The sequence below is a fragment of the Neolamprologus multifasciatus genome, chromosome 10 (assembly GCF_963576455.1).
Source record: "Neolamprologus multifasciatus chromosome 10, fNeoMul1.2, whole genome shotgun sequence".
NCBI lineage: Eukaryota > Metazoa > Chordata > Actinopteri > Cichliformes > Cichlidae > Neolamprologus > Neolamprologus multifasciatus.
The window spans coordinates 23,168,205-23,312,383 of NC_140448.1; positions in this window are offsets into that span (position 1 = coordinate 23,168,205).

Genomic DNA, 144,179 nt, shown 5'->3' on the forward strand with positions numbered 1-144,179 from the left:
ATTTACTTGAGCCCTGTGACCTTCCATCAGGAAGTGCTCCAACTACCAAACCATTAACATTTAGGTGTGGGAGTTTGTAGTGTAGCAGCTGCAGCCCACTGATTGTGTTGGGGGCCGCAGCCGTATTGTGCTGGCAAACAGGATGAAAGGTCACTTCCGAGTGCCAAACATCCAGTGGTTGGGGGAGTTTCTAGTAGAGGAGGGAGTGCTGAAGGACACCAGCTGAGCTTAGGTGAGCAACCATCCCATCTCATTGTTGTAGAGGAAATGATGCGATACCTTCCATCCCAAGGTCATCCCATGCTACAGTGATTCCCACAAGCAGTTTCCAGCATCTGAAATGCTCTGTCGCATGGAGAGTCGGGGTGCGGCGTGATTTCAGAGCCGAGCAGCGGCCATCTCAGGATATAATTCCATCATTTTGTGGCTGAAGGAATCATCTGTGGTAATATGTTTGGATGCTGGAAAATCATCACAATCGTAGAAATACTTCTACCTGACCTCAGCATTGCTTTTCAGTGTCTATATACACAAAGTATGGTTTGCTATTTTTTCCACAATAGAGGCTTAATTTTTTTCACTCCCTCCCCAGTCTTGCATTCCGTCTTTGATTTTGTCTCCTTAATTTAAGTTTTAAAAAATAAACTCTCATACTGCAGGCTGAAGTTTCTATTAAATCTCATCAATATGGCCAAACACAATAAATCAATTTCCTCTGTATTGCATGTGTATCGATCCTTTTTTAGAACTCTTCCCGTTAAAGGGAGAATATTTTGGGTTTACAGGAAGTGTGAGCATAATTTAACATTTTTAGCCATGCTAGCAGCAGATCCACTGCTTTGATTTAAACCAACAGACATCATAGCCAAGTTTACTTACCATGAGCCACAGCTTGGGCTTATTAGTCAAAGCTAGAATGCTATTATTATGATGAAAAATAATATTAAAAATGTAAAACAAACTTTTTTAAAAAAACCCACGATTAATGCTCTCAATGCAACACCTCCCCCGCAATTTTAAAACCACTACTGTTAGCTGGGGTTTACCAATAAACTATTTTAATTTTAGCATTTGTTAATTGGCAATTCCTGTCCTGCAAAACTTCTTGCCACTTTGAGGCTTGAGGACTGATTGCATGTGTTATTCCTCTACAGCATAGGTGTCAAACTCTGGCCCGCGGGCCAAATTTGGCCCGCAGCCTAATTACATTTGGCCCACGAAGCCATACCAAATTACTATTAGAGCTGGCCTACTGGTATTATACAGCTAATATATATATTGTTTAGTATTAAGCTTTGCTTGTTCCATATTCAGTTTTTCAGCAAAACGTGTTTGAGTCCATAAGAAAAGATTCATTCTCATATCTGGAGGAATAAATATATTTCAATAAATATTAACATTAGCCCGCGACTTTGTTCCAGTTTTGAATTTTGGCCCACTGTGTATTTGAGTTTGACACCCCTGCTCTACAGTGTCATTTGCATTAGCAAAGATGATGTACATCATACAAAAGTACAAAAAAATTCATTACAACCAGAACAGAGATCCAATCTCCAGAGCTGGTCAGTGACACAGTTGGAAAATTGAACAACAAAGAGAGAGGCAATGTGTGTCCTTTCAACACGCAGGAGCAACGTAAACAGAGTTCTCTTTGTGGATTAAACAGGGATCTCACACCTCAAACAGGCAGCAGGCAGCTTGGATTATCAAGGTGCTGGCAGATGGGGGAGCGAGACGAGCTGTTTACTATCAATTTTAAAGGATGTAAATATTATGTGGATGTAACGTGCATGACGGTCGAGTGAATGAAAAGTCAGATTTCTGTATATTTTTTAATGCAGGCTTTAAAGTGTCAGTTTCACCGAGCCTGTCATATCTGTACATTATAACTCTGTTGCCTCTTACTGGATCAAATCTGCCAGAAAAGCAATAAAGCACTTCAGATTTCTTTATCTCCTTTGCACAGCTATACTTCAAAATGTATCCTGTAATATTTATTTTATCTCCATTTCCTCAGGCTTTCTCTCTTTCTGACATGAAACTGACAATAAGGGGAAACTTTTTTATGCAAAGAATATGAATATCAACAAGAGGAAGCCTCGGATTAATCCATCATATTTCATCAAGTTGTACCCACGCTGGATGAAATCTGCTTACCAAAAGTGGAAAATTATGGAGCCTTTTCATGCCATGATTAGGTTTCTCAAAAGAAAAAAAAAATCTCATTGCTACTAGTAGATGAAGTAGGTGGATCAGATGTTTGGTATAATGTGTTTTCCTCAATTGCTAATATGTTTATAATTAGTGAGCATTTTGGAGTATGGTGAATATTAATCTGAATCATTCTACCTTATTAAACATTGCATTTGTTTAGTGCAGTCTCATTTTTCTTTGGGGAGGGTGTATTTTTAGGGTCATTTTCAAAGACTATATAACTGTGCCAACTTTACATAATAACAAAAGTCTTTTTGAATGCTGCTGCTGGAAAAAGACATCAAAGACGCTTTGATCAGAAGCTTGAAACTTTCAGCTGACATGCTGACGGGCTGATTCGAAGTGAACTAATCCAAACATGTCTTCTAAATTTGATCACGATAATTTGCTCTTGACCTTTGGGACCTCTGTGCACTAACTTCACATGTACAAATTGAGCTAAATCTTTTCATGTGACAAACTGAGATAAAGTTTTACACTGACACGTTTGTAAAGATGTTTCCTGTCGTCATGAAAACCGTGCATGTAATTTCTGTAACATGATATAAAATGATATCAGCATCAGAACGCTGTCTGTAAAAAAGGCAGCGCGAGTGGGAATGAGAATGAATGAAGGCTAAAAGCATTCAAAATCAGCTATCAGAGAATGCCAGGCTAAAGCCCGTCATACCATTGACTGAGAACAGCTCAAAGGTCATCCACCAGGAGTGAGCGGACCTCTGGAGAAATATCAAGAAGGCCATTTAGATTCAAGTCCAGAAACCTTTTCTGTAGACCGGGGGTTACAATTCATCTCCAAATGTGACCACTTGATGTTTTGTGATGTAAGCACGACAGCTGGACCTGCTCCTTTCACCGAGTAAAAACCTTGAGATGCAGTTAAAGCTTCATATCTCTGAAGCAATCACATCCAAATGTGTGAGCAATAATATAGCTTATTTATCTTGCTTATAACGAGATGAGTGGTTTGGACTGTCTTATGTCAGTAGATTATAAGTAATAATGTACATCATTTTTTCTCTGGTACTGAATTTAAGCTGTCAGTATACTCGAATCAGAAAATAATGCAAAATATGTGAATATAACAATGAAATGAGGATAAAAGATAACAGCATATACCCTGAGTTTATGCTGTTATCTTTTGTAAATAGTTATATGCCTACGACCAGACCATGTATGCCAAAGTGTCTTATCGTGTGTGTTGAGAAGATGTAGGCTTACTTTGCTGCTTGTTTCACTTTAAATAGGCTATATCTATTCAGTCAAACAGTGCAACACACTGCACTTATGTACATCCTGCTCCTTTCACAGAATGGGCTTAAATCTTTTTAAGCTGTTAAGTTTAAGAGCACACTTCCATCAATTATAGTCCCAGGGGTTAGATAAGATTAAACAACCCATTGACTGACTTTCTAATGCAGAACTTCGAACAAAATAGCTACACTTGTAGCGCCCTGCAAAATCGATACCTGAATCAGATGAAGAATCGCTTTATTCGGCGCAGGGAAGCAGGTTGTATTTGTCTCTGTAACATCAGAGCGGGAACACATTGACAACTTACAAGGTAAGATAAATACTTACATACAAACCGAGTATGAGGGTATATTCTGATATTAAGTGCAAAGATCCAAAGCATACATCACAGGCAAAACAATATCTACATATTTTTTCTCAACATATCTACATAGTGGATTTATATGACTCCAGAAAGAAAAGTTGTGCAGTGGTGTTGAAAAACACGAGTAAAACATGAAATTCCCAGCACCTAACAACAGTGCTGCAGAACCTGAAATGTGTCAAGAAGCATGAGGCCAGAGGTCGCACAGACTTGCACAGACGTTGAGAGTCTAACTCTTCCCTGCAGCAAGCTCTCCTGTTACTCCAGTCTGGTCTCAGGGCCACTTAGCTCTAATTACTGCACCCTAATGGCAAGGCCAATCACTAGCAGGTTAATTGTTTGATCTCTGCCATATGTACAGCCTGCCATCATGTTAATCCACCTCTCCACACATACATGAGCGCAGCACGCGGCATCTCACATGGGCCAGCTGCTCCTGTCAGAGGAGCAGCCTGTGTTGATGCAGAGCATGGAAGTGTGTCAAGGAGAATTTAGATAGGAGGTCAAACCTTCCTGAAGATCCAAAGTATAAGATGGAAAAATGTGACTTTTATCTTCATGATGACTGACTGGCACCTCTTTTTATATCTTTCTTTGTGTCATTTGTGTGGGAAGACGTGTCAGATGTATTTTTCTGTAGGCTATTATATGCATGAGCCCCTTTTATTAGCAGAAACATACAAGGATATAATATACTATAGCATGCCTAGGCTGCGCTAAGTCTGTAAGTGATTTTATTTTATTTAACTGTAACCAAATTACCATTGAAATGTTTTAGCTATGGGAGTATCTGATTAAAAGAGTTCCTTTTCCAGATCCAGCATTAGTCAAAAGTTACAGACCTGCAGAGGTTAACTTAAAATTAAAGGCAATTTAATTAGTAAATGCTTGTATATTTTCAGGTTTTTCATTATCATGTCATAGATCAGATAATCTAGGTATAGATCATATGTTAAGAGTAGGTATAAACGGGGTCTAAATGTTTAAAGCTGCAATATTGTAAGGATTTTGCTCTGTTCTGAGCTTTAAAAGATATCATCCTTGTGTCCCAAATTGTGCAGTTCTTTCAAAGGGTCATTCATATAGTTTGAAAAATAGATCACACACACACTTATACTCCACACAGTATTCCAAATAGCCTTGCCTTGATGGAAAACAGCACATCCGGGTGGGTGGGGGGGAGGTTGGAGGACAGATATTACACGGATCATTAGTCGCAAATATAAAAAGGGAGCATCACAGCAGCCTAACGACGCTTTGATAAGCTCTGTTCTGGAAGTAAACATAATCTGTTGACTTTCAATTCTTTTGTCACACCACCAATGATAGTTGAGGCAGAATGAAGCATTCTGCTGTAAATGGGCCGCTGTCGTGCAGAGCAAGGAAATGTGAGACCCTCTAGAAGGCAAAAAAGAGAAGGTGGACGCGAACATGTAAATACCTTTACTCGTGTAACATTTCTGAGATGAAGGACTCACCCAAGTGTCTACAGCTGCTTCTCATTTGGTGTGACATAAATGCCTGCTGTCTCACAGTCTTTCCATTAACACTGATCACTGAGCTACTGTGACTCACAATGCCGTCAGCCAGGCCGAGCGATATTTTTTTTACTAGAATTTACAGACACCTGTGAATTAATGATGCATTACTGTAATGCCATCGGAAATTTCATGTTTGGAAAAGGTACCAAACAACAAGAAAGCCCATTATACTGTTCATGAAGAAGGTCCCAAAATGCAGTTATTGGAGGACACGTCAGTTTATATCAGAAACTGGTATATCCTTTTGTGTTATCACAACACGTTCTCGTCCCTGGCTGCCAAATACCTTTGTTTTGTCAGAAGTTGCTGGGATTAAAGAGATATACAAGAAGCGTCCTTTGGCCCTGGGGCCTTGATGTAAGAGCATTTTTTTGAATGCTCGGAGCTAAAAGTCCTGTTTGAAAGAGCAACAGACTTCTGCCATCCTTCCTACTTAAGGAAGTCTGATTTGGGTTTATTTCAACCAAATCCAGCATTGCCAATTAGCCTAACAAGCATGTCGTTGGACTGGGAAGAAGGTGGAGTACTCAGAGAGAATGCAGAGAGCATGCATGGGGAAACTCTTCTATTAGGCAACGGTGTGAACCACCATGCCACCACCCATAAACAAGTCCACCAACACTAATATCAGGGTATTTAGACAAATATGTAACGAAAGATCTAATGGAGAAAATTTTATTGTAGCATTATAACATGTTAATACCGGTCAAAAATAATTTAAAACAGGTGCTTTCTGTGTTGAATTAGATTCAGCTGCAAGCTCACAGAGTTCCACTAGTCATGTGGTTTTGTCAGGTATTTTCCAGGCTATGTGACCATCATGAAGATCAAGGAAAACCCCAAGAAACAGACTGAACAGACAGGGTCGGGAGGATAAAACAGGGTTTACCTTGTCAGTAAGTCCCAGAAAACAAATACATTCACCCCAAGGCTTTCAGGCATGCAACAGCATGTGTATGAGGCTTAATGCATGATCCATCCATCCATCCATCCTCTTCTGCTCGTCCACTTAATACATGATATGACAGAAAAATAAGGTTGCACTGCAAGGGAAGTTCTTTGGCACCACTGTATTTAGGAGCAATGTATACAGGCAATTGAAGAGTGAGGTGACTGATACACAGAACAAATGTTGTGACGACAGCTTGATGCAGAGAGAAATGGCAGGTGTACACTGACAAGTTTAAAAAATATATCATTCATTCTTTGCTCCCACATGTGCCTCTCAACACAAACCCACACACTAATTGCTGTGCCTCTTGATCAAGTCATGCTACACCTTTAATCCATCTAACCTCCATGTAGCCATCCATTTTTTTAACTGCTTACCCAGTTAAGAGTCACAGTCAGGCTGGAGCTTATCCCAGCTGTCATGGAGTGAGTGAAAGGGTACATCCTGGACAGTTTGCTGGTCCATTACAGGGAAAACACAAAAAGACAGAATACCATTCACACTCACATTCACACCTACAGGCAATTTAGAATCACCAGTTAACCTAACAAGCACGACTTTGGATTGCCTGGAGGGAGAACAGGTGGGAATGGGAGAAGCATGCAAGCTCCACGTAGGACTACCCTGGCCGTTGGGTGGATTCGACCCTAGAGCCTTCTTCCTAGCCACTACACCACTCTGTCACTCCCACCACTTTACTTCATCACTCAAAAATGAAAATTATCCACTGAATGGCTAAAATGCAGCAGAAAAACTGCCTTGTGGTAAAGGGATGCTTGCATTATGAGAGGGTCAACTAAGGCATCTCTGCTTCCTCTATATTCATTTCCTTTATAATCACTCAAATCCTCAACAGCATTTAGAGGCAATCCTCGCCGAGAGCGGTGTTTACTTTGCACACAATCTGGAAAGTCTGGTGAGCGGAGAGGCAGCACAAGAATACTGACGGCCCTGATTCTTATTCAGTTCTCTTTGCTTTTGGAGAGGTCTTATGAATCCTAATATACTACTAAAAGCTTGATGCACATGCAAAGTGCATAACATTATTCTGTTGGAGTATAATCAGTAATGTGGTGGTGATTCGTGCATGGGCTAATAAAGTATACATGGTGTTAACAGCTCTGTAAAACATTTGTTGATGGTTTACAGTCTGAAGTGTATAATTAAGGCGATTAAATTTTGCTGCAATGACGCACAAAAACGTGTTAAATGGTGAGGCAGAGTCATCATACTTATAATTCAATCATTAGCAATACAGTAGAAATATCTGGTTGTGCGTTTTTGACTGTTTTTGGACCTTCATCACTTTGTTTGCTTACCTGTGTATGAACCCAACTTTTATCATTAAATCTGTGATTACAGACCGAGTAATGTCAAATCCGTGCCTTTGATTCTACTCTTGGTTACACAATCCCAGAATGTTTACCTGTAAGCAAATCACTGAAGGTGCAGATGTTTATGAATTCATTTTCCCTCTAAAGACAAGTATCAAGAAAGCAAACAAGAAAGAGAGAAAGAGGGAAAGTTCGCAGGATAAAGTGTTTATGAAGCCTCACGGTGAGTTTCAGTAGAATGATTTTGACACAGCTTTTCTGTGTTATTGACAAAATTTAAAACATATTAACCATCTGTGAGGGTATTATAGAACTCACAAATGTATTCAAAATATGCAAATGACAGTACTTTTATTTTTATTTTTTAAAGTTCATTTCACAACATTTAACAAACGTTAAATGAACTCTGAAATAACAGATCCATTATTTCTGTAAGGATATGTTTTTAGAATAAGCGAAGCCCAATGATTTATTAATGCTTTTCCTCTACATTAAAAAATGTAATCTGTTTAAAAAGTAGACTATCAGAGATAGCTGCATTGAAACTTTAAAAACAATATATACATTATAAAAAATGTACCGCTGTCATAAATACTGTTGTTGGTCATTCCACTACTGTCCAATTACCACTAACAAGCTGCTCTTTTTATTCATTTATTTATTTTATTTATATCTTGCACTAATACAAGGTGTGACGTTTACATATTTCCCCAGTGTCTCTTATTTTTCTTCATTACTTTTTACAGTAAGACGAGTGAAAACCAGTATTACGATTCTCCTATATGCATTATACATGTAAAGAACTGACAATGAAACATCTTTGAATCTCGCAATCTTTGAAATGAAATCTCTGCACAAATGCCACCAGAGCAAATTTCGCATTTGTCCCTTTTGCAATCTGAGCTGGTTACTTCAGTCACAGTGGTCCTCAATTGCAAGTTTTTGAATCACAATTTGTGAAATATTTCTGCATTGTGTAATAAAAGAGGACAGCCTTCATTCCCCATATTTCTATCCAAAGTCAAAGCTGCAGCACTGCACCGCCTCACTGCTCTGTGTATGCCTCAGTTAACCTGGGCTGTGTTGTACACGCCCTGAGGCATGCTGTCAAAAAACCTTGCCTGATGACAACCTGACAACTCCATCCATCTTATTTACCCGCTGGACAGCACAGATCTGCTGTGGCAATCAATAACACTCACAATTAGTTTCCCTCCTGGGGGTGCAGGCAGAGGGGGGTACACAGGGGGGGATGCAGGGTTGGCCAGAAGTCCCCAACACAGCTGGACAGAGTGTACGCGTGGCCCAGGTCCATGCCAGCCACATGTCCTGACATTAGCAAACATCTCGTGGGAGGCGCTGACATTTCCATATGTCCACTAGAAAAGAGGTAGAGCTGTGTATGACACAATTCGTCCACAGGCATGCATGTCTGCGGTAGTGTGTTTTCTCTGTTACATTTGAGCACTCATGTGCATTGTTTTGTTTTTCACCTTGGCTTGGCGACCTGGAAAATCTCCTCCAAAGGTGAGAGTGATGCTGAGGAGGACTCTCCAGAGGAAGCTGATGGATCTATATCAAGCCGTTAAAAATAGATAACTGTCATTCATCATCGGGGTGTCTGGAAGTTAACCCTGACCAACAGGGCTTAACCACACAGAGCATACAAGTCCCAGCATGCTTCAGTGTCATTTGGATGCCCTTAACTACCTGGCATGACTGCAGACAGGTGATTAATATCAAGCTTCTTCTTTATGATTATATTTTTTATGTGACAAAATAGATTAGATCAGGGGCAGCATAACAAGAAAAAAAAATCATACAGGAAAGACATATTGCCTGAATTTAAGTGACTGATTAAACCGAGCAGGTGATGTATGCAAAATATGACCTGTCATTCATAAGAAATTACATAAAACTAGTTTATCTGTCCTTTATTTGTCCTTGTGGACGAGCACAAGTTATTTCAACACTGTTACCCAGAAAGAAACAGGACTGATTTGAAAAAAGCATTAATCAGTAATACGACCTGACACAACTGTGTACGTCAAAGAGACTGTGAAGATTCTGCCATCAGTTTCCCTTCCCCCAGACCATTTGGAAAGAAGAAAGCCCACCCATGAAAGATTTAACAGAAGACAAACAGCCCACTTCAACACCAGAGCAGTATTGCTGCATTATTATAAGGTAATTATATGTGCGATCATCTGCTTGGTATAAGCGGTCACACTTTTTTTTATCTGATAATGGTAATTTGGTAATTTAAGCATGGGCTGAAACATAAGTAAGGGTGTGCTTATTCCAACTGCATGGGGACGTTTTTAAGGTGCTTCTGGAAAAAACTGGAAACAGCAACAATGAGGAAACGAGGTTGAGCCTATGGAGATGGAAAGCTGATCGATTCTTGTCCACGGGCTGCTGCTCAGAGAGAGCAGACCGACAGGTTGCTGCCAGGTGCTACAGGGATGTGGAAAAGCTGCTAACTACATCTCTCCTCTACAGATTAGAGCTGAGGGGTGGTTAGTGGGTATCTCACTTTATAAGATACTGTACCTGCAAATGCAGAGGACAACAGATTTTTGAAAGTTTCAGGCTCATCTTTCATTCAACCGTGCCTCAAAAATTTGAACAAAGACCAAAATAAAATAAAATGTAGCAGGTGGAGGACAAGAGTCACCTGATCTGTCAACCCAAGAAAATGAGCTCACTGCACTTTTAAAAGAATAAGAAATCATAATCATAATTTTGACAAGAAACAGTGATAACAACCAGCAAGTGTGGCCCTAAAAAAAAGATCTATCATTGCTTCTGTGTCTGCAACATTTTATGTTCTCTGTTCTGTTTGGCCTTTGAATTCGAGTTAGGGGTTTATCAAAAGTAAGCAAAGCACAAAAATCTTTTCAATCAATATTCTGTATCCAATAAGAACAATAATAATCATTAGCAGCAGTTAATTAGTTCCATTTAAAGACTTGTTTAAAACATTCATAAGACATCCGTCCCTTGATCCACATCCACTTCATATACATGTATTGTATTGTCATAAATTTGTTCATAGACTACACACGAAAGGCTTTGAGAAACAAAAAATTAGCAACTGGGTGAATCTCCTTTGCCTTTGTAAACTGAGTAGAATCTGTTGAGTAGTTAGATAAGCCAGTCACAGGACTGAGATATAAAGACTGTACCGGACCCCCAGGCTTATCTTCCAGGATAACAAATTTCCACCTTTTGTGTTCCACATTTATTTATACATAACCCAAGGACCCTAACCACTTAGGTGACATTTATCAATAGTCATGTTGAAGTTTATAAGTTGTCATAGAAGAAAAAATATAATATTGCCTGATATAATATTGAAAGATGCATTTTTGAGTTTTTAGGAACAGGTGATATTTTGAAATTGCTTTCCAAAATGTATCACACCTCATCATCAACAGATGAGTTTTATTTCAGTAGTAATCAAAAGTATGCAGAGTTGATGTCTCTTGTGTTTCTTACTTGGCTGGGTTACCCATCATGATGTCATCACCAGTGTTGGTCAAGTTACTTGAAAAAAGTAATCAGTAACTAATTACCGATTACTTCCCCAAAAAAGTAATCACGTTACTTTACTGATTACTTATTTTCAAAAGTAATTAATTACTTAGTTACTTAGTTACTTTTTAAAAACACGATTTACAACCTGAATAGGTGATAAAGTGATAGATCTTTCAGCCCAATTCTACTTTTTCTGCATAATCCATCATACAAAATGTAATCAAATGAAAAAGTCTCTTTTTAAAACTTGTTTTATCAGTTTTAACCTTTTAACTTTATGCATCAAGCAAAAATTTAATTATATGCAACATTCTTTGACTGGAAGAAATTTGTTTAACATTTAAACCTATTTTCTGCACATTCCAGCAGATAAAATAAAATATTTTTTTGTGTTTACACTCAGTCTTTCAAATAGATGCAAGTAAAACACAGCAGAAAATAAATAACATCAAAGACTAGCGGTCCTGTTGCTCTATTTTCTACTGTACAGCAGGAGTGGCATAGGCGGAGGTTTACCCTGGTGCAGGTGTGCCGCAGCGGTCAGTGGAAGAATCCGCGAGTTTCTCTGTGAGTTTCCCATTACATGGTAGCGCACTCCCGGTGCTTGCTCGGAAGTTTAGGGTTTTTTTTTTTTTGCTTTAAAAAGAAATTTTCTTCCCACGCACAACAGACACTAATGTTTTTGTCACTTTTTATGGAATTAAACTCAAAGTAGGGTCAGTACTTCCACGCTTTAAACGCTGCACGCTCTTACTCTCTCCCGCACTCGATATATTATCCATTGTTGATCTGCACACAGCTGTTGTCACGAATGTCGCACTCGCTTACGTCACTGTCATGAGACATTCTCGCAAAAAAAATCACGGTTTTAGTAACGTAGTAACGCAGCGTTCCTACGGGAAAGTAACGGTAATCTAATTACTGTTTTTGCAATAGTAATCCCTTACTTTACTCGTTACCTGAAAAAAAGTAATCAGATTACAGTAACGCGTTACAAGTTACAAGTTACAAGTAACGCGTTACTGCCCATCTCTGGTCATCACTACAAATACATTACCTTTCTTCAACCTCTTCCAGCAAACCCACTTCTAAACTCACCCAAATGCTTATCTGGCAGAAGTACTTATGATAAATCAAAAACAACCACAGTTCTTCTTTTATGTTTTAAGAAATTATTAATGTTACAACACCCTTTCAAAATCCTAAGAGAATGCAAATACATATTAGATTTCCCTAGAGGGCAGTGAAGAAAGTCTGCACACGCAAGTTGTTCTGCAAGAATACTGCACAGTTGTAAAAAATGTTATAACTCAGCATTACAAAAAAAACCCTAAACAAATAAGAGATGTACGCTTATTTTGAGGCCCTCTGCAATGAGAAACCTGAAGAGAATTATTTCTCCTGTAATGTAGAGACAATGCTTCAGCTGGAGGAACTATGTTGTAACTCTGCTTACTACAACAGATGCGTTTTCGCTGTTGTTAAATACAATTACTAATTTACTTTCAGTGCCACACTTGAGGAAACCAAAAAAGTGTTGTATATAAAGTTAAATAATCCATGGCAGCAGCTGGTAGATATGAGTATACTGGTGCAACTTGCATGTTTTATCAACCTGGATGCCCTTGAAGGTTAAAGACAGGGGTCTCAGCAGCCTGTAGCGCCATTAAATCACTGTGTGTCAGCGTTAAACTTTGATCATGACAAATAATGGTGTTTTCATGTGAGCCCACGCATTGGACATCAATAAAGCCTAATGGTGTGTCAGACCTATTAATGGATTACTGCACAGAGCTCATAAAAACACAATATCCCATCAAGTCTAAAGGCCCTAATGATCCCACAGTGTCTAGTAAAGTCACTGTGGGTCCCATTCCCTGATGGATATCAGCTCTTAGTCCATTTTATCTTACTGCTATTTAAGAGAACAGAGAATATGAACGGAGGTCAAGCCAGTATGATTATCTGCTGCGGCATGCAAGATGGGAGACTCCCAGTGTAGTCTTAAGTGCAGTAAAAAAGCAGCAGTGAAAAACAAAATTATTGACTACATTTTGGGTTGTCAGAAAAGTTGCAGATTCTCCAAAAGAGTTACACTGAGATTAAAATCGCCTCCATAATGTCTCTGAAAATAATCAGAATTTGGAATTTGCATGAATGCTAAATATGAGGCTACAGCCACTAGGTTATTAGATTGGCTGGTTTAACCAAAGATTTTATAAATTTAATATGTAATATCTTGTTTGTTTCATCGTTAGACACACACACACACACATACACACACACACACACACACACACACACAGGAAGCAACCATAAGTACCAATCCAGGTGAATAGCACTATCCTACCACAAGTTATCATATGGCTTCTTCAGTTAAGTTGATGGAAACTAAGGAAAGAATTATGACTGTCTTCAGTGGATCTCTGGTTTATAGAGTGTTTTTTAACATATATCATCTCATGTTTCTCCTATGTGTCTATTTTGTTCACATCAGATCATGTCATCAGAATAAGCAGGATGTAAATACTTGACACATTGTGGGACATTCGTTACTCACAAATTCAACTTAAAAAGACCTGCACTGCCAGCATCTCAGTATATGTGTGCTTGATTATCTGTCAAGTGTGTGCACTTCTGTGAGTATCAGTCACTGGTGGGAACTTGCTTCTTTAGCCCTCTTGGCATTTCAGGCTGTGTATTTTGATGCTATTAATGCAGAAAAAGAAAATCCCCCTCACTTATTCATTTGACAGAGATGACTTTATTTCGGAAAAGTGCTATTTACGCTCAGTTTAAATCTCTCTCACTTGTAAATCTTCGCGGTATCCTGTTTGTCACCCTCTAAAATAAGGACGTTTAAAATATCACAGGCTGATCATTATTTCATCTGGCGGAGCACATTCAAATTCCTCTGTAGATAACAGCAAGGCTGAAATGACAGGAATTGGTTCCAGCTGTGATAAACACATACCTTGCTACAGATTTTTATATTATAGACTGAGGCTTATTTACACACATTGTGCCTTCTTTTGAAGTGAGAGGCAAAATTTTCTGTTCAGTCTTGATTTTTTTTCTGTTCCATATTCAAAAAATCTGCTTATTCTTTTAAAGAAATCTGCTTTGGGAGTTTGTATTCAATTATTCAATTTAATCCCACCTTAATTATCTCACCATACACATGTCATCCACTCAGGAGATCTCTCATTCACAGTTTTAATACTACTATTAACACAGTAGAAGCAATGTACTGTGTCAACTATGCATAGCTGATAATTTGCAGGTGGTCACGCCTCCACCATCAAAACATACGGCAGCCTCACTGCTACTTTTCCCGTTCTTTGATATTCATCCGACTGCCATCATAGCCACATGCCAACTCTTTTCATCCTCTGCTGATGTGCTGCATAATGGCCCAAGTAGCCCACACACCCAACAGAACTCAGCTTATTATTGAGCATTAGAGGAAAAAGAAAGAGTAGCCCCACCTGCTATACTGTCTATAATACACAACTATACTGTTGCCTGTCCAGACCACAAACAGTTAAACCTTTTCACACTTGCAGCTGTGAATATGTCCACAAAGGTAACATAACCATATAAAAATAAAATAACTTATTTTATGTTGTGTAACCGGAGCTCAACAGTCTCACTGTAAATCATTAAGAACCTCCTACATCACCAGACTCTCTCAGTTTCTCAGTTATCAGAGGATACACACTATCCTCTCTGACATGTTGGGTTAATGATTAGAATGACTTGTTTTTCTGTGGTGTTTTCCTTTTATATGCACAGAAAACTCTTACATGTCTTGCAGTGCTTTGCACAAAGGGATTCTGTGCCTACCTTGACAAAGGAGCAGAAACATTTAGCTGACAGTATTTTGAATTTATAGATTTCAAGTGGAAAGGGGAAAAAAAAAACTAGGAACATCTTTTTGATGCATGGCTCCATAAAATCAGTCGTACACGTGCCAATAAAATAAATCTCTCAAAACAGGTTCTTCTTTCAGAAAGCTCTTTTTTTTTCCATGTGTGTTTTTTATGCCACTTAATTTTTTGTTGTTGTTGCTTTTCTGGGTGTGCCGGGAAGAAAGATTTAGAGTTTTATAAAATAAATATGCACACATGCTTCAGAAATCTTCACTCTTTTCGCCCGCCTGCATTGATCTCTCCACGTGGGGTAATTGGCATGCACAGCTTCACTTGCTTGAGGTCAAATCCTTTTATCACTTCCTGTGATTACAACCAAATCTGATCATTATTAATTTAGCTGGAAACCCCTGGCTGGCTCTTCTCTTCCGGCTCCCTCAGGTCTCTCTGCTACCGCCGCTGCCATCTTCCTGCTGTTGCGTTGGTAAAGATGCCGACCAGGGATTTGAACTCATGTTGGTAAATGTTAGCCTAAATGACAATTAGTGTTGTCCTGATGGTGTCTGTGTAGTCTTCTTATGCAGGGCCTCTAGCCACAGTGGTAAACATGTGTTATGATAACTTCCCCTTGTGCTTGTCTCTCGGTGAGAGGAACAGAGGAGACTGTTTCATTCAACCACCAGTGTCAGCTAATTATTTCTGGCCCCCTGTTGTTCAACATGCTCCGTCTCTCCATGGCTGTCCCCCACCCCCACTGCGTCGCAAACTGAATCTTCCCTGACTCACTCTCATTAGATGCCGGCTCCACTACCCCTCTTGTATATTTCTTAAATTCTATCTCTCTCTCTCCCGGCCTCTTTTTATCTCTCTCTGTTAGTTTCTTTCTCATCTTTCTTAGAGTGTCTCTCCAAACACAGTGTTAAACAAAGATTCCACTCCAAGCAGAACAAACCCAAAATTTAGTCAGAGGTGTGCACACAAGTCTGACTGATGCTTACACGGCCACCCAGTAAACACACACACACACACACACACACGCACAGAGCAAAATTTGGTATGCAGGATAAACGATTCTCATACTTTACAATCATATTCCCCACTGTGGGCTTATCAAAGACAGTTTACTATATTTAATACATCACTGCCTTTGGCAGAGTTCCTGGGGTTCTGTCTATATTGAGGCATCATCTTTTTTACTCTTAGACTAATTTGTGGTCTACACTTTCTAATACTTAAAAGGAATAAAGTTGAAACTTGACAAACTATTTATCATTTCAGGACTGAGAAGGAGGTAAACACAACTCTTGGTAAACATCAGAAGATTGTTCACAGAAGCTTTAAAGCATTGCTGTGGGCTTGGTTCCTGTACAGAAACCAAATCAGTATGCACTATAGCTTGGGGTTCTGAATAAAGTACAGAATGAACTGATTAGGAAAAAAAGACAGTTAATGTCAGTGTCAAAGTTCATGTTCTTTACATTACTGTGCATATGAATTTAAAAAGTAAGTTAACTCAGTAACACCAGTCTAAATGAGCCCCTGGTAACCTCTGGTCATTGGTTGGCTAGTAGTTGCTAGCAGCTGTTAGATAAATTTTGTCACAAAGTTGTATGCAGTGAAAGTGAAACCCTCTTTAAAACTGCTGTCATCACTAGCAGTTTGCCACAGTCACCTGTAGTTAACAAACACTCACCACCAGCCACCAACCTCCAGCAACCACTTGGTGTATTCCCACACCAACCAGAGCGGAAATACAGATTCCCACAGTGTGGATATATATCATATTTAGGAACTTCTTTCCAGTGTTAATGGTAAGGTAGTATAAACACTGCAACACTGCACCTCTGTGCATATTAATGAGTTGATAAAGACGATTACTATCTTTGAAAAGTACACAGTTTTGTAAGTGCTCAATTTTTTTTTTAATGGAATTTTATTTCCATATTGCAAGTGGGAAAAAAAAAATCACTTTTCAGTAGCCCTTAGCTTAAAATACAAACACAGTGAAAGGCACAGAGTTTATTCAGAGCAACAGCAGCTGTAGCTGCAGAGTGTTTGGACTTTTTGAAACTTCAAATTGAAAAATGAAAGCTGCAAAAATGAGAAAACATTCAGAAATTGTCATCAAAGATAGAGCTGTTGATGGAAAGGCTACGTGTTAGCCTCTGTCTGTTTCCAAGGTGATTGTAAAGGAGAGATGGTAATGAGGGATAAGAGGGAAAATGTCACCTGTCAGCTACAATGTTTACCACAATGCTTACATTTTAATATGACTAAGGCACACATTATACACTTAGCGTAATAAATAATTGCTGTGTAATACCTCCATCAGTTCTCACTGTTTGCACTGAATGGGCTGGAAAATTTAGCGTTATACATCTTTTGACGGCACCTACAATATCCTCTGTTTCAAGTAAATTAAAGCTTTACAAGTATGTTTTTATCAAATTGTGTTACACTAAAATTAATCCTAAGATGATCATATTTCAAAGCTTTTGAGCCATATACTATTACACAATGCCCCTCGTCTATTATAGTTTGAATCATTTTATTTTTTAACATTACTTTTACCATTTTTTTCAGGAAGAGATGCAGGTTCTTCAAAAATTCCTAGATCTGTCCCTCGCTCCACACTTTTTGAGTCATCCTTGATTATAAAGAGACTTCAGTATCTTTGTTAAGTTCTCTACCCAAGTTAAAATATCAATAAATACAGGCTGTGATCCATACTGCATAACATGGGGCTTGTGATACATGTAATGAGGAGAAAGAAGGACCAAGAACACAACTGACATGCTCATATAACCTCCGTGAGTGTCCTCCTGAAGGTGAGGCTTCAAGCAGAGTCAGGTTTGTTCTGATTAGCTGTGTTTTGTTCAGATACAGACAGCTTCAGGTATATACCTGTAATTCACAGAGACTTTGCCGCCATGTTATGCGAGCCATGAGAACCTTTGCCATAATTCACGTGAATAAATGGTATATTTAAAGTGGTTATATTCGATTTAGTGAAGACGGAGGTTTCTGCAGTGCATATAACCGCATCTTCAGGCATTCTCTAACTTCCCTCATTTATCACTACATGGCTTTTTACAATAGAACATATTTCCAGGGACAAAAAAGATGTGGATTTTGTGATTAGGGTGCATTTGGTGATGTTATCTGGGAAAAAAGATGAAAAGAAAGAGTTTCAGATATTCATCAGAAGGAAATGAAATGTCTGCATGTGCCAAATATTTTTATAGCCAGCATTCCTCGAAAAGGAGACTACATTATTATAAAAAAGGAGGTGGATTTCTTTCTTTTTTTCTTTAACACAAAGAACAAAGGGTAATAATAGTGCAGAAAGTCTCTCTTTGTAACAACCACGGAGCGCAAACGCAATGTTTATTTTACACAAATGTAAATACCAAAATTGTTCACATTTAAAATTTGCAAGGTCTGTGAAAAATGAAGTTCTGAAATGCCTCTTTGTTTGCTTTATCACACTCTAGACACTAGAAAACCACCACATCCAGAGAGGAGTGCATTAAATGGCTTTCACCTTTTGTGAGAGGGTTTGTATTTTTTCTCGAAGGTTTTTCAGACTTCCTTCTTTCCCAGGAGATATTTACATTATGGCATCTAGCCACTGTAAAGAGATCATGCAACATAAGCTTTCAAATTCATGTAGGCAGCATTATAACATATACACTGAAAGCTTCCATAAGCCATTTCCTGCCATCTCAAGAGAATGCAAATGTGGTGCCTTCTGTGCACCATGAATCACAGGTTGAAGTGGTGTGTATCTTTTCCCTTGTTTCCTCTACGAAACAGCTGGTGCTAAAAAAACAATATACATATATGCAAACACATTGAGGCGACCTGTTACATTTTACACATACCAAGCTCACACTATGAAAATGCTTTGTTATGCTATGGGTGCCTGGTAGGGCGTGTGTCCTAATCTAGATACTGGTATTTGTCATTGACAAATGGAAATATAAACATTTTCCAACATCACACTAATAAGTTCTCATTAACATGCACACTGCACTCACAGTAGAAACATCAGCTGGTTCTTACTCGCAGAGCTTCAAACACTGCAATTCTGACAAAGCTGCTAGCATCTCACAGATATGCACAAGGTGTCCTTTAGTGTCAGTGCTATAATGCAGTGGGTAAACCAGTAGTGACAGGATCTCCCACTCCGAGCTCTTCGCTTGTAAAACACCACTTAGTGTCAGAATTAAACACATTGGGTAAGTGTCATTATGCAACAGTTTAATGTTGTAAATAGATCATAATTTTAACCACACAACAATTTTTTTACATCACTCTAATCAAGTAATTTGGGGTTTCTAGGCGTAACCACCAAGTGAAAGTGAGAGCAAATGAAATTAATTTGCAAGTGAAAACACTGCAGTCTCCTGGGTGGCAAACCTGTAATATACTTAAAGTTATGATGCATGTTTTCCTGTGCATGAAAAAAGTTTCAGTCTTTGATCATTTTCTATCACTCTGCAGATAGATTTTGTTTTTAGGTTGGGCTCTATTAAAAGTATTTCAAAATGTACGGTATGAAGTATATCTACAGTGGGGTTTAAAATTATCACAGTGGCAGGTAACTCACCAGAAACCAGTTTTCAGCTGTGTGCTGCCATGTTTATTGACATCTACATCTTTAATAGATTCGAGAGGAAATCCAATCGAATTTGTCACGGTTGCTGAAAATCACTTGTATAGCAAATCACAATGCAAATCAGAAGATGCCTTCAATGCAAAGTGGGGTGCAATATTTCAGGGAGTAGCCAGACAAATCCCAGAAGCCATGTTTCACAGACTGATGATATAATATTGAACCACAGGGTGGAACTTTAACACATCTGCGCTCATATTTTAGAAACGCTGCCCTAAAATGTCACAATCTAAAAGTATACCACTGATGCATATTACATGAAACTATACACACACACACACACACACACACACACACACACACACACACACACACACACACACACCAGCTGCATTTTTATATTTGCAGGTAGAACTCAAAGATCAAAACTGGAAGATGATGATAGTTTAGGGCGAGACAGACAAGTTTAAGAAGCAAAACAAAAATGCATCTAAAAGTTTCTGGAGGAGGGAGAGGAATGTCTCATATACAGTAAGTGCATTATAGTCGAGAATGACATGCATCTGTCTTTAACTCCTGCACACACACACACACACACTATAATCACAGTGACAGATAGGCAGGATAAACCATATCTCACACACACATTACAGGACACAAGTGTATATATGTTCAGAAAAGGAAAGACAGTCAGAGATTTGATCCGACTACACAAACACACATATACACAGGCACCCTCTAGGTGATAACTGATTCAGACAGTCTATGTAACAGGCTGCCTGCTCTCAGCCAGAGCTCATTTCGCCCGAGCTGTTCGTTCACCTCTAAATGAGGGCTGTCAAGCGGAGCCATATAGTGACGCCTGCCACCTCTAATTGGCAGTGCATTAACAATCAAATCAGGCTAATTAGCCAGAGCATGCCAATGAGGAATAACATTCCTACTGTGTGCAGTTGTGGCACATAGTTACTCTGCTGCCACCACGCTCCTTTGCATGTTCTAATTTCTTAATGATAATAGAAGAAAATTAGAAGACTGCAAAGGTATGAGAAGAAGATATTCAGGAAAAATTTAAGGAAGAGAGAGAACGTGAGCTCAGTTCATTTTGAATATTTCAAACAAGGGCAGAAGTTTGTTCATTTTCAGTTTATTCATTTATACACGTAAGAACATGTCTACATTTATGAGGAAAAGAGCAGAGAAGAAGACATAAGAAGAAAGTACAAACAGTACAAACACAAAGCTTTTTTCCCATTTATGATCCAAAAAACCCCACACCGTAATGGCCAATATTATCCGTATTACTCAGTGTAAGTGCTCTCCAAAATTACTAATATTCTGTGAATGTATTAAAGAGATTCAAGCTTTTTTTTCAGTTTTCACTGAAAAAAAACCCAGAAATAATCTGTTGTGGCTGATAAATAGTAACAAAAAAATCCAAAAGTCCAAAGAGTAACAAAGCAAGAAACTAAAGAGCACTGGGAATACACAGGGGAAGTTAACACACACCCACATAGCAAAATTGGTATGGCCCCAGTCTGGCCCACACATGGCCCACATACCGCAAGAAATGACGGCCCTTTGGTGGCCAAATTAGGTTTGCCAGAGGTGGCCCACACATGGGCAAATGGCAGACACACTGGTGGTCCTGTGTTGGCCCATGTATGGGCCACCTCTTGCAAACCTGATCTGGGCCACTAAAGGGCTGTTATTCTTTGCGGTATGTGGGCCACGTGTAAGGTGTGTGCAGCCATGGGGCAGCTGCAGACACACTGCTGGCCCTGTGCTGGCCCAGATGTCAGCCTAATGTGTACCTTAATCAAGCCATGTAATAACATCATGTGCCTGAACAAATAGTGCAAAAGTAACATGATGAAACTCTGGACTGATTCTTATATAGCACTTTTCTACTCTCTTGGATTACGCAAAGTACTCTATACAACATTCCACATTCACACACTTTCTCTAGACTGAGTGCTTCCTAACTACATTCATACACATTCACACTCTTGCAGACTGGAAGAGCCAGAAATTGAACCACTAACCTTCCAATCAGTAGGTGACCGGCTCTACCACCTGAGCTACAGCCACCTAGTGGCAAAGATGAGTAAATCGTCGCTAGGTTTTGGATAAAGTGTACACACACAAACCTGTCAAATCTGTATTTGAAATGTTGGCTACTATAGCAGTATAGTATTGCAACATGGCATTTGGGTCTTCTACCTAAAATAAGAAAATAGGAACATAAATAGTGCCATCATTGCCAGACCTGGCCCACATCTGGTTGACATACACCCTGCCATGACACCAGTCGGTCAGAAGCTTGATGCCAGATCCGGGCCAGACCTGTTTTCTATGAGCTTGGGCCACATAACCCAAACCACAATCAGGCAAGATGTGGCATGCCATCACATAGACAGCGCCATCTATGCCAGGCCTGGCCCATATCTGGATGATGTACGTCTTATCATGCCAGAAGTCAACCAGCAGTGCCGGCTTGATACCAGATCTGGGCCAGACCTGTTTGCTATGTGGGCACTAAGGCAAAGAGTGAAGGGAAAGACTGGACTTTATACACATGAGGTGATAAGGAAATGGAAAAGGAGGGGAACAAGGCGCTGTAAATAAAATCAAGACAACGAGACAGGGGAGGAAGTTCAACTAAAGTTCTAGAAGACAGCTTATGAATAAAGACCAAAACTAAAAAGCAGAATACAAGAGAAAATAAAACATGACAGGAACTTGAGAGTGTGAACACATGAAAATCATTCCTAAAATATAAACAACACTAAAAACCAAGAAACCATAAAATAATAGAAATCATTTTTAAAAATGATCACATCTTATTTGTTCTCATGCAACACAGGTGTAGACTTTTAGTGTGAATTTAGTCAACATTATATTCTTTCAGAAAAATGAAAAATAAACAGTTTTGTGAGATTTGATTTTTTTTCTTTCCTTTCCTGTCATGTGCACCAGTCTCTTAGTCCTCACTTTTCTAATAACAGGCAGCTGCTTCCTGTTTATTCCTTTGCCCAATTTTTGTATTTACATAGGTTTTTGAATGAAACCTTTTTCACCAGTTTCTATCCCTGTATCTTTTTCCTCTATCCGTATATGTGGATAGAGGAATAAGAAATGTCAAATGTTAAAATGGTTCAAAAAAATAATAAAAAAAATGTGCAAAGTTTTTAAAAATGAAATCCTCTGAAGTTGCAATGAAAGAAATAATGAATCAATTTACAAATTAGGACAACTGTTATTACAGTATGCGTTTATGTAAAAATATGTGTCAGTGCTCATTATCTTTATGACAAATCATGCACGAGTCATCCAGTAAAAAGACTGAGGCCTCTTCTTCACAGTTCTGCTTTAATTCCACCCACATCCGAAACATCAGCCAGTTTGGAGTGCCTTACATAACCTATTTCAAATCACTTGAAAGTAGCATTGATTGGGCACACTAGATAAAAAGTCCATCCTTAAACAGGCTCAGGGGAGCCGTGACATCGAGTTTGGAAAGAGGTAGCAGCCTGAAGACAGTTGAGCAGACAGCATAATGAATAATGAACAGAGAAAAGCTATTAGAATGAGTAACAGGATAGACTACAGTCAGTGTGTGTGTGTGTGTGTGATTCACATGTGAGTCCTTTGTAGTGAATGCCATCTGTACGGTGTGTGTGTCTGTGTGTGCGCGTGTGTACTTTATGCATTATCCTGTGAGTGCTTATGCTCTTCCATTTTCATGACGACCATAAGATCTTATCAAGAGTCATTTTTTTAGCCACTCATCATTTTGGTTTTTGTAACAGCCATTTCAAGGATTAAAGTACAATTCAACAAAGTTCAGCGAATGACTTTCTAATTCTTAGCTCAAGCGTTACAAAAAGTTGTCCACTAATCACAGTCTGATACTCAGCTAGCGCATGTGGTGAAGCGTCCTTGGGCAAGACCATGAACCTCCCAGTGGTTGCACACCAGTATGTACGCATGAATGGGTAAATAAGAAACATGTGTTTGGGTGTCTTTGAGAAGTGTTTAATATATCCTCACAGCTCCTCACAGCTCTCTTTACACCGAGACACCAGAGTCAAGCAGAGATGAGGAACACGATAGAAAGATTGGATAATCTCACTTCTTTTCAACTCCATATTTATTAATTTATTAACTTATTTCAGGCTTTTCAGACTCACTCATGATAAATTTCCCCAACTGACATTTTGTGTACAGTGTTCCCTGGAGAACCACTGCATCAAAGTTTTTCCATGTGCGGTAATGTTTTTCCCCTTTACTATAGTAATTAGGCTTGGATCAGGGATCTCAAAAAATAGAAATTCAACTGTGTATGTGTGTGTGGTAGAAAGAGAGAGCTGAAGTAATGTGTGCATTTTTACAGCCACATTTACAAGTGATGTAAATGTGGCTTTACATCCCTCACACCCCAATCTCACCACCAACGTCACCTCCACATAGATTTACCCTGTGCCAGCATGCATTAGTTATACTTATATATATATATATATATATATATATATATATATATATATATATATATATATATATATATACTTATATATATATATATATATATATATATATATGTATGTATTATTTTCACACACAAGCATTGTCATGCGTCTGTGTAAATTCTTACTATAACATTTACAATTTACACATAAGTATACATGCTCTCTCTCTCTCTCTCACACACACACACACACAAAGGCTTTATAGGGCTAAAAATAGCTATGATGTTGACCTTTTTGGCTGAATAATTTTTGACTTGCATTTTATTTGTATGTGGCCTGTAAATTCTGAGAAGCTGTGTTTTTAAAATGAGTAATTAGACAGCTGTAATGTAGCATTTTGTTTTATTTGTTTTGCTCTAAAGTCTACTCGAGAAAGCAGCTGGGGGGGAAAGAAGGATGTGGTCTGCATTTACTTACTGCTTAAATAAGTAGTAAGTGAACAATTTTACTTTTAATCTGGATATTTGACATATTTAATACCTGCAGTCATTCTTTTCTTTCTTAGTTGGTTTTGTGTCTCAGCTGGTACAGATGTTTGTGGCTCACTTTTTGGGGTTTCTGATCTGTAGCTTCACAGTTTTGGTTTGGTCTTAGCTCCTGCTTCATCCACAGCAGGCAGAAAAGTAGGTGAATTATAATGCATCCTTTTACAGCTAAAGAGCAAGTTATATCCCTTGTGAGTTGATAGAGACCAAGAACAGAACCAGAAGGAGGGGGAATAATGTACTTACATTCATCTGCTGGACAGAAAAACAAATATAAATGAATGCTAAGTTTGCTCCATAACTGTGAGCTAATAGGTTTGTCATAACACGATAAAAAGCCATAAATCACAAGAACAAGTGTGGCTTAACTTGGGATTAAGGTTTACATTTGACAAACAGACAGGCTATTTTAGTTATATGTTCTTTAAATATGACATATATATTCTTCATTTTCTTTTAATATATATATATATATATATATATATATATATATATATTTATTAGGGGTGCAACGATACACAAAATTCACGGTTCGGTTCGATACTTTGGTGTCACAGTTCGGGTTTTTTTTCGATACAAAAAAATATGTTCATGCCTTTTTATTTTGTCATTTATTAAAATTATAAATATATATTTTAACTCAAAAGTACAGTTTTTAAATTTAATGTTGCTGAAACAACAAAGTAATAAAAAAAAAATCTATCTGATCGAGAAATTACTCATCTTTGGAAAAGAGAGTTTATTACAGAGAAATGGCTCTTTCCAAAATAAAAGCTATACTATACGCTTCTTCTGGGGTATACTCTCAGCAACATATTAAACATATCAGGTCCCCATAAGGAGAATCATGTGCTAATGGCTGTCTAAATGACTCTGTTAAAGTTTGTAGCATGCGTGCTTGTTGTTTTTGTCTGCTTCCACTTGTCTTTGCACTAGGATGATGTCGCTGTAAATGTGCAGTCATATTCATTTTGTTCCCACTAGTGCTGTCAGCGTTAATCTCGTTGAAATGACGTTAACGCCACAACACGGCAAATCTCCGTTAACGAGCTACCGCGGATCACCCCGTGCGTGGGGCTGGACGGCGTCAACACGTTAACGAGCTAACTGCGCTAATGCACTCGTTCCCACCAATGTAATTGAGCATTGCGTGGCACATCCGACATACTGTTTTACATTAGTCCATGACGTGCTTACCTTCAGGGTCATACGTCACATGAAAACCAAAATAGTGCCAAACACCAGCTCTGAATGAGGGTGGGGGAGGTTCAATTTCAATATATATATTAAAAGAAAATGAATATAAATGAATATATATAAGGAAACTGATTATTCATTGTTCCTTTGAGTGATTTGCTGAAGAAAACTTTGTCAGAGACTTGAGAAGCTTGACTTATGTCTCACACTCACACACACACACACACCTCTTGACACTGACACTAAATTCAATGACCTTTTATTTTTACGCCACGTGTCTCATTTTAGTATTCAGAGTTGACAAATGCTGAATATGTGACGAGGCTATTATTAGCTGACTGTCAGCATAAACTGAACCTCATAACACACACTGTTCTATGAACCGAGGCTGCTTGACATAGCTCAAAGCATAGAAGATCATAATTGTTTATGTCATATTATGCAAACAGTGTGCCATTCTCAGAACAGACTGACTAAATTAAGCTGTCAAAACATTTTCTAGACTGCCCAGCCATGCTTGCTATGATACGCATTACAATCACAAGATCCATTTTTTTGTGACAGTGCAGATATGAATGTTAGTGGAAGCAAACTTGACCTCGTAGTCAAACTGTCAGGGACGCGTGTTTCTTGATACAATATGTAAACCCTGTAGAACACAGTAGACAACAGGGTTTGGTAAAGATCATCAGTTCAACATTCATTCATGCATTTAATGATTCACGTAAACTTCACAGTCTGAACTGTGTGGTAGTGTTAGGGAAAAACTACACTTATGTAGGCATAGGAATGGTGAATTCCACACTTGAGCTTTGTTCGACATAATTCCTCACAGCTCTCTTTACACCTAATCCTCTACCTAGTTAAATTCATGAGGATACAGACCACTAAGAAAACAAGAAACTAGTAATCACTAACAGGCTGTAAATTCACCCAGTCATCCAACCCTTGATACTGTAAGAGAAAGACACATTTTCGCTGTTACCTGACAAAAGACAGTAAGGATTGGTGGTTGCATTAACATGTATTAATGCACGGAAATTGTATATTTTAACCAAAGTTCTGCTTTACCTGTACTTCTTGTGTTCAACTGTGATTAAAAAAAGGGTTCTTATCAATTGGCAGCTGATGACTAGTTGAGAGTGAGAGTGTCTTACAGGAAAAAGGTTAAATACTGGAACAAAAAGCTCCACATTTTCATTTGCAAGTGGTAAAGAAACAATTCAAAAACATTGCATGTTGCAACACAATCAGAATACTTTAATAATCCCTAAGGAAACTGTACCACTTATTTTTGAAGCAGGAAAAAATAGCTCAAGATATGCTCCACTTTTAGACTCTGACTCATCAGTTGAGGGCTAATCCATGTCACTCTTTGGTCCTCATTTACTAGCAGTGTGTAAATCGTATATGACTATTTCACGCACAAAACAGTGAGAAAAGAAATGAATTAATTAATAAATCAATAAATCTTCAAGGTGGATACTACTGCTGTGAATTAAATTTGTTGTTGTTGTTGCTTCTTCCTTTTGGTCATTATTTACACAGATCATGGGCTTTTTGTCCTGTTTGAGGCTGTTAATTGTTTGCAGTTTGCAGATGATATGATGCAGATAATTTGCACAACAATTCAGAATGATTCTGAAGTGGCCAACATACTAACATATGCACAAGTATGGTGTGGTACAAGTGGTATAAAAGAAAACAAGCCAGAGCGCATTTTTCATAAATCTGATTAAATTTTGTGTAGTCACTTGTTTTTTTGTTTTTTTTTACTGGATAAAAATGTTTCCATGCACATACAGCCAAATGAGGGCTACTGGCCACAATTATACAAATCAAAATGCAATAATAACTGTTATCTTTATATAACTGCATGGGGGGGTGCCATTATATTGGAGAAGACAAATAAAGAATGGCCGTTTTGAGGGCTTTTCTACATGTACAAGCTTGTGCACACACAAAAAATGCACAGCTTAACCCCTTTAATTTTCACATACTTGCCTGACATACAAATTGACAAATGTGTTTACCATCATTACCAAAGCTCGCCAGTGCTCGTCAGCACAATTAATGGCATGTGAGTAATCACAGCTCTTTGCCTCACCCAGCACCGCTGTGGGCGGAAAGAACACTGAACACAATTAACAACACCTAAATCCAATTAGCAAACAATGAACGATAACGCAACCTGATGGTGCTAGTTAACCACAGATGAGCTTACTGCTGAAGGCGCGCTGTAAAGAGGCCTGATGACGACATTTTCTACGTTTCATGTAGCAATACTTACACGCAAGTATACATGTAAGTTGGACGCTTTAACATTTGATCTGTATTTGAATAACTTTATTTTGACTCAACACTTTTTTATCGTTTTACAAATGCAATAGGTATCTCACAGAAATTTGCAGCACTGACACTATTTCACATAATTACAAGATTTCAGGTAAATCTGCTTTAAATCTCACCAGCATTTGGAGTTGCTAATATGCAGACACTGTTTTCACCTGTTGAAAGGTAAACTAGGTCTGATCTAGTGGCGCTCTCAAAGTGAGAAGTCATATTTAATCCTTTTGTCGTAGATTGTAGGCATTTGTAGTCTTTTCCCTTCGGACTGCAAATAATTAGGGATGCAACGATACCAATTTTTTCAAACCGATATGATACCGATACTTGGATCTGAGTACTTGCCGATACAGAGTACAAAAAATGATACTTCTACCACACACACACACAATTAATTGGAAGACAGGTTTTATTATATTCCCTGTCGATAAAAAATAAAATCTTAATAAAAATGACCACAAAAAAATTTCAAGTGAAAAATAAGCACTTCTGTTAAATTATTGCAGAGTCTCCACATTGTAATTTTACAAAATATCACTGAACTATTGGCACTGTCTCAAGCTTTCAGAATAATAAATAAACACTTCTGTTTAGAATAAAATAAATACAAATTAGGTTTGCGAATAAAATAAACTTTTAAATTATTGCAGAGTGTCCATATTGTAAACAAACAAACAAATTAATTATTATTAAATAAATAAAATAATAATTGGCTCCCTAGTGGCCAATCTAAAAAACTACAACAGAAATGACAAGCCACGCTCTGATTAATGAAATAAGTTGGTATCGGTTCATGGTATCGGTTAACTTTTATGAGTATGAGAACACACACATTTTACTGTCGGTATATCCCTACAAATAATAATCATAATAGTTGCACAAGACACAAAACTGGTATATAAAAGACCAGGAGACTAATGCCAGGTAGAAAAAAAACAAATTACAGGATAAAAACATACAAGGATCTTGGATGACTAAATATGGCTATGGAGAAAGTAGTTTGAGATGTGACACGATGATGCCAGTGGTGAATTTGTAGCTAGGTGGAGCTGTGGTAGATTGCAGGAGTGTGGACCCTCCCCCACCCTGGGGAGGGTCCAGAAGATGGGAAAGAAAGTGACAAAGATCTGAAATGAGGAAAGAGATACTGTGAGGGAGGCTGACGAAGGACTAGGATAAGAATGGGAAGCAATTTAGCTGGAAAGGGAGGGGGGAGGAAGCAAGACAGGAGAAAAAGGAAAAGAGCAGAGCAGACCAATAAATGGTGGACAGGTAATTAGAAAGGAAGAGCAAAATTCAGTGATTCATCTGAAGAGGAGGAGTGGTGCAAAAGGGATTGAAAAGAGTTTGTGTTAATGAGGTGCAGTCTGGAGCCAGACCTTTTATAACCAACCATCCAGTGGACAGAGGTAGTTCTTTTGAATAGGTAAACTTCACATTTGAAAGTTATAGTTGGTGAATTCTGTGCAGACTGTAGAAGAAAAAATATTTTTCTGCAGTGCTCAAGCTTCCTCAAGCTCCCTCTAACACACACAGGCACACCACGCAGTGCATTAAGAGCTGATGTTTGTAATTAGACCCTTTTTGTAACAAAAGATTGTGTGAGTGTGTGTGACAGAGAGAGGGGGGGGACTTTCAGTTCAGACAAGTACAAAAATGAAAAGCAAGTTTAAAATCAAAGAAACAAATTTAAAAAATGTGACTACATAGCTGTCTAGAAACAAAAATATGCTAATCGAAGGGGCAGAATGAGCCATGTATTTACTAATACGTTGGGGTTTTTTTGTGTATGCCAAGAGCTTTGAAACTCCAAATCAAGCTGACTCACATATAGCCCAAAAGTTACAAACCACTGCCTGTTAAATCAACAGGCAGACAGAACACCACGGATCAAACTTCATTTGAAGTTCTTTCTGGCAACCTGCTGTTCAAGTCTACTTTCAGACCTGCTTTGTTCTCTACTGAAACCTCCTTTAGAAAATATCTGGTACTGTGGCCACTAAATGCTCCATCATGTTCCCTAGATAGTTTCTGACCGACCTTTGACTTCACAGTGGGAATAAAGTTGATGAGAACAGGACTGCAAGAATCAGTATGAGGTTCAAAAAGACTCTGGTAACTCTGTAGCAATTAGCCATAGAGCCCACGGCTGATATTAGCATCATAGCAGTCTTTATTAGAACCAGCAGTACAGTTAGTCACATAGTAATTTTCAAATTTAATTAGTATTTGATTTGGGAGTTTATCCCACACCTGGCGTGCTTGTATTAAAGTGTTTGTAAGACCTAAATATTCCACAGCATATTAAAAAAAGTTAACTAATGGAAAAAAAAGGTTCTATTTCATGTAGGGAGAGAAAAGAAATTTTAAATTAAAGTAGCCTTTAATCAGAACACCAATATCCACTAAACAATTATTCACATGTTAAAAATTTTAAATATTTCCCTTCCTACTAGGGTTGCCAACTCCCTGAAAAATAAATGAGGGACACCTCATGGCCAGGGCTGGGTGACCCGATTGTCTTCACCCTTCCCAGTGTGGGGAATGTTTTAGCTTTTGCTTTTGTGTGTGAAATTATTTTTTTTAACCATTTGACAAAGTGCATCCCTTTTCAGTTCAATACTTTTGTTTCTAAATACAGAACGATTCTGTTTTTCAAGGGACGGTTGGCAACCCTACTTCCTACCATTGCCAACATGACCACTGAAGTCTTCAAGGTGATCTGTGGAGTCCTTCCAGGGTCTCACCCAGAGATCCTGGAACCTTCAACCAAGGCATGTGATATGGTTAGGTGCTTATGCATACCCAATGGTCAGAGCCTTAACCCCTGTGATTTCTGTGGGGAAAACACCACAGATATCCAGCCTCTCTGAGGGCACTTGTTTTCACAACCTTTCCTTTGCTCATATGAGGAGTTGAAGAGAACCAGTCTGCAATGTTGGATGGTTATCATACTTATGGCCATACCAACCTAGCTGCTCGAGGCTTCGTTTCAGATGGGCCCCTTTTCGAGGCAGGGTACTTGTCAAAGTAAAAAAAATAAAATAAAATACACAAATCAAAAGAAACGGCCAAAAAAATGGATCTGACAGGAGAACGTCACTAAGAATTAGAATGATTTTGCAAAGGGAGCACTATATATGGAGAGGAGCTAACAAACTTGCAAATAAGAGAAAGGTGAAAGCAAAGTACAGGTGCAGACAATCAACCACAGGTGAAAACAATTAGGGCAGCCAGTCACACAGGAGGGAAATGAACAGGAAGCACAATTAAAACAAGAAATTTGAGAAAAGCAAAGTAAAACAGGAATTAAACAAAAGCCAGCAAATATTGACACAAACACAAGAAGTGAACACAAGAAAGAGGGAAACACCAGGAACCCAATGGGGATACTGAAAAAAAAAAACCTTTCAAAACACAAATGAAAACTCATCCAAAGCACAACAAACCAAATCATGGACAACACAGCTCCCAGTATTGAAGACAGAAACTGTACCACCTGTGATTATTCTGTGGGGGAGCTTAATTTGTGACTATGGAAGTTCACACCTGAATTCTAGTGTGTGCTGTATGCTTATATAACATATAGTAGCAGTTAATTCAAGTGATTCCCTTAAAATCAGTTCAAAACAACAGAACTATTGTTGTCATTGGGTAAAATAGTGCAGCTCATAACTGCATGTGGTTGTTGTTTCTGACTCATTCTAAGCATTATACAGCTGGGGGTTAAAGTAGCAGCGGCAGCCTATCAAACACAGAGACAAACAAATCGGCTTGTCCAACACGTCATGCCATGCTAGTTCTTCATCTTTCCATGGTCTAAAAGCATTGCTGTGGATCCTGCTGTGCTAATCTAATCCTTTTTACTGTCTGGATACAATATATCTCATGGTCTATCTATAAAGAAATGCGTGGTGTGAGCACCGGAACGTCAACATGTAAACAGACCTGTTTCTCCTCTCTCAGCCCCAGGCTCTGCTGTCTAATCACATTTCCAGAGAAAAGAGGCTGGCACCGGTGGAGCATTTATCTGCAGCAGGTGTCTGATTAATGCTGCCGTCTGTTTCTTCTTGTTTTGGAGGAAAAGGATCTGTGAATATTTCAGACTTTGAAACCCAGAAATCAAGTAACACACCAGTAAACTTTGCACAACAGGCTAATTTTTGTTATATTGAGTCTTGCGATCGTGGCTCAAGAGTTGGGAGTTCACCTTGTAATCGGAAGGTTGCCGGTTCGAGCCCCGGCTCGGACAGTCTCGGTTGTTGTGTCCTTGGGCAAGACACTTCACCTACCGCCTACTGGTGTTGGCCAGAAGGGCCGATGGCGCGATATGGCAGCCTCGCTTCTGTCAGTCTGCCCCAGGGCAGCTGTGGCTACAACTGTAGCTTGCCTCCACCAGTGTGTGAATGTGAGAGTGAATGGGTGGATGACTGGACGTGTAAAAGCGCTTTGGGGTCCCTAGGCGGGAGTAGTAAAAGCGCTATACAAATACAGGCCATTTACCATTTACCATTTGCTGGAGTGTCTAATAGTTGTTCATGAGATAAGCTGGTATATTTTTAAAGGCTTCATTATAGTCTGACAAGAAAATTTAAAGCAATTTCTTGCCAAATCACATCCAAATTAGTTTTACTATTAAGTAAAGATTGAATAAAAACAAGCTCATTGTTGCTCCCAGCGTGTCATGGTAATTAAACAACCCTCTCTACTTCCTTTTTGATTTTTTTGCATGTACCAAGGTTACTTTTCTAGCTTTAAAGCTAACTATAGGTTATAGAGTTATGTTTATGCCAGGAACCCTTGTTGTTGTACAAACAATGACTGCTTTGTTCTGTCAGAAAATGTCAAGTTTTGTGCCAGTTTTTGTAGCAATCCAAAATGCATAAATGATGACTGGCTCAGCAAAGCTTATGACTTTCACAGCCTGTCAACATTGTTTGTTTTAACCATAATCGATCCCTAACCTTTTCCACAGCAGATTATAGTGCTCATCAGTTTTGTTTATGAACACAAGGACTAACATCCTGTTTAATCTTTTAGTGTATAAACTGCTTTTCATAAAATATATGGCTGTACTAAACAAATATTAGCTGAAATATAAACATAATATTTTCACAGAGCAACTGCTGTAAACGTTATGCCCAATTAGCAGGATGCTGACTAAGTAATTATTTCCATACCATGAAAGTCATAAGAATAATCGCATATAGAACATGTATTTATATGAGCTAGGGAAACAGCGGTTCAAAGAAAAAAGGAAAAGATGGCAGCAAACTGGAGAGACAACAAGCTGCAACACTGGGACTATATAATAATATTACTGAAGGAAAAACATGTGTGTGTGGAGGGGGGAACAGGAGCTGTAAAAGGATATGGAAAGCACTAAAAACAGTCTGGGAGTATCTGGGAGAGATCCGTGTCAAAAGAGTGTAACAGCGGGAATCTGATGGCACTGCATGTCTGTTATGTGATCTAATGGCTAGCTATAGTAACAGTGGGCGATAGAGGGAGGGGAGCCAGCTAGCAGATGTTAGCTAAATCTTGCCCAGATGGGACCCCACACTTTACCTCATCAGCAAAGCCCAGCATGGGGCCTGCTGGAAGATGGGGGAGATAAAGATAACGAGGGAATTAAGAAAGGAATAGGCGGGAAATGCAAGATCGTAAGCAAAGAGAAGTGGGGGAGAAAGAATGGGAGAAGAAGAAGCAAAATGAATTAGAAGAAAAGTGAGTCAAGTGGTGTGTGTCCCTCTTCCTTGGTAATGCCAAGTTTAAGAATCAGCCTTGCCAGACTCTCAGGCTGCTCAAGAGTCTCTCTTCAATCTCTGTTAGAGATCTGGGATCAATTCAGTTTTGATTCATTCAACAAAACCCTTCTTCTACAGAAAGTGAAGTGGATATCTCTGAGCAGAAATGGGTGATGTTACATACAACTTGCACTTGAATTCTGGGTGCGGATGATTTCAGACGCTTGTAAAGCAGTTCCTTTAAAAAAAGAAAATCATTGAAATTTAGCTAAGGAATTTCCTTTTTTTTAAAAACCACTATAATCATAAATATTTGTCATTTGACTGATTGCTAGTTGAGAAAGTGACACAGCATGGCAAAAGAGTTGATTTAAAATAATAATAATAATAATAATAATAATAATCATCATCATCTTAGGTCTACATAAAGCACACAGCATCAAGTGTCCATGAGCAGCAGAGCAAAACACGTGAGTTTCGAAGAGGTCAAGCTCATCGACCAGCAGTCAACAAGAGATTTAGGATTCGTAAATCAGTGTACTTTGCTTATTTAAATCATGTCTGTTTTCAGTGAAAGTTGTTTTATCCAGTTTTCTGGAAATGCTAAACAGCTCCAGGAGATACAACAGTCAGTGATGAAGGCAGACAGTCAGTGCTACTGACGGCCTTTGGTTGAGATGTAAGTTCAATCTGTTCCCAGACTGCACTGCTCATTCAGCTTATTGAATGGCACACTAGTCTGCCTATCTGCGTATTGTCCCTTGGCTTTTTGTGGACTTTTAATATGCCTGGAAGTGACAAACCTTCAATCTCAGGTGAGCTAGAAGCAATAAGAGGCATTCCAGTGCTAACATCTAATGACTGGGTAAATACTGGTTCCATAAGATCAGCTAGATTTATAGATAACAATTAGTTTTTGCAATTCTAATCAAGAGATGACAAGAGAATAACGGAATTAAAACGCGTTAAAACATTCAGAACTGGGTCGAGTAATGACATCAACCCCATCTGCTATATGATAAGATATACTTAATTGCACAGAGGCAGTGTATTGAAATAATCTGGTTAGTGTCTACTTTCTCTTGTGAGTTGAAATAAAGATAATAAAGATGTAGTCAAATCACAGAAGTCTCTCAGGTAGAAATCTCATTAATAACTTGTTGTCTGGATACACAGATTATCCAGTGTGTGGCTCACTGCAGTTTGTGTAAACATGTTCACTGCTCGCTTCTGCACATTAGTTTGCACTGTACACTTGAGGAAAGCTGAAGTTTTTATTTCAGGATTTAGAATGCCAACTCAAAAGTGTATTTATTTATGAATAAATGATTTATAAATAAATGATGTCTCAATGACTAATATTTATTATGCATGAGGAGAGAACAGAATAGAATCTAGTATCTTTTATTAATGCATGTTGTGCATGCTTCCCCATTTAAAAAGAGAATAGGAATGAGCTAATCAACAAAATATTTCAATAATCACTGAAGTCTGCCTCAATTTAAAATACAACAACAGGAAAGAAACAGCTTCTTAGTAGCCAGCTTTATTTGTTTATATATCACCAAACTGAAAAAAACAAAAGTTTTTCTGCTTAACTGATCTACATTTCAACACACATCCTATGGAAAGTACAGTATTAACGTATGCAATATATAAAAGTGCAAGATAAACGGGGTTTCTGATAAGCTTTTTTTTTTTTTACCAAATGGTTTAAAACAAAATATAAATATGCAAACCACCTGTTCCCTGCCAACAATCTGCACACAATTCATAATTTATAATACAGACACGCAAATGCTGTTTTGTTCAACTGCGTGTATTGTCTTTCATTTCCATTTCCTCTACAGTAACACACAGCAAAATGTTTGCTCTCAGAAAATCCCTCTGCAATTGTTCTACAATCACCAGCTAAATAAATAAATAAAGATGATGCACAAGGAACTGTGTGTGTCTCTCTCACTTGGCGGAAAGGCAAGCACACAGCAAAACTGTCAAAGTCTGCTAGTTGACCTGTTATTTCCCCAGTTCTAATTCAGTTTGTCTCAATAGTGGCAGGCAGTATGGCTCTCCACGAGTTTCAATATATTTAGTGACATCTTCATTTAGTATCTATGTCTGTGGTAAGACCAATATTTGGCTTTCAGAACATTAAGTTTAAATATGTTACTGAACAGTTAGTAAAAAGCAACTGTATGTGATACAGAGGAGAATAAAGCATGTTGCCCACCCTGGTGAAACATATATTTATGACAACATGTCAGCAACACTATTCATATCAACATCTGCCATTGACAGATTCAGTCCTACTTTTTAATATCCAGTAATCCATGTGCAAAAGGTCTTTTACACCCCGATGGCACACACCCAAATGTCTACAGTAGTGTTGTCTTCTTCAGTGGTTCCAAACCTCTGTGCCTGATGTCAGGAGCACTTCTTCATCAGTCTTATTTGGCTTAATTTGGCAGTTTTTTATAACAAGGCCTTAAATGTGTCATTTTTAGAGTTTGGGCTCCTGCATGGATAAAACACTATGTTTAATAATCAAGGTGAGGAAATCCCAGAAAGTCGTCTAAGTGACTAAAATGTGTTTGGATAAAACTTCTGGGCCTTTAATGGTATACAGTATGAACATCTGCTGATATCTGCAGATATTCATAAGAACTCACTGTTTGGTGGAGAAATGCTACTTGTTAACTATCCTTGGTTTAGAAAGGCAATGAGTAATGGTCCTCTTTATATGCACATATTGTTAGAATTACAAAATCACACAATTTGTACAACTTGGAAATGCCTTTAAATAACAAACACAAAACAAAAAGAAATTGGAAAAAAAAAATCTCCAGGATGGTTTCTCAGTGTCCATTCAGTATTCAAGTACAAGTACAGATACTAGTGTTGAAAAATACTCTAGCAAAAGTACTGATTCAACTTCTTTACTCCAATAAATGTGCAAAAGTACCAGTTCTGAAATGTACTCAAAGCAAGAAAGTAAAAAGTATTTCTTTGGAGGATGTTACTACCAGCTATTTTTGTGCAAAGCTACCTGAGCCTTGCACTGTATTAATGTATAAATAAAGTAATATTTATACAAACCTCATTTCAGTTTAAATTTCTAATTAGTGCATTTAGCTTGAATCACTTAAGCAGGACATGAGCAGAGAAAAAGAAGGATAAAAAAGATTTATATAGCCTTGTTTTCTGTTGCCTACATTGTAGATGATGCCTTTGGCTTTAATCAGAAAATGAGCACAGTCAGGGGTTCAAGTGGATTCAGCACGATTTTCTTAGTGTCCAGGCTGTGATCAGCTGACCTGCTGCTCTTTGTGATTTACACACCTGAATTGAACCAGATGTCAGCAGAAGTTTCATGACTAGTCCTGATTCCATCCTCTACACTGACAGTACATTGTTTATGCCGTCTTTACATTAGACACCATACAGTTGGTGTAAAGGTGGAATTCAGTTAATGAATCAAACTATGACCGGCTAAACTTTAAATTCATCTATGCTGCATTTGATGTAACCCAACTCTGATTTAAAAACGTATAAGCTTCCAGTTTATTAAATACCACTGAGCAGTCTTTACCTTTAATCTAACCTGTCTTCTTTCTCTCCTGTCCTGTCTTTCTTCATCTCTGGGTTAAGTTAGCTCTGTTTCTTTTGTGAAATATCACAGCTGGACATTTAGCTAGCAACACAATGTGCAAAAAACTGCACACAAACAATTTATGTGTTTGCTGATGTTTGTCGAACTGATAGAAATGTAGCATTTGAATTTACCTGCTAATTAAAAAGCATTACTCCCTTTATGTTGTTCTCGCTCCTCTTTAGCACTAGCTACATGCCAAAGTATGGCAAACACAACTTATGGACATCTTCACTCGTCCTGTTGCAGGTCGCAAAAAAGGGAATTTTTGTTAGCATGCTGAAAAGCACCACACAAAGCTTTGCAACCTAAGTTTTGTTTTGTTTTTTAATGTGCTATAATTATTACATCTTGTGGACGAGGGTCAAAATAAATCCCCATTGTCTTTTTTTTACAATTTTATGTCAAATACACAAACTTCAAGTCTCCTACATAAGTAGAATGCTTTCATTTCTAAAATGTGAAAAAAGTCATTTGAATGCCCTTTGAGTTTCCCTGAGTCCCCCACCACGGCATCCAACCTTCATTCCACCATATGCACTCATAATTTCCTGGTCCATGCGTAACCCTGACATACAGCACTATATTCTTAATATTTTCAATTTGTCATACCACAAGTTTTGTTTTTCTGAAGTTTCTACTAGCCGACAGGAACCTATTCTCTTATGACCTACACCAATTGTTTCAAGTGGAGTAGCTTTGCATGAGCAGACAGTGGCAGTTACACTTTAGAATTTAGCATTATGGGAGATTTATCTTTTGAAGTATTAAAATGACTGTGATATGTTGTATCTGTATTATAATGTTTTAACCTTCAGCCTTTCGGGTTGTGCCTACTATGCCTGGTGTATTATTGGTTAGTTATGTCACCCGTCTGTTAGTATGTTTTATTTGTATTTTGTATTTTGTGTTTTGTATTTGTATTTATTATTGCTCTAACTCATTCTGTGAAGCACTTTGGCATACCTGTGGTTTTTTTAAATGTGCTATATAAATAAAATTGTATTGTATTGTATATGTGTCACAGATGGAAAAAAACATGTATAATAATGACTTTCATCGTATTATTTGTCATTTGAATCTATGTGCTAAAAGAAAAAGCAAAAATTAGATTGTTTTGAAAAGAAATATTTGGAAAACACGGGGTAATTGTACTGTAATTTTTCTCAAACACACCTATCCAGATAATATTATCACTTATCACTGTTTCTTTATGGTGTTGCTGACTGTAGGTGACAATTTAAATTTTCATGGCAAAAAACAGCTTAACCGAAGCCAGACTGTACATTTAACAACAAAAAAACTGGGTCACACTGTAATCTTTGTCTAACTGGAATAACTTCATAAATTATGTAGATACTGTAGACTCAAGCCCCATTGTACAGATTTTTTTATGGTTTTCTTTTCTTTCTTTTTTTTTGACAGACAGTAACTGTTTGTGTGTTCATGTGTGTCTGGAGGGAGTGTCTCTTGTCTCAAGGACAGCGTCTGCGTTTCATTTGTGTGAAGTTCACTTTTTTATGGCAAAACCTCATAAAAACCAATGACCACGGGACTTTTAATTAAAACAATATATATGTTTAGGATGTGAAAATGTTTTTTTTTTAAATATTAGTTTAATTCCATCATTTTACACAGAAATAGAAAGTAGCAGACTCTTCACACTGGCCTTCTATAGTGAACAAATTTATTGTACGTGCAATTTTAGACAATAGGAGCTGAACACACGTCTCATCATAGTTTGTTATTAACGCTGTTGTAAACAAACAGAAAACCAACTTTACTGTTTTGATTATGCTGTTAAATATAAGCCATCAAAAGCTGATTAATCATAACCACTGTGAGGTTGCTAAACATCTACCACAAACCTCAGAGTTAATTCACCAAGAAATGCAGTCTCCTAAATACAGTGTAATGTTTTGACATCTTGGTGTTTGTGTGGATTAAACAATGAAAACTGAATTAGTTTTAAAGATTCAGGCTGTTGGAGTATGTATGTAGGTATGCATGCCTGTTAGCTGCTGCTACAAGCTCAGGAAATACCACAGACACTACAGAAAATTATTTTTATTTTGTTAGACCACTATATTAGAAATATTTTAGAAATCAGTCCAAAACCTGTTTAAAGCAAAAACAAAAAAGTTTGAGCTGGCACACTGAACTGAAAAGTCAGAAATTAATCAAACATAACATTCAACCAGTGAAACTTTTTTTCTGTTCAGGAGTGTAAGTAACTGACTCTAATTTAATATTCTAATCAAAAAGATTTTAATTTGTTTTTTTTACAGTTTTTCCAGTTTTTTACAAACTGTTGGGTGGGTCCACTCATCACATGTTTAGGTCAGGTAAACACCAAGATGCTAACAGTTAAAATGTTGCTAGAGGTTCAATAAACACTTCACTGTACAGGCGAGCAGGGATGTGATGGATATCATCTCTGAGGACATGTCAATGACGCCTTTATGAGTGACCCAACCACATGTCTAATTATAAAAACTTTTTTCCTCACATGACATCAGAGCAAATTCCTGAAGAGGAGGGGGGGGGGGGGGGGGAGAAAAAATAATTTAAACATGAATTCCAGGACTGCATGTGCAAAGGTTAAATCCCATCTATCTATTCTCCCTTTTATCTTTCAGACAGTCCTAGGGCTGAGCTGGATGAAGCGATGCACAAACAGAAGTCTGTGCAAGTGTGACATAACAAAAAGATTAAGATTACAATCATACTTCATCGCCTGGAGTTACAAGAAAATTCACAGCCTGGGTTCTCTCTAGTTTCTATGCATGAGAGACAAAAAAAAGAAAATAACTTGCAACCAACTTGACACATTAGACACATTAGTAGTTGAAACATGGAGCCACTGAGCACTGAGTTTCACTCAGCCTCACAGAAATTCTAAATACACACATCAACAGATTAATTTGCATTATAAAGGAGAAAGGTTGCCTTTTATTTGAAATTATAATATTCACCTCATGTTTGATACCTTAAATTCACTGGAACTCATCTAATTTAACCATGCTACTCTGACAGCAGCTTCGAGCAGTGTAATTAAGTCACTCCGTATGTCCATGCTGTGACTGGCAGATTGTTGACTGCTTAACAGTGCAGAGTCACAAGAAATGAGGCAAGTTAGCATGAGGCTGAGTTATTGATAGCAGTAATTATCTGAGATCAGTGCAAGATGTTTATGGTAATTCAAGTGATTTCAAAAATATCCTGGCAACCTTTTATGACAGCTCATTTAGGAAGAAGACTCTCTGTTTCAGGTGGATTGAAAATTCTGGACATACGGTAAAAACCTGCTTTGTTTAATTAGTGTCATCGGTAGTGACCTTGAGCTGAGCATTTTCCCCGTCTCAGCCAATCCTGATTCATATAATACTGACTTGTCACTGACATGCCTTAGTACATTCTTGATTTATGATCCTTAGGGGTCATGGGAGTTGGGCAACCCATTTGGGTTGAAGTTGGACTTAATACATATAGAGTCTGTTTGGCTTTAAGGTATATGAAGCTGTCCTTTTCATGGCTGAGTCAAAGCAGATGAACAGAAAGTCTTTATTATTTATGAGGTCCTCTGTATTATTTATATATTTCCCATGTTTTCCTGTTTTAGCTTGAGACGTAATAGGACCTGAGACTTAATAGAAATAGACCTACAACTGATGAAAGAGTACCACAGATGGTCCATTAAGCAGATGCTCCACTTTTACAGTGACTGAAAGGTCTTAAAGACAGCTTGTTTTCCCAAGTCTGCACTTCAGACCTCTCCTGTATAACTTCTGTCTCTGGCATGCAGTAGGCTATAAGAGGGCTTCTTCTAATTCATGACGCATACGAGAGGGTCCAAGAGTCACTTTAGCTCCCTGAAGACACACAAGCTATCTAATAAAAGCTGATACTTAAAAATGAAAGTTCATTTTTGCTATCAGGATAAATGGCAGCGCTGGTGGTCACTTATGAGAAAGTTATTAGTCAGCAGTGACTTTGGTGGCCACTTTTATATGTCACTCATCAGGCCAATTATTTGTCTTGAAATGTTATCAGTTTTCCTTAATGAGAGACAATGATGTATTTATTTGAAGATGTATTTGCTTTCAGTACATGTTTTCTGATAACACAGTGTGTGCTTTCCTTTCAGAAAGCCAATCTGCAAACATCAGGAAGAGATGAATTACCTAGGAAAGTCCATACACTCACCTTGTTTCATCTATACAGACCCAGTTAATTCTGCGGCAAGTGAATTTGGCTGAAGCCCAGATCATTATCTAAGTATCCACTGAGCTGTGTCACAGTCTTATTTAAACAAATGCCCCTTAGTGAACCTCTGGCTTTGGTCCAGTTCACTTGTCAGAAGTCAAACTTTACAAAGAGAAATCAGTTCAGCTGCTGTTTACGGGACGGCTGCAGCAGTACTAGAACTCCGTTGCACAGATATTCCTTCCCATCACAGAAAACCCAGTGTGTATAATCAGAAGTTCAATATTAAAAATGAAAAAAGACTCTTAACATGACACATTTATGGTACTATGTGATATTTGTGAAGCCATTATTTGGAATTATATTGTAGCTTCTAACATAACAAAGTCATCTCCCAGTGATGAAAATGCAAATAGATAAAGGTAAACACGGATACAATACAAGCTGCTGTGTTTGTGTCTGTTTCACACTCAAACAGACTGTGTGCTGCATGAGCAAAACATCCAGCTTCACCGTGTGGTGGCCCCCAGTGGCAGTGGGGCGTAAGTGAAAAATTTCATTGCAGAATAAGCGTCTTCTTTTTACTGATTTTCATGGCTTTTTCTTTCAGTTTGCAACAGATTTTCATGGAAATCAGAATCCAGCTTTACTTTATAGCTAGACTTAATCACTTTTATCTGAACATTACAAGTAAAACAGACAAAGACCTGATGTGCTTAAATCCTTGATGTGATAAATTTGCAGCATGTGATATCCAAACAATAATTCCAGTCAGGGGTTATGGGACAAAAAGTCAGAATGCAGTGTTGTGAGTCTTTAAATGGTGACAAGCATGAATAACATTTTGCCTTTCCCATAAATCATTTGCAAAACTGACTTTTGGTAAGCATTTAGAGTGATCCAGCAATATTTACATCCATATTTACAAGCAAGCGCTCTTGTGTATGATGGTGCATATCTTGGTAAATTATCGTCACCTGAAAATCACTGAAATAGTGTGACAGCACTGGCATGAATCTGTATTGCTCTGCACATACACAAACCAAACACCTGTTAGGCTCCATTTACGAGATGGGTTCATTTACAGAAATGACACTTAAATCATATTTAAAGAAAAGTAACATTTAGTTGGAGGTAGTGGTACAGTATTAATGAATGTAAAACATGAGAAAACAACTTTCTGCACAGTATCTCAGTGTCACGGTCCCTGGTTTTATTCCTTCATGATTTATGTTTTTCAGTTTGATCATTGTAAAGGATTCTTATTTGGTTTATTTGTGCTGTTACAGGTTTTGATTTTATTGGTTGTTGAATTTTTATTCATTTTTCTTTTACCTGTTACTTTTACTTCCTGTCTCTGTCTTCTTCGGATTTCCCGATTGTTCTTACCTGTGTTAATTACTCACACCAAACCTCCACACCTATTTGTCCCTCAGCAGTCATGGCATTGATAGCGCTTTGATTTTCTTTGCCAAATTATATATATGACACTGATATATTAGCCAGCAATGTATTTGGCCTGGTAAACAAAGTGATTCATCATAGGACTCTATGCATTCAACATAGGTTACTACAGTGATCTATCCAGGTTAAAAGATAGCAACATTGTGACACGTGCTATAACCTCAATGTACTTATATGTGGTAGCAGGTAATAAGCCACAACATTAAACATAATGTATACATTGTGACTATCAAACAAAGAAGAATGCTGGGGTGACAATAAATAATTAATTACAGCATTATAATATGGTAATAGTATCCTAATATATTAAAGATTAAAATAACATGACCTCATCAGTCAGAATATAAAAATTGTAATGCACATTACATAGCTTTCAGTGTAATATTACTCAGCTATAACCACTGTACATACAAGATTACTTGGATATTAATCTGTCAATTAAGAGATAAAAACTTTGCTATTTCTCTGTTCTTACCTCCTTGTTTCCATTTTATTACTTCACTATTACCACAATGCTGCCATCCTTTCTGATTTTACATGTCCGAAAATGTGATCAAGAAGTATGGAAACCAGCAAATGGGTAAAATGACATGATTGACTTGCTAATATGTTCACTTTAAAACAAAAAAAAAAATAAGCTGCAATGTAATTTGGGTATGATTCACATATTTCTCCGAATATGTGAATCATTTTATCTCTTACAAGCTTCTTTCATTAGTTGTGGTCTGACTAAAGTGCTTTGACAAATAAGGACCTCTAAGCTAAATCAATAACATTGGAACAATCCTATCTAACACCCTACTGACCTCGCCGACCTCTCAGCTACTTCGACGCTTTAGGGACCACTAAATAAAGCACACAACATCAGATAACTTTTCCCTAATGTTCTCTTAATTTGTATTGGATCTTACAATGCACAATGGTACACCGTGTTGTTAAAGCATGCTGAATGTTAACCACACGCTCACCAAATCCTCTTTCACCTCGAAAGTGACTCATTAACTTAGTATTGATTGGGCCCCGCTGAGGCGACTGTGGGCCATGTTCTGCTGTCAGAAATCAGCAAGATAGGAGAGAGGCAGAGTGAGGGGGGAGAGCGAGAGACGGATCCACAGGAAATTAAAGTCATACACCAAATGAGACAGATATGAAATTCAAAAAAGCAAAGACATCTGCATGCATCCATAAGCAGCATGTGTGAAAGCTTATACTCTATTGTACACTCGATTATATAATTACACCAGGAAAGATCATTACAGTTTAGCATCGTTCATCTGGATATGGGTGTGGACACATGACTACAGCTACATGGAAATGTGTTTAAAACGTCTATATAATATGATTTTGTTATATATTGTCACATAGAGCCTTAACTTTATTTTATTTCTCTGAACTATTTGTACTTTGGAGGAGGACAACAGTGATATATCTTGTTACTGGACAGTGCCAGTGCAGAATTACAACTGACAGTTGATTCAGTTCTCATTTTTAACTATGCACATTACTGCTAAATTATATTAAGAAAAGAATTTAGCGAACATTAAAAACACATTCTTTGCACATTGTCGCTCATTAGTGTAGCGCCTGCTGTGACAGGCATGTTAGCATTAACAAAGGCAGATGTCAAAGTCACTGGAGGTTTATTTATAATAAATGAAGGAATCGCTCTTTCTATGTCTGTCTTTCATTTGCGTGTATGTGTTTAAAGAGCTTAGAGCTTATTGTTTGGGACCCAAGTACTTGCAGTGTTAAACTCGCGGTTTATAAGGGATATCTGTCTGTTGCCCATGACTCTGTAGGTGACAGCTAGTCACTAGTGGCTATTCCAGACTCAGTTTAAGTAGACACTAAACATCACAGCTGAGATTGGTTTATCTCAATGCAAATCCACATTTGCATATCGTCACAATGAGCTACTAAACTTAATTCACATTCCAAGGTATTTGGTCTCCCTGCATAATGCTACCAATTCAGGTGCAGGGAAGAGTGAAGATGTGAACTTTTGAGGAGTGAAAACATGAACATTACTTTTGCTTTCAAAAACAAGACCACAATGGTGAAGTGCAAACTGCGTCAAGGACAGAAACGAGTGCATTCCACCGCCCATTCCCATCACTACAACATGCTAACACATAGCTAGCAAAGAACCCAGAGGGATGTTAAAGCTGAGTGTGTGCAGACCCCAGCCCGGGCAAGAAAGGTAGTGATGAGCAGTCTAGCTGGGGGTTTTGTTTTGGTTTTTTTTAGCACTTTGGTTGTGAAGCACTTTGCAATACTTTTCATGAAAATGTTATAAAAGTATAATTTTACTCTACTCACTTTAACTGTACACATTTCTACAGTAGAATCATAGAGCAATCACTTTGTAGTCTCTTTCGGGTTTTTTCTGTGTTGGTGGCTTTGTGCTTATATTTATTCCCATATGTGTCCTCAGTAGAATTTGTGTGTTCGATGGTGGCCTGAGATTTATATTGTTAACTGGTTATTATGTGACAGTGCACTTTATTACATGTTACAGAGTAATGAAACGATTATGCAACATGTTACTTTCTCCAGGGGAGTAAATTAGTAACATAGTGCATTACTTTTAAAGAAGAATACATTACATGTATTACACATTTATGCACCTTTACACTAAATTTGTGACCACACATTTACTGACTGTGGTATTTACCTTTTCTGATACTATCATGCCTTCAACATTTAATAATTTTAAGAACACAGAAAACAACAATTTCTTTCTCAGTAATCACTTATATCTAAAAACACATCTTTCCATTGTCCGGCGTTTCCCACACTCTCTAACACACACAAAAAATGGCCCTGCACTTGCTTTTGTGCTCCATCAGACGTCCATCACAATAGGAAAGACAAATTTGTCAGCTGGTTTGCACCTCAGCTCCACCACGCACTTCATTATTGCAGCCTTTTGCTCAAGTGGCTTGGCAGACAATCTGGAATGGCTCCAGCCCTAAACCTCACTGGTCCAATCTCCCTGTGATTGGATAGGCTAAGGCTTATCTCCTCCCGGTCAATATCATATACCTGCCGGTGCTAAGCGATTGCCTTTCTCTCCATGTAGATGCTTGTCAAATTGAATGAGGGCCTGAGTATATTGATTGGGTGATAACAGAGGTACCAACTGACAGATTGGGTGAATTTCAGTTCACCTGGGTGCTCTTGCGTTAGCGCGGTGCTCAGTATTATAAGTTTGCCTGTTTTGTTTTTTTTTTCTGTGATCCAGTGTTTCAGCTTTTAATCTTTTTATCTTCTTTGCCTGAACAAGGTTGAGATGTAAGACAACAATCAGGTTGTATATATAATAGAATATTGCAACATATCTAAGGTAGTGGTGGCTTGTGGTAAAACCTTTGGGGTGGGACATCATAACTGTGATTGCAAAAACTGCCAGACAAGACAGGCTTAAAAAAACATCTAAGTGTGTGGGACAGGATGGGGTCCAACTGGATCAGACGGGTCAAATATCTTACAGGTTGTGTAAAAAAAAAAAATTAAAAAATCTAAAAGAATCTAAAATATATCCATGCCCTCCTGGGTTTTGAATGCACCATAGAACACACATGCATCAACACTACATATGAGCGGGTGGAGGGAGGTTTGGAGTCTTTACACACCCCCGTTCTCTTTTGCCTGTTGGGGCGGGGGAGCTGGGAGGAGGAGTTGGCCGTCCGATTGGGGTCTGGAATGTGGCGCCTCTCCCCCCACCACTCCCCCTGCCAGTGGCAGACACCCTCAGACATCGGTGCATTGGTGGTTCTTTGTGTCCGGGGATGGGCGTCCAGGTACGCACCGGCTCACTCCTGGTGGCTGTTTGTCGGGGCCTGGAGCCTGGGGCTCGCTCGGGCCCCTTCAGGGGTGGGGTGCCCTCGGCCTCTCGGCCTGGGGCTCAGTTACTCTGGCGCAGCTGGCTGCCGGCGGAGATCAGGGGCATGTCACTGCTCCGCGGCTTCTGAGTGACCCCTTATCTGGGGCTCTCCTCAGCTCTTTCTGGGATAGTGGCCCGGCTGCCCCTCTGTTGGTCTTCCTTGGTCTCTTGTGCTCTGAGGGTCTCTGGATGTCTGGAGTCTTGATCTCCTCCATACCTGCTTCATGCCCTGGAGGACGGGGCCACACCCTCTAGCAGATCATTACATGAAGGAACCTTTTAAATACAAGCGCGCTCATGCTCACAGGTGAACACACAGGTGCTCACAGACACACACTACACCCTTTTTGGCTCCTACCTCAAAGCACACTGTGTGCTGTCGATCCTACGTGCTGCACAATAATATTCAATATTTAATATTTACTGTTATATTCACATAGATTATCGCGATAATGTTGTTTATTATATTGCTCTCTCTTTTTTTTGGCTTGTTTTCTCTTTCTTTCTCAACAGGTGATCCAGGTGATTGACATATGTATTTTTTTTCTGTTTGTTTCATTGGTTTTTGGGTTTTGCCCTTAAAAAAAAGAATCTAAAATGTAAAAATGTAAATTTAAAAAAAGTAATCTAGAATCTGTGCTTTTTTCTGTCAATTCATCTTTTCTGCTATGCTAAGCCTGCCAAAAAGGTGTAGCTTTTTGCCTCTTGTCCAACCAGCTTTGGCTATTCTTGTGTCTTTTGCACATCTCTGTTAAGTGCTTTCATTCCTGTATACCTGTGGGACTCCACAACGTTTCGGTACAAGGACTTTGAAACAACAGACTGGAAAGCAAAAGAAGGCATTGCTCACCCCACATCCAGTTAGCCAACTCTGCTTGTCATATAATGTGCTGGAGGGGGTCCATGTACATCAGGGGTGGCCAACTCCAGGCCTCAAGGGCCGGTGTCCTGCAGGTTTTAGATATCACCCTGGGTCAACACACCTGAATCAAAGGATTTGTTCATTACCAGGCCTGTGGAGAACTTCAAGACATGTTGGGGAGGTAATTTAGCCATTTAAATCAGCTGTGCTGGATCAAGGGCACATCTAAAACCTGCAGGACACTGGCCCTCGAGGCCTGGAGTTGGACACCCCTGGTGTACATGCTCTAACACGATCTGTAAACTGCTGCTGAATATTTATTTCCGAAGGATCGGGTCCAATTTTTTAAATTAATTCCTTTTCTTTAACCGATTGCTTAAAAATGAATGTTGCTGTAAATAAATAACTGAATTTAACTTTACGGTTTCAGCAGCACTTGAAATTGCCATCATCTGTAAGTAGCTAGCTAACAACTGTGTGCCTGTACTTCTTCATCAAGACAACAGTGCGTGTGCTGTGATGATGTGTGAATAACGTTGAATTTTCAAATCAAATTCTTAAACAAGGCTGGTGATCCATGCCGATTGGTGAGAGATGCAAAAAATTGTGCCCTGAGGGGCAAATTCCAGGCTCTAATATAAACTCAGCTTCAGACCTTTGGGACTGAAAACTTCGGTCTGTCCAAAGACTCCCATTTGTCTGACGTCCGTACAAGAAAGTCAATACATTATTAAATTATTTGCAAGAACTTAATGCATAATGTAATGAAGTTTGACCACAAGGTGGATTCTGGCAGCCACGCATGGACAGTATCACATGTCTTATGAGCAAATTGTACTTAGTTGTCATTTGTAATTAATTGTTTGTTTTAAGGATTTTCTTTCTGGCAATATTTTTATGGGTGCCGCTGATCTACAGTGATTCTTCACACTCTTTTCCTAACAGATTTCATACCAGTGATATAAAGTTTGTACCAAAATATTGAAGCCACTTTTAAGGCAGCATGAACTTCAAGCCCCAGCAGTCAGACAAGTACCTTTTAACAAAGAGGAATAAATCACATTTTATTGCAACTTCTGTTGTAGGTAGGTTTAGTTAGATAACATGTTCTTCACCTGAACACTCACTGATTAAAATATCAGGTGGTGGCATTGCCACGGCAACTTTTGATGGGAGAAAGCAGTTTTTATTCCTTTTCATTTAAAAATTTTTTGTATCAGTGAAAACATTTTATTTTATTGGAAGAAAATGAAAGTACAGTACAGTTGACACACACGGGATACACACCCACAAATAACACAAGACAATAACGCTTACACACACAGAGCAGGAATTCGCCGCTGTCCTGGAAAAAGTAAGGATCCTTTCCCCTTCATAAAAAGCAAAGAATATAACAGAGTGTTATATGTCATGCTTGCTCACCCTTAATTTCATAGAAAAAGAAATGCCACTTTTTAGTGGGCTTTATTATTTTTAGGACATATGGATACAATATTACCTTTCTTTTACTGAAAAATTTGTAGTGCTTCCTCCTTCCTATAGACTATTACATACCAGATGCTTTCTCCTATTGTTCTTAAATGAGTTCGTGCATGTATAAGGTAACACAACTGCTTTGTTCCACTGACCTAAATAAGATTCAGTTTACTGTCAAATAGCTTTAACAGAGTCACTTTTACTTGCATTCATTGGAATGCACGGCCAGGCTGAAGGAGTAACTGAAGCTGCTAGGAACTGAATTTGAAATGATTTTGTCCTCGTGCAATATTAATTTCACCTACTAAATATGAAAATAATGTCCCTCAAGTCCACTTGCAGAAACTCTAACCTGTTCAAATTACATTGCTCGTGAATTGCCACAGATGATGGATTGGACATTAATAATAAAGCTGCTCTTATTGGCCTTTTGGATATGTTACACAGTGTTGAGTGCAGGAAAACCCTGTAAAAAAAGAAAAGAAAAACATGACACATGGTGAACTCTAGAGTCTGATCATCTCTAGCCAGATTTACATTTAAAATAAAATACTGAATTGAATTTAATCATTGTTAATATTTCCACAGCCCTTCTCTGTTTTTTCCTCTAGGACAGGGGTGTCAAATTCCTTTTACACGGCGGGCACATACAGCCCACTTTGATCTTTACCAGACCAGTGAAACTCCACTAGCACTACTCATTTTAAATTCTTAGAAATAAATGTGTAAAATTACAGAAAATGTTCTGGTTGCCTTTTTTGTTTTGTTTTAACAGTAGCAATAAAACTGAAATTTCTACAGTAAAAAGTAAAAAACAGGAACTTATCTCTTTTCACAAAGTTTTTCTTAATAGCTAAGCGTTTTGCAATTTGGCAGAGTTTGGCACAATTTATGAAAGTTTAAATTTCAGTACTGAATAGGCCTCTTGCCAGAGGTCATTTATTTGGTCAGTGGAAAACAGTGCCTGACAACACTGTACACAACGGTAGACTGGTGAGTAATAAGCCATCCATTTTTGATGAGAAACAAGTCTCGAAGCACTCTGAGAGACAGAGGCATGCAGGAAGTGCGATTTTATCGTGGTTGAAGCAACACAGCAAAGGTACAAAATTCATGACAACCCTTTCCAAATGTCTTTTTTTGCTTGTTGTGGAAGTTTTCAACTTAAATAAAGCCTGCAGACGAGCGGTGAGCGGTAGCTAACATTCTTTAATCCATGCACACAAAGACAACATACAAACAAGCTTGTGGAGCCCCCATGGCCGCGGGACAGACGGTCAGCAGAGTTCTCTCTGAGCCTAGCATGGCTCTCAGTTAAATACCTTCTCCGGGAACAAAAGGCAGTACACAGCTGTTTCACACCTTAAGGTTCACACTCCCTTGCTACTTCCCAGAATCCTCGAAGAGACAAAAGACTGGTCCTCTGGAGTTCCTGTTTCCCCCCCAACATCCTTGCTACACCCCCTACCATTTGTCTTACAGTATGAGTGTCAGACATGTTAATACAATAAATAATGTCATTAATATCTAGGTGAAAGAAATTCCTATACAATCCCACCCTTTGATTCTAAAATCAAGAATCACATTAAAACCAGAATTTCTTTCCTGACATTCTGTATATCACATCAACATTACTGTACACTTAAAGGAGTTTCACACTGTGTATCCTCACTTCACTGTTCTCCCACCACCCTTTGTTCATCTTTAATCTTCCCCACAATCTAAGCTCTCACATGCAAATGGAAACAACAATGATACAGAGGAAAGGTTTTCTCCAGGGTGTCAAAGTACTTTGCATGGCAAAGTGAAACAGCATTAGGTGGTCATTCTCAGTCACAGTCATGGCTCCTGGTGTCTGTGCCATTTACAGAGTCATAATTCCAATGCTGGTCTTCCTTGCGCTGTCACTTTTGGAGCTTAGCACGCTCTCTCCATCCCTCGATTTCTGTTCCAACGCGGCTGTAGATTTAAGGCAGAGCACGTCGTACACCTTAGTTGTCTTCCTCAGCGTCAACGTCGAAACTCTTTCATTTTATTTTAAGATTTTGCTGTTCAAAATCTCCTCGTGATAATCCTTTGGAAGCCCACTGTCGTTTGTCTGTTGTCCTGCAGATGGTCCCTGCTTCTCAGTGGTCCTCTTGAAGCGTTCTCTCCTAGTCATAGTTTGCGTCTGCGCCTCAGTCAATCCTTCCATATCCCTCATGTCACAGTTCCTGCAATTTAAAAATGAAAACTTCCCCGGAAAAACCCTCTTTTGCCCTATGTTAGCTTAGCACAATTAGACATGCACAATAAAGTTGTGCATTGTCTCTTAAAAATTCTCAGGGCTTCTCCCCTAGAGTAGCTTCACTCCAGGCCCTGTTGTAAGAAAAAACATTAGCCAGTGGTGTGTCCTGCTGTAAATCATGTGATTAGATCATATGATTAACCATTTGCTGTGGAAAAAGTGATATAGATGTTAGCGCAGCGCGTCTGTATGCACACTTTCTCACAGTGACCTCTGCACTGTAAACAATACAAGGTCATGAATAACACACCGCTGGTAAATTCACAAAGACACAGAAAGTGGCATTTAAAAGGTTAAGTCAGCACAGCTCAAAAGCCCACGCAACCCGTTGCTGTCACCTTTCTGTTCCTGTAAAAAGAAACATACATATATACATCCACCCTTTTGTCTCTCTGGGTGGAGGTGCAATCTTGCATATTGGTGTCAAGTCAGTCAAGTTTTTGTCAGTCCAGTCAATCCCCGTGTTTATTGCTGATAGCAGAACCTCTTGTGTCGCATTAAGTTTCTACTGCCAGCAATATGACGACATTTCAAAAAGAACAAAAAAAGAATTTTAGACTGGATTACCTCGCGAAATCCTTTTAGGCAGGGACTCATTATCTGATTGCGTCCCAAATAAGTGACTTTCTCCAGAGCCCATTGTAAAGTGGAGAAGCTCAGTTTGCGATAATTTTCAAGCAAAAATTTAGTATAGCGCTTTCAGATCCAATCGTGCAGGCCTGCTTGAAAAAGAGAAAATTGCCAAACAAAAATCTCAGTGCACTGTTAAAAATCAAAAAAATATGAAGGCCTCTTTTAGAAGTTGTCTAAGCATACTCCCTTAGAATGATAGATCAAAACAACTAATTGGCAGGTTCAAAGTGGTACCAAAAGAAAATGCATCAGCCAAGTAAATCCCCAAAACTTTCATCCACCAGTCACACACCTCACACAACAGCAATATTCTATTAGAAAATGAGTTTTTTTTCCCCATGTAGCCAGATGTGTGTCATGATAAGACCTCCCTCACACATCAGAAACCAGAAACTCAATAATCTATTAGTCTCCACTCATCTGACCCTCCCGCAGCATTCTGTTCACCGCTGATTCAATCATCCTTCCCCAAAAATAATACTAGTTCACTCGTCTATGTATCACTGCTTAACCCACTAAGCGGACAAGATGATGGTAACAGAAATGCTTAAAATGCTATTTGGTCTTCATGAGCTTCATTGCATGTGTGTTTGTGTTAGTAGGATTAATGCATTTTCTGTTTGTGTAATTTTTTGTGTACCTCTCCTCTTTGCGGTGCACCAGACACTTTTCAATTCTCCACGCAAGGCAGTCGTTTTTTGCCCTTCCCAGTTTCCTAAACCCAAATTTCATTCCCACACTACAACAGCCTTCCTCCATGTTGTCCCCTGCTCCTTCCACTGTGGTCTCATCTCATCTCTCCCCCTTGCAGCAGTCCAGTGAGAGTCAGTTGTCTTTCAGCTTTGTCCTGTGTCTTCCACTGTCTCATTTTGCCATTTTTGCGCCGAAAGTGGCAAATGTCCAACTCAAGCAGTCTTTTCAAAAGTCCATTCACACACAGTGAAGGTGCAGCTCGTTGGAAATGCACATCCATCCATCCAGTCATGATGATGCCATTTTTCTCCTTGCTGTCGCTGTCTTGCACAGCTGTTGCTGCTGGACCTTTTCTTCACTGCTCAGGATGCTGCTGTGAGCTCTCGAGATCCACCTCGTTGTTCTGAAACTGCATTTCTTGTCTTCAGGGAGAGATTCTTGGAGCTTGTGTTCTCAGGGTGACAAACACATGGAAGTTAAGCTGTAAAATAATTCAGCCAAAACTTGGCTTGAGTGTTTCTAATCATGTTAACCTATAATTTTCTTCCGACTGCTGCACGTGGAAAATTGATCCAGGTCTGCTCTTCACCTGCAAGTGACACACTGAAACATTTTGATCATTCTTCTCATTGCTTAAAACAACACGTCTCCCCTCTCTGGTTCTGAACTCCCCTTTCTTAAAACCCAGAAAGATTGTAGTTGTTCTACGTTGAAAAACACCAAACCCTCTTCCTATTTTGCTTATTTTTTTATCAACAATTCTGCTAAAAAAGAAATTTTCGTGTGTCCACCCTAGGGGAGCTGGTGGCCTGCAGTACCACCTTCTCCCTCTAGTTGGAAACAACTGTTACACACATTTCTACACTCCTCTCTCTCTCTCTTTTTTCTTTTTTTTTTCTTGTTTTTGTTCCCCATTTTCAACATTTTGTAACCCAATTTTTACTGTTTTTACACACACATCAACGTTTCCCACACAACCATTCTCTGCAATATTACACACTACACATTTACTCAATTCTTACCATACAGTCACGTATTGAGTTTTGTCTCTGGCCGCCTGGTGGAACGTCCGCTGCTACTGGATCTAGATCCCATATTTACATTCAGAGCGTCCCCTGCAATGGCCTTCTTCCCTTACCGGCAGAAAAGTGCTAAAATACCGTCACTCCACACACTGTATTGTGCAGACGTGATTATCAACGGTGGACTCGAACCACCGTTCCCTGTGATGGACCGGTGTTTTTGCAATTACTCTTGCAGACGACTGCTTTTCTTTTGCACAACACCGGAACCGAACACAAGCCTGGGGACTCTAACCCCAGGATTTTCCCTCCGGAGACTCGAACTCCGGAGCAGCAAGCACTTCACCACTCGGCCAGACAAGAAACTCCTCATAACTGTATACAAAGTTAGCTACAACTCACCCATCTGCAGAAGTCCCCTCAAAATCGATGATCTCGGTGGTGACTGAAACACACAGCTCCGTGACTCCTCCATTTCCTTCGCTTCAACAGCTGGTAGGACAAAGGTACCTTTTCCCTCAGGGGTGATCAGCCCGTCCACGGAACCGTTGTTCAGCGACCACACGGACCACCCTGCTCACAGCGCCATTTTGTTGTGGAAGTTTTCCACTTAAATAAAGCCTGCAGACGAGCGGTGAGCGGTAGCTAACATTCTTTAATCCATGCACACAAAGACAACATACAAACAAGCTTGTGGAGCCCCCATGGCCGCGGGACAGACGGTCAGCAGAGTTCTCCTAAGCCTAGCATGGCTCTCAGTTAAATACCTTCTCCGGGAACAAAAGGCAGTACACAGCTGTTTCACACCTCAAGGTTCACACTCCCTTGCTACTTCCCAGAATCCTCGAAGAGACAAAGACTGGTCCTCTGGAGTTCCTGTTTCCCCAACATCCTTACTACACCCCGTACCATTTATCTTAAGTATGAGTGTCAGACATGTTAATACAATAAAATAATGTCATTAATATCTAGGTGAAAGAAATTCCTATACATGCTGCTCAGAGAATTTTGGTCAGAGGGGGACAAAATTTGCAGTTTCGGACTCTGTGAGATGCGAGAACGGAGGGATCGTTTGCTATTTTAGCTGTTTGGTTGTTGTTGAAATGTTTTTGTGGGTTTTTAAATGAGATTGAGACATTTCTGTGAATACCACACACGTCTATGTGCAAATAACAGATTTGGCGGTACATCCCGTTAAACCAGATGTTCTCGCTTTCGCCCCGGTACCGGTGCCATTGGGGAACCCCCAACTGTCATATGAAAGACCATAAGGGGGGGGGGGGGGGGGGGGGGTATCACTGGAAAAAGCTGTAAAACATCAGAAAATACACTTAAAAGCATTATATAATTTTATAAATTCGGCACTCAGCTTTGGAGTCTCCAATATCATTGAAATGCAGTCGGATGCTACTCTTTTTTAAAATTTGTTAGTTTCTTTCCTGACATGCTTGCATTTAAATCGTGATTGTGATCACAAGAAAGTCCCTCTGCCTGCATGGGTTCTTGGCAGGGCTGAAGTTTCGGCTCCCACGTACCGACGTGCCATTAATAACTAACATGAAATTATCTCGTGGGCCGATACGTGTGACACCCCTGTTCTAGGACATTGTGTGGCTTGAACCTCGAGACAGGTCACTGAGCTAAAATATTATAAAGGGTTGCTCTAAAAGAAAGCAAACCAAATAAAAAAAACAGACTATGATGTTTTAATTAACCCCAGTAATACTTCAGACTGTGCAGTTTACATGCACAAAGTAAACTGTAAATTCAAAAAGAGGTTAGCGACCATTTTTAGTGTTTTCCCCCAGTGATAATCCCCGAGTGTACCATTTCAGCTAGTGACGTGTTTTGCTATGGGAGTATATTTTTATGTGCAGCACACAAAGTAGGAAAATCTGAGCTATAAAGCCACATTTTTTTGGCGCTTAATACCTCTAAGCAGTTTTTAGCGGGAAGCCCTTCAACTCTCTCAATGTTGCAGGTCCACCACACAGTCTGGGGAAACAAAGTTAAATGGAAGTTGCTGTCAACTCAGTAAGTTCCAAATGCAATAACTGAAAATGAGAGGAAAAAACACTGTAAGGTGTGATCAAAATGTTCTTGAAATCGGCTCATAAAAATAAAATAAAAATAAGAAAAAAAAACCCTAACTGACTTTCATCTACTTGCACATCTTGAGATTTATTTTTCTTTTTACATACTTTCAGAAAGTTTTGTTATGAACCCTTAGAATTGTATGCTTTGCATACAGTGGTAAACACAAACTTCACACTTTTTTTCAATTTTCAATAGTTTTCAGTTACAGTTTCCAAGCCCAAAGGCATGTCATGGCTTAGATCAAAAAAGCACATCTCCCTACATGATCTGCTCCACTCATGAGTTCTTCCTCTTCCCCTAATTGGGGAAAATTGAGTTCTCCCAAATTGGATATATACCAGTTCCCAGCTGCTAGAAGTGCCCACCTGCTTCTCCAGGGGCTACTATCCATGATGAACACGCCCCAATAACTCAAGCACAGAGCGTCACCCAGAGGTGGTACTTTCTTTGCAAACACTTTTCATTGTAAAGTTTTAGAGTGTTTTTGTAAGAATGGTGTGCAATGTGTCTCTATCAGTTTAAAGGAAACTGAACAAGTGGGAGGTCTAAAAAAACACACAGTTGTGTGATTTCAGATACCTTTGATCTATAGCAGATCAAAGGTATCTGAAATCACACAATTAAGAAATGGGAAAAATCCAGCAAAGACATCTGAAAAAAAATATTGAAGGGTCTGTCATGGTTTGATGCTCTATTTCCACCACTGGTGTTGGATTTTCTTTCTTTTTCTTTTTTGACAAAGCATATACTTAGGGCAACCAGCAACCTGGATCATGGCCCAGGTTGCTGGGGCTTCACTTGATGCACTGTTTTTTCTTCACTGACCTTTTTTCCACTCACTGTGTGTTTATAAACCACTCTGTATTTAATAAGTAGTTTTTATTAATCTTTGGCTCTTTTCCACAGCGTGTCTTTTGTCATTTCTCCCTCCCCTTACCCCCAGGCAGACACAGCAGATGACTGCCCCACCCTGAGCCTGGTTATGAAAGACATTTCTTCCTGTTAAAAGTGAGTTTTTCCTTCCCACTTTTGCCAAAGAGCTTGTTCAAAGAGGTAATTTCTCTGTATAATTTTAGTATAATAAAAGTGTATAATTTTACCTTGAATACTATGTTGTTGTGATTTGGTGGTATATAAATAAAACTAAACTGAATTGGATCTTGTCAAAAGTGAGGCAATCGTGAATTTCTAAAAGTATGGTCAGCAGACACATTCCTTAGATTATTATACAACTGCAAATGCAATTCCATATGAATTCAGCATCTTTTTGTTTTCTGTTTTATCTTTGTTTTATCTATCCCCACACTGATTTTTAACCCAGAAAAAAATGATAAAAAAGGATTATATACTTTTTTTTCTTTCTTTCTTAAACTTCTGCCTGCTTTGAGTCTAGCTTTTAGGCCCTCGTCTTCAAACAATGGCAACTTTAATGATGAAAATGGTTAAAACATGGGCTGATGTGGCAGTTTCCTCTCACTACAGATTGATGCAGAATCAAAAACGGCCCCAGTTTATATTAAGTCTTTCAGGACTTTGTTTACGTCCTTTATAAAACTTTATATCTTTAAAATATAAAGCAGAAAAACACAAACTGCATTCCTCTTATGCTGAGCTATACTAAAAACAAAAAGAATAAAACATCAGGGCAAGCTGACAAACCATGAATTTGTGTTCATTGTTTAAACTATGCCTTATTAAAGGACAATTTTGATTGAGTAGTTCTATTGTGATTTAATATTGTAGTGGTTAATGAATTCACTTGGCCAGTGGTTTGATTCAGAAATCCCTTTTGTTGTTGCATCAGAAAGAGCATTCTTGTGTAAAATTCTGCCAAATCAAACATGTGGATCTAATGGCTGTGGCCACCTCTGGTGACAAGGGAACAGCAGGAAGTAGCTTTTTATTTAAATGATGTCTTTCCAGAGCAACCCAGACAACTCATAAATAACGGTCTAACCTAATATTGCCCGAACCTGTTTGTAGGTCTCACTCTAGCACGCACTTGCCACTTGAGATGTCCTTGAGCAAGGCACTTCATATTGAATAAATTCAGTACAGCTGCTTCTGCCAACTCTTTGAGACGCTGGTCAAATATTGTCCCAGGTGGGAAGGAATGAATCTAAAACAGGACAGAGATGAAAAGAGATGCATATTCAGCAAAACACTCTTGAAGATAAATAAAGGTTAAAGAAAAGAGCGCAGGGGCAGTTGAACACCTGAATTGGGCTAGCGTCCAATGGCTTCAAACTCGAGTCCATGTTACCTTTCAAAGGTGATTCAGAGTTTGATGGTAAAGTAACTTCCTAAGCATATGAAAATGTGACATCAGTACAGTCAAAGCCTTGCACTAGGAGTACTATTTAAAAGTGTTACTTCAATGCTGATTGATTCACAGGATGAAATAGGCATGACAACATATGTACCTATAATTACTCGTCTGCAGCTTCCTCTTTGTGAAACATGTCAAAAAGACAAAGGTAAAAAGAGAATGTGTCTCACTGTCTGCTGTTTACATACATTACCGTAAGTATCAGTATACAGACAGCATACTTAAAGTCAGTATCATTTCAAAGAGACATTCAAAGAGTCTAATAATATCTGTGCCATTAATAGTCAAAATATTGAGGAACATTTTATCACTGTTCTAGAAGAGAAAACCAATAACACTCTTCCTCTGCAGTCCTATTATTCCTTGTTGCAAGTCAATTTTACTATAAATAAAAAGACCCCTTCTATATCCTCATGCTGTGGAGACAGAGCCTGATGTTAAAATGGTTGCATGAATGGCAAAGGTTTAATTTTATTTTCAGAGTTGTGAACAACATGTTGTTGTTTTTTCCACTTAGTACTTGTAGTTAAAGGTTAAATTCATTGACTTTTCTGTCCTTGGAGTTGTATTTGAAGCACTGAAATAATAAGAATTAGTCAAGTCTTACCCTAAAGGCTCTCTTTATTTACTTTACAACTAGTCTGTTACCATTAAAGAGATTGTAAATAGGGAAAAGAAGGAGAGAAAGAAAGAAGAATGGCAACAACAACAAAAAAACTCTTCCCAGGGTTAATAGTGAGGCACCAGCATAAATGAGTGCACAGTGCTGAGGCAACTGGCTTAAAATGAGAAGAATGGGAAAAGAAAAGAAAAAAAGGAGGTGAATCAATGTAACAATCAGGTTGAAGGAAGAAGCCATGAACTATTAATGAGAACCCATTTTGCCTGATGGGGGGGAAAGTCAGGAAAGGTCAGTGAATTGCCCAGCTGGGGTGGTTTGCTGCAGAAACACACCAGTGCACTGATGAGCATTGTATGAGTGGGAACATTGACTAGCCTGTGGGCATATCCAAGTTAGCACTGTGCAGAAATTATGGCTTAGAGAGGAGACACAGACTGGCAGGGAGGGACGGAAGTGAGCAAGGACATATGGGTCGATGCATCAGCAGACAGCTGAACGTTTTGTGCTGCAGTCGGCCCTCTATTCAATGTAGTGATTGTCAGGTGAAGGTGCAAGGATCTAGAGAAATGCTGAGGAGAGGAGGATTCTTCATCCTTAGGTTGTCATTGCATTTTGAAACCATTTTCAAATGTCATTTTCATCCAGTGTGACAAATGATTACTTTAAAGAAAGTTTTTTCAAAAAGAAATGACCATGTGAAATCATTGAACCACTATGAAGGGGATAATTGCAACATTACTCATTTATAAAACGATGTAAAAGAAGTTTATGTGCATGTCACATTGGTTTGCACAATGCTTTTGATTAAAAACTGCTCAAACCAAATTGAAAAAAGTCACACTTTGCATTGTTAGTGAACCCAAGGGAACATTTTTCTGCCAAAGAGCCGATGGTGCTAAAGAAAGAAATTACTTAGAGACTTAAATTTGTCAAAAAGAGAATAACACCCAAACGAAGTGTAAGAGAAGCTCTTTCAGTTCTTATTGTGTGCTACTCTCTCTTGACTATATGGGATCTGTGATGTGATAAGTAATTGCAAAACGGTAGCTGTACAAGTTAGGTCGTTTCAGGAAAATGACAAGTAGATGACGAAACAGTTCAACTGTAAAAAGTACAATAACTTTGGAAATAAAAAAATCTTGAAAAGGGTAAAGAAGGTATTTATTTTGACAGCAAGAATCTCCAATGTCAGAAGACCTAACAAAAAATCCTAGTTTATAGACTTGAAGCATTTAAGAAAACTGTTTGTGTACATGTAAGGGTACTGTACTCATAAATATACATAGATATAAACAGTGGCGGTCCTAGCCTGTTTGGCGCCCTGGGCGAACACTCCCTCTGGCGCCCCCCCCCCCCCACACACACACACACACACACACAAAACATATTAAGGATTGTACATTAACATAAAACTGTTGTACACACACACACGAAGAGAGAGAGAGTATGCATAGTATGCAAACGGCTACCAAACAGCCATCATAATTCGTCATACAATGAGAACAGGACAAATCAACAATTGACGATGACTAATTAATATTAAAATCTGTAACATAATGTATTGTTTGGAGTTTAGTCTGTTACTGTTACTACTTTTACCATTTCTTCTTGGAGCAACTGTAACCCACATCATTTCCTTAGGGATTAATAAAGTATTCTGATTCTGATTGTTTCAGGATGACCTGCCATGATCCAATCACACATCTGCTTACCTGCATCTTTTGCTCATTTCTCCTCCTCTTCTTTTCTCTTTTTTCTAAACTGAGGACCTGATGGCTTTGAACATTTCTTGTCCATCTTCCATTGGTTTTAATGTTGCACTCCAGTATGAACACAAATCCCCCAACCCGAGGATCAGCACAACATAACCTAACAGACCTACACCTTAGTTCACAGATTCACTTTGTCTAAGGTTTATTTCTGAGATTTCACACAACCCTGGATTCAAATCATGAATATATAATGGGCTTGGATTTACAACATTATAAATGAAATGTGCTGTATTTGGAAGCAGCCAGCCCCCTCCCCTTTCGACGGGTTGTGTGTGAGACTTTAAATCATCAAACTGTAAATTTTAAATTTTAAATTGTTATTGATCCCTTTACCTCGAGTCCTAAAGTGTATATTTATTTTCCTACTCTTCTTATATTTATTGTTTGTTTCCTTGCACTGCTGTAACTGGAGCCTCGTCGTCTCGTCTCTCTATAAACTGGACTGTATGTAGCGGAGATGACAATAAAGGTTACTTTGACTTCAGCAGCGAGCAGGCGCACCAAGGGCTCTCGCGCTCACTTTTCGTGTATAGAATTTGGAAAAAACATCGGTGCAAATTATGAGTCTGTATCAGGATGTCTGGTGTTTTCGTGTTTGTTGGTTTGTTTTTATTTTGTTTTATTGCGAGTTGGTTATTAGACGCTGCTCCAGCCGGTCAGAGAATCCCCCGCCGCCCCGCCCTCTGGTCTCTGCGCCGCAAGCAGCAGGCGCACCTCGCAAACGAAGGGCGCCCTTACTCCCAGCAAATGGGCGATAGAAAACCGATCGGTGCCTGTGCCATTCCCAACATGCGCTGGCTGACGTCGGGGCAACATGAGTACCAGCATTATTTATTTTTCGCCGATGCCCGCGATGCCGCCCCCCACCACGATGCCGCCCCGGGCAACTGCCCGTGTCGCCCGTATCTAAAACCGCTACTGGATATAAATTAGGGGTGCAACGATACACAAAATTCACGGTTCGGTTCGATACTTTGGTGTCACGGTTCGATATTTTTTCGATACAAAAAAAATGTTCATGCCTTTTTAATTTGTCATTTATTAAATTTTCACGGCACATTCTGCACCAAATCTCTGTGCATTCATCACTTGTTTGAAGCCAGCTCACCTCCTGCAACCACTTTTCCGAGAATACGCGCTTCTTTTGTGGTTCGGACTCCTTCTGACATTTCTTTGGAGGTGGAGGAACACCAAAGTAATTGCTTAAAGGAGCTTGCTTCTTCGACATCTTTAAGAGTTCTAAACAAATGTCTGTCCTCCTCCTGAAAATCTTATGTACGCAAACACGCATTGCAACTTCTTATCTTGTGCGCGTTTTTTATTTTGACAGCAAATGCGCACCTGCAGACCACTTATGTGCAGCCCTGGTTATTTAGCTCGTCATATTGCAGCCACAGAAATTCTTTTGTCCATGAAACCATAAAGCTGCACTTTCTTTTTCCCTTATAGTCTGATTTGTCATAACTTTTCCGTTTTGTGGTAAGCTTTTCTTTGGCTGTCACTTCTTCACCCTGACCTGTCTTATTTGGGTCAGCAGAACTAAAATATATATCCTGCTGCTTTTACACACGCACTCACATAACGCTCAGCGATTCTCTGCACGATCAACCTCTCACATGTTTAAGTTGCGGGAGATTTTTTTTATTGTCATGTTTGCATAGTAAGCTAACGATTGATAAGATGATGTCAGAGGAATTGGTGCGCAAATTATCATCACTCACCAATCAGTGCTGTCGCTCTCTATACACAGTTCGCGATTGCAAAGTGAAAGCAAAAAACAAGCGCAAATTCAAACGCGATTTCAATATGTCACATATTGACAGTGGCTCACCGATGCCAATGACATAATTACCCAGCTACATTTCCGAAAGAATGCAAAAGCATTGACATATATTTTTCCTTCCTACGATAGGCCGACGGGCAGGGCAGAGATAGATTTTGGTAGCCCAACTGGAAAAATCGCTAGCGATTTTGCGAGTGCTGTATCTGATTGAGGAATCACTCATCTTTTGAAAAGAGAGTTTATTACAGAGAAATGTCTCTTTCCAAAATAAAAGCTATACTATACGCTTCTTCTGGGCTATATTCTCAGCAGCATATTAAACATATCAGGTCCCCATAAGGAGAATCATGTGCTAACAGCTGTCTAAATGACTCGGGTAAAGTTTGTAGCATGCCTGCTTGTTGTTTTTGTCTGCTTCCACTTGTCTTTGCACTACGATGATGTCTGAGTAAATGTGCAGTCATATTTGTTGTGTTCCTGTTACGATATTACTTCAGGGAGCAGACATGACACCGTCTTAGGTTTTAGCCATCACTTTTATTATTCCTCACACCACCCTCCGGTGGCTTCCACATGAACTGCACCTTAAACAACAACTGTTCACTCATATCATGACATCCCCCTTTTTTTTCTTTTTTTTTTCAACAACAGGGGCAAACAACAAAGTAACTCACAACACCACTCAAGGCCCATGACCAGTGGGGAAAAAAAAGAAAGAGAAAAAATTCTTCTTGGCATACTCACATTTCTCTCTAGTGAACTTTTTTTTTTTTGTCAAAGCATATACTCGAAACATAATGTTCATTTTATTCCTCAATAAGCCTTCTGGGCTTGGAAACAATGCGTCCACTCGCAGTTTTGGGTGGGGAACTTGAAAACTCTGTGGGAGTGACATTTCTACTTTGCATGTCCATCTCACTTTGTCCCTGTGTTTTATCACACACATTTTGCCGTGTCACGTTTTGATTGTCCCTTGACTGCCTTAGAAATTTTCTGTTCCTTCTATATGTCTGTCCATCAGGCATCTGAACAACATAAGATCTTGGATGTTCAGATAAACCTGTCACCTGAGCTGGATTCCATACACCCTGTTGCCACATTCTGACAGTGTCACCAACCTGCAGTTGCTGAAGTGCTTTGGTTCCTTGGTTAAAGTATTCTCTCTGTTTCTGTTGTCTTGTTTCTAACAACTGCTGCACTGTCTTAGTGACCATGTGGGGTTTCAATCTTTGCGATGTTGTTGGAAGTCTTGTTCTTATGCGTCGACCCATTAGCAGCTGGGCTGGTGACGCTCCAATGTCCTCCAACGGTGTACTCCTCAGATTCATTAATGATAGATACGGGTCATTCCCCTCGGCTTTTGCCTTTTTTAACAAGAGTTTCACTGTTTGTACTCCTCTCTCTGCCATTCCGTTTGACTGTGCATGGTGGGGGCTCGTAGTGTTGTGACAAAACTCCCACTCTTTTGCAAAGTCTTGGAATTCACGGGAGCTGAACTGTGGTCCATTGTCTGAAATCACCGTTTCAGGAATCCCGTGTCTGGCAAATTGTGACTTAAGATGAGTGATAACTGTTGCACTTCTTGTGTCCGACTTCAGCCACTCAACCTCAATGAACTTGGAATAGTAATCCACTAAGACGAGATATTCCTGCTGGTCAAAGGTAAATAGGTCCACACCTATCTTTTGCCAGGGTCTTTCTGGAACACTATGTGGATGTAGTGGCTCTTTGTTCTGTCGTTTCTGGTGAGTACTGCACACATCACAGCAGTTCACCATCTCTGTGATACTCTGTGACATTCCAGGCCAAAAGAGTACTTCTCTCGCTCTGCATCTGCAGCTTTCAATACCCAAGTGACCTTCATGAATGCGCTTTAGCATTTCTGCTCTCAGTGCTGCAGGAACAATAAGCTGCTCTCCTTTGAACAGAACTCCATCCACTACTGAAATTTGTTCCCTGTAATTCCAATACGCTTGGATTTCTGTTGCAGCTTGGTTTCTTGTTTCTGGCCATCCATCCAGAACTGTCTCTGTAAGTTTAGTCAGTGTCATATCATTCCTTGTTTCCTTTCTGAATTCCTCTAGTTTTGCACTTGTCACAGGTAAGTTGGAAATTACCATGTGCACCTGGTCTTCTATCTCATTATCAGATGAGCTGGTCACTGGCAAATATGCTCGGGATAATGTGTCTGCGATGTACATTTCCTTTCCTGGCTTGTACTGTACTTGTACCTGATATTTTTGCAGTCTCATTAGGAGTCTCTGTATTCTTGCTGGAGCACTGCTCAACGGCTTTTTCATTATCACTTCTAGTGGTTTGTGATCTGACTCCACGTTCACTTTTCTTCCATACACATACTGATGGAAACGCTCTGCACCAAACACAATTGCCAACATCTCCTTTTCTATTTGTGCATAACGCTGTTCAGTCTCTGTTAATGAGCGTGATGCATAAGCAACTGGCTTGCCATCTTGTAGTAAGACAGCACCGAGTCCACTTTTAGAAGCATCGACAGATAGTGTTACTGGAAGCTGTACATCATAGTATCTGAGCACAGGAGCTTCAGTAAGAATTGTTTTCAATTTGTTGAACGCGTGCTGATGCTCACCTTCCCACTGCCATGCAACATCATCTCTGGTAAGGCCGCGTAATGGCTCTGTGTGTTGTGACATGTTTGGAATGAACTTTGCTAGGTATGTCACCATACCCAGAAATCGCTCCACATCTTTTTTGCACTCTGGTGTAGGCATTTTCTTTACGGCCTCTATCTTGCTCTGATCTGGTTTCAAACCATCTGCCGAGAAGATGTGGCCAAGGTATTTAATTTCCTCCAGGCCTACCTTGCATTTGTCCTTGTTCAGCTTAAAATTTTTTGCTCTTGCTCTCTCAAGCACTTGCCTCAGTCTGTCGTCATGCTGTACTTTAGTCTCTCCCCAGATCAAGAGGTCGTCTATGTATGTCTCGACGCCATCAATCCCCTCAAACAGCTGCCTCACTGTCCTGTGGAATACTTCTGGAGCTGAATTAATTCCAAAAGGCAGGCGAAGAAATCTGTAACGACCAAAAGGTGTGTTGAATGTACAGAGACGAGAGCTGGCTTCATCCAATTTAAGTTGCCAAAATCCTGAGCTTGCGTCCAGCACAGTGAAATATTTGGCCTTTGCCAGTCGGCTCGTTATCTCTTCAACTGTTGGCAACTGGTAGTGCTCTCTCATGACTGCTGTATTGAGATCACGTGGATCTAGGCAGACTCTCAGTCGTCCAGTAGCCTTTTCCACAATGACGATTGGATTCACCCACTGGGTAGGCTCTTCAATTTTTGTAATCACTTCCAGTTTTTCCATTCTGTCCAGTTCTACTTTGAGTTTTTCTCTCAAAGTGACAGGGATTTTTCTTGGTGGATGAACTTTTGGTGCCACACTATCATTAATTTGAATGGTGTGTTCTCCCTCAAGGCAACCTATGCCCTCAAACACATCAGCAAATTCTTTGAAGATGTCCATTTCATCACTTTTATTCAGTGCCATCACTCTCTTGATGAGTCCCATTTCTTCACATGTTTGAATTCCCAGAATTGGCTTGGTTTCTGATTTTACGACAATGAACTCCAAAACAAAACTTTTCTTTTTGTATTTCACTGCCCAAGTGCACTTTCCTTTAACTGCTATTTTGTCTCCGGTGTATGTTGACAACCTGACATTTGTGGGTCTAAGCATTTGCTTATTTCCTATTCTTCGTAGTAGACTGTAGGGAACCACATTGGCTTGTGCACCAGTATCTAGTTTGAATTTCACAGGTTTGTGGCCAACTTTTATTTCTACAGTCCATTCATCTGTTCGTGTCTGTGTTTTTGCATTTACAGCCCCAATGAACAGACTTGCCTGCTGATCCGTGGCTTCATCGGCGACAGTGTGCACTTTTCTCGATCTACACATTCTGGCAAAGTGATTCATTTTCCCACAGTTCTTGCACTGTTTGCCATAAGCAGGGCATTGGCGTGATGCATGCTTAGTTCCACATCGTTTGCAATTAAATGTGCTTGCTTGGTCTTTGTCGTTCGGTTTCATCTTACTTTGTCTGTCTTTTTTGCATGTCTGCTTATGTCTCACTGCATCTACGTCTTTACTTTCATGTGCAGAGACTTGAGCATTGTGATCCTCCTCATGCATTTGCTTGATTTGAGCTTTTGTGGTCTCAGCCGCAATGCAAAGCTGAACTACTTTTTCGAGAGTAATATCATCTTCTCTTAACAGCCTTTCTCTCATTGCGTCAGATGTAATTCCACACACTACGCGATCTCTGATGAGGGATTCTTGCAGTTGTCCAAATTCACATGACTTGGCCCTTAGCTTTAGCTCCGTGATATACTGGCTAATTAGCATATCCCCTTGCACACACGTGAAAAACTTGTACCTTTCATAGGTTATGTTCTTCTTTGGGTTACAGTATTCCTCAAATTTCTCCATTATTTTCGTCAGCTTATGCTCATCACCATTTTCCGTAAACGTGAAGGTATTGTACACTTCAACCGCTTCCTCTCCAGCAACGTGAAGAAATAGTGAAGACTGTACCTTGGGTGGCTTGCTAGCACCTCCTGTAGCCGCGAGATACAGCTCGAACCGTTGCCGAAACCGTCTCCAATTTTCCGAGAGGTTCCCTTGCAGCAAATCAAGTCCAGCTGGCGGCTTAAGCCCTTCCATGTGTGCGACACTCTTGTATAGCCTTATCAGTTCACTTCTGACACCATGTTACGATATTACTTCAGGGAGCAGACATGACACCGTCTTAGGTTTTAGCCATCACTTTTATTATTCCTCACACCATCCTCCGGTGGCTTCCACATGAACTGCACCTTAAACAACAACTGTTCACTCATATCATGACAGTTCCCACTAGTGCTGTCAGCGTTAATCTGAAATGAGGTTCTCCGTGGGGCTGGACGGCTAACACGTTAACGAGCTAACTGCGCTAACACAGTAGTTCCCACCCATGTAACTGAGCATTGCGTGGCACATCCAACATACTGTTTTACTTTATTCCATGACACGCTTACCTTCAGAGTCATACGTCACATGAAAACCAAAATAGTTCCAAACGCCAGATCTGAATGAGGGTGGGGGAGGTTCAATTTGCCATGTTGCAACGAGCTTAACTTCTGTCTGCTAGCTTGCCCTGCGCTCAGTGAATCTGCGTTTGACTACTCCGCCTAGGCTGCACTGTCGAGCGCAGATCCACTGAGCGCTCAACACAGACAGCACCGTCAGAAGGAAAATAAATTAAAATTTTTATATTGTTCGATACATATGCGTACCGAACCGAAAGCACTGTATCGAACGGTTCAATATCGATACGAGTATCGTTGCACCCCTAATATAAATATACATATTAGTGTGTAATCATGTGAAGGATTATGTCATCTTCTTCCTCCTCATCTCAAGCCTCATCTCCTGAACTGAAGTTGGGCTCAAACAGACGAATGTGCATAATGTGCTTATTCATTCCTGATATGCTAGGCAAGCCGTGTGTAGTGAGAGAAGGACCAAAAGATAAAGGCACTGACTTAGATGAGAAGAGGGAGCTTTATTGACACGGGTGAAAATACAGAGTGACACAGAGGTGGCGAGGACAGGAACTAAGGAATAACCTAACTGGGAAGAACTAGCTAAACAAACCTGAAACCATGACTCGCGGGATGATGTGCAGAATAATAATAATGGATTGCATTTATATAGTGCTTTTCGAGATGGTAGGTGAAGTATCTTGCCCAAGGACACAACGACCAAGACAGACAGAGCTGGGGATCGAACCGGCAACCTTCCACCTTCCAGTTACAAGATAAGCTTCTCAACTCCCTAAACCCCGGTCGCCCCTAGGAGGACACACAGAATGACTCAGGGAGGTAACACAAACGGATCAGTCACGAGCACAAGAGAATACACACTATAAATACACATGGGGAAATGAGGAAACTGCACACAGCGAGACACAGCTAAACCTAATTGATATGACGAGACAGAGAGGACGTAAACTAAATACACAGAGATAAGACACGGACCTTCAAAATAAGACAGGAAAATGAACATACATGCAAAGACACAGACGCAGAGACACGGGCTTCACATAGAGACCTGACTAAACTGGAACACAGGCAGGGATGACCTGACACAGAAACAGAGGGAGCACAGAGTAACATGAGGGGCAAAGGGACCAAAACCTAGGATCTGGAAATACAAAACCTAAACACAGACAGCAATAATGCAGCGAATAAATAATACACAACTCAACACACTGGGTCACAGACCCAGGACCATGACAGTATGAGAGTTTATTTTCTAAGCATTAGAGTCCAACAACATTGCATCCACTTCAAAGACAGGTTCATTAACACTGGCTAACAGCTAACACTGCCTAACAGATGCTAACAGCAGCAAAAACAGCAGTTTTACAAACAGAAAAATTTAGGATATACTCAACAACTCATCTCAGTATCGCTATCATTGGTCAGAAAGGTAGCTTCTCTGATTCATTGACCCATAGCGGACTTGTTTCACAAAGTTTTACAGCCTCATCCAGAGTAAATAAACGTGGAAGCTTCTCACCTGAGATTGACAGCTGAGATAAAAAGATGACTGACAGCCTTCCATAGACAAACTCAGAGGCGGTCCAAACACTAGAGCACCAAACGCACTGGTCACAGCCATTATGGGGTACAATCCAAATGTAATGTTTTTGACCTTGTTTGGCTGTCAAAAACAGGTTTGTCCTGACGTCTACCAATTCATGGTTGACGTCAGTTGACTCCAATCTGCAATCTACTGACAGAAATTTTCCAAACTGTAGCTTCATAAGTCAGTCATCAGTCAGAAATCAGGGGGAAAAAAGGAAGATTGCTAGAGAGCATTTATGCCTGAAAAAAAAAGGTAAAAGTTAGACGATAGATAGAAGGATGGGCAAAAGGTTGAGCTCATTCAAGAGGTTTTTATGCTGATTAAAAATACAGTACAATCTACCATTGCAGAAAGTACCAATATTTAATAGATCATTTAGTTAAAGTGCTCTAATTGTTCCAAAATTCCAAGTTAATTTGACAAAATGTATGTTCAAAAAACTAGTAAACAGCTCCCATACCTTTACTGATTGACTGTCTCCACTTATTACCTTATTGTACAAACTAGCAGGCTTTACTAGCAGAGTTCTTCTCAATGTCACCTCTGAACAAAACTTTCCGTTCATATTGTCATGTAAATGAAATTTTAGGTGAAGAAACTGTAAGGATTTCCAACTGTAAGTGATGAATCACTTGGGTTTGAAGGTGTTTCATGTCCTCTGGCCCTGTTTCCTTATTCATAGCCAGATGAAAATCTTGTCAATTACACATTTCATGACAGCCTAAAAAGTTTAATTCTTTGCCCTTGCTTTGGTTCTTATGTTCACAGAAGACAGTTGAAAGGGGAGACAGTACTGCAGGTGTAAAAGCTCACATTTGAATAGATACTGTAGATAAGATCCAGGAAGGACTGAGAGGATTATACGTCATTATTCAACCCTATTTTTATTGACGGAAACAGAATAGAGAAAAGTGGCTAATAGAGGACCCCTTTTCCTTGTCGGTGAAGGGAAGAAATGAATGGCAGAACGATGCCGCAGGTCTTTCTCAAAAATGAAATAATGTGATTGTCTCGTTGGTGGGGAGTTAAAAGACTTGTGCTGAATAGGGAATTCTGTTGTCGGGCCAAGTTAAAAGGAAAGCTTTTAAGAGCATATTATCCCTAACAATGGATCCACCCTGGGCAATGTGTGATACACGAGGAGGATTGCACAGACTTGAAAGATATCACAGCCTTTTTCTATGTGGGTGAAATGTAAAGGAACCACATTGCAATTCTTTCCTCCCAGTCTTCTCATATTCAATAAACCGACTTCTGGCGAATGAGATGTGAAATTGGCTGCTATCAATATAAGGCCCCTTGGTAAAAAGGCATTTTCAGATTTCTCTGAATTGGATTATTCCACTATTCATTTTTGGTGCCCAAGTTAATGACCATTATGAATGCAGAGGTAGCTGAGCAGCCACCATGACTCCAGGGGTGTTTAATGGGCCTGCAGGGAGAGCCAGGTAGATAATCCCGAACAACCCATGTGAAAGAAAAGACATTGTTTGATGATTTAAGTGGATTTTATAGAATATGAGGAATAGGAGAGGAAAAGTGAAGAATGATGGAAACTAGAGATGTTCAAGAGCTGTTCAGTTTTGGGGAGGGGGTTTGGTACTTGCAATTGAATTATAGTTATCTGTAATGATGAAGCCTATTGTTTTTATTGGGAATGGTTAACAGTTAGGAAAAACTGTTACTCTCAGTGGTTTTATGTTTTGAGGTCCAAACCTAAATTTTTCACAACTTCAGCACAAATAAAAGCAGCTTAGGTTCAGTGAGAAACAAGGAAATGCCATGTGGGGTTTCAATAGTCTCCTTGTTTAATATGATAAACAGAAGCATTATTAACTGCAATGTGATGGATTTTATTGACAATCAACTAGCAACAGAAAATAAACGCTTCTGCTTGTCCCACCGATTCACCCCAGCCTCTTTTTGTTCCTCTGTAAATATGTAACCTGATATTTTTTTCTTTGCTAATGCCATATTTACTAGGACAACATAATCTTTTGTTTATTTATTGGGATATTGGGATATTGTGTATTAGCACTGTTGAACTGTTTCCAACCTGTTGGTTCTTTTGTTTTTGTTTTTGTTTTGTTTTTTTTGTTTTGTTTTGTTTTTTGTTTTTTGTTTTTTTTTTGGGGGGGGGGGGGGCGCTGAATCAGGAATGCTCAGTACTTCAGCATTGTGCCTGCTGAACAGTCCCGTTCATGCTTTGTCTTTTGCATTTTCATCAATAAAATGACTCCTCTCACCTCTGTGAAATGTTCAAATGATTAGTAGAGCCAGGTAGAGCAACTAAATCAACTAAATAAGCCCTCACCAGTTAGAGGCATTTGATGTTCTAGTACTAAAGACACATAATAATAAAATGAGAACATTCCCAACACATGTGTTAACAACATCCTTGGTATACCACTCATACACAGCTTTTCTGTACTGTCACCTACAGAAAAAATGCCGGAAAAATCATCTTAAGTAGCATTTTCTCATCTTCCTTGTTTGAAAACACAATTCTCTGCTGCATGTTGATCATTGTATACTCTATGAGGATATAATTATCCTTGCTATTTTAGGGCAATAAACATCTGCCCTAAGAGAAAATGCCTCCATGACTATAGTTACCACAGACGATTAGTGTGAAAATTCAAAAATTGTAACCTTGGAGAGATGAAGACAGGGAAAAAATGTATAATGAATAAATTAAACTCAAGCAGCAGACAAGCGTACAACTGTGGAAAAAACATCAGGCAGAAAGATAAGAAAAAGTGCATTTATGAGATGAAATTAATGAAATGTTTATGTGTGGTGGGCTTTATATGGACAGAGGGGGATAATAATTCAACCTGTCGACTTGGGCTCACCCCCACATAAACGAGACAATAAAAAAGGAGGATATGAACATGAAATTATCCGCTTTCACTGTTGACTGTGAGCTTGAGATGAAAGTAGGCGCTACCCTAAGCTAACTCATATATGCTTAAGAAATAAATACTTTCACAAGCACAACTTCCTCATTTAATTAAACTGGCGAGGGAAAGTCAATATGACTGTGTTCGCAAATACTATTCACGAATGATGCATATGGAGAGGAAATTAACAGCTCTAATGCACCTAGTCTCTGTCTGCAGAGGAAATTTTCAAAAAGCAATAATATACCGTATGTTCTCTTTGCAATGTTATTAAATCCCATTTATGCTGTGATGAGTTCATTATGTTTGTCTAAGTGAGCTGATGCAGCTGTTTACAGTACTAAAGTGTCCCATGCAACCTTGTGCTCCTCTAGATGGAGATTCAATACCAGTGTGGTAGCATTTATCTATCAGCGTAGCCACCCAACTTACTCTGGTATTTCCCCCAGCTCAGCAGACTGATTCGCCTCAGCGCTGTCTCCTTTGGCAGATTGTCAAACTGCATTGATTAGGACAAGCAAATCCATTTTTATGCATTGCTCAAAAGTTGATTCAGGTGCATCATTTAAATTCAAAGGAGGGAAGCTGCCATCTGGTTGTATGTACCAAGTTGTATAATCATTTCTTTCTTAAGTTGTCAACCACTTTATGTGCCATTACGTGGCTGGCATTTAGTAGTGATGAAGATGTTATCATAGCTTGTTTTCTCCTTTTAGTGCTATGTGGTGATTGCCTTTTATGAGGTTAGTAAGGACAATATTTTTGACACTAATGGTACTTATATAACCTGCTGTTTTTTATGCTTTTCACTCCAGCATCATCCACTTAGGTTACACTGGGAAAGATGGGGAGAGGTTTTCCAAAACTGAATGTTAACAATTCTTCCAGCCTCCTACATGTCATTCAAGCAAAAATAAATATTCATGTTTTTGCACAAAGCAAAGCCAACATTACTGCTGAAACAAAACTGAGATGCTCTTGAAATGACACAAAAAAAACCCCAAAACAATAAAATCCCACCCTACTGTATACAAATATCTCCACTTCATTGTCTCTCTTTACAAGTCTTTAGTCTTAAGGCTCCTTGCACCTAGTTTACTTGCAATTGTAACCCTTGCAAATGGTGGCATGCCCTAAAAGTGACATCACAACTTGTGGTGCGTGTCACGCTTTGGTGTTGCTTAGGCTTGTCATGGACATTTTTAAACCTGGCATGAGCAGTTTGAAGACACAAGTGTTCTATCATGTTGGGTTTTACCATAATTTCATTATATATCAGCAGAAAAATGCAGAGATTTTCAGATAACATTAGTATTATTTTTGTCTAAATAGGACCTATAATAATAAGAATGTACCAGTAGCTCAAACACTTCCAGTAATAAATAAATAAACCTCATAGTCTTTATGAAGAACAGATCAGATGCAAAACTATTGGTTTAGACTGCATCAGTTTGTGGCTACTACAACTAAAATATTGTGGTTTGCTTGTTTGGTCTGTATTTCCTTCCTCAATGTCTTTTTCCCCCCAATGTCCCCATTGTGACCTCCAACTAATTGTGGGACAAATATTGTAAACATCCAGGCGGACACTGTTTTACTTTGATTTAAAGGTGTGTTCTTGTGTGGATAGCTCTTTGAACTAATGCATCATGTATGGTCACTTTTGCACCAGACTAGTGATAACATGGCCATAATTCTGAATGCAACTTGATGGGATCTTGGAATGAAGCACCTAATTCTTTGTTTTCATCTGAAAATCAATCCAATTAACAATTACATTTATTGAGAGCCAGAGTGAAGAGCTGGAAGCAACAATTAAAAGCTGTGTCTGCACTTGTCATACATTCCCTTTAAGATGACATTTAGTGAGCATAAGCAGATAATCCAGGCTCCGGTTGCTTTGGTAAAATGTTCATGTATTTACGACCCAGTCATATGTCAGTCAATGGTATCCTATGTTTTGTTTCCTCTCCTTGAGGTTAAGAAAAGTTTATCTCAGGACCCAGCAACTTTGCATTGCCAGTGGTTTATCCATCCATAGTTACCAAATGTCACTGACCTTCTGCAGCCTCTGGTCACCACATCCCTGCCAAACATTCCCTGTGTGGATCCAGATTAAAAGGCTATCCTTCAGTTTTGTGAATTAAATGTATAACTTTCTAAACTGAGGAATTATATTTCAGGCATTAAATCAAATTGTATTCCCTACTGAACCAATATGATATGCTGTGTACAATTTTTTTTAATATATATACCATTTTCCGAACTGTTAGTACTGTGTCATCCTTATTTAGACATATTAGTAAGCCGATCTTATAAGTGATAGTGGGCTGGGGAGACAGGACTAGACACTAATTACATGTAAATTTATACAAATAGTAAAAAATATTGATTGAATGCTCTTACCAAACTCTACGCAATTAAATGTGTTTTAACATTTCCCAGATCAAAAAATAATAATTAAAACAACCTAACATTATTGGATGTCAGTGAGAAAGAGAGACCAGCAGCTTAGTAGACAGACAGCCAGTGCAGATTCCTTTCTGATAGGTCTTAACTCCCCCTCTGGCTCTGACATGGGAGGTTAAAGATATCACTGAGGCAGAAAATGTCATGGGAAATCAGCTGATATTAACTCTACAATATTCTACTTTTTTTCTGGCTCAGCTTTAAAAAAAACCCAGCTTTCAAACAATGTCTTAATCATTGAAATACTTTTCAACCTACAGTAATGGCTTTTGCTAATTTTAGAGTGGATGTGAACGCTGTGAACAATTGAAACAAATGATATTAATGTTGCATTAAAGCTGAGTTGCTTCATATATATCTTGCTTGTTGCACTTTCTCCCTCTGTTTCCATTTATGAAAACAATTAGAGGGAATTAAATGGCTGAAAGATAACGGTGAAACGAGTTCAGATTAATGAACAGAGTTTAGAAAAAAGGGGGATAGAAAAAGAAAGAGCAAAGAATTCAAGTGGGTGTCGAGAAAACTGGGTAAGGAAAACTGCCTGACAGAAACACTGATGGGTGAGATGGGGGAAAAAAGAAGAGAGACAAAATGATCAAGGAAAAGGAAGAGGGGTGAGGGAGGTACAGGGGAGAGTAGACAGTGATAGAAGGAGATTGATAACAGCCATGAAAAAAGGAGATACAAAAAGTGGAATCACAGCAGGGAAGAAAGCCACTTTGGAGACAAAGAAAGAGCGAAAAAGGCCCGGTAAAATGGGAGCATATGTGTTTTATAGGGAGAAAGAAAGAAAGAGAGAAGAGGGAGGGGGTGGTTTTAGGGTCATCGTTCCTCGCAGTTTGAAAAAAAACATTAGCTGTGTCTGCCTCAGATTTCTGCCTATTCCGATTACCATCACAGCTGGATGCAGCCAAGTGTGAGACCTGACTCTGTCTAAGCAGACTTTTTCCTCCTCTCCCACTGTACTGACTCACACACACTCTTTGTAGGGAGCATGCACAGAGTATCTAAAATATTTTCTTCTTGCCTTTCAGGTGTGCACACACATTTATTTTTTAAGTATCACACATAGATTGAGCCACAACTCTTTCTAACTTGCCCAGCAATCTCTCGTTCTTTCCCAGCCGGGTTCAAACCCAGGTTAGCTGCTGACAGCAATGCCCCCCTAGGATCCTACTCCAACCACTACCAGCGACATGGTATAAAAACAAAATAAAAACTTTTTTTTTAAAAAGACCTAAGTAGCTGCTTAAAGTATTTCTGTGTGACTGGTGATGTGTTTCACATAAGAAACTACCTTATGAATGATTTGTTAGCGCTCAATCATTGATGAAGACTCAGAGATCTGATGAGGTGCTCTGAGCCACTCGGTCAGACAGTCGGCTGGTGGGTTGGATGGTTTCCAGCAACGAAACGGTAACTTTTGCATGCAGGATTCTAGTAAATGCACAAATGTTTCCCTTTGGCATAGCTGATGCATGACGAGATCACAGCTGGTAATAGGATGTGATGAAAGCCTATGTGAGTGTGTGTGTGCATGTATGTGTGCAAACCCACTACTCTAGGGTCTACAATACAGCTCAAGGCAAAGGGATCGTATCACTCTGCTAAACGTGATTAATTAAAAAAAGCTCTTTGCATATAATTAGCATTAAGATGTGTGTGCTTGCATGGAGATCGTTATAAGCACACTGCTCTTGCACTGTTCTACATAAAGTCGTTTAATTGGTTTTACATCACTACCTGTAGGTTTAAACTCTTTGTCCCATATATCTGCAAAGTGTGAATTCTATTCATAAATAAAATACGCAGTTCAATACCTCCGGGGGCTTTTGTTATATTTGCGGACTTTGATGTTTCCACTGCCATTCTGGAGGTTCTTTATTAGATCAACAGCAGTAACAAGAGCTCTAGCAGATTCCCCACAGCTATTTAAAGAGGTTTGGATGTCGGGGTAAAAGACGGTAGGGCAGAGAAACAAAAGGGGAAGAGAAAGAGGTGTTGGGGGGATGAAAGGAGCATGAAGAAGAAAGAGAAAATTGAAAAAGATGCTTTTTAGTACTCAAATTACTAACGTTTAGTGGGTTGAGATGGAACGAGTGCAATTGCAGCATTAAAAATATACGCGTGCCACAAAGAGAGGAAGGGGCAAAGAAAGCAACACATTGTACCTCTGACCTCAACTCTCATTGTTTTACATGCTACAAGTGCAACAAAATCAAGTCCCCATTTAAATACTGACTATATAAAGCCACTCTCAGATTTGAAGACTTGCTTAAAGTACTTTGCAAACAGTATGACTCCAAAAAGAAGGAAAGCTATAAGAGTAAGAGATAAAATAACAGTAGAAGACAGTAATGCAACATTAAACTGGCACATAATGTGCACATGCCAAGACTGGAAGGTTCTGCAGTGTGTGATTAAAGATGCCCAGAACATCTACCAAAGATGAGTGAGATCAGTGAAGTGGCCAGAGCCCAAATGATATTAAAGAGACAATACCCACCCAGCCAAATCCTTCTCACCCTGCTGCAGCCAATACATAAGTATCAGTATCTTACCTCAGGCTGTGAGACTGCCGAATTCACTCTTCACACGACACTGTGACAACGGGAAAGAAGATTTTTATTACAATCCCATTTTGCCACAATTCTGAGTAGGCTTTGAGTTTGCTGTACTTCAAGTTAAGCATCAAATTCTTCCATTCGCTTGTAGTGGTGCAACACTAGACTGTCACAGATTGTCCAAATTAAACTGTAATTGTTATTAAACTGTTTATCTAATCAACAACAGTTGTGATTTATTTCATCTGCAGATACAGATGTCTGTTTAATCAGTACACAAGCTTGCTTTGTTTTACTTGCATGCCTACTTAAAGTGTGTGATTTGTGTTCTTTCAGTGTTTCGTTATTATAAATTTGCTTAGTATCAAATAAAATCTTAGAAAATGTTAAATCAGAAACAGAATCTGCTAAATTTCTAGAAATGCTGAGTAAAAGGAAGCAAAAACAGAGAAAATAAAATACAGCATGAGCATTACCAGGAACATTGGCTCAAAATACGATTCATCCATGTCTGGAACAGGTGGCGTGTATGTGCAATTTTTGTTTCAGAAGAAAGTAGAAGCATTTGCTTCTTTGACATAATCAGTGTACTTCTCCAAATGCCAGTTTTGAGGTGAGTAGTTTGCACAAAGGCCCCGGGATAGATTGGCAACCTGTCCGGGGTGTTTACCCACCTCTCACCCTCTGTGAGCTGCAACAACCGTGACCTGAATAAGTGGTTAAGAAAATGGATTGACTGATGGATAGTTTACACAAATTTTATAGAAACTTGAGAAACACTAAAAGGGCAGACTTCAAGTTCTGTGAGCTGAGCTATTCTTCTAAAAAAAAACAAAAAACAACCCAGAAAGTCAGACACTAACAGAGAGAAGAACATCACAACAGAATAAGCAATGACGGAGAAAAAAGAGCATAATGGCTAGAGACTTTTCATTTTGATGAGACGAGCTGCAGAGAGGAGACAGAAAAACAAAACAAAAAACAAAGTGACAGAAAGCAAGCGAGTGGTTTCAGGTTTCTCAATGAGGACACGGCCAGGGCAAAGCTGCTCTGCTAGATTAGCCGGCGTTGGAGTTTTCACCCCTGCACGTCTAAAGAGAGCCAAGTAAAACTCATCCCTGAGCCTGGCGTCCTGCCCCCCAACAAATAAACCTCATAATGGAACTCTATCGGGCTCCAAGTGGGAACATTCATTTTCATTACCGCAGGTTTATCTGTCCCCGCATGCTCTAACGCCGCAGTGCAGGGGTACGCTCAGGTACTGTAGCAGATCAGAAACTGGGGTTGAAGGAAAAGACTAAAAATAAGTGAGAGAGGAGGCGGAGAAGTGGGAGGACAGGTAAGGGGTGCTGGCTCATCTCTCAGCAAGCGTTTTCTTTGTTTTTCCTCTGTTACAGCTGTTTTCAACTCCACATGTGATATTCATCTTAATCACAGGACGTGAAAGCATAATTTCATTTTTTCCTTTTTTTTGGGTCAGGCAGATGGTACCTTTGTTGAGGAGATTAATCACCATGCTGCACAACATTAATAAAAGCAAATATTTGAAAGGAAAATGTAATTTGCCTCAAGTGCACAGCTAGTGTAAATAGGTGAGTCGGGGCCAGAGAAGGCAGATAGCCCGTGGGTGGATCATAATTTATTCTCTCTGTAGCGCCTGTTGAGCCTGAAGCTGGCAGAGCAAAGCAGACAGGGAGACTAATGGGCATTCAACCACCTGGCAGCAAACCTGGGATCACGGAGCACAGCAGGCCAAGAGAGGATGCACAGTGTTAAGTTTTGTTCGTGTTTCGGTCTTATTTTAATTTTTTTTCCTTCCGAGACATTTTTGAAGTTAGTAGAAAATTTATGTTCACATCCTTGCAGTATATTAGTATTGTACGCATATTTGCACATAAACTGTTCTGCTTATGATCTACTACTGATAAAAAAGCACATTTATTTCACTATGAAAGCAATTACTCTTTCTTTAATTCATAAAGTAGGAAGAATTGGTGACTGATATGCAGAGATGTGTTGTTCTGAACAGATTAGGGTAAAACCTATCCCAAAATTCTCTTGGTGCATAAAAGCAATGCTTTTTTTCAAGACTGCACATCAAAAAAAAAGATGCTTTAAATTTATTTTTCTATTTTTAATTTTATGTTGACAACATCGGCCCTCTGAGCTCTTAAAGTAAAAATAGCCAACATTCAAAGCTTTTGTCTTTTGTGATGTGCAGATCTTTTTAAGAAGCACCACAAACACAGTGTCTTACTTTTCCACAGATGGGAGATCAATGGCACAGCTTTTCATCAGTTCAGCAGCTGCAAATTGATAATGTGATATTCTATCAAAACGTCATCCCTATCGATGTCCTCTGTCCATGAAATTACAATCTGAAACACAGGTGACATCAGGAAGCAGTGCACAAGTGCCGATCGTGGAGTCATGCCAGACGAATTGCCGTCAGCGGGACGGGTGGTAATTTTGCTGAAATTTGGAACATTTCAGGGAAATGAAAGAAGAAGAGCAGCACCTGAGCAGCACCCTGGAGACATGGAGGGCCTATCACTTCAAAGATGAGTGCTTTTAGGAAGATTTTCCATTCCCGTTATGCCATATGGAGAGACAGAAGATAGGGCAAAACAATCTACACCTTTATTACTGGGTGGTTATGAAAAGGAATATAAAGGCCGGAAAGTGAACATGGATGGAATGGATCCAGAGGAGTGCTCACCCCAACAGCACTCTGTGTGTCAGTCTCTGGCTTTTCATGTGCATGCTAATCGAAGCAAAGGGAAATAACGAAATCTTTACCACGAATAAAAGTAAAAATGGCTCAGCAGTTGGTTTTATTTTGAATTTTTTATGTAAAATGCATCTGTAATTGTTAACTGGTAAAGGTCAGGATATTTTTGTACTGTTTGTTACTTGTGATTTCCACACAAAGTTTGTTTTCTTTAGACTCTTTTATTTGCACTGCAATTTAAGTCCTTAACTTGGACCCCCTGGTGTAATAACACTTGTTTGATGAACTGAAATGACAAATGAAATGAATATGCACTTATAGCAAAGTCAATAATTATTTATGCTCTTTTTGCACATTGTACTCTATTACACTACTAGAAATAGTTCACACTATTGGAATTGTCTTTGTGCTTTCAAACTGAGGCAGAATTGTGGCTGTTAATTGATGGTTAAGTTTGTTGTATGGCTAGGTTGTCATGGTCGGACATTCCTCCTTGGGCTACCTGCCTGTTATGTTTTTGTGTGTGTGTTTCTATTCTTTTCTTCCCCGCTTGTTTGTTTACGGAAGTTCACGCTTCATGAAGAGCGAGGGCTGAGCGACCTCTGACCTGGAAGCACCTTCGCACTGAAGCCGGCACACCTGCGCCTAATTTTCCATCCAGCTGCCTCTAATCATCCTCCATCTTGGGCAGAGGTACTTAGTGGTGTGATCGGGTAAAAGTCAGCGCTGGATTGTTCCACTAAGCTTGGCAGTACAGAGAGCTCTGTGAAAGTAATATTGTGTCAATATTCTGATCTTTCGCAGGACCCGTGCAGAACATCTGAAACATGTAAGACTGATGTTGCGCCACCTGCTGGAGAAGCGGCTTTTTGTCAAAGCTGAAAAGTGTGAGTTCCACGCCCCTACTGTGTCTTTTCTCTGCTTTTTGTGGAACAGGGGCGGCTGTGAGTGGACCCAGCAAAGGTTAAAGCAGTGGTGCAATGGCCGGTGCCCCAGACCTGCAAGGAAATGCAGAGGTTTTTGGGTTTTGCAAATTTCTACAGACGTTTTATCCGGGACAGCAAGGTCCCAAACAGTAGGGGCTTTCAGTTTTTGGTGGATTGAGAAAGGTAAAGTCCAGAAGAGCATTCATGGGTGCTGATATCAAGCTGGATGGTCGCTATCCTTTTTCATACAGAAGACGCTGTATCCGATTATTCCAAAGAGAATTCCAAGCATTTAGCTACTTTCACTTACTAATTAATTACATAAATCAAGTTGCCAATTTTTCATACATTTCCTTTCTTTTACTGACATTTTGGAATTATGTCAGGGATGAACAAACAAAACTAAATATGAATGCCTGTACCACATACCACATATATATATATATATACATATATATTTTAAAGAAAAAAAAACATTGGAAGCTGCCTCAACACCTGTGCTGGCTTTAGAGATGATGTTTACGTCATTTCAAGGCTGACAGCTCATCAAAATGACTCACAAGATGCACCTCCAGACGAAAAAGCCACGGCTGCTTTCATTTAAAACATCTGAACTTGAGATCAAAGAATGCAAAACACTGGGTGTTCATTCAAATTCCAAATGGTGCTGATGTTTAGAGGATTTTTTTCCTTCTTTTCTTGAACATCAGTTTGGATCGAATGAATGCACTTATATTATCTCATAGATATTGATTTTACAACTAAAACGGTTTTATCAATATGAGAAGCATATGATGATGAAGATTCTCCAGGATGTGCACAGCCTCCTGCTTGATGATAGGATATGCTCCATTACAACCCCAGCCAGGATTGTGGGTGGGGTCGGAATAAGGACAGGATGGATGGATAGATGGGTGGATGTCAGATGTTTCATATCAAATGCTTATAAGTGGAGGGCCTCTAATAGTACCAAAGTTTCCTGGTCTGAATTATTTTATATAATGGACTGATTGCAGGTGCTCGAGAATTGGAAGATGAAAGGACAATGTGATTAAATGAGTTTCTCTGTGAATTCACATGTTGAATCCGCCTGGGTCTAACATTGATTCCTTCAAAGAATACAGTCCAGATTGAAACTGCAGTTTAATTTGAGTTGATTATTTGCCCATGACATGGCTGTATTTGTACTGGTAGGCCTCTCCCTTTTGCCTTTGAGGTCCTCAAAACAAAGATTGTAATGGCACACTGGATTCTCACAGCAAATCAGAAGATCCAATCAAATTAGTGTCTGGGAAAAGATACGCTTCAACAGTATTATAGTGAATAGGATTTTCTTACATTTTTCAAGCATCAGTACTGCCAATTGTTTAAGATGTAGAGATTTTTTTTTCTCACCTTTATTCAGTATACATTCAACACTTGAGCGATCGTGGCTCAAGAGTTGGCAGTTCGTCTTGTAATCGGAAGGTTGCTTGGACAGTTTCGGTCGTTGTGTCCTTGGGCAAGATACTTCACCCATTGCCTACTGGTGGTGGTCAGAGGGCCCAGTGGCGCCAGTGTCCAGCAGCCTCGCCTCCGTCAGTGCGCCCCAGGGTGGCTTTGGCTACAACGTAGCTTGCCATCACCAGTGTGTGAATGGGCGGATGACTGAATGTGTAAAGCACTTTGGGGTCCTTAGGCACTAGCAAAGTGCTATACAAATACAGTCCATTTACCATTTACCATTCTTTGAGGTACTCCCTTTAGGGGTCATCACGTCTCATATCCCTCCATTTCACCATATTCCTAGTCTTGTCTTCTATCACACCAACCTGTTGTCCTGCTTCACTAAATCCATCAACCATGTCGGTGGTTTTCCTCTTTTACCTATTGCCTGCCAGTGTTGCTTTCAGCATCCTTTGCACAGGTCCAAACCGTCTCAGCCTTGCCTCTCTAACTTCATCCTCAGCTGTCCCTCTGATGTACTCATTTCTAATCCTGTCCCTCCTGGTCAAGCCCCATGAAATCTTAACACCTTCATCCACCACATCCAGCTCAGCCTCCTGTATTTTTACTAGTCCTAGTTTGTTGTTGTTGTTGTTGTTTTTCTAAATACTCTGCTCTGGTAAAATCAGAGAAAGTACAGGATATGAAATGTATTCAACAGTGTTGGTCAAGTTACTTTAAAAAAGTAATTAGTTACTAATTACCAATTACTTCTCATATACATCTTGAAATTAAGTAATCCCGTTACTTTGCTGATACTTATTATCAAAAGTAATTACTTTATTACTTAGTTACTTAGTTACTTTTTAAAAACATGATTCACAAGCTGAATACGTAATAAAGAAATAGACCTCTCTTATGCATAATCCATCCTATAAAATTAAATGAAATCTAATCAATTTCAATTCATAATAAAAATTGTCTCTACCATTCAATAGCAGGAGATGGATGGCCTTTTCTGAGCCTGGTTCTGCCGTAGGTTTCTTCCACTGGAGGCTTCTTCTTAAAAGGTTTTTTTTCTTCCCACTGTCACCAAGTACTTGCTCAAAGGGGGTCGTTTGATTGCTGAGGTTTTCTCTGTATTTTTGTAGAGTCTTTATCTCACAATATACAGCAACTGTTTTTGTGATTTGCTACTTTGCCTCCACAAATAAACAGACAGGTGAGTATAGTATTCAGTTCGATTCATTCATTTACAACAACAGTCACTTTAAGGTGCTTTATTTTGTGAGATAAATGCACTACAAGAACAATATTCAGGGGCTACATTTGGGTTTGGCAGATGTGATTTCTACTGTGAGCACAGCAGATTTTCTGTTTTGTATAAAGACTATGAGGCGGAATTTAGTGACTACATTTAATTTCATGTCTGCTGCCCCAACATTGTAACCAAAGCCACTCCACAACTGTCCAGCATAGCACAGTAAGCTTCTCTACAGTACTACAAACTAACCGGTTTAACCTGTGTAAGCTACATACTGTTTTAATGCAACCTTTAGATGACAGAAATGTAGTATGCTTTAAACATAACTTCAGCAGCACATTATGTGTAGATCCAATATCTGTTCTGTTCTGGATGGAGTTCAAAAAGCTCTAAAATAAATGAGGACTTTACATGTAAGCTTTATGTTTCTAGTTCATCAGATGTCACTGAGCATCCCTTACCTTTAAATACAACCTTGTTTCTTCCTCTCCTGTCCTGTCTTTCTCTATCTCTGACTGAAGTTATCTGGCACTCTTTTCTCTGCCTGGCAAATACACTCGTTGATAAACTCTACAAAAACTCTTTTTGTGTTTGCTGATATTTCTAGAATTGTTGTGTTTAAAAGTACCTGCCACTTAAAAAAACACATTAGTCCCTTCATGTTCACTCCTCATTTGTAGTTGTAGCTGCTGAAGTACTCACAACTACAACTTATGAACATCTCCACTTAAACCTTCATTCCAAATCATTGTGGTCCACTTTAACCTCTGAAAATACATAATAATGCATAAATTATGTGTTTTTTGCCTCTTTGTGTGCAGATATGGGTACAGATATTTGTATAAAGTGTGTGTGTATTAAAATTAAAAAGTAAAAAAATAATGAAGAAAAAATTGTTCAAACCCAGAATAATTACTTGGCTCTAGAATCTTTTGTATTCTTTTGTGTCAGTATGCCACATATAGTGGTTGAAATGTGTGTGCAAAGCAGATAAGTGCAGGTGATTCTGGAGGGAGTAGCTGGAGTAGAAACACATAGTCTTTGGCCTCACTTTCTTCGGTCTAGTCAGCTCAGGTCTAGTCACCAATTAACCTAACATGCATGTCTTTGGACTGTGGGAAGAAGCCAGAGTACACACAAACAAATAGATAAGCTCCGCATATAAAGGCCCCAACCAGTGACAGTGCTGTTTATGTTTTTCATTTGAATTAAATAGTGTTTTATCTCCACAGCAACACTGTGCTGTTGGATTATGTTGGATGTGAAGAGTGAGATGTTTGCTCAGCCACTAAAACTGATTATCAAACGGACATTCAATAACCACTGCACTAGTTAATGCTCCCAGTAGAAAAATACAACCTATTCCTGCATGATGTCTTCTGAGAGATATACAGAATAGATATACGGATATACGAAATACACAGATGGACAGATCTGGATGACAGGAAATTACAGATAGAGAACAAATAACCAACAGAACAAGCAACACAATACACAAAACAGTGGGGAGGAACTGAGATAAATAAACAATATGCTGAAAAGGGAAACCAGGAAGTAAAATTCAGATGTGATGCATGGTCTCTATAAATGCGGGGAGAAATGCGGTGACAAAATATTAAAGAGTGCACAGTGACCTGTGCAGCACAGTGGTGCAACAGAGCACCTTCACCTTACTGACTGCATACTTTCAATGTGGAGTTTATATGTTCTGCCTGTGATTACTGGTTATGTGGAGATTCGAAATTGCTCATAGGTGTGAAAGTGGGCGTGAATAATTGTTTCTGTGGTGGCTCAGTGACACTAGTGACTTGTCCAAGGTGTACATCACCTCTTGTCCAATGAAAACTAGGACAGGCGTGTGTTGTACTGCTGGTTATGGAAATCATGTATCTACTGTCTGTTAAAATGTACAAAGCAGTTAGCAAGCAGTTAGAGCATAAGGACAGTTTATAAATTAAATCACTAATTTGTTTTCACCTACAGTGCTATAAAAAGTATTTACTTCCTTCTTATTATTATTTTTTCCACATTTGCAATTGTAATATTAGACAAACATAACCTGATTGACTACATTCCTGTTTTTAAATGATGATTTCATTTATTACTGGAAAAAAGCTATTCAAATCTACCGGCCTACCAAAACTACTCCAAAATGACTCATCCAGGTGATCAAAAAAGAATTCAGAGAAACATTTAAAGAATTGAAGGCCTCACTTGCATTCGTGATTCAATAATAAGAAAGAGACTGGGCCAGAATGGCATCCATGGGAGAGTTCCAAGGCAAAAACTACTGCTGACCAAAAAGAACAGAAACACTCATCGCGTATTTGCCAAAACACATCGTGATGATCCTAAAACCCAAAATATTCTGTGGACAGACTAAAGAAAAGTTCAGCTTGGACAGTTTGAGTCCCGTTGCATCTGGCACAAAACTAACACAGCCTTGCATGTCTGGCCATCAGTGTGTGCCCTGAAGCTCAACCATATTATGCAGCAGGACAATGATCTGAAATCAATGGTTTAAAAAACAAAAAATGAAGGTGTTGGAGAGTCCTAGTCAAAGTCAAATCAGTCTGAGATGTTTTGGCATGACCTTAAATAGACCGTGCTCAAAAACCTTCCAGTGCAACTGAATTAAAAGAATCCTGCGAAGAAGAGTGCGCCAACATTTCTCCACAGTGATGTGAAAGAGTCATTGCCAGTTATCACAAACACTTGCTTGCAATCCTTGTTGCCAAGGTTGGCACAACCTGTTATTATGTTTCGGAAGCAATTACTTTTTCACACAGGATCCGGCGAGTTTGGGGAAAAAAATTCACTCGATAAAGGAAATAATATGAATGACCAACTGTATGTAAATGTGACCAATCTTGGCATATGTGTGACTAATAATGCTACGGCTTGAAGAAAAACTTGCCATAATTCCATATAATCATGTATTTTTTCTGATGACAGATGACAACAAAAAAGCATAAAGGAGACTTGAAAGTTTATTGATGTTGTGCTAAACATATAATCAAACATGCAGGACATGCACCTCAAATCCTCTTAACATTTTAATTTGACACACTTGAGCCTGAAGTGTGTGTTTGGACTTCTTACCTCACGTCTTTCAGCAGACGGCATCCTCTCATCCTCATTGATTAACTCGTCAGACCGGCCAGCTGTGTTTCACCAGAGATAATGTTTTAATTAACGGACTTCAATATCTAATTAAGATTAGATGTAGATGCTTTACAGAGGTCATTTAAATGAAGGCAGACAGGCCAGCATGGGAAGGTCTGGGCTGATGATGGGATCAATATGCTGGGAGTACCTGCCTGTGGTCCTGAGGTACTTTGAAAGGAACAGTTCACTGCCATGTTTTAGCAAGGCCTCTAAGTCAGGGTGAGTGAACACAAGTGGTGACACTTTATGGTTAGTTTAAGGACATTTCAATGCTGTTCTGCAGATATAACCATGAAAATAAAGTCCACAAACAGTGCAGCTAGAAAAGCTAAATATAGGAATATTATGTGTATAATGGGGGACAAATATTTCTTTTATATGAGAAATACCAGTTGTTAAAGTCTTGTTATTTAGATTATTTTGATTCAAAAATATATCTATATGACGCTGTCCTGACAGTGTTACTGGTAGAACATTCAATTAATTTGCAAAATGCAACAACTTCAGAATATGCACATGAAATATGACTAAAAATCATTGTATTTTTACCATTGTGAGGATAGATAGTCACAAACTATAACTGCTCAGTGACACCTTACATCATTAGAGGAAACAAACCATTCACTTGTAAGAAAAGCATGCTGTGCATATTTTCCTCCAAGCAGGATTTCTAGGACACTATGGAAACTGAGCGCATTGTGCCAGCATGTTAAGTAGAGCAACACCAAGAAAGATGGATGGTGTAAAGACTTTTCATAATATTCCATTAGATGAACCTTTTGTTGCTTTTCACCTCACCAGTTGCAATCAATAGTAAGCAATTTCACAGGTGCTCATTATGTAGTTCAGGTGTCTGCAAGGACTAAGCATCCTGGGTACTGTCATTCATTTGAGTTAAATATTAAGGTTAGTATAGCAGTTTAGCCTGACTTTGTTTACATTAGTAAACAAAAAAAAGCATCAAAATTTCATCTACTACATTTCTAAGGAAAATCTAAAACAAAATATTACAATGCCACATATTTTTAATGCAATTCGTGTATTCATATAATTCGGAGCGTTCCAAAAACTGTATTTTCTGATCATTTCTGCTAAAATCAAACTGCAATATCTTTTGTCCAACCTGACGTTCTTTCAAAGAGGTTCAGCAGCAGCAGGATTACGACATTCCCGCAATTGTTTTCCTTTTAGAGAGGACATTCATTATTTGCAAAGTCAAAAGAGGTCACTAGTCAGAAACAAATACACTGCAGGTCACTTGCTGCATTCGAATAAACAATGTTTTCATTTTGTCTCTTGAGGACAGTCTTGTTTTATAATTGCGGCCTATGTTATCACGTAGGTACAAATAGGTGCAAAGTTTCAGCTTGACTCAAAAGATGATTTGAAACGACCCGGTTCGTTAATTTCTGGGGCAACAGGACAAATGTATCTCGGAGATGAGAGGGTAAAGGTCAGCATGTTCCATTCTTTCAGCCTAATGAGCGGTCAGACCTCCACAAGGTGACTTTGATTCATCACCACTGGACTTCATTCCTTTTTTTTCCATCTTTTCTTTTCACTTTGCTCTTTCTACCATAATGTCCTCTATGTCTCCTCTGCATGGGTTAGCTTAAGTCATACACTCAAAGCTTTAAAGACACAGCTCTAATTAAAACCAATGTTTAAAAACCTTTGCTAATCCATACACTATTGTAGTGTATTAGAACTCTCATCATTGATTAGAAAGGCTGCTTCAAAGACGAAAGGCAAACTCATTAGAGGAGAATTGAAAGATTCCCTTTGTTGATGACCTGGGCGCAAACTTTAACCTGTTTGTTTACTTGACTGGAAATATAATTTTCTTAATGGAACCTAAATAAAGGTGAAATAACAGATGGCAGATCACCAGACAGACAGCTGTACAGAGCCCTCTGTGTATAACCGGGGAGGAAAAACAGCTTTCAGGGTTTCAAGGTAGCTGAAAATATTTTCATTTAAGGTCAGAAAGAAGGAAGTGATTACAAAAATTAATAATAGGAAAATAAGAGCTTCGGTTAATACTTAGGTTCAGAATGAAATATCCAAACCATTAGATGAATTGTAAAAACGTCTATGATTGTTCCCAGAGGCGGAAATGCTAACGTGAGGTACAGTACTGTGAAAAAGTCTCAAGTCATCCCTCATTTCTGTATATATTGCTTCCAATGAGCAAGAACTAAGGAAGTTTACAAAAGATAAAAAGTTCCTGAAAGTTATGTTCTTAAGAAACAGGAAAAAGTCCTGACACAGGACTTGATGCATCCATTCTTTCAGCTGATCCATCAGGCTGATGTTAGCCAAATTACACAAGAACTGGTCACTGGTAACAGTAATGGAGTAATGAATCCAAATTTGAAATTTGGGAATGTTTATTGGACTGCCCCCGTGCATCGTAGCCTAAATCAGGTCAAGAAGCAGGCATCTGCGGTTATCTGGAGTAGAGTAAATGAAGATGTCTACCTAAAAAAGTGAGAAATGGTCATGCTGTTTCATAGGACGTGCCCCACCTTTCGCTCTTTGACAGCTGTCTGTCATGTCTCTTATACATTTCATAGCACTGGGTTTTATTGTCACATCCCCATTTTCACTTTGTTTCTGACATCACTGCCATTTTACCCAAAAAAGTTGCATTATGACCTTTACAGAAGTTGAAAGAAAAAGAAAATTGAAAATTCAAGCCGAGTTCTTGTTTACACTCCCAAAAGCCTATAACTCAGACTGTATGTCTGTGAAGGTTCTCAGTCATCCGGGTCATCGTAGTCAAAGGAGCTAACAAAGAAAAGCATCTAGACTTCTTTAAGTTGCTTGAAGATGTTTCACCTCTCATCCGAGAAGCTTCTTCAGTTCTAAGGTCAAACTCAGACTCCAACAACTTTTTCTTTACCTTTTAAATTTAGTCCCTGATTTCAAAGGAGACATCACAAGTCTTTTAGACTGAATGAATGAAGTAGATGGTACTTTGATATTCAAAAGGAAATTGTTTGTTTGTCTGTTCAGCATGAGGAAAATAAACTGGTCAGCAAGTTAATACAAGGTAGTTTTGTGGTAGTTATCTTCATCAAGCCCAAAGAGAACTGAAGACGCTCTATAATTAAACAGCCCCAAAACATAATTTTTTTCCTTCTTTGGGGGCAAATTCATTTGTACCAGAGGCAGAGGATTTTTGTGGTTGCTTCCAAGCAGAGACCTCCTTTTGAAAACAGAAAAGAGAGAAATTCTTGCCTCATGCTGAGAAAGTGAGGAAAAATGTCCCAGTCTACTATTCCCCTGTGTGGTCATTGATCTGTAGGCTCTGATTCAAGCTCAGTATTAAATCACCCTGGGGTCCAGAGCCAACCTGTTCTCCCTACTCCTTTCTTCAGACCAGCACCAAAGATAATGGAAAGCGTATTGCGCCAGGAGTGCCATGGGGCCCCAATCTCGCCTTTAGCTTTCTTTTTTTAATCCCATCTTTCCTCTCACTTTTCCTGCACCACTTTCCTTACCTCTGCTTCTCTTTGGCCTTTTCTTCTTTCTCCCCTTAAATATCTCTCTTCTTCCTATAACACATTGTAAAGGAATCTTTTGTACAGCCCTGATGGAAAGACTACTCTCAAACAAAGACGGCTCACATTGTGGAACAGGAACAACAAATAGGATCTTTTGTCGCCACTCTGAAGGCGCTCTTTCATCACCAACACACACAGAGACAGGAAAGAAAGAAGACGAGTGAAAGGAGGTGAGTTTGAGTCAGATTTATCCCTTGCAAAACTTAGAGCTTTCAAAAGAAAGTTAACCATGTGTTCTTTTAAGCCTCTGCAGTTTAACATCAGGATTCATATTAACTGGGCTTAGTTTGACTCTACAACAGTAAGACCACAGGCATTCAATCCTGAATAGTTTGATAATGACACTTAACTAGCTTGTAATTTGTCACTCATTTATTCTGGCATTGTGTTCATGCTAGTCAATTTCTGAATGGGAGGATGTGGATTTATGGATGACCTGGCTGTCCTGCGGGTAATGTCCACCTGGTCAGGAGGCTCAAAGTGGTAAATCAGAGCACTTAAATCCCTCAATTTTATATCGGTTTAATGTATTTAATTTCAATTTAAGAGTATCTAAGAGGTTTATTCCTTTACTAATCCATTTGTCATGAACTTTTATTGATAAGTGACATATACATCATTATTAAATGTAGAAACACAGTGTTGACGTCTGCATCTATAAAATCATTACTTGTACTGTGGGAATGTTAACACAAGGCATCTGTGCTCAGATACATTGATGGTTTTTAGCATCATTACAACTGACAGTAAATCTACTGAAAAAGTACATGGCTACATGAATAGATGAGTGGTGAGATACATCATGAGAAAGATGAGAATGATGAGAAGTTTCTCTTTAAATCGCACACAGCTCATCGTGTTAGGTGGCGGACTACGATGATGCGAAGCAAAGTTTCAGACTCACCATTGCATTGTTTACAGCATTGGTAAGTCGAGGATACTAGGTTAACTTTCATTTCACCTTTATACCCGTCTCTGTCCCAGCACCAGCAGTTACCAGCTATGTTCCTCTAAATGGTTTCTTTTTGAAAGGTGAAAGAGCATCTTCTTACTGCGCACCTTGGATGTGAAACAATTTACAGAAAGACTTAAACGTAAAGACGCTAGGGATGGGTATCGTTTAGGTTTTATCCGATACCGGTGCCAAACCGGTACTTTTGAAACGGTGCCGGTGCTTAAACGGTGCTCAAACCGGTGCTTAAAGAATGGAGAACACAAAATTGGTCCAAAAACCTCTCATGTTCAGCTGTTTTTTTTGTAAAAAGATAACAATGTTAGTCTTTTCTGCAGCTATGGGGCATATATGGTATCACTCTTGGCTGGAAGCAGCTTAAACAATGGAAAAAACACAAACTTTGTCCAAAAACCTCTCATGTTTAACTGTTTTCCACTTTTTCTTCGGTCATTTTAGCCTTTTTGGCCAGGGTGAAGGGAGTATCTGCCATCAAACAAGAAGACAGCCGCATGTAGCTATGATGGTGTTTGCTAGTTCACCTTACATGCATTAATTTAATAACGCGGTTAGCTTACTCAACGTAAATTACACACGAACAACATTAAGCTACTCACGCAGAGAAGAACGGCTGCTGCTGCCATCATCATTTCTGCTACACTGGCAGGGCTAGGTTCATCGGATTTAAAGTGTGACCTCCTTTGACAGTATCAGCTTAAAGCACTTGTTGCAGGCTGCTGAGTTTGCATCTTTTGCTGTGAAGTACAGCCAGACTTTTGACCGCTTTGCCTTGGGCATTTTTAATCTGTAGCTCTGCTCTAAAAGAACGTACGTACCTGGACCCGCCTACTATCCTCGAAATGTAAAATGATTGGCTAGAATCTAAAGTGTATCATTCCATACCAGTTGGTGGCGGTAATGCACCTTTCAGTTGTTTGCCAACCGCCAATAGAAATGTAAGGAAGAAGAAAGTGTATCACAGCTCAGGAAAAAAAAGCACCGAAATAAAGCACCGAAATGCGCGCTGCTTTTCGGTCTGGTTACTACCGTTTATGTCAGAACCGGTGCCATGATGGCACCGGATACCGGTACCCATCCCTAAAAGACGCTGATATCTATTGGTGACAAAAGCATTATAAGGAATGCAGTAAAGGAGACCTGTGGACCCCATACTGTTCACCTGAACTGTCTTCTGTAGGATAAATGTTTCTTCACTCATCCAAGTGACTTCTTCAGTCTCAGCTGATTGCATGTTTCCCCAACCTTATAAACAGTACATTTGCATAATGACTGATACTAGCACCACGTGTGCTATGTGGTAAATATCCTTTTTTTTAATCTAATCCCTAATTTTTGGCTCAACTTATTCTGTTGTGGTGTCTTGTTGACATGCTTAATAAGGTTAGGGTGTCATACTGTCTAAGGAGTCTTGGGTGTTTAAAGTGCACACAAGTCTCAGTGCAAAATTTTATCTTGACTTCTAACAAGCAATGTGCCATAAATCTTGTTGACAGCTTTGTTGTTGATAATTGCAGCTTTTGGTGTGTCAACCTGGAGCCGACCAGCAGCTCCCGACTTGCTCGGGCCCTGAGCCACATGGGAAATTTCCCTGAAAATTTCCACAACACTTCAGTGATATGCAACTGGTTGACTGCAGTCACACAAAATTATTATACTTCTGTGAACGCACTGTTAGTGAGCAGACCATGCTTTATTCAAGACTCCTTGTCATTGCCTAATAATGAATTGCCAGCTTCCCCCTTGCAAATTAACAGGAAAGAAAAAATAAGAAAAAGAGACACTAGCATATTATTTTTCCAATATATGTGATTATAACGAACTGAGGTTTGGTTGTTCTGGTGCTTATTAATTTCACCTTTGCACCTGCTGATTACTCGTAGCGTTAAATGTCACACATTAAACTATAAATATGCTCACATGACACTTAAGTGTACTATTTGAATTGGTCCAGTAAGGGACGTCACAATTGCCTCATATCCTATTAATCTCAAATGCCCAGGTAGAAGGTTTTATTCATGCAAAGCAATGATAGACCACGGTATTAACAATAGAACCTGTTGTACAGAGAAATAATTACATGTGACTGTATTTAGTGGTGGAAAAAATATGGCTGTAAAGGTTTTGAAAAATGAGCTTTGATTACATGAAAATGATATTGTTAAGTTGCCCTTGCAAAAAAAAAAAAGTGACTTTTTTTACCCACACCTGGAACACCTGATAGTGCTTTCCCTCACTTCACTTGATATACTTTAATTCTTTTTTAACTATTGCTTTCCTAAAATCATGCAAAAAGAAAGGCATACTCCTCAGTAATAACATCATATTTGTACTGCGTATGACTGCGTGTGTATTTGTTTGCACTTCAGAGAAACAGAGCTTTGCGTTGACGATCTTTGTGGCTGACCAAGCCGAAGGTCAGAGTGCTGTAACCTGCAGAAACACAATCTCACACACAGAGGTTGTAAATATCTCTACCACAGGAGAGATAGGGTAGCTTGTTTCTCTGCTCTGCTGCTCTTTGATGCAGGGGGCTCGTGACATGGTGGGGCAGGGAGAACAACACTGTCTGTATTCACCTTCACCCTGTGCACAAAACATTTTCAACACTTCATTTTCTCTAGTCGTTTCTCCCTTTTTACATTTCTAAAACAGTCTTTGCATCTGTCACCCTGCTACACTTTTACACAAGAATGCACAAGTACACAAACAGCACAAGGACAAAGTACAGCTGAAACACAGAAAGGTGAGCACAGTCATAAAATAACTCAGCTGGTTCTCACATAATTACTGTGAACAGATGGTTTAACTCTACGTGGATGCACCTTACCTAAACATGTGTAACTACTGTATGTATGTCTAAAATCACACATGCTGCGCATGAGAATCTCTGTGTAAATGCATGTAAACAGCAAGTAAGTGTCAGTTTATCAGAACAATACTGACAAATACAGAACGACTCACTTAGCGCCCAAAGCTTTGCAGTTTAGTCAGTGATCAAAGCTTTACATTTGTAGCTCTAAATGCACTTGAACATAACTTTTCTCAGAGACCATTTATCCTCAGTTTAGTGTTATGGGAGTGCTTTGACAACCAGTAAAACAGCCAACTGTAAGCCCACTGAAAGAAACACATGAACTCTCTTCTGTAGAGTTAAAATACAAGTTAATTAAAAGTGAACTGCTTGTGATCGATGTTCAAGCACACGCGTATCACAAGAGTACTTGCATGAAGATCAGCCAAATTAAAGGATGAAAATGCAAGATGATAATTGCAATTAAGTCAGACTGGCTGTAGTTATTGTAACTGCTCTGCATTTGTGTATGTGTGTCAGCTTAGCCTCTAAATGATGAGAACTGACTGAGAAATGCAGTTCCTTTAGAAATTTCCCTCTAGTCTGTGTTCCTCAAATCCCTGCATATATAAAGGGATTCAAAAAGCCCAGGGGATAAGCAAGAACTTTTTACTTGAGCTAAAACATTTGCAGACTCGTCAGTTTCACTCAGTTTACCATGAAACTAGGCCTATATAAGCACTGTTTATTGCATCATAGTTCCTTTTGTGGCTTTTACAGGTCTTTCTCTAAATTTTTAGCCTGCAGGTAATGTACTGTGCAGTCATTTATGACTAGAACTCCAATGACAAAAGTGTAAATGCTATACTAATGATATACTACATTTAGTTCAGTTAGATGGCATATAATAGTTGGCATACCAACAACACTCAATTTTATTCACAAATATGAATGTAGCAGGTGCTCCAAGCCTTTGGCTCTGCTCTAGCAGGAGGTAAAATGCTCTATGTGGTCAGCTCTGGTTTCACAGCTTGGGTGATAATGATGATCCCACATCCCCTGTCTCCAGCTGCTGGCCACACAGTCATGATGGTGAGGAGATAATTTGGCTCCAGAGAGCAAGGGAGAGGGGAAGAGCTTCAGCCTTTCATCCTTAGTGGTCATTTGAGAGAAAGAGTTGCTAAGATGACCACCATTGTTTAATTATATCAGTTATTTCAGTCATATCAGTGGTTGACAGAGCACCAGGGTGTTGGTGAAGTACCAGAAACACGCCAAACGGTAAAAAGAATCAGTGAGGAAAATGGCAGGAAAGTTATTAGGCAATACAAAAAAGGTTGAGAGGAGTACAGAGACCACAACGGAGAAGTGTCAGAAGGTGTGTGAGGAGGAAAGAGAGATTGAGACAGCATGGTAAAAGTGGAGAATTAATGAGTGAGCAAGGATGAGTAAATGTGTGAGGGGTGAAGTGGAATAAGAGAGATGCAGAAAGGAGGGAAAGGAAAAGGTCATCGAGTGAATTTTGTCCTCTGAAGAATTTCTGAGTGTTGTTAAGACTCATCTCAAGGCTCCGCAAGTCAAAGGAACGCTGTGTCTGACCTAAGCTGAGTTCACAGAATTCTTTCTTTTCATCTGTGCAACTTTCGTGCAATCCTCTTTGCCCTATTTTAATGCTTCCACCCCCCAATTCACTGTGTATTTTTATGTGATGAAACAGATCTCAGTGTTTTGCAGTGAGCCTTAATGTAAAGTACTAATTACTTGTCTGAGTATTTCCCGCACAACCACCTCTGTGGTTTACAGAGATGGTATAGCTGTGCTATCATGTCAATATGGAGCAAAATGTTAGCGGAAAGTTTCCAGCAGCTTGTTGAATCCATGTCATGAAGAATTAAAACAGTTCTGAAGGCAAAGGGGAGTGCAGCCCAGTAGTTGTATCTGCCTTAATTAAGTGTACATCACTTAATCATTTTTTTAGTATTAATCAATATAAGTAATTTAAATGAGTTTTAAAATTTTGTGTAGGTACAGTCTATCGTTATGTTTTTAAGTTACTGCGGATTTATTATTTTCTAATTGAATTCCAGTAACAAAGCAGATGTTCAGTGAAAACGTGACTTATTTCACAACTTAATTTTTTTTATTTGATGAAAGAAAAATCAGTTTATCCAAAAAAATGCTGCTGGCACCACTGATAACATTGCAACCGAGGAAAAACTCACTGCTTACTTCAGCTGTGACTAATGGTTGCTGAATATGTTCATCCATGCTAGCAGGTGAGTTTTGCATGTGTTAAAGATCGATAGATAATCATGAGCTGTCAAGTGCAAGTGATTCCATAACTTAATCTTTCATGGGCACTGTCACACATACAGCAGTTATTAACATGTTTGTGTTTTTTAAAAGAAAAAAATAATTATAAACCCCACTTCCTTTGATTTTCAGATTCATCTTCCCCCCTGTTAATGCACTGTTAAGTTTTCAGTGTGCGTCTGTTTCACGTTTCACATTCCACGGACGTCACTCGTACGTAACTTCGCGGTCACAAAAATTTACATCCGTGACTGAATTTTGTTTGACTCACCATTAAATATGGAATGAAGAATTTGAAAAGCACCACAGGCCATCATTTTTGAGCATGCCAGCAAGTGCAGCTTAAGTAGTGATAGCAAAAACCCAAAGGCTATAAATATACTCTCTTAAATTGATAAGCCATAGAAATTTAACTGAAGAGCACTTTTATTGTATTCTGTTACCACGGCAGTTAGAGAGGTAGGGTAGCTGTCATATGCAAGTGACTTAAGGATTGTGGCACAGAACTTAGGAGTGAGGTATCTAAGCGACTCATTAAGCAATTCACTGATTCACCGCCGTTTGTGTGTAACCAAACAGTCATAAAATTTGATGGCAAGGTTTGCAGAGGCGTCCAGAGGCTTCATGGACAATATATACTTTTCATTTAACTGATTTATTTTCTTGGCAGTATTCTAACTTATGCATTAAGCATATTTCTCAACCTAACATATATGCAGACACTATTAATACCAAATGAGAACCTAGGCTACAACATATCATGCAGCAGCCCGCCTCTTGACTGGTACCAGGAAATTTTGCCCTATTACTCCTGTTCTAGCTAGCTTGCATTGGCTGCCCATAAAGTACCGTATTCAATTTAAAATATTACTCCTTACATTCAAAACTATTAATAAATTAGCGCCAAGTTATCTTAGTGAACTTCTCAAATCACATACTCCTGCTAGAATACTCAGATCTGCCACTCAACTACTTCTGACCCAACCCAGATCTCGGCTGAAGTCCCGGGGTGACCGTGCGTTTGCTCTGGCTGCCCCGGTACTGTGGAATACCCTTCCTCTCGACCTCCGCGCATCTGATTCCATTGCACTCTTCAAATCATGACTAAAAACCCACTTATTCAATCTTGCCTTTCCCTCTAGTTAATATTTCTTTTATGATTTTATATCATGCACTTTTATGCTCATTTAAATTCTTGTTTGCTCTGTACCTGTTGCTTTCCTATGTATCAGTGACATATCAGTAAAGTATACTTAGTACTTGCTTTGGTCCTATTTCTATTATCTTCCTCCTATTCTCTATCTTACTTGTTAAGCACCTTGGCATACCCTTGGTTTTTAAGTGTGCTTTATAAATAAAGTTTATTATTATATTTATATCAGAAAGATTTCTTATACCCAGCAGCTGGATCAGTGGAAAAAGTGAATGACATCAACAAATTACTCGACTTCTGGCAAATGTACTCTGGCTGCATGCTTATTCCTGCACTGATTATAAAACTGAATTTATATTTTTTGTAGTGTTAAATGGTATTGGTCTGAATACATTCTTTCTACATAAGAGCAGCAGGGTGTGCAGTGGTTGTACTCTGCACTGTCACTCACAGCGAAACTGTTCTGGATTTAAACATGCCAGCCATTTGGGAAGCTCACGATCCATTCTTATTTATATTCTCATTTTTAATTTGCTTTATTTGAATTGTTTTAATTACTTTTTAATTACTAGCTAAGTACTTTGTAGCTTTGCAAAGAAAAGTGCTGCATAAATAAAGTTTTTATTCCGACTTGTTGGATACTCCGGAAGATTGAGAGTGTCTGATTTTAGAACCGTGGTAGCACTCTCTCTATGTCACTTTGCTCTACCATGGTGAATTTGCTTCTATTTGTGCCCACTGGTGTGTGTCAAGTGAATTTGTATTCAGTTGTACCACAACGCACCTCAGCAGAGCAGGAACACAAACAGCCAGAATCAATCAGTTTGTGCGATCCTTCTCTTGGCAAGCTTTCTGAAGAGGGACCAAAGACAAAGAACAGCATTGTTAACCAGTCAGAAAATGTCTTTAAGTTAAGAGAGGCAGACATTTTTAAAATAAAAAGATAATTCAACTAAATCTACTAATTGTGAATCAATTAGAACAAAGCCTTTTCGTAGAAATGATTATTTGTGTTACTATTTTACTCAGAGGTTTGACATTTAAAATTTTTTTTTTTTCTTACATCTTGACTGGGTAGATGCCATCATTTTTTAGAGAGCAGATATCTTATTTTGGAAAGGTGAATAACCCTTCATATTGCACGGCACGATTCCCAAGGAGCACCTTAATGCTGTCGGCAAGTAAAAAGAGACGTTAAGATGCGAGGCTTCGCTTGTTGTCAGAGGAGACCAATTTCAGGTAGAAATTCAAGGTAGTTGAATTTATAGATTTTCCCTTATCACTACTCAGGTTGGAGATATAGGTTTGGCATTTTTTAGCCGCTCTGGAAGTGTGTCATCTCCTTTTCATGGAGTTTATACTGGGTGTGTTGGCATACTGCATTAATGCATATTTCTATGGGCTATACTCCCTGGTTTAAAAAAAGAAACGTGTGTGTGTGTGTTATTGAGCATCACTGCATATCACTTCCTTGATCATACACTTAGACGCTCTAAAAACGCTGGCTCACAAATCAACTCAGACTGAGTCATATTTATGAAGAACAAAGGCAGATTCGTTTTTTTTCACACATTTTATATACAGGCTGTTTCTCTAAGTCAGACACATTCACACAGAGAAAGAATCACGACTCTTCTCTCACTGAATGCTTTGTCTAATATACATCTCTACAGAGCTTTTATATAGTATCCATTAGGCTACATACATAACAGTCTAAGAGTAGCACCGAAGGTCATAAATGCAAATACATAAACAGACGCTTGTAAAACTGGAATGCATAGTACACACAATGTAAAAAAAAAAAAAATCTATAAAAATATGGTACAATATTTATTCTGTTTAAAAATGAAGGAATTCTGTATTTTAACCACATATTGAATTTTAATATTGCTGAACCAACAAATAACTTTTTGTCCTTGATCTGTGACTTACTTGTATTACTTTGTACCAATTTGCTGGCATCATGCTATTTTGCATTGTACATATCTTTTGTTGATACTTTATGCAAGATGCAATTTTGTTTAAGTACAGAAAAATAACACAGTGTAAAATATATGGTGCTACATTATGCTCACCACAGTTCAACTGATATGGATACCAGCTGTTCTACAGACTAGCGGAGCTCAGCATCTTCTGTATATGTCAAACTGCAGTCCAAAATACCCAACAGGCCAAGTGGGCCTTCATTCTACTGATTTATTCATATACCGTACAGTGATTTTGAGGGGAAAAAATATAACTACATGCGCAAAATGAAAGGGAATATTATAAACATGCTAACTTACTCGATGTACCTGTCACCGTGGCTAAATTGTTCGTTTCCTTTTCAAACTTCTTTGAAAAATGGATTTATTTTTATTTTTAATGAAAAACTAAAAGACACATTAAATCCACATGATTACGAGGCCAGTGCTTCTGGGATATGCAGTGTTATTTACTAGTATTTGTCTCACAACTGGAAGCTACACCCACATGGAAAATAGGTCATGTTTTGCACTGCAAGGAATCACAAACAACCCGTTCCATGGAAGAATTAGCTGGGCCCTCATTGGCAAGCACAGGTTGCACGAAGGAATCCAGTTTATACAGTTCATAGCTCAGGAGTTACGATTACTACAACAACAGCAACAAAACTATTCTCTTCTTTTTTTGATACATGGTAGAAATATTTAATAACACTTTGTGAAATACGTGACTATACTATGTTAGGCAGTTTCTCAGATGCCTTGCTAACCAACAGATAAACAAGCACACTGAAGCCAAAGAAAAGAAAAGCACGATCTCCTTTGTCAGTTGTACCAAACATCGCTTTTGTTTTTCCTGACTGTCTTCCACAGATGCACACATGTATATAGACGCACACGAGCTACCACACACAGAGAGACGTATCAATCAAGCTATTCCAGGAAGCCACAGAACAGAGAGGAGATAGGCAGTCCTGCTCTCAGATCCAGGTCTGCCAAAGAAAAGCTGTTGGCTGCTGCCAAGGTTGAATGAGCATATTGCCTCGTAATGGAAAAAGAATGAAGAAGCAGACACTGCACATTGTCTGAAACTCTATCGCATGATTCCTCTGTCTTCCCCTGCACAACAACCATGTCAGAGTGCCTGATAGCGACAGGCCGTGTGCACCTACATACGCACCTGTTTGTTATATAGATAGTTGTGTTTGTGCCGTGATGTGCACGACTGAATTTTGTTCATTCACTTGACATCTGTTTCTGTGAGTTTGTATGACTGTGCTTAAACAACCGGGCAGCTGTTTCAGCAGTTTGATGAGAGATAAAGAAATGTTTAATTTCACCAAGCACAAAAAAAAGAAATAAAGAAATAAGAATACTGTATATGCCACTATTCTTATACTGTATCCATCTGTACTCACACCACTTCCTAGAGACAAAACCAAATATTCTCCCATCAGAGAGGGAGAAATGGACCATGCATTGCAACATTTCACACAAAATTACTTTGTCATCACAGCAAATAATCTGTCTGAATGGGTTTATGCCCAAATATCTATTTGAATAATTAGTGATGAGTTTTAGATGTCATAAATGAAGAGTTCACTGCGCATCACTGGGATTTGAGTGGAATTTTATTAGTTTATTTATTAGGCTATTTACTGTGGAAAGAGTTGATGAAAAGTGTGCATTTTTAGCAGTCTCCCTGGTGGAAAAGTTCACACCAGACAGCTGCCAAGTACATTAACACTTTTCTACTGACTGCTCCTTGGGAACAGCTGGAGGTTAAGTGTTTTTCCCAAGGGCAGCCAGGCTGGTTTGGCTAAAAGAGAAAAGAGCTCTTCTTGGAAAACCAAGCCCACTGATTTAGTTCCTCGAATGGAGATTCCCCAGACATGTCTAACTACACTGAAATATGTCCACTGAAGAATGGATTAGATTTGTAATATTACACAAAGACCTCAGTTAGGTGTGGCTTCAGTTTGGAGCAAAGTCACAGTATTTTATTTATCTTTGTAAGTGTCTGGAGAAGATTTTTAGCAAACTTCATTAGTAATCCAAGTTTAATATTCTGTTTTTATTTGTATTTATTTTATTTGCTTGTTTTCTTGCTTTTTGCAAGAAGGCATTAATATTTTGTCACAATTACCCACCTTGCACACCTTAAAATTTGTTTTTATTCTTTGGCTTTTAACCCAAAGCTTAGATATTTGTCTCTATTTTTCTGATTCTTTGGATAAATGTATTGATGTGCATGGGGGCATAAGTTAGTCTTCTATTATTGAGTAACCCTCTGTCTCATGTGCACCACTGTGGTGTGCTTCATAAATAACATTAGATTGGATTAAATTAGTTGCGAGAGACTACTACGTGGGTTAGATCTTAGAGATAAAGTGAGGAGCTTGGTAATTCAGAAGGGGTTCGGCATAGAGCTGCTACTCCACTTTCAAAGGAGTCAGTTGAGGTAGTTCGGGCATCTGACTAGGATGCCTTGTGTCTTGAGAAGTCCTCCATGTTCTGCAGGGACAAAGGAGATGAAGGTCTTGGCATCTGAGCTTAGACTATAGAACCCACAGCAAATAATCAGATGGATAGATGTATGAACCAAAGAACAAACAGATAAAATTAAAGTGTAAAGTGCATTACACAGTTTGAGCAAAGTTTGTCAGAAATATTATAAATTATTACTAGCCTCAGAGTATTGAGAATGCTGTGGAAAACATATGTATATATCTATTTAAATGCTGAAATTGTTTTAATTTATATTTTTATATTAAAAATAGATCAACAGACAACCAAAGATTTCACACCAACAAAGAATTACCACAGAAATCTGCTCCCCTTGGTTTTACTGAACCTTGTTGAGTCTTGGGTCATTTTTTTTTAAGCTGTCTGGGCAACAACTTTAATGTTTGGGTTCACTTTCATCACTCTCTTAGTGTCTTCCTTGGTCGCAGGCAGCTCAGCACCTACTCATCACCAAACGGTAAACAAATACTGACAGCAATTACCAAGCAAACACAGGGACCATTTAGTAGATAAAGAGCAAGATATTTCCCTCAGGAGCTGCGAGACACCAAAAACAAAGCTAAATAACAATAAATGAGCTTACCTTTACCACTTTGCCAGGCACAGGACATACTCCATAAGGCATTTAGCCAGGAATCTAGGGTTCAAGTCCTAGTTTATTTGTTTTGTTTTTTGTCAATTAGTTTGGTATTATTTTTTTGTCTTTTTTAATTACATATTTTAAAATTAATCATGGCTTTCGTTAAATTTATCTTAGTTATCTCCCCTATATCAGTAATTCCTGTCTAACCACATGAGCTGCAAAAGACTGGGAAAGAAGACAGACAGCAAGTCTCTGTTTTGTTGTGCAATGATGACAACCATTAGAAGTGGGATCAAGGTCAAACAAATGTGCAACATAAGGATTCTGCTTGTGCCTTTACTCACCATCTAACTGCTGGCTTAGCCTTGATGTTGACATTTGTTAACCCATTGAGTGCTTTTATCAGCTGCTGACAGGTGCTATGCCATTAGCAGCCTCTCATCTCCATCTCATTTACACCCTCTATGTGGCATGTGAATGAACGTGCGTGTATTTTCATTTCTTTGTCAATGTCAAAAATATGTTGAGATGTGAGTGTCATTGTTCCTGTATTGGTGTAAGTGTGTCTGTGCAAGGAGACTGCCTCACAATTGTGTGTAAGCAGTGCGCCTGACAGAGACAGAGAGAGGAAAACACATTAAGTTGATGCTGTCATCTCCCTTCTCAACTTTCTTCCTCTGCCAACAAACAATACCCACCTGTGCCAGTCGCCATCACTCATGTCTGTCCCTTCATCTCTGCACAGAGAGACACAGAGGAAGGCAAGAACAATAAGAGAATGAGAGACAGAGAGAAGGCTCTCTGTGCCCTGCAACAGACACAAAGATGGAGTTCAAACACGCTATGACATTTCATTAGGGAAGATTTTCAACACAACTTATAATTCTCAAATGTCAATGCTAGTGCACCTGTCTGCACCTGTTAGATTTTGTCCTACAATTGTCGTGTCAAGGCTGTATTGTGTAAGTGTCTCATATTGTGTCAGTACCAATTAACCAGGACAAAATTTTTGCTTCTCCTGCTATTACACCATCCAGGCATATAAGGCAGTTTTGATGCTACTTCCTTTTTCAAAGATATGAATACAGGTGAAAAATCACAAAAAAATACAAAGTTCCTTAAGTAGGGGTGGGCAATATATTGAATATGCTCGATGTGTAGCGAGTTTTTCCACATACGACGGTTAAAATGGCTTTATCCTAGCCATCAAGTATAGGTTGCCATGGAATTATTAAGCTGTCTGCATGTAATTCACTTTGATCTTTTTTCTCCCACATGCTGTGAATGCATCATAACCCCCCCACCCCACCCCACCCCGAAAATTTTCTTCCCTGCAGACTGCGTTGAACATGCGTGTTTATATACTACCAGAAAAGTATGCCGACAGCGGGAATTTCAGAAGAGGGAGGGAATGACACTCGCTTGTCATTTGGATTGCACAAGGAGGATGTCAAACAAAATGTGGTAATTTCCGAAAAATACCGTAAAACTATTGTCGCAAAAGATAGCAATACCACAAATTAAGACTGTTTTAAACTCTGCATGTCAACGTCTTCCCACACAACAACAAAGATAACGTTAAATTAACCAGATGTGATACGTGTGACTGTTCTTGGTCAGTCGTTTTTATAGTCACTATCTAGACTCTTGTTTCTATAATTTGAGGTCATCTCATTTTTTTATTTTATCATTTTTATATGTTGTAAACACAAAAGAGCACCTTTTTAATTTCTGTTTTCTATTTTTTCTAATGAATTGTGTTTTGATCTACTTTTTTGTTGTTATGGTCTTTTGTTTGTTTGCAACTGATGGTTAAAAAATGTATAAATAAAACATTTCAATTTACTATTATTTTTTACTTTCAAAGTAGAAGCAAAATATGGAATGGTGGATTTGAATGAGTATACCAGTGCAACTTTAGGCATTATATAAAAAAATAAAAGACTATTTAAACATATCATGATATATATAGTGTATATGGCCAAAAAATATTGCGATATTACATTTTCCTTCTTTCCCCCAGCCCTATTCTTAAGTTATTTGAACTTACAACCAGGTCTATAAGAGTATGCCTTTCAGAATTCTCATTTATAGCACACAGTGCAAGATATAAAATACTGTGCAAAAATTTTGAGCCATCCCTCATTTAGAGGCATATCAGAAAATAAGAAATATGGGCAGTGATTTATTGAAACACTGAAATACAATACAGCACCGTTCTAACAAGCTTGAAAGTCAGTATTTAGTATGCTTACCTCTCTCTTAGGTAAGCTTTTTTGTAATTTCTTGATGTAGTTATCAGGAATAGTTCTCAAGGCTTTTTGAAATATGAAATACTCTCATTTACTGTATTTTACAGACGGCAGAAGATACTGCTGTACGACTCTCCTGACCTCCTCCAATTTAAACAAAGGATTTCAATTTAATTCATCACTCTGTATGACCTGTTGCCACTTATTTTCAGTTTCAGTTTCAAGTTCTAGTGTAATTTGGCAGTCCTCAGCCTTTTCTCCCTGTTTCCTTCCCTTAAGAATGGCTTCTTGGCAGCCACTTCCACCGAGACTATTCCTGATGAGGCTTCAGTGAATAGTAGATGGCTCAACTAAAGGACCATATGCATCTCTCAGGTCCCGTGTCAGCTCCTTGCTGGATTTTTTTCCCCCCTTTTTTTTAAGGACATGACTTTTGGATACTGTTCATCTGCTATAGATAGTTTTTCTTGTTTCCATGTTTTCCTTTCCACTTTCCTCACTGCACACAATGCTAAAATATACAGTTTTCAGCTAATACCTCTTCGGAAATCCCGCTGTTGTGAAAATATATTATTTCCTGCCTTTCAAATTTGTTATCTTTGGAATTTTTGTAGGATTCATCTAAATAAATTGGATCAACTCACTGATTTTACAGGAGCTAGTTATAAAGTGACTAAAAGTACAATTTAATCTTGGGTCTTTGCTATCACTGTTTCATCCCTTAAAGTCAGTCTGAAATGATCATGTACATAGACTGGAGTAAAAAATATTGAAAAAGTCGTCAATGTCTAAAGAAAAACTTTGAAAGACCATTTTAAAAACTATAAGAAAGTTAAGCTCCCTGCAAGCAAAATACAAAGAAATGAGAGGTGGCTCAAGACTTTTGCATGGTACTGTTACTCCAGTCTGATGCATTCTCACAGTTAGAAATGGTTTAATTGAGGTTGCTTCCAGGATACAGTGTGCAGAAAGAAGGATACATTACATCCACTTACTTGTGTGAATTCTATGGACAATTACCTGCTTTATCCTCAAATGGGCTCAATCCCACTTTGTACTAGAAAACTGGAAAAATAAAAACCTTTTAATATCCAAACCTTCTGAGTCTGCATTTACACACCTCTTCCAAAAAAAAAAAAAAAAAAAAAGGAGGAGGAACATCAAAACCAAATTACTTAACGGCCCACCTAATAGATGAGACAACACCTCAAGTCACCCACATTAGAAAGATACAGGGAATTACCAAAGTTATTTGGATTCATCACCTGGATATCCAAGAGCAAATTTTCCCAAAAGATCAAACAGATGTTGAGATATTTTATTAGATGATTGAAATGCTGGCCAGATGGTTATGTGGCTTGATCTACTACTGGGTACGCTGGATGGCAATCAATCTAATTTTTGGAGATATTTCCATCTGGACCAACATGATGGCCTAACCATGCGCTCAAAATTGCCAATTCTAGAGGTCTTTTAGCATTAAATCTTACACCCTTGCTTTTTTACCTTGTTTGTGTCCCCAATTCCTTGTTATAAATAGAAGTTTGAATGGTGTCTCTTCATCAGTCCTGTTTTCTGTTCATTGCTAATTTTCTAACTAGAGTATGTAAAGAACCTATCAGCACAGAGCCAGAAATGAACAGAAATAGCAGTACTTATAAAACACCCCAAAGTCTTTTGCTGCAGACAGGTGTCACCATCAAACTTAGCTTTAAATGGGTTTGAGCTGCTCATGCTTTTGAGACTGACTTAAGAAATGACTCAATACAAACAAGCATTCACAGTAGGAAAAAAGACATTCACTAATGGTCTTAACTAAGACTGAAATATGAGTCATCATGTTGAGTAATGATGGAATTTAAAAAACAAATACTTGAAATTAAATTAAGTGCGTAGCTTCCCCAATAATTATATCACACATCTCTCAGATGTAAAAATGTATCCGTATGGAAAAACCTTCTTTGTCTGCAATTACAAAAATAAATAATCTTAGACAGAGAAAATTGCCAGCTCATTACTCATGGTTTTATCCTTCATGGTTTATTTGACTAATCTGCAACAGCCCTGCCAAATACTCAGTTAGTGTAGACATCTTTTGAGTTTCATAGCTTTCCTGCAAAGTGTATTAAGTAGTTCTCATTAGTAAAGAATATTATAGCATTTCTGTTCTATATCCGTCATGGGTATTTAAGTAAAAGGGCATTGTTTTCTTACACTGTCTCTACTGGCTTTAAAGAAAGCTAGAGGACACATCTTTAATATTATTTTCAACTTACTGTTCTCACATTCAACACCGAAAGAGCTGTTGCTCATTTCACTTCTTCTTTGTTGTTTGGCTTTTCTTTTCCTCCAAGGAGTCCAAATAACTCTAGAGGACATTGTGCAGTTTGACTTTCCTCTGTAATTCAAGCTCACCATGCAGTTGGGAGCGTGTCTTTTCTTGATGAAAAGCTCAGGTTGTGCCCGCCTCTTCTCCCATGGGCAGGCCTGAATGGAGAAGTGAATAGCGGTGCAGATGAGACGAAGAGGAGAAAAAAAGGTTAATTGGTTTTGTTGACCATCTGTCTATGAAGGATGAAGCAAGTTAAGATGGCACACTTCACGTTGAATAGTAGGGAATAGGATTTATACGCATTGATTGGCAGTGTGCGGTGTGGTTATCCGTCCTGTTAATGGAGAAAGTTGATATCCAAGATTATTCATTGTTTTTTCTTTTGCCCGGCTGCATTTTTCCAGAGCAGTTCTTTGTATATGTCAACAAAGTACATTTCCAGCTTGCTCTCCTTTTATTTCTCTCTGTGCCCTAAACTCTTAACTAGGTGAATGAGCCATAGCTATCCAACTGAGAGAGGAGAAGAGGAAGCTGAGTGATGCATTCAGCATCGCTGGGCTGATTCCCCTAGAGGCCTGTTCTACCTGTAAAACCCTGGGAATCTCTCTGTCTGCACTGTTGAGTCAAAAGTGGACATTTCTATCAAAAAAGTGTGCCCCCTTATAGAAACAGAGAACGTAATGCAGAAAATAAACAATGATAGAGGGATGACTATTATGCGTAGTGGGAGGGGCAATGGGATATGAAGGGAGGCCATCGGGGCCTACTGGGCAGTCTGTGAGATGTTACAGTGGGGGTAACGTGTAGGCTGGCTCAGCCTCTTGCGTTCAGTACATAGATTTTTGTTTTCTTTCAAATTAATTTTTAAAATCTGGATAATGATAATGCTGGATTAAAAGGATATTAAAAGAGAATAGAAACCATTTAAAATGAGCTCAATCTTAAACATCTGCAGCAGTAATATTGATATATGTAACATTAATGGGGAACATTTTTCTGTAGAATAATGATTTTTAATTTTGATACTTTATACACAATTTTCCAATAATATAGTTTTATGTGTACTGAGGTGTTTTTTATAGTGTTTTATTGCTTCTTTTCATAAAGGAATGATGTGACAACTCCCTCTACTGCTTGTCATTGTCAGCTAATAGCAAATGATTTTTGGAGGTAATAATATTTTACAGTTCTTAAGCCAGGAAGCTTTGCAGGAAGGTGAAGACGTCCATATAGAGTGCAGACAGGCAGTGCAAATAGTACATTTTAAGCTGATCTGTGTTGTTTAACTGGTAAATGGGAACCTGTTTTGGTTCACCAGTGGCATAAATGGGTAAGTAGGAGCATTAACAAGTCACTTCATGTTGATAAACTTTCTTTCTTTCAAAAAGTTTCATAAGCGTTACCACAAGGTCACACAGCTGACTCAATGAAAAAACAAAGGATGTGAATTACATGCTTGTTGTAGGTCTAATGGATGACCTCATGGAATCTAGCTACTCATAATGGTCTTGATGGTTTAAGGTTGCATTGCGGCACCTTCTGTGCAGCCAAGAGTGCGACTTTCCTTGTCCAAAACAAGAAAGTCGAGTTTAGCCATGCAAAACATTGACCCTCTAGGTCACGCTGTTTGCCAAAAATGAAACCTTTGACCACTGGCTTTCTCTCGTGTCTTTTAATGATGTTCTCTGCCCCTTTGAGGTCAATGTGAAGTGGAGTAATGCTTTCAAGAGTGCTGGGCCATAACCTCTGTCCTGAAACAGGTGGTAGTGCATAAAATGAGCTTTGAAACACAGATTGTAGCACTATCAACACTTTCATTACTTGGATATGCATGCTTCTCACTGTAGCGCAACACAATATAATCAAAGTATATACAGTAATGGTTTGCATTATTATCATCATTTTTATGCTGCAAAGCAAGAAGTTTAGTTGTAAACATTACAGATATTTAAATTCAAATAAAAGAACTGACACATTTCTTTTCTTTTTGCTTGTTGATAAGGTTTAAAAATTGATTTACTTGCAAATTAAAAACTGACACAGAGTTGAAGACAGACAAGTGATAGGGAAAAGCTTGTGAACCAGCAACACCCATCCCAGGAATCAAATGTAGTGTTTTAGCAGGAAAAACTATTAACATGCATTATTTTTTGATAAAGATTTAAAATTAGAGTTCTTTACTTGCTTTCCTGAACAGGAGCAATACTTTGTGGTTGAATATCACGATGGATTAATTTCTGACTTCTCAGAGACGTCCAGTGTGACGGCTCAAATTTGGCCATATAAACGTGTTATCAGCATACTTCAGGTTGAACCCTTTAAATCCTGAACCTTAAAATAATTGCCAGAAATGTCTATTTCTGTATGTTTATTGAACCTTCTGTCAAATAAGAAAACTTAATTAAATATTAATTTGCATTTGAGAGTTTTAATTTGTATCATATTTACTGCATCTGGCATTATTATTTATTTCATAATTAATTTTTTTGCAGTTTGTCACTTATAAATGTATTGGCAAATTATTACATTTTTCTGAAGGAAAAACATTACAATGATCACACAGAAAGAACTCACAAAACTGTATATATTGAATATGATACACCAGGTGTTAGGAGAGTTCACGGGTTTTTGACAGATTTCTAATATCTGTTTTCTTTTCCTTAGAGGTCATCTAATAAACATGTAAGAACTGAACAGTATATTGTTTTAAAAAGGTATCACATACAGTCTATAACCAATGATTATAATAACTTAATATAGTTTAATTTAATATTTAGAGACTTGCAATAACTATAAAGGCTTCAAGTTTCAAGGTTAAAGTCATTAAATCTGCAGTGGCATTACCTTATCTTATTTCCTGCATGGATTATACACCCTATTCAGATACATTCATTCATCATGAAACACTGACTGCAGCTTAAATCTATCATGGTATCTTCACAGTGGTAGCTTTCTGACAGCAAACCTGTCACTTGCTCTTAAAATAGCACTGTATTAGTATTACAGCATTTTAGAGCATCCATCCATTATGCTTATATGTGGCAGCATTAAGAGCTGGTGTGTTTGTATGTGCATATGGGCGGGGATGATGGAGTAATCCACGGCACTTTCAAGTTTAACCTGGGCCCTGACTAAAGAACTGACTGTGCCTGACTCATGAGAATGATGTTTTAGGCCAAAATGTTGAAAATGGAAAACTTTAGTTTGGTTTTGGGGGGTTTAAAAGTTAAGTCAAACCATTTGCACTACACTGATTCTATCGAGGTCAGCTTCCATATAGAAACTGTTTAGAAATATGATTTTTTTATTTTTTGTTATATACTAAGTAAACCTTTTGTCATGAACTGGCTGTGTGCAGGCAGGAGAAGGAGCCAAATGCAAACTCTGGGAAACAGGACGTAAACTCAAAAACCAGCTTTATTTGCTGAACGGAAAAGGCGATACAAAGCTAAACTGGGAAATGCTAAGGATAACACACACGGGGACACGCAGGGAGAGACACACAGCTAAGAGGGAAGACGCGACACGGAACTGAGGGAGACGCTGACATAAATACACAGAAAGATAACAAGGGACATGGGAGCACACGGGGAACACAGCTGGCACGAATAATCGTAACGAGACAAGGTAAGCTAGACTGAACAGAATGAACATGAAAACACAGGACCTTCACAATAAAACAGGAAACATGATGCAATAGTGGAGGCGAGGCAGACGAGAGGGAGCGAGGGAACACAAGGGAGAGAGTAGACATGACAGGCTGGGAAAACATGGATAAACATGATGGAATAAAACACGAGGAGGGGGAAACAAGACAGAAGGATTCACACCACTGTATAAACACAGACACCCAGGGGGAGCCAGAGGGCAAAGACACAAGGGGAAATCTAATAAACCATACCGAACAGAATAACCAAGGAACCATAGAATCAACCCTAGAATAACAAAGTAAACTAACATAATACAAAATGACCAAAAACACAAGAAACTCAAAACACTGAGTCAAAAGACCCAGGACCATGACACCTTTAACCTTTAATTGATCAAATTCCTTTTATTAGACTACAAATAAAATGCATATAACAATTAGTGTAGCTGTGGTTTGGTGCAATATATTGACCCAAGATTCAATAATCAATATATCATTCATGAAATAAAGTCTCTTATGATTGTTTATGATGGGAAATACGTCACTTGTAGTAAACTATTAGAAAATTATCTTTCAGAGTTTTTAAGGTTTTGAATGAGCTTAACGTAATGTAACCGAGTGGATGGCACCTGGCCAGGAGTCACAGTTAAGACATCAGTAGTTGTTAGTGTAGGATAAAGTCTCAAAGGGAGAAATGCTGTGTATTTATTCATAAAAATAGATTTATTGTATCAGTTCCATGCCAAGACATTTCAGGAAATCCTGTTATTAAGTATTTTATTGTGGAAGAGTCGGTAAATGCTCTACTGTAATAATATTTGCTGAGAACGCTAATCAATATTACATTACACTCATCAGATGCTTGGCCAGATTCCTCAGTTGTAAACTGTCAAGGGTGACATATTTTTCATATTCTGAACCATATTCAGCAAAACCTGATGCCTTTATGCTTTTAACAAGTCCTGTTAAGGACAACTAACAGTACATGAGTGGAAGCTGATTATTCTTCTGCCCTTTTTGAATCTGTAAAAACGTCAGAGCATTAAATTTGTTCCTGAGTTCATGTTCATCTTTCCATTCATGTGTAGGACTTGCTGAAGAAATGCAGAATTTTGCTGAGTAATAAGCTCCATGTAAATAAGGGAAGACTTTTACGGAGCCATTTCTAATGCTCGTAAACAAGCACTTAGCTTTTTATGCACCGGTGTAGTAAATACACATATTCATATTTTTTAATAAGCCTGCCCCACTCGCCTCATCTGATTTTAGTGGTTAATTACTGCTATAGGTTAGTTAATTGGATGAATGGTATTTTTCATCCATTTCATCCATTGGTCTTTTTGAGTTAAGCCACAAAATGTGCTGTATGAATACTCTCTTTCCCCTACAGCAGAGAATACATTACACTTTTAAAGGTTTTTTTTATCATGACTTACATTCATATATAAAATATCCATATTTATATTAACCTGTTGTGAAAGTCGGGGTGAGGATGTAACCAGTACCATTTAAATTCCAGTCATTGAAGCAAAGGAGAAAAGCAAGGCTGTATTTATAGTTAATGGCTGTTGTTTTCTACCTAATATCAGCTCTTGCTGGTAAGTATGGTCAGAAGGAACTGCAAACTCAGCAATAACACAACAATATCATTTAGATGCTTAAAAGAGATGGGATGTAACAACAGACTACGCATATTTCTAAATTGTTGCACATATTTGAGTCTGAGGATGTAGCCTAACCGATCTGGTTTATGGTCCCACTGCTTTTCTGCTCTCAATTTGACTCACATTTGAGTTTTAAAATGTAGTCGATTGTTTTTTATTGTATTGGGGGTTTTGTTTGTTTGTTTTCTTTTGTATTTCTTTGGCATTTGTGCAGTTTAATAAGCATTCATGAGCAGACAAACGATTTAAAAGCTTTATATTTCATCATTAAGATTAATAAAATAATCACTATTTAATGGCAGTCACTGTAAAAGGAGATGATCAGTCACTGTGAGAATTTTCTGAATGTCAAGGCTACAAAAAGGGAGAGAAAACCAGTCATTTTTTCATTATATCTAAAGCCATTGTCACAGATGTAAAGATGTGGGCAGAAAAGATAGATCCATTGTGCTGGCACTGGGACTAGATCAATACATTGCCCACTGTTTCTGGTATACATTTGGAGATAACACTGAGGAATATTGGATTCAAACTGGATCGATATAAGATAAAGCCTCATCTTTCTCATGCGCTGCAATAAATAATGTACAGTCGGAAAGTTTGTGGAAGAGGACGAAATCACTGTATTACACTTGTTACTTAAGCTTATTAATCATTTATTTATTATACAATTTGATGCTAGCAAATATTGATTATTGCTGTCAGTGTTAAACTGGAGAAGCTGACTGCTGTCCATAATAAAGCAGTTAGCTAGTTTATCTGACAAACACAAATATGGCAGATGCCAGAAAATAAAAAATAAATAAAAAATGATTAAATTCAATTCATTATATGTACTCACATTCAAAGGCTGCCTGCTTGATCTCTGATGAGAGTATGGTCTTATCAAAAAGTGAGTGATATATCAAAATGTACAATGACATAATGCAAAACAGCTCTGTACACCCAGACTTCCTGGACTACTTTGTTGTAGGTTAGCAACAAAGATTGTGTAGGAAGATTTTCACACTTAAATGAAACAGGAGAACCCAGGGAGCTGCTGCTAGAGACAGACAGAGATGTTAGATGGCCAAGAGGAGGTAGATTTGGCATGATTCTGAGTTATTTTCATAGACTGTAGATAAAACATCTGGATTGGTAAAAAAACAGAAGCTATTGTGGACTGGCCTGGAGGTCCAGTGTCAATGAAGGTTGTTTGAGTTTGGCCCAAACAAAAATAACCTACAAATTCTCACACAGAATAAAGCTTTATGAAACACCAAGTGTGTATTACTTATTTTATTATATATTTCTTTACATATACTATCAAGATTTTCTGAGCTAAACTCATTCCTTCAGTTCAATGGGATGTTTGTCACACCTAGAAGACTACTAGTATGTTTTTGGAGTGAACTGATATATAAAAACTGATTTTTACCAACTTGTCAGTTTGGTTTAATTTAGGGCTGTAGGGCAAGTGTAAGTATATAAATCAACATTATTGCTTTGATAAATCTAAGTAATGTGGCCTCCTCTCATGCAGGCAGAAATTCATCGACACAATGACTCTGCACCTTCACAGTGCACGTTGTGAGGAGAAACTCTTGTCAGAATGTGAGAAGCACTTTACTGACTTTGTATCCATCAGGTCTATTGCAACCTATCTGTGTTTTTGGTTTGGTGCAAATCTTGATATGTATTGCATTGTCAAGTAGTAACAGCCTGCCTCTACACCTGCACCTGGATAGCTCGGCTTTGGGAATGAGATTCTCATACTACAAAATGGCATGAAGATCAAATCCAGGATAAGACCTGGCATGACTGAAGCGCTCTGAAAGCTACTGCTGAATTTAAAGTATCCAACTTCAGAAGTATCTGCTCAAATTTCATAGTTACATGATGAACATTTGTGCCTTGCTTTCTCTAACATGCACATTATCAAGTCAACATACAGCTCCACAGTGACAGATGAGCACCTTGTGGCCCCTCCTAAGACTGGCAATAAGCTCCTACTGGCCTGACAACAAGACACAAGCTCCCTCCATGCAGCACCAGCTGTCACAAGATGGGAAAATTTAAATTTACATTCTTTCAACTTATATGGCTCCAGTGCATCTAATCTCAGATACTGCATTAAAATATTACGCAGTATCTGCATAATATTGAGAAACACAATAAGACCCTAAGAGCTAAGCACTGATAGCAATTTGGGAGAAAATAAATAAACTGGAAAGAGGCAGTGCAGCCATCTGCATAATCTTACTGGGGTGAGGAGAAAGTGAAAGCAGACAGATGAGCATAAAGAAACTGAGAGAAAGGCAACAGGTTGATGGTCCAGTAACTGCAGCTTCAGAGCACAATGCACCTCCAAAGGAGAATAGAAGACAAAAAGGACAGCCATCTTTTTTCCACAACAGTAAAAAGACACAAAGTTAATGGCAAGCAGTAGTAGTGTTCACTCAAAAGTGAGCTGCTTTTGGAAACTTTCAATGAGACTCTAAATATCCAGAAGAATGACAGGGGGATGGGGAAGAGGGTTGCACATTAGTGCGACAGAAAGGCAGCATGACAGAATTGTAGTAATTTTCAAATAACAGGGAGCAGAAACTGACGAACTTGTAATGTCAAAAATATGTGACTGAGTGTAGGAATTTGGAAGAGATGAAGAAAGTGGAGCAGTTGAAATGACATATACAGGGGGGAAGGCACAATAGGAAGGAGGAGATGGCTGAAGATTAATTTGAACAGTTACCAGTAACCCACATTTATTTCTCAAATTAAGTCATGTTGTCAAAAAAAATACCAACACTCTTTATCAAAGGGAAACTTCAAGGCATTAACACAGTATCAGCATTTGTTCACCCATCTCCTGTTGTAAAAATAAATAAATAAATAAAGCAGCATTAATAAATCTTCATTAATGCCTGTATATTCATGAGTACATAATGTTTTTTATTGACCACCTTTGTAAATATCTCTAAATACAGGCTAGCACATGGAATATAATATTTAATCCCCAGTCTGGATATAACATGCTTTGTGACTTCCTGACTCTTCTCACTCCCATGACAGGTCAGTTGCACAAGATAAATCAAGGTTCAGTAGCAGTTTATTAGCTTCAGAGCTCCCAAAGCAACAACCACAAGCTCCCTAATCAACCCTAATATTCCCCTAAACTAAAAACAAAAGCCAAACAAATGGAAAGTCCTTAACCATGGGTCCTGAAACAAAAAAAAGAGGAGGGTTGTGGGGGGTAGAATAATGTTTCATTATATATTTTTATTACATATTCAGTATTTTTACTGTGCTTCTGTTTTTGTATTTGTGTTTGTAATGTGCTGTAATGTGCATGTAAAAATGCATGACTCACTACTGCAGACTAAATCAACCTACTGGTACAAAGAGGAAAACCTGAACCTGAAGTATTTAGAGGGGTACTTACAATTACAGGCTTACAACTAGCAAAGCCATCAGCCTCTAGAAACACACAATTCCAAACAAAAATCCCAACACAATACACAGAATAAATACTGGCTCATTGCTGGAAGAATGAAAGGCAAAGAACCAGAAGTGGACCAATATGTGATACAAATGTTAAAAAAATATAATATGCATACAATCTAGAATCATAGCTACTAATATATATATATATATGTGTGTGTGTGTGTGTGTGTGTGTGTGTATGTATATATGTATGTATGTATGTATATATATATATGTGTGTGTGTGTGTGTGTGTGTGTGTGTGTGTGTGTATATATGTATATATATATATATATATATATATATATATATATATATATATATATATGTGTGTGTGTGTGTGTGTGTGTGTATATATATATGTATATATATATATATATCTCTGCTGGATATGTTTGATACCCCTGGACCCATGCAACGAAGTATAAAAAAAAACGTGTCTGTGAAGAGTGAAAGCAGATATACGGCGTGATATCGAGCCAAATGCTTCAAAGTGTTCCTTGATGATGTGATAAAGAAGTGGCGTTCCTCCTCCAACCACAAACAGGAAGCTCATGAAGCGATCAGTGTCAGTGCTTGTACGACACTCACCACGAGACCTCTGAGCAGGATGGCTGCAGTCGCACAGCTCTGCTTCTCCCTGCTGTTCACTCTCATCACCAACATTCATGCAGAAGAATTTATTGCCATAAGAGAAGAAGGAGAGTCTTTACAGTTCAAGCTCCCAGATCAAAACAGCTCCTGCATCACCTCCAGACGTGTTGGTGAAGATACTCTGGTCCTGTGGAACATCTCTGACCCCTGGAACAGAGACTTCACAGTACATAAAGACCTGACAGGACGTCTCTCATTTCCTGAGACATTTCATGGTTCTCCTTCATTTACTCTCAACAACCTGACCCACTCAGACTCTGGACTGTACCAAGATCTGTGCTGGACTCAGGGCAACATGACATATGAGAGAAACATCAGCCTGACTGTGTGCAAGACAGTAAGGTGGGGAGAAGATAGGTTGAAAGAATATATCACAAGTCCTGATGCCACTGAAGACGTAAAATGTAAAGGAGCAGGTGAGAATCTGACGGTGCGTTGGATCAGACATGACAGTAAGTGGCGACAAGCCATGCTGAGTATTTTCAAAGACAGAATTTTGAAGGTGAATAAAGTCCAAGAAAGTTTCCTGGAGGTGAAAAACACATCACTTCTTCATGTCTTCAATGAACAACAAACTGTTTACATCTGCCTGGTGATGAACCAACAGCAGTGTGTGAGCACTTACTCTGTACGTTTGATCAAACAACCAAAGCTACGTTATGCTTCAGAGGGAGACACAGCTGTGCTGGAGTGTCCCTTCATGGACCCCATTCATGACCAGCCCCCGGTTTGGATGAAGGAAGCAGGTCCCTACAATATTGATCAAGAAATTGGTCGAAGCTTCTCGCTGGTACTTCCATCACTAATGTTAAATGATACAGGTATCTACGGCTGTGTAGGTGAAACAGTAAGACATGCGTACTGGCTTTTCGTGTGCCCTAAATTTGGTCCACCTGCAGTAAAGGTTTTCTCAGAGGGAGATGAAGTCACTACGAGATGCTCTGATGATTGGGAAACTAGTCCTTTGGTCTTTATGTTCATTAAGTTGATCCAAACAGAAGGCAAAATTGTGAACGATGTTGAGTTCTGCAGTGACAATAGAATCACTTGTTACCATGACAGCCTGATAATCTCTAATGTCTCACTGGAAGATGCAGGAGAGTATGTGTGTACAGGTTTTTATTTAGGGTGTGTGTCAGCAGTAAAAACAGTTCTGATCTACAGAGAGCCCTTTGGGGTTTACTCGACCTTCTAGGTGGATACTGCTCAGCGGTCTGCAGGTGATGCTTTGTGTTGTTGTGGTCTGTGTGATACAGAAAACCAGGAGAGGAGAGCAGCTTTCAGCTCAGACACACACTTAATATGCTTATAATAATAATAATAATAATAATAATAATAATAATAATAATACATAGAAGTGAAGAAATCAAAACAAAAACAAACAAAAATATTATTGTACATATGAATCTGTGACCTGACTGGACGGTTCAGTCTCTTATATGATTATATATTTTAAACATTTTGCCTTTTTCTATCTTTCGACTTAATTCTTGTTTATTTCTGCTCATAGTTTATTTCAGTTATAGTGATTATGTGCTTTTTTCTTTTATGTGATTTGATGTTTATCCATATATCATTCATGTATCTCTCAGAGTATCATTTTGAATATTCTTCTGTTTCTATCAGTGATCAGTTCGATCTATAGTAAATGTTAGGAACCAGTTGTAAATGTATTCGTTCTTCACTCTGATGTGAATCATTATCATCTCTCTTGGAAAATGTATTTTGTTATTGTGTTTAAGAGCAGATTCATTACAGCACCATGTTTATCTGCTCTATATTGTTTTCATTGTTGTAAATCATTTAAATTTGCATTTCAAATTGTTGTGATGCAGCAGACTGGAAACATGATTGTCTGATACAGCAAACACTTCATAATATGGACTTTACTTTGATTGTGTTTTTATATTCTCCATTTTTGTTAGGAATCATTTCTGAAATAAAAATATCTAAATCTAATTTAACAGGCTGAACGTTGATGCTCTTCTGTCAATGACTCCATGATGATTTTGCAATGACCCTGTGCCTTCTCGGCTGACACCTGCAAGCAATCATCTCATCTCATTCATTTCTTAAGGCGGCTGCTGAGAGTGCTTCCTCGCTGGATTATTGTGTAACACTCGTCAGTGTCATTTCTAGTCTGAGCTTTTTCCCGAGTTTCTTTCGTGCCGCAACTTACCTGTTCTTCCTCCCTGTGCCAGATTTCTCGCCAGCCTGAGGACCGCCGTTTGGTGAGCTAAAAGCCGGAGTCCGAGCTACCTGAGCTTCAGTAAAGGATTGTGTACATAGCCCGTCCCCTTCCCGTGCCTGTGTTCCCCGGAGACCCTCTTCCTGTGCCCCCTCACCCGTATATATCCGCACCTGGTGTCTGTGTGTAAATAAATTGTGAACTTAAGTGACGGTCTGCCTCCGAGTCTCTCCTGAGCCTGACAGATTTTAAATTTTAATAAACACACAATCCTCCTATTTCAGTGCAGGATGTAGAGCAGAGTATATCAGTCAACTGGATCAGAGCTCATCAGCATTTTGAACTTAATATGCAGCCAACACACTTTAACACGTGTCTGATGTAGAGTGAAACATATCATGGAAAAATGGAAGACGAGAGAAGCTGCACATGGTTATCATCATTTATTTATTTTTATTTTTTTTGCCTGTCCCATTTGGATCTTTAGCCATCAGAATTGTTGTTTGAAGGCCAAGAAAGATGCCATGTTGGTCCATTTGATTGACCTTTATTATAATTGTGTATTTATTTTATTTTATTATCGGTTGTTACAGATGGGACAGACATGACTGGGGGATAGGACAGGGAGAAGGAAAGAATGAAAGAAAGAGAGGGAGAGAAAGAAAAACAGAGGGGAGAAGAGATGATGAGAAAGGGGGGAAGGAACAAAAAGAAAAACAAACAAAACACCTGGATCACCTGTATGGAGAAAAAAAACAGAAGAGAAATCAAACAAAAAAGAGCAACATAATAAATACATGTTATCATCATTTATTATTTTTTTTATTTTTCGATTTTTGGTGGTGGTAGAGTTTAAATTTTGGGTTTTTTTTAATATTTTATTTTAATTCATTAAAATGTTTTAATGAAAAACTATGAATTTTTTTAGCGTTATTTTTTAAAATCTTTTTACTTGACGATAGTACATTTACTGCACATAGCTTGGAGGACTGTGCTGAATCAACTCCGTTCACTGAGCAACACAAAGGCCTACCACACCCGGTGCACGGCATTGGTGCATGGGGGTCGTAGTGCAAGATGTAATAAAAGAATAGAGTCCAAATAGAAATGCACAATCACCAACTGCTGCACCTGTAAGAAAAAACAAACATACAACAGCTGGAACACAAAAATCTGAAAATGCACAGATACATAAATCAACAATCTTCTCCTGCAGCAGTCAAACAGTCTCGTTATCACGAGAGGGGGCCACAAGGTGCTCAATAATCTCGTTATTATGTGTAAATGACGGCATCTACCACGTGCACACGGTATTTCTCCTGCATTGATTGTTTGTGTGTGATAACAGTCTGAACCACAAAGCTGTACGTGAGCTCCACTGCAGTGGCTCGTGCACCGCTGCGTTCACGGTGTGACATATGTATGTAAATGTTTACTGAAGTTAGTGAAACAGTGTTTGTAAGGACTATAAGGTCCATAATTACTGAGGCAGTTAGGCAGTTTTGCAATCTTGGCTCAATACACACACACACACACACTCTCCATTTTTATCTGTATCTAGCATTTCCGAGCAGCATGTCTTCATTATCTGTGTGTCTGCAAACACTCTGGTTTCAGTGGTTTCAGCTCCATTTCTCTCTCACGTTGGTACAAATTAGTAAACACTTTTTATATTTCACTGTTTTTACACAAGTAAGCAGCACGTCTTTATCAAGATCAATAAGCTACTCGCAAACAAGAGTTTTAGTCAAAGGTAATGTAGTAATAATTAAACATTTTAGTATTATTCTTTGACTCCATGTTCTGAGTGTTACATTTTGCCAACTTGTCTATTGGCGATAAAAAGTTAAAGTTAGACTGAAAGCGGGTTCAAGTGTCCAGTGTTCTTCATGTCATGATGTTGCAGTGCACTCACACAGAGGCTGTGGATTCTCCAACAGCATAACTGTGGTTTGTCACTGATATGTGAGACTTGAGTTTGTGCAGCTAAAAGCAGATGAAGAGGTAATTTAAAAAAACGAAAAATAAAACAAATGTATATATATATATATATATATATATCCCGCCCCGGCGGAAGGGGCTACATGAATAGGATGAGGGACCTATGGATTCTTCGATACCCAACATCCACAATGACGGCGAAACAACTAGTAGCTCAGTGTTCCAACATTCGAAAGAAGGGACTGCTTTCACAGCTAGAGATTGACGAGGTACAACATAAATGCTACGGCAAGGAGGAGTGAGGACGGCAGGTCATGGGGGAGATATCATCACCCCCACCCGAGATTGGGTACATAGCCCCAAGTGCGACAGGAGAAGGATCGTTGAGTGCGAGAGGAACTGACCTGAAATATAGGATCATGGTCAAGCTTGAAACCTGGATCCCCTGAAGCCGGTTACCAAGATTACGTGAAGTACTCTCAGAAGGTCTGCTAGAGGATGTTAATGCAGCACTACGGACAATACCTACAACCACGATTACCGACACTAACAAGCTGATCTACAGATGCTTGGCTACAAGTTGAACAGCCACAAGGGGCAGCACCCTCCATGGAGAAGGAGGCTAGAGGGCAAGATCAAAGTAGCACAGAGGGAGGTTAGCCAACTAACGGAGTTGCAGAAAGGTGCGACAAAGAAGGTGCATAAGAAATACAGCAAGCTGTCCATACCTGAGGCCTTGGAAACTGCCAAGCAAAGACTCACAGCCTTGGCCAGCCGCTTGAGGAGGTACACCAGAGAGATAGAAGGCAGGAGAATAAACCAGCTGTTCTCCACAGAACCAGCAAACGTGTACTCTCAGTGGCAAGGGAACAATAATAAGAGAACAGCACCACCAAGGCTGGAGACGGAGCAATACTGGAAGAGCATATGGGAGAAGGACGCAACCCATAATGGCAATGCTCAGTGGCTAGTGGATCTGAGGGCAGACCATAGCGACCTCCCTGAACAGGGTCCAGTAACCATCACAGTGGCAGATATCCAAGAAAGGGTCTCCAGTATGAAGAGTTGGACAGCACCAGGGCCCGATATGGTTCACGCCTACTGGCTAAAGAAGCTGACTGCACTCCACGAGCGTCTGGCAGCACAAATGAACCAGCTGCTAGTTAACGAGGGACACCCGGAATGGCTAACCGAAGGTTGGACGGTCCTGATCCCCAAGGACCCCAAGAAGGGACCAGTCCCCTCCAACTACCGACCAATAACCTGCCTCAGTACTACATGGAAGCTCCTGTGAGGCATCATATCGGCTAAGATGAACAGGCACATGGGTCAATACATGAGCGGGACACAGAAAGGAATTGGCAAGAATACCAGAGGCGCAAAACACCAGCTACTGGTAGACAGAACAGTCAGCCGAGACTGCAAGACCAGACTGACCAACCTATGCACTGCCTGGATTGATTATGGATGTGGCGTACAACACTAGAGGCCAACTCCAAGCCCATAGCACAAGTCACCATCAAGTGCGGGATCTACCAAGGAGATGCTCTGTCCCCACCCGAACCCCCTCAGTGAGATCATTAACAAGACTGGCTACGGATACCGACTATGGAACGGAGCAGTTGTCAGCCACCTCCTGTACATGGATGACATCAAGCTGTATGCCAAGAATGAACGAGACATCGATTCACTGATCCACACTACCAGGCTATACAGCAATGACATTGGAATGTCGTTCGGGCTGGAGAAGTGTAGTCGGATGGTAACAAAGAGAGGGAAAGTAGTCAGAACTGAGGGGATTGAACTACAACAACATTGCAGACATAGAGGACAGTTACAAGTACCTGGGGATCCCGCAGGCGAATGGGAACCATGAAGAGGCCGCTAGGAAAGCTGCAACCACCAAGTACCTGCAGAGGGTCAGGCAAGTCCTGAGGAGTCAGTTGAACAGTAAGAACAAGATCCGGGCCATCAACACGTACGCCCTGCCCGTGATCAGGTACCCTGCTGGGGTAATAGGCTGGCCAAAGGAGGAGATAGAAGCCACTGACATAAAGACAAGAAAGCTCCTTACCATGCATGGAGGGTTTCACCCCAAGTCCAGCACCCTGAGGCTGTACGCTAAGCGGAAGGAAGGGGGTCGGGGACTGGTGAGTGTCAGCACCACAGTCCAGGATGAGACAACAAACATCCAAGAATACATCACGAAGATGGCCCCAACTGACAGCGTGCTCAGTGAATACCTCAGGCAGCAGAAACCCAAGAAAGAGGAGGGAGACGAGGAACCATCATGGAAGGACAGGCCCCTGCACGGTATGTACCACCAGCAGATAGAGGAGGTGGCTGATATCCAGAAATCCTACCAGTGGCTTGACAAAGCTGGACTGAAAGATAGCACAGAGGCACTAATCATGGCAGCACAAGAACAAGCTCTGAGTACAAGATCCATAGAGGCTGGGGTCTATCTCACCAGGCAAGACCCCAGGTGCAGGCTGTGTAAAGATGCCCCAGAGACAATCCAGCACATAACAGCAGGGTGCAAGACGCTAGCAGGCAAGGCATACATGGAACGCCATAACCAAGTGGCCGGCATAGTGTACAGGAACATGTGTGCCGAGTATAACCTGGAAGTCCCGAGGTCAAAATGGGAAATGCCCCCAAGGGTGGTGGAGAATGACCGAGCTAAGATCCTGTGGGACTTCCAGATACAGACGGACAAAATGGTGGTGGCTAACCAACCGGACATAGTGGTGGTAGACAAACAGAAGAAGACGGCCGTAGTGATCGATGTAGCGGTTCCGAATGACAGCAATATCAGGAAGAAGGAACACGAGAAGCTGGAGAAATACCAAGGGCTCAGAGAAGAGCTCGAGAAGATGTGGAGGGTGATCTGTCATCTGTCATCTGTTTCTGAGGGTACGCAGCCGCCTCTGGATCAGCATCTCCTGCTAACTGAGGAGGGTGTTGAGTCTTCTGTAGAGACTGCAGCTCTCTGCAACGAGGTTTCTGATCCTGCTGTGTTTCTCAGAAGGAGATGGATCTCTGACAGTGTCTCTGAGCTGCGGGCGGCTTGAAGGATAAACCGCCCGCAGGGGCGTGCTGGGTGGGGGTTTTTTTTGTTTGTTTTTATATATAGGCAAAGTGTAGGTAAACTTTGGAAGAAAGCTCCCAGGACAGGCGTGATCAGCCTCTGGAGTCTGTAAATCTATGCCATTTTACAATAGACCTTGCTTTTTGTTCCATTCTGCATTCTTGTCCACTTTATGAAGTCACAACAATTAGTATGACTCTGGTTTAGAATAATTTTTTCTGCTTGTCATACATCAATTTTGAGGACAAACTGTTTGCTTGTTCACTAATACGTCCGGCCCTCTAACAGGTGCCAGGATGAAGAGATAATGAGTATTATTCACTTCACCTGCCAGTGGTCATAATGTTATGCCTGATATGTGTAGATATATATGTAGATTGCCACCCTCTGCAGTGTATTATGTTTGCAGACACTAATGAACATTTATACTTGATATGTGTGGGGGGGTTTTGCCAATATTCTCATTCGATATTTTCTAATAAATGATATTTTCTTTTTTAGAAATAGAGTGCCTTGTTTTGTTTTGTTTTCATGACTGTACTTGCATCATTTAACATTTATTTATTTGATTTTATTAAAAAGTTCCTAACAGTGCACCATATTGTTTGAAAGAATACAGCAACATGTACTGTATACTTTCTTCTAAATATATGCAGCAAAACAAAGCACAATACAAACACCTGGTAATTTGAACAAGCCAGGGATGCCCTATTTAACCAGCTGAAGAGTTCTGTCTGAGATCGTGCTACATTTTTATTTTTATTATAAACTTTTCAAAAGCTATTTTACTCATGAAGACTCCCAGACTCTTTAAATCAAAAATAGCACTGGCTCTCAGGATGTCAGCTATTGTTTCTCAGCTAAGCTTGATGTTTGACAAAGCTGGCCTTTGAAGTAGAATAAACCATGTATGCAAATTTCCAACACAATATGACATAATTCTATTAAAAGACGTATAAGCAGAATAATTTGGCAAAAACAGAAAGGAAGATTGTTGAACTTGAAACACTTCATACCCCCTCCCCCACAAACCCCAGCCACCCACACACATATTTTCCTCATGACCACTGGCAAGAAATATCTTCTTATATCTGACTATTTTTCTGCTGTCAGATGAAAAGGAAGTCTTGGCAGCACCGATGATTAAATTTTAATAAACCGAACTAAATAGCACGTAGAGCAGTGAGCATTTGCTTTCCAGTGAGTCTGTGGATGTAAAAACTCCTTATCAAATATAAATAATAGTATGCTGCCATTAAGCCCCATGTATGATTTAGATGGATGTGCCTATTAAACAGTAGCTTAATGAAGTGTCTTTTCTTATTCTCCAAAAGGTTCGGCAATAAAACAAAATGAAGTTCCATTTCTTTTCGTTTAGTACAGTAAATTATTCAGTTAATTTCTCCCTCTTTCTTTTTCAAGAATCAAATGAGCTTTGGTTGGATCATTAAGGCAATGAGAAGTCTGTGTTGAGTCTGGGTCAGATTCACCCCAGGGATCATCCACACTCGGCGATGTTCATTGTGTTTCTCATAGATTGTTGTGTACTCTGTTGCATCAAGCAGCACAGTGACTCATTAGTGTTGCTGCATGTGCCAATAGCTCTGACGAACAAATTTCACCCTTCTGTCGATATGACTGATTGTTTGTGTCTTTATTTGTTTTTAACATTATTACGAATAGAATTTAACACGCTGATATGACTCTTTGAAAGACTGTTAAATCAAATTCCTCGTCATGAATAAAGTTTACTTTATTTTTAGTACTTTTACTATTGAAGGTTGCCTGGTAGCATAAGTTCAGGACAAGAGGCTAAAAAGACTACACACTTGTAGACCACTTTAACTAATCACAAAAGCAGCCAGGTCGCATCTTGAAACATAGGAGCACAGTTCTTTAATACAGATTTTTGGCTGCAAAAAAATGTCTGTAATATGTCTTGTTTGGCTCAAATACACATATATTTATTAAAGCTTCAAGTCAGAGGTTCGTACGAGTACTGTGAGCCAGGATTGCACGAGTAAATAGTATGAATGATCCATCGTGCATCACTGTCAGCCGTGAAGGTATTCAACTAAATGCTATAATTTTATAGCGCCTGCTATAGAACCGAGGCTGCCACGTGTTGTTTTATAAGGCATTTGATTTGTTTGATCTTCTGACTGTATAAACAACAGATTTTCTGTCAGAATGTCTGTTTGAATTCTGCGATCTAGCTGTCTGTATGCAGGAAAGTTTGAATATCTAGCAGTTCTGAGCTTAATAATGAATGTCTACTTCTTAATAAGTGAAAAGAAGTTTTGCTGGTCTAGAGCATTCAGCTGTGTTAACACAATGCCACAATCTTCCCAGGTGTGGACGTCCCTGGTCCAAGAAACTGGAGAGAAATCAAGAGCCACATCTCAGACTCTCCTGCCCTCAGACCTTAAGAGATCTGTTAATAATGAAACAGAAAATGGAAAAGAGCTTTCTCATTCTCTAATTCTTATGTGTCTAATAAAATCACTGTAAATGGTGTCCCCTTTGAATATGGGTTCAAGCAAAATCCAGCAGACACCCAAAGGAATTTAATTTGAACAAAAATTACAACATCAAACTGATTCCCGAATTCATTACCTGACACCAAAATCTATTTAGCAGAAAGCAAACAACATTACGAAAACAAACAGACAAAGCCTTATTGGAGGAAGTCATCTTCCCAGCAGCTTTAAGCACTTGTTCACAATGTCAGCGTTTTACTAGGATAAATGGTAGGGAAGAAAATTAGCATTTTGCTTCTCAAGAACAGAGTGGTTAACTACATCTGTCAGAAACCAGACTGAGGGGAAGTTGAGAGCTTGATGTCGGCCTAACACGGATGCAGAGAATCATATTTCAGCTGATGAAAGGGAATGCTTTAATACCTGATGGTGCTAACTCTCTGTAATTGACCCCTTATGGCAGCCCTCTGTACAAGAACGATCTCCAGTGAGCTGTAAGCAATAACTTTTCTGGAATTATATTTAGAACAGTAGAACTTAACTTGAGAGGAAAATCTGTATGTGTGTGAGTGAGTGAGTGAGTGAGTGAATGAGTGAGAGGAAGAAAAAACTTTAAGGGATTTTTAAGGACAAATTGTAAGAAGCCTTTGTGCCCGTCTGTAGCTGTCAAGAATTTGTGTGAACTTTAACCTTTGCAAGAAAAATATATACAGTTGTTATATTATATTTTTTAATGAAAAATACCTTAATTAAGCACTTTACTGAATGAATATAAAGTTGAAGGTATTGCATAAGCACACTGTGTAAACACTATCTATATATACAATGAAATCTATATCTGGAAATAACAGAAATAACATTTGATGGTCCGACTCTCAGTGCTTTCGCCCTTGCCAGTCGTCTCGGCAGTACCAACTTACTTCTGCCAGCAAGAACTTTTTCTCATAACAGTTAATGATTAAAAAAGAGAGATCTTGGCTGGCAGTGCAGCTCAACAAACTAATGAATCTACCAAATGTTCTCAGAGTGTGATGTTTTTCTTCACTTTATCAGCTAATATCCCGCCTAGGATGACATTTGACGAGAAATCACACTACGCAAGAATCAGAACTATTTTTTGTCTTTAAATATGTAGTCTCAGTATCCTAGTCAGCACTGATAGTGACAATAATACATTAATAAGTGTCAGGTAATCTCTTACAGATTGACGAAGCTGCAGATGTAAATGTCAGCTCAATCCTCCCTCGTTAGCACCCAACCCCGAGTTGAAAACAAGGTGAGAGGTCTCTTAACAGGTTATCAAACGATGATGAAGAAGACAAAAATAGGACAACTGTAAACAAGCCACCTCATTAAAGCACATGACAGAGAAGAAATAATAACTCTTTATAATTTCGATCCTGCCAAGCAACATGTTAATCAGCAAGGGTCTCTACCGGTTTGTGGTTGTCGGGGGAATTGTGCGTTGGTTATGTGCAATTACTTATTTGGCATTCAATAAGGCAGTGAAGCAATAAACTGGCTTTGTGTTAATCCAAGATTAATTCTCATGAATATTAGATCAAGGAGGGGGATTTCATTCTGGGGAGATAAAATAATAAAGTGCTCGCTCGAAATTCATCTCAACGATATATAAAAACTCATGAGAGGAGCCTCAGTGGCTTTGTTTTTACGTGGGCGTTGCATGGATGTGATTATTGTTACACTGCTTGGTCTTACAGATTAAGTGGCTTTTTAAAATTCTGCTTGGTAGACAGAAGCATAATATTGATCTTGGCTGATTATGATGGTCAAACACATTGATTAAAAATTCAATTTTTTTTTTGTTCTAACAGAGAAAAGATGAGGAAATGATGTGAAAGAATAGGAAGACACAGACAGATAACATAGACTCCAAAGTGTGTTCTTTGACGCTGTTTGGTGATTTATTCTCTTTCCACTGCGCTCCCAACCAAACGCATCACACTCACAGCCTCCTGCGCAAGATCATCATCACATAATTGGTTTTAAATCAAGAGGAAGAGCCTGCTGCCCAGCGGGGGCCAGGTTCAATCATGGGAATCAATGACAAAACACTGTGATAATGCTTCCCAAATCGCATTTCTCAGCCAGGAGGAGGGCATGAGGAGCCCAACCCCCATGAGCCCGGGATAGCGAAGGGGTGCTTCTCTGTCACATGTCTTAATTGGTTTATGTATGATTTACTGAAGTGGATATTTATTGCATTCCCATCTGCAGTATAATCCTATATAAAAACAAAAGGAAAGTGTGTTATGGTACAAGAAACACTGCTGTCATCATATACGAGAGTAATGTTAGTGGATGTAATAAAAACAGAGTACAAATCACAGTTAACACTATGTGCTGCCACAGCTGCAAGTGTTCTCGTGGTAACACACCTAACCATATTTGCCACAAGACAAATTTTGCTCTTGTTAACAAAGATTCAATCGATAAGGTCAGCATAATACTAGACAAAATGAGACAACTCTGAATTAGACCAGCTGGCTTAGGGTTTACCTTCCACTGGACATGCACGTGAAAGAGGAACATATTGTGTTTGTGTGATGAAAATAATAATAAAGTTAAAAAGCACATATGATGGCTTCAGTCGCAAAAGCAGAAAAGAGAGGAGAGTTATTGTCTGACAAGCTGTGTTGGGAAAGAGGTGCAGATGTTTATTAAAACGTGCAAAAATGCACAAAAATGCAGTATATAAGGCAAAAGTAGAATTTGTACAATTCTAACAAGCTTGAAAGTCAATATTTGGTATGTCCACCTTTATTCTTTAACACAGGCTGAACTGTCTCAGGCACGCTTTCTTGTATTTTGCTTTAAGCAGTATTCAGAAATAGTTCTCCAGGCTTCTATCCAGGAGTGCTTTTACTGCACTGGCAGTGTGTTTGGGATCACTGTTGCACTGAAAAATGAAGCTGTTACCAATCAGAAGCTTTCCAGATTGTTTTGCATGGTAGTTTCAAATCCAAAGCTTTTCTACGTTCATAACAACACCACTGGCTGAAATGCAGCCCCAAACCAAGACAGAACCTCCATCGTGTTCTACAGATAGCTGTAGACACTCACTGTTGTACCTCTGTACCTTATTAATGCAATTTGCACTTCTCTCTTACACAAAAACAGTCTTACTTTTACTGTTTTGAAATTAACTTCATTTGTATGTTTTTTACCTCTGTTGTAAATATATAAATTCCTGCATTATCTAGCCCCTTACCGACAGCCGTGGTACTTTTATTCAACTCTGTTGTTTATTTCTTTACTCTTTATCATGCTCAAACATTTCTCTCGTGGGATCAATAAAGAAGCTGTCTATCTCTCTCGTGACCTCGACACATACTGACAAAAGTTTTAATCAAACATTCTGGATTTTGAGTCTAGATCGCTCTAGACCACTTGTGGGAAAACATTGCAAGAAACTGTAACTCCTCAAAAGCTTTAAACTCTGTTTTTAACACATCAGACATTAAAACAAACAGGCAATTATAAAACCTTGCAGCAGCTATTCCTGCATTTAAATTAACCCACAGGAATAAGCATGTTGTCTTATGTTAATGCTTAATAATCCTAATGATGCACACCTGTTCGTGCCATTACTGAATAAGCATGTAATCTGAAAACTGTAATCACTGCACACAGCATGAGGGTTTTCATGGAAATAACCCTGTATAGAAGATTTAAGAGAATAGCTTAAACAACTTGTGTTTCTTTACTTGTATGGTCCAAGTAGACTGATAGAGCACTAAAAGCAAAATGTGGGTAATTCACTATTTCGCTCATTCCCTAGTCATGGTAGATACCTCTGCAGTACCTGCTCAACCTTACTCGTGTCTTCATTGTCTCACAGTTTGCATGTTTTCTACCAGAAGAGTTACAAACTCTCCCCAGATGGCAAATCTCTGTGAGATCTACCCTGAACCTCTTCCAAGCTAAGCTATTCATGGTGCCCTTTAAAAAGAGTGCCCCGCCTCAACAAAAACAACTTAGAAAGCAAAAGAAGTCAGTTTTGACATGAGGTGACATTAAATTTGTCCTTTATGTGGGTCAAAAACAACTTTAGGTCTGAGTTTGCCAAATCGCACAGAAAGAAAAACCTACAAAGAATCCAGGTGTATAATTTCATCTGTCCTTGTTCTGTCAGTGGTCCCAGCTGAGGGTGTTACTGGTCAGCATGTCCTGTCCTAATTACTAGGCTAGAAGGAGTACCACAGGTCCAAATAAAGCAGGACTCTCCAAGTGCTGGAGAAAAGGTCCCAGGCCACTGTGCAGAGTATACACACACAAACACACACACACTAACTCTTACCATCTTGAGAGAAGGGACTAATATGTTCGAGAAGTATGGGCATGAGAAGTGTCTCCATAGGTGGACAAATGTATGTAAACGTGTACACACAGCCATACACAGACTCGCAAAGGCAGTTAGGCCCATATGTACAGGGACTGTGAATCCTTCCAGGTCATTAGCCCCTGGCTGTCAGGGTGAGCTGAGGAAACTGAGGTGACATGCTGTCTCCAGTTTTACCAGATGTGCTACTGCCACAGCAGACAGACAGAAACACTCTTAAAGTCCCAAAGTTTGTTCTGACAGCACCATGCTCAAATGATATCATGTCTTACTTACTACTCTATTTAAACAGAAAAAGAGTAGTATGCATTAAAAACGGAATAAGCACTTCATTAAAGACAGTTATCACAGATTTATTTGAAAATATGTATATAATCATTAATAAATTAACAAAATAGAGTGCCATGAGTTAAACACTGAGTGCCACAGTTTAATTTTAGACTACGATAACTAAGTCATCACATTTTATTAAACCATGTTATTTAACCATTATCCACAAATAGAGAGCGCTGGGAACATCAAATGGTAAATGGCCTGCATTTGTATAGCGCTTTTCTAGTCCTTAAGGACCCCAAAGCGCTTTACACTACATTCAGTCATTCACACACTGGGAATGGCAAGCTACATTGTAGCCACAGCTGCCCTGGGGCGCACTGACAGAGGCGAGGCTGCCGGACACAGGCGCCACCGGGCCCTCTGACCACCACCAGTAGGCAAATATGGGGTTAGTATCTTGCCCAAGGATATTTGGCATGCAGCCAGGAGGTAGCCTGGGATCGAACCACCGACCTTCTGATTAGTGGCTGACCTGCTCTGCCGCCTGAGCTACAGCCACCCAGTGGCAAGCCTTCTCAGGTGTAGCCAGCCTACCAAAATTACTCCATTTGACAAAATTGATGATCCCCAAGACTTCTGGGGAAATTTTCTGTGGACTGATGAAACAAAAGCTGAACTTTTTAGAAGGTTTATTTCTGTTACAACACAGCATTTCTTTAAAAAGAACCCCATAAATTGTTTGTTTCAGCTTCTTAAGGGGGAACGCAAGATGAAGTTTACAAATTAGTTTCTCAGTTTTCAAAGTTTTAGCTCATTTAGTGTTGCTCACTTCCTGTTTTTTTTTTATTATTATTATTATTCTCAGAAACTCCTCACTGTTGATTTGGTTTTGGAAGCATAAAAGCCAACACTCTGTCAGTGTTTATGTACATTCACACCCTTCTGATCTTTTAATAGTTTTCAACAGCCAAACCTCAAAGCAATGTCAGTTCCACGAGGACAAACAACACTCCACATCACACTTGTCATCTCCAAACAATTGCTACTGAAAAAACACTGTAATCACAACTCAACACCTACAACATAACATTGGATAATTTGTTGTACTGTGGGAATGTGACCACACTGAAATGAACAAATGTGAGTGCAAAAACAAAGGATTTCCATAAACAATGGGAGAGGCGGTACTGCCTGGTTTGGTGCTTTTAAGGTGATTTTTTCACGTGTGTTCCACAAACTCCACCGTGCGTCTACTACAGGTTTGTACTGATATGAGTGACATTAAAACCAAACAATCAGATCAGAATTTAAGCAATTACTCTCACAAACTATTAGAGATTGTGACACTAAAAAAAAATCTAAATAGGTGTAAGTAAAATGTATCAAAGGAGGGAAACGTTTCAAAGATTTAAGGGGCAAAAAATCAAAACCTATTGACTTCTATGATATTTGGAAGACATTTGAGTTACATTTTAATAAACTGTTGTTTTAATACAACATATTGACAAGTTTTGTAATCAACAAACTGACGATAAATTTAGTTAAACTTGCAACAGTGTTGACATTGAACCAATACTGCAGTGCATTGAGGGTGGAAAAAAGATAGAAAGAAGTTTGTGCACAAAATTTTGGCAAAGTCTTAGAGCAGGACAGTGTAGGAAATGAGAGGAGGCTGCATAGGGAAAACCAAGCTACTGGTGGGGGGAATTTGGCAAAGTTGTACTTTGGGCTTCATGCTGCTGCCTCTGCTCTGGAGCTAAGTTGGCTAGTGTGAAAGGAAGGACAGCCAAATCCCCTAACCCAGAACAAATATGTCCAGCTAACCATACTACACTGCAAAAAAAATGTCAACGAGTCATTTTATTTTAAGTATAGAGGAGAATGAATTAAGAAAATGTAACTTAATAATTTAAGTTAATGCATTATAAGAAGAAAAATATTCCTAGGTATTTTTTTTTAATAAACTGAAGTAATAGAATTGATATTTTTACAGATATACTTAATGGCCCAGGTCTAAATTTGAAAACTTTGAACCATTAACTGGCTGGCTGAATGGGCAGCTGATAAAGTTGAAACTTCTTCAGAATGTACTGGATTGTCTCTAATTTCTATTTATTTTACCAAACATTTACTTACACATTACATGTGCAATTGTGATGCCTCTTTCTTTAGGCCCCACATGAGACGTGCACAATTAAATATACTGGTTTTGTATCAGATCCAGAACATTTGGAATTAACATCTAATAATCTCCTGTGAGTCATTTTTTATAAAATCTGTCAATAAATCTGAGAAAAGTTCTCACACAGAGGACATCACAGCTAGATAAGCCTGGTATCAAAATGTAGATAAGAATTAGACATTTTATATGATATTTTATATTGACTATATTGACTTTCTATATTTTTTTATAGAAAATAGAAAGCATTCAAGGTACCAATGCTTGATTTTTAGTCTACATCATAGACATTAAAATGGTTTTTAATAATGAAAATATGAAATATTCCATGATGTTTTTTGTTGGTCAAAAGAATTCTAATTTTTCTGAAGAAAAGTGAGATTTTGGCTTTTTGATTGTGACACTTGGGAGTGGGTGTAAAATTGATTTGGTTGCAGTTCTCAGAGGTAGAATGTGATTTCCAGTCCTAAAAATTTCATCTGGTTATGTCCTGTGCTGAAAAATGACAGGGAAAAAATGAGTCAACTTAAAAAGCGCCCAATTTCAATCAATCCCTGTGTACTTCAAGGACCTGTAACTTGGACAAAGTTCCTGTCCAAAAAAAAATCATCATCTGATTGGGAGGCACTCAGATGGGTCACTGCGTTTTCCACTCAGTGGCGTGATCCATACATTTGTATTTTTTTTCTATTTCACGCTAAAGCAAAAAATTAATACCAAAGAAAAGTGCAAAATCAGTTGTCCCATATGGAACTAAAACCATAGGCATAACTGTTAGTTGTGGCAACATCTCCTGAGCCTTGATTTGCTGCCTTATATTGCATAAAGGTAACATAAAGGAACATTTTGAGAAAACTGCACAAACTTTCATGATTGCATTACACACCGAAGATTACAACCGTGCATCTCTAATCGACACTGTTTCTAATGTCTAGTAAAAACATTTTTCCGTGATGCATTTTGCCATTTCCAGTGGCAGATACACACAGGGATGCATTGCTAAAGTTGAGACAATGCTGACAATACTCCTTTCCAACAAGTGGGACAAGTCTGCCTGCATCAATCTTACGGATATGTCTTAATGAATTCGAGAGGACCATTAATGTAAATGTGAGTTATTACTGGATGAAAGATTTACTGTTAAGGATTTATGAAGCCAGTAATCTTGTTCATGCTTCATCTGAATCAGGATTTTGACTCATAGCACTCAAAGTTAAGCTCTCTGTTTCACCACACTTTCAGGATGAATTGCATTTGGAATCAGTCACAGAATAACGAAAAGACTACTTGAAGTCAAAAATTACAAAGTAGTAAACTTTTAGACACATTACAGGTGCGAGTTTCACAGCTATCATCAAGTTCTATGTTTCCGTCTTAGCTGTGAACAGTGCCATCTGTGAATTATTATTAGTGTGTTGATGTTCGCTCAGTCCCAAGGCCGCAATTAGAATATTCCTGAGAAAGGCGTAATGACAGTAACAAACGGCTGCGGGTGTAAAAGAGCAACACCTTCAAAACTAGTGGTGTAACAAATTCTGTAAAAGTACAACGCACACTGGAAACACACACACACAGTAGACAGGAAGGCAAAAAGCTGTTTTCACGGTGGTCACATGCACTTGGAAAAATGATGTTCTGAGCCCTTCCTAAGAAACACCCACAGACACACAGATTCATAAACACAGAAACACTAACTTTATCCCCGACTACATCCCCACTTTCAAGCACACCTGCAGTACTAGACAAAGCGGGGAGGTGTGTGTCTTTCTCCCTGGTGTTTGTCAGGTCTAATTAAAGAGCATGCTGCTCACTAGAGGGGTTGATGACACATAAGGGTGTTTAATTAATATTCGAAAGCAGCAAAGCATTGAAGCATTGCAGAATGAGTCAGGCTGCTGGGAAAACAGGACTTCTGGCTTCAGTAGGGGAAAGAAAAGTGAAGAAAATGTATGCAGGAATGCAGACGGTGAAGGGAGCTAGAGAGAGAAAGAAAGAAGAGAGATTGAATTAAATGAAAAACAAGCAAGGGGAGGGGAGAAAGGATGAAAGAAAAGAAATTGAGAGACAGTGTGTAAAATCACTCATGACCAGCAGCAGAGTAGAAGGAACTGTGCAGCGTGGCAAATGAATTGTTCTGCAGGAAGCATTTTCATTTGTGTGCACACGCAGCACAAAACTGCATGGGGGTTCTGTGTGTGTGTGTGTGTGTAGGTGTGTGTGTGTGTGTGTGGATATGCTGGCATGCATGCAGGTTACCACAGTCCATCTCTATTTACCAAGTACAAACCAACATGTGACAGCACAAGGAATAATTTCCTCCTACTGAATGTTTACTTAGTGCTTGAGCATGCTATTAAATTCCATTATTTGCATATTTTAAAAATCTTTATCGTACTGTGCATTATCTGAGAATGTTATTTAAGGCAGCAATTACATTTCCCTAAAAACAAACTGTAAATAGGGTGATTATTTTCTGCATAAATCCACAGTTCATTATCACCAAAGCAGATGGATACATTGCCACATGAAACATGTATATTCGGGGCAATTAATCCTGAAAACTGCATTCAATATTTCATTATCATCATCATCATGAAGTCAATATTTAATTTAGTTGTTCACTTCTTTGGTTTTCTCTGAGTGCTGAGAAACTTTATGGCATTTTTTTTTCAGCCTAAACGAGACTCTGAGCAAAAGTCTATAATAGAGAGACGAGTCCTACACTAGTAGGAAAGCTATGCAGCTATTAACAGATCTGGCAATGCAGCCTCACCCCACACACTAAGTTACAAAGACTCCAAAAATATGCACCAGAATTCATTTCCATCAACACCTGCCTCGTAGTAAGAAAAGGCCACTTCTTAGCACTTTGCATCTGCATGTGAACACAACATCAGCCCAGTTTTCATGCTTAGTCCTTGTTACTGCAGTTTGGCTACATTTTCTCTTGTCAGATAAAGTCAGTTTCCTCTTGTGGTCTTGTAGTTATCAAAAGATGAAGAAAAGTTATTGTTGCAGTATCAAAATATGTAGCCTTCCACAAGCCACAGACCTGGTTTTGTGTTGGTAAGACTGACTCCCGGGGGGAGAAATGAAGTTTTTTGACTAGAAAGACATCACAAAGCATTCTAAAAACTGTGCTCTAGATATTTTTTTTTTCCTAATATTCAGTCTGGTATGGAGTGGAGAGTAAACTTAAACTCGAAAAGCACTTGGAGAGTTCATTTCTTAATCAAAGCTGATGTCCTGTCTCGGAGTTTGAATGAAATTGATCCAGACCATAATAGGATTTTTTGTTTGCCCATTTTCCACCTTTCCACCAAGTTTTATTAAATTCTGTTGTAGTTTTTGCATATTATTGCTGACAGACAGAAAGACACCTTTTCAGAGGACCTGCCTGAAAGAAAATCGGATAGGAATGCACAAACATAGAGCAAGTGTTTATAGCTGCAGTGTTTTGTTCTGCTAAACCTTGTTTCTGTTTACCCTCAGGCCTTTGACCCTTTCCATGTTGTACTGGGACCATTGTAATTTTTACAAGATTGCATAGTGTATTTGTTTAAGAGGCCACCTAAAACTATTACTGTGGTTAATATGGATGCATCGATGCATCATTGCTGTTTTGTACCATCAGTATTGGCATACTGGCTTGATCCCACTGCACATATAGTGAATCACAGGTAAATTTAAAATTACTGCAGCCACTGATGGATTGTGTTTCATTGCCTGATCGATTCATCATCTTTGGAAAATAAATACATTTTTCATAGTCATAATCGCTGATAGTGCATGGTAGCCAGTCCTGTCATTGATGCCATCTTGCATGATATCAGTGGCTTTTCACTCAATTCATAGTATCTAACCTATTAACCTGCTGGGACTTCTGCATGAAGCCAAGCAGAGACAATGACAACCCACCCCCAGGGAGCAGCACAACACATACTGTACACTTTTATATATGCTGACAGCCTCCTGCAACTTCCATCACTCTTCCTAGACAGCTTCACCTTCCTGCACTCCTTCCTGGCAGAACTGTAAAATATTATTTCTAAATATTCACCATTAGCCAGCAATAACAATTAATAAAGTTTTCTTGGAATCATTTTTGTAGTAAAAATAGCACTAAAACACAATAAAAACACCTTACTAAACATAAAACGGGATAATTTATGTACAGTTTTCCAGTAATACAAAATAAAACTAATACGCTCCCCGTCTGTGTTATATGGGCCAATATTATTGCTATAGAAGTTTAAGAAGTTAAGAGAAGTTCTGCAGTTATGAATGATTGTGTTGCAGTTCTGAGAGGACTGTGTATCTCTTAATAAACAGCTCTTAATGAGCTACCATTAATTAAGTAAGCACTAAGTATGAGGTAGCATTAGCATGTCTGGAAACTAAGTTAAAACTCTGTTTCCACACAACAGATTTGCAGATTGTAACTGATCTCAGAACAATGAAAGCAGAGGCAGTGGCATCTCATCTAAGACACTGATTTTCTGTTTTCCACCGAAGACCAGAGGTTTCTCCACAATGCACATGCACCAATGATCAGAAAAGAATGACTCCTCGCAGATTTCAGTGGCTCCTAGTCAAGCTGAATTAATCCTGCTTCTAGAGACAGTAGCTAAGTGTGACCACAAGATGGCAGAAATTTTCAAAGGATGGATGAAAACTGAAGAGAATGACCGACTTTAACTGATATCTATTTTTTGGATTTCACTGGACAAACGCTGCTTCTTTTGCTTGCTCTGAATGAACTGATCTAAACCCAGTGTTATCAATACTGTGCAGCTCTCTGTGACAAAGTGGCTAGGACAGAATTAATTTGCCATTTGTCACTTGCATATATTGTTATTTTATGTTCTGTTATTTTACAGTCAGCCGTTATGCTTTGATTTAGACATTGCTGGTGTAACTTCTCTTAACACACACTATCCCGGGTTTTGTTTGTGGTAGCAGTAGTTACATCCTTTACATCCATGCATGAGTTTTAAAGCAAACACTACTAACCATCAGGTCATCTGAATTTTCTTCTGTTTACAGGCAAATGTCTGGTAAATTATGTTTCTTTATGTTGCTTTGGTTATACTTACCATGGTGTCCATGCTGTGTATTCAGGTCCTATATGTGAGACAGGTATATGGGAAGGGCCGCCCACTACTTCCTGTTTATATAGGGTCATGAGGTCAATGATTGCATCACTGGGTGTAACCAAATGGAGGGTTTTTCATTTTGTATAGTATTGTTTGTTTTCTTTAAAGTAGCCTTTTGAGTTATATTGTATGCAGTGTTTTACTTTACAAACCATTTAGTTGAGTAAATGAGTTTGTCAGTTTCATGCATGACTTTATTCCTGTTCTTTGTTTAGAATTGTATTGTTTGGTCTGACCTATTTGTTTCAATGGTAGGGACTAATGAGGTGAGGTGTGGGCAAAGTCCTGTATAAAGCAAGTGGGATTTTTGCATACCTGATTGATTGTTTTATGGTAAAATGGAGATGCCAGCAATAAAATATGCTTAAAAGAACTTCAATCGTCTGCTAATGCTATTTACTTATCACCTTCCTTGCTGCTTAAGTTATGCTACATCACACTCTCACTCTACTTTGCTGGTACAGCTTTCCAAGTCCCAAAAAATATGAAAGGATATAAAGCCGACAGCCTGCTTTCAAATAGCAGTATAGGGAAGATATAGAAGTCCATATATTGATGGGTTTATCAAACTGTTTTCTCGTACTTTCAGTCTGAACTATTTTGGAGCAAGTGCACGAGACAGGCTATTATTTGCCTTGTTCTCCACGAGGCATGCAGTGGAAACAAACCTTCAGGATGCCATTCGATCGTGGCTCAAGAGTTGGGCGTTCGCCTTGTAATTGGAAGGTTGCCGGTTCGAGCCCCAGCTTGGACAGTCTCGGTCGTTGTGTCCTTGGGCAAGACACTTCACCTGTTGCCTACTGGTGGTGGTCAGAGGGCCCGGTGGCGCCAGTGTCCGGCAGCCTCGCCTCTGTCAGTGCGCCCCAGGGTGGCTGTGGCTACAATGTAGCTTAACATCACCAGTGTGTGAATGTGTGCGTGAATGGGTGGATGACTGGATATGTAAAGCGCTTTGGGGTCCTTAGGGACTAGTAAAGCGCTATATAAATACAGGCCATTACAGGCCATTTTTGGAAATTCTATGAGTATAAGTGTCTCTTACTCATAGAGCTCAAGGCTGCCGGCCTTGCAGTTGTGGAGCTATCACTCACTGAATTTGTGGTGATTAAATGATGAAGAGGACCTTCATTAACTTTGGCTTTGTGTTTGTTCCCATTTTCTCCATCTTTCTGTAGCTCAAGAATTACAGTGTACCTGCTAATAGGGTGCTAATAAGGGTCCTCAATTATATATATATTGCGCAAGAAACACTAAATGTTCTACACTTATATGTGGACTATTCACCGTACATCCACACAAAGTCTTTAAAGTTTGTCATGCGTAAATTAGCTTACACACAAACAAACACACACTTGGCAGCTTTGCCAGGAGGCTTTGAGTCGCTCCATCCTTCTGTATAGCTTTATTTGTTTTGTCATGAAAGCAAATTTTTGAAAATTGACACTTGCCGTAACGAGCATCTGTTTTCGCCATCTGTGAGCTATGCAAATTAAGCCAATGAATATTCAGACAGGACTCAGTTTAGAGGCACAAGTCCTCAGGCTTGCTTACAGTTGGTGGAGAGAATCATGTGGACCATCGGGATGAGGGGAGGAGGGAGTAAATCATGCTACCTCTGCTCTCCACCTCCCCATCCTTTCTTTTTCAGTTTAAGCGGGCATATGTTAAATGAAAGCTCCGCTAATTTAGAACAATTTATGAGCTGACAGACATGTCTGCTTTATTCATCCACTCCCTTGGACATCTGATCTACCTGGAGAAAACCACTTTGACTGTTTTGCCCAACTGTGGTCTGCCACTCTTCATCTTCTCTTCATCATCTTCTATTTAGTTCTTTACTCTCCAACTATCCTCTCCTCATCTGATCAATCCATCTTCCCTGAGTCTGCTCCTTCATTTTATCTTCCTTGCCTCTAGTCTGATGTTTTACTCGCTTTAATTTTCTATCACTTCTTTCTTTCCACTGTTGTTATCGCCTCTTATTCCCTTTTTTCCCATCTCTCTTCCTCTTTCTCTTACCGTTCCACTTCATTTCCATTTTTACACCTCTCCTCTCCTCCTCACTTTCTCCCTACAGCGAGGGCATTCGATGAATAATTCAGAAGCGTTGCAGGATGATAATGGGAAATTAGAGGTGAGACTGTGTGTAGCTTGTGCGCATGTGTGTGTGTTAGATTAGTTGATTCATTCTGGCCAGGAGGCAACTGTAAGGGGCTCTTTATCCATATAAATTATGTCAATAAACTGACGCTTCTGTTTAAAGTTTCAAAGTGAAGACGAGTGACAGGCAATTTAGTAATCTCAGAATGATGAAGTAATGATTACCCTTCAATGTTATATCAACATTATCGCCAGCCACTATTAGAGCTATCAGTCAAAGCTTATTGGTGGGAAGATTTGGCAAAAAACAGAAAACCCTTTGCTGTCCTCTGGCCACAGTTAGCTCACTGTATAGCATGAACTTAGGACTGCTTTTTTTTTATAGTGTAAAGCATAAATATAAACTTAAATAACACAATGGGAGAATAAAGTAGTTAACAGTTCCAGTCAGTGATTAACACAATACAACTCAGACTAGCTAGCAGACATCTAGTGGTCATGTAAAGAAGTTCGGGTAGAATCTACATCGGCAAGCCAGAAAAATTGAGCTTTTTAGCACGCTTGTGTTGTTAAAAGATCTACTATTAACCAAAAAAAGCAGCAAAAAAGCAGCAAAGTTATCTGGAGGGTTTCCATGCCTTACCCGGTAGTTGGTCAGCGTTGATTATAAGGCGTTCCATTGCAACGTGTTACTGTAATCATGTTGAATTTATAGAAGTTGAGTAATATAACTCATTACTGATAGTGTAATCAGTACTGACAACATCACCGCAGACACAAAGGTTCTTCAATTATCTGCATAATTGACTGATATAAATGTGCAGGGGAGGGGAAAAAATGGTGAAGCGGTCGGCAGCTACTGCGGTAGTAAAGATACAGACTTTACATTTATTTGTATTACACAAAAGAACAAAAGTTAAGTAGAAAAGGTTAAAACTGAGTGAATGCCATCCCCAGCTCAGCAGACAGAACCTGATCTTTAACACTGATTTTGTTAGCTGCTGAAGATCAGGTTCTGTCTGCTGAGCTGGGGTCGGCATACACTCAGTTTCAACTTAAACTCAGCTTTAATACCGTACCATGACGATGGCTCGTTAGAAACTTTGTGTCCATACTTAAACACTGAAAGAATGATTGTATACGTCCTCATTATTGTCAGCGTGTGGGAGTGTAGTCTGCAGTTTATGGTATTAACTGGTAATTATGTGAAAATGCATTTCAGGTCATGTTATGCAAACATAATCTAATAAGTAGTGTAACAAATTACTTTCTCTTGGGATTAATTAAGCAACATAATCCAATACTAATAATATTTTTTTTTTAAAGGAAAGGAGAGGAAAGAGGGAAACACAGGGAAAGGAGCATTAACTCCAAAAGATGGGACTGAAAAGCATATCAAGCTTTAAGGTCGTGTAGATTATGATTCTGCACTTCCTCTGTCCTCTGCATTTTTGATCCTCTTACAAACTAGAAACAGATCTTTCTCATCATTCCCTGTTTAACAGAGTGATACAACAAGATGTAAATGAGGAAAAAGACTTCTCACTAGGAAATGTAGGATTCAACTACTAGAATTATGTTTGGGTTTAATAACAAGCGATAACAGGAATCCAACTGATAGCATTTGAGAAAGGTGCGTTAGCAGGCTAGCAGCCTAAAGGTAGTAAGTTGCTATTCGGCTTTTCTTAAACACAGCTAAAAATCATCCACGTGTCAGATTTTTGTTACTTTTTGCTGTGCAAGTATAAACCAAGCATATAAATGGAAGTATTATCAGACCAGCTGTCTGGTCCAGTCAGATCAGACTGGGGAGCAAAGCAAAGCAAACGGTCAGTTTGTAAACAGAACTGAATGTGCCTCACTCCAGATAGAAATAAATGGGAAATACATTTTTTTATAACTGTGGCAATAAGTGGTCACATCACTGTTTTCTGTGCCAGTTGCGAGACAAAATAAAATGAAAAGTAACCAAGTATAATACAATTATTATGCTTTAACAAATGTGCATGTGTTATATATGTATAGCTCTGACATTTTTCATAAAACAAATGTTCGTTACAGGTTATATTTTGACCTATGACCAGCACCTTCTACTGTTTGCCCTGTAGCACTCAACCTTGAAATGAATAAAAAGGGGAGGAAATTCAGTCAAATTTGACTTCTAGGACCTTGCTTTTACATCAACATGTGAGTTCAGCACCCGCTGTTGACCCCATCTCTACAAAACAGCTGCTGGCCTGGAAGCAAAGTAAAGCTCAGAATTTCTGCTTCCCACTCTGAAGGTTTGTGCTATAAGAAGTCCTCCACACGTCACAGTAAATGCAGTCTTTTTGTAAAAAGCAGAATGTGATCTGTTAAAAAAAAAACAAGAAGAAAACACGAACATGCTAAAGTGTATATTAAAGTATAATAAATAGTACTGAAAATCACCACTTATAAAATGAATGTATATGGCCCTGGATCTGTGGCTATTCTTGAATCTACGGGCGTTTACTTACATAATGAGGGCTTTTCCCTTTTGACTCATTTGTGCCTCGTTGTCTTCTATGGCCTCTATCCTCTTGCCTGTGACCTGGAAATCAGTCTCAGTACTTCATGCTGAAGGATGTCTGAATTCCTAAAATTGGGATCACTTTAAAACGAGTCTCCAAGGCAAGGACGCCTCTTTGTTAAATGCCTGTTGAGTCAACTCCTCGCTCCTTGTGTCTCTTCTGCATCTCTTCCGGTGGGAGTGTTTAATGTGAGGAGATGAGGATGTGCAATTTGGGAAAAGAGGAAAAGCTGGTTTGTTTTACTGCAAGTCTGGTCCAGTTAAATATGTCAGCAATGAACTGAAGCAACTGCATCCTTTATCTAACAGGAGAAATCTATTTCAGTTAGGCTGTCGAGAATGTGAAGCTTTATTTCTTAATGGCTGTTCTAAAGTGTTTTAATTGTGCATGCACACCCAGTGTCTTTGCTACTCTGCTCCTGCATAATCCCCGTCCCTAGCGGTGACAACAGAAAGCATCTCTATCTGTCTTCTCCCTCTGAATGGAAGATAAGTTTACTCTACGGGTTGCCTTTGAGTGCTGTGGGCAAGCTCATTCACTCTCCTTCAGGGCTTCATTTAGCTAACTTACAGTCTAATCCGTGCAAATCCATCCAGCTGGAGGTGAACGGCAGAGCAAGCAGCTGTCAGCTGCAAACTGGCCTCCATCCTGCCGAATCCTGGAGTAGCAGCAGCAGCACTGACAGAGAGGGACTGTCAGAAAAACTGACCAGGGGGGTACTGTGACACTAAAAGGCATCTTCTTCTCTCTTCTTCTCTTCTGTGTGCATTTGTGTGGCTGAAGATGGATGAAATGTGGGGATGAAGATTGAAGACAGAAAGAGGAGATATTTTTCCAGGGTTGATAGAAAGCAATGAGAAATTCACCAAATATCCAAAAGCTGTGATCAAGCGAATCAGTGGTGTTGCACTGGGCTGACATTAGCCCATTAACGATTCAATTACTGCAAAAGTCATTTTAATACAACTCATCACCTAAAATGTTCATTTTTGCTCCACTACATCTGAAACCAAATCATAAAATCTCGACTTTAAACAACTGCTTGACAGTGTGTGAGTGTGCTTCATGCACAAAGGT